The 144,179-nt window shown below is 40.1% G+C and overlaps 1 protein-coding gene across 1 annotated transcript; it reads left to right on the forward strand.

The window, feature by feature from the left end:
• The first annotated feature begins 27,743 nt into the window (after nucleotides 1-27,743).
• Nucleotides 27,744-96,131, forward strand: PPARGC1A (PPARG coactivator 1 alpha). Its single transcript, XM_056490264.1, has 13 exons — nucleotides 27,744-28,004; nucleotides 33,048-33,227; nucleotides 63,243-63,434; nucleotides 64,404-64,526; nucleotides 65,421-65,625; nucleotides 69,710-69,755; nucleotides 69,864-69,937; nucleotides 77,695-78,607; nucleotides 79,150-79,254; nucleotides 79,647-79,767; nucleotides 88,884-89,005; nucleotides 89,360-89,511; nucleotides 92,352-96,131. Exons 1-13 carry the CDS (start codon nucleotides 27,957-27,959, stop codon nucleotides 92,453-92,455), a joined length of 2,385 nt encoding a protein of 794 aa, XP_056346239.1. The 5' UTR covers nucleotides 27,744-27,956; the 3' UTR covers nucleotides 92,456-96,131.
• The last annotated feature ends 48,048 nt before the right edge of the window (nucleotides 96,132-144,179 follow it).

Here is a 144,179-nt window from a genome sequence, read left to right on the forward strand (position 1 = left end):
GGTGCCCCATAGACGTTGATACTGCAATTTTAAAGGAGCAAAGATCATTACATTTTTGAATGTTCATTTAGGATTCTGATTTAAAGCCAGAAGAAAAACCTAAAAGAACCTAAGTTAAAGCAGGAATAGTTCTATGCTAGAATAGCTGCAAATAGTAAATTATACACTTAGTTGCCTTTGATTGAGAGAGTTTATTGCTCATGTGAGCAAAATGTCCAGCCCCAGGCACTGTGCAGGTAGTTACTGTGCAAGCATACCACCTGCAGTCATGCCAGAATACCCAAACCCCCTGATACCACAGTGCTTGCTGTCCTGAATAGGAATTGGAGGTCATGCCAGATTGCACTACAGTGCAGTGAAGTGGACTAGAAAGAGGCCACCCACCTCATTTGCACTTGTGCCTTGCAGTAATAGGTGCTTGAATGTCAGTGGGTGGTGATAAAAGGCTAATTTACTCACCCCCAGTGCTGGGGCACCCCCTTTCTGCACGTGCACTGGAGATCATAAAGTCTGAGAGACTGCCCACTGCACACAGGCCTCTATGTTATTTTTAAATCTTTTTTTTTTTTTTTTTTTTAATTATTTTTTAATCTTGTATGCTCCAGTTGAGCTACATTAATGGATTAGAGTACAGCGTGATCTTAGGAGAATTCCACTACAATAGATAGATAGTTGGATGGACGGACAGACAGATGCAAGTTTAAAGCACAAGAGGATTTGCATATTTAGTTCTGCTTTACAGCCTTCTTTAGAGAGTGGGATTAATGATCTGCTAAATTATCACAGTTGAGAGTCTTCAGCATTAGTGTGAATGCATATCCTGCTAGAGCTAGTTTTACAACTTTTCTAGAGATATTTACAAATCTTACTGGGGGCAAGGCAGGGAGGGGAGCTGGGGATATCTGGTTGTTGACAAAGCAGCTGGTAACTCAAGGAGAAAAGAGAAAAATCAGAAATCCATCCCTTTTCTGGCATGTCTAAGAGCCTTTCCATCATCCACTGCATGCATTTAGAGTGAGAGGAGGAAGAGTGTTCTCCAAGGACTGTTTCAGTACTCGAGACGCTATGTTAAGCACTCCACTGCAAGTTGGCTTAGAGAAATGTCTTCCAAAAGCATTTATTTGAAAAGGGAAAAAAGCTCATAAAGGTAAGTGAATTTAAGATGCCTAGCACACCTTTTGGTCCCTGATTTTAAAGATTTTAAAACATGTAGTTGTGTAAGGTGTGCTGCAGAGGACTAGGGGCAAATGCAACTGTCTTAGAGAGCACCAGCCTCATAAACTTCCTTTTGATCTAGCCATTAAAAGAAAGAACATTACTTGGCACATTTCTTGGTTACACATATTGCATTCTTCGGTCCCATTAAATAATAATGAATAATAAATGGCATCGTTTGGAACAAAATTCTGCACAGCTCAGTAAGAGAAATGGGCAAACATACCTTCTGCCTCTCATGGAGGGAGATGTGAGTGCATCCTAGCACCCTGCCTAGGGTTAGAGGTCTTAAAAAAGCAGGGAGCTGTTTCCAGCCATTTCACTGTTGTGTAACAGCAGTTTTGACCTGCATTAGCAGAAGAGAAAACCCACTAGGGTTTCAGTTAGTAGGAAAAAAAAGAGTGGTGGCTTTGGAGATGACACCAGCAACACTCCCCATGGTATCCAGACTGTATCCTAGAGGAGATTGTCCACAAAAATATGCAGGAACTGAGGCCACCTAATCTTAGGAAACAAATTTATGGCCCTAGATTTGTTCCATTTAATTTAAGGGCTTAAGAGCACAGTTGGTTTTGGTTCCCTGTGCAGTAAAGAGAACAAGACAGATACGTCCATAAAGTGATTCAAATTTCAACTGAGCCAAGAGGTGCCAGTTTATGTCCACTGTCTGTGTGCAACCCAGCCTCTGTACATAACTCTTAGTGTACATAACTCTTCTCCTTAACTCCAGTACCCAGGAGAGCAGGTATTTATGTAATATTCAAGAGACTTGCAAGTGCCAGGGAAGGAATGTCTTTCTGTTGTGCAGTTTTTCTCTCTTATGATCAGCGTCTCATTCAGCAAGACACCTTCAGCATTCTTGGCAAGCCAGAGCCTAATCCAGCAACCCCTGTCTTCAGGACAAGATCTGTGTGAGCAGCCTCTGCAGCTGGCCTGAGCTGACTGCTGGCAGATGGGTTCCAAACACTTTCCTTTTTCTCTCTTCTCTTTGGAATGCCCTAGCTTCACCAATATTTGACACCATCCTTTTTGGCTTAGAGGGGTCTTATATGGGAGTGTGTGAAGTGTCCATGGCAGTTTAATGTTACAGAGATGAACACTTACTGGACACTTGGCAGTAAGATTCAAAATTCAGATCTCCTCCTCAGGGGGCAAACCTTGCTAGTTTGGGGCATAAAGATGGAGTGTGTTGCAATTTATAAAGGAAGAGATAATTCAGGAAAATAAAGCAAAATACTTTTTGGCACAGTTTTTCCATTTTCTTTTAACCTCTCTCTAATGCTGTGCTTCCCTATCTTTTTTTCTTTCTCCAGTTTTTTTCAGTAATTTTACCTTTTTGCCTTGAATTCCCTTCCTTTACACAGCAGTTCCTTTCTACATTTCCTTTTCCTCCCCTTGCCCTTTCCCCCAGCTGATGCTCTGCACCAGGCTGCTCAGCCCTTCTCATTTCTTGGTGGTGCAGCTGTCCCCCTTCTCCAGAGAGCTGCTCCACACCATGTGGCCAGGCTGGCAGCTGCTGGAGCTTTGCTGTTTGCTCTTTAGTAGAGCCTGAGAGTGGAGCCATAGGACATGAGCAGTCTTGTGCCACTGGAGCTCTGGCAGGATAACATGATACTTGTCAAAAAAGGGGTCTTCACATCTCTTGTAACACTGCAATGGATTTCCCTTCATCTCTTCTATAAACAAGGTTTTTGTACCATTTTTCTAGTTTGCTCAGCACCAGTTTATAGCCTGCTGCTGGATTGGGCTTGCTGTTATTAATTATTTGTACTTATTTAGCCTCCTGGAATACCAAGGCATGATTGTGCAGGAAACTTTACACCCACAAACAAAAAAAAGGCAGCTCTCTTGCCTAAAAAAGAAAACAGCAGACAGCTATTTGGAGAGATCACATTAACTCCCCCTGGGCTGATGTGGCAGCTAAGTGATGGTTCATAAGGTACAGAGGAAGTTGTTCCCTGTCTCTGGGGCTGGCCATGGGCATCTTTTGAGTGCTGGAGCTCTTACATTTTTATTTTATTTATTTATTTATTTATTTTGTGTGTGTGTGTGTGTGTGTGTGTGTGTGTGTGTGTGTGTGTGTGTCTTTCAAGGCATACAAAAACCAGTTCTGCTGGTGTTTTTTATAAACTCAATTTCTCACACCAATTTCTCTGCTTCTAATGTTTGCTTTTCCTCTTTTGACTGCCGCAGTTTGCCCACTTCTGCCCTCCCTGCTGCAGATCCTCACAGCCTCGCTCCTTTTCCTGGTGGCCCTTGCACCCCTCCATGTTCCTCTCTCCTACTCTTGCCTCTCTTGCTCCCCAGCTAGGGTCCCTCCCGCTGCTGTGCCTCTCTGCAGCACTGCTTGGCTGCCTGCAACAAAGGAGCAGGGGAGAGGCAGGAAGTGTTAGAAAAAGGAAAAGTCACCCTGCATGCCCCGTGCCAGAAGTGCTTCTCTTACCCCAGCTTAGAAAAAATGAAGGGGGATGTCCGGAGGGTGTCCCAGCAGGAGAACACCCCTTCTGCAGGGGATGGCTGTGGGCAGCTTGGGTGTTTCCCCCTGCCCCTGCAGGGAAGGGGCTCTGACACCAGCACACCTTGTGCTGGTATAAAACTATCTGAGCTAAAGTTCAGGTGAAGGGCAGCCATGTAGCCAGAAAGTCATGTGGCTCTCATGTTGGTTAGTATGTCACTTTGAACAGCTCTTATCTGATATTATTATGACTAACCCAGTGCTGACAGCATGGAACAGATTACAGGAGCCATGTGATGATTATTTAAGGCATCGCTGGGTAGAACACGCGGCCAGTATTAACCCTTTCTTTCCAGAGCAGTGTGAGTGACACCTGCAGGAGGCACCTGCCCTGCCCTGCCACACTTACCTTGGCTGCTCCATTTCAGACAAGGCTATCTTGGAATCATTCCTGTTTCACTGTGGCCTTACAGTTCAGAGCAGTTCTCTATGGTTGCTCTTTTATTTTTTTTAAATTTTATTTTGTTTCATTTTTTCTCTCTTTTTTTTTTTTTTTTTTTTTTTTTTCCCCAGAATATGACGGATCAGTTATGACAGGTACACGTATTTCATATTTCCTGTGTCAGCACGTGCCAATAAAACTCAGAAGCCTTTTTGTTTTGTTATGGTTGATCTTTAAAGGTATTGGGAATGACTGAAGTGGTAGCTGGCAAAGCAGAGCTCACTGCTGTACATAAATGTCAGCAGTGCCAAGGCAGTGGCTCCGAGAGGTAACAACTCATGCACTCGTGGGGAAGGCGAGGTATGCACACAGACTGTACCCTTTAAACAGGCTGACACCTGCACAGGGCATTTCAAAAACAGGGCAAAAAGGAGGTGTTATATAAAGCATGTTCAGCCACTTTGCAGATGTGCTGAAAGCTGTGTCGTGAGGATCCTGGATGAAACACTTGGGCTCCTGGTGGGGACCGGGGCCATGGTGTCTCCCCCTCGGAAAGTAACGTCAGAGGTGCGAAGAACTTGAATGCCACTCCTGGAAATGCTGGTCACATGAGTGGAGTTACTTATGTGGTAACACAGGGTAACATTACACCAGCAGCTTCTGGAGTAAAAAGGGAAACACTGGTGGGCTGGGGTTCACAGTAACCTCGCCACGTGGGCCCATGTGCTGCTGGGCAGGGGACACTCACTGTCTCCCTTTGGGGCTGCCTGCAGCCCCCCTGTGAGCAAGGTGGTATGAATTTATCAGCTTTCTTTTGCACAGAGGGAAGAGGGGGATTCTGAAATGAGTGTGTGATTTCAGCATTGTGAACGCCTGTCCTGGGGCTGTGAAGCCAAAGGAGGCTTGGCTGCTGGCTTGGTTGGGAGCCAGGAGGAAGGCCAACAGAAAGGTATCGTGTGAAGAAGAAATCATGCTGCTCCCCTGGCTCTCTATATGAAACCATATTTCTCTTCCTCTCATGTCTGCAAAACCTCAGGAACAGAAAAGGGAGAAAGGTGGAGAAAGAATGGAGCAGGAACACCAGGAACCAGGAACACCACCTTCACTCCATTTGGCCAAACCCAAGTGTGATCACAAGCACTACAAAACATGGTTGAGACTAATTACAGCTGAGACTCAGAAGACCCACAAGCTTTTGGAAAGGAGTTAACAAAACCCTTAGATGGGGCCTTGAGCACACTTTGTTTAAATAAAAAAATGAAAGGAAGAAAAAGAGGCAAACAAAGACAAAAATCCCTTTGGCTCTACCAAGAGCACATGCACAAGTAAGTATGCTGGCAGAGAGCATCCATGCAGGATTTGTATTGCTTGAGAGGCAGGGAGAATGGCACACTGTGAAAGTGCAGGAATGCCCGTGCTGGTGAGGGGCTTTGTTCACTCTTCCAGAAAAGCTGCAAAAGACAGAGCCACAGGAGTAGGAAACAAGAGAACGAGTGGCTGAAATGTGTAATAGTAATAATCACAGTAGCAGTGACAGTCTTGATTCCCTGTGAGCTTTAGTCAGTGCTTGAGCCCATATCTCTACACACTGCTGGTCACTTCACCCTGCTTGTCCTGTGTGGCTTGCTTGGTCTGTAAAACATGATTGATAAATTGCTAATGCACAGATTTGTGACGAGCTCTGATCAGTAATGGTGTGCATTGCTTGGAGATCCTCTATTAGAAAGTGCACGCAAGGCAAAATCATTACTTGTTTCTTTTCTTTTTTTGCTCACTTTTGGAAAAAACTATTTTCTGCAGATGCTCTCTGAAATGTTTGTCCTAATGCTCATTTATCGTGACTGGCACTGATGGAACGGGTGCTGGTATGAAGCAGATGTATCTGTGTAATAGTTTACTTTGATGGCTCCTTTAAGAGGCTTCATAATCTTTATATTTTACCACTGGGTTTGGAATTTTATGCCCCTTTAACAGGTGTATTACCTTGATCAGATGTTTTCATTTTAAACTATTGACTTATGAACACATGGCCTGCAGGGATTGATGTGCAGCAAATTGATTCCTTTTAAAAGATTTATTCTTATATTCTCTTTTTATTTAGTGTAAGAGTTCACTAGAAAACATAAATGATTGATAATGACAGTTCAGGAGTAAAAATGCAATTAAAACCTTTGTTTCCCTTAGTTTAAAAGTAGAAAGAAAATAGTAGGGACAGGAATACACATAGAAAGATCCAATCTAAAATCAGACAGAGTTTTGTTTTCTGAGTTAACATTTAACAAACCCAGCTTTTAAAACATTTCTTCTCCACTCACAACACTATTGTTTTTGTGCACTTTTATCATTCAAAGAGTTCAGGCTATTTGAAAAGGATGTGTACAAAGATTACCTTAAAATGACTCATTGTAAAAGCTCCCTACCTGATGAATTTGTCCTATCGGAACGAACATCTATTTTAATAGAATCCACTAAAAAAGCCCAATCTGTTCAGCCTGTGAGATGGAATGCAGTAGCAGAGTCCTGCCATGAAAATAGCTTGTGTAATCAGTGGAATATAAATGGCAACAGCATCTTGTACTCCCTTTTATGATGGTGGAAAGAGAAGGAATTCAGTGGGCAGCCATATGACCAGGTCCTGCATGACTGAGAGCTCACATTTTTGCACTGTGCTGCAGCACAGTATCTCTTGTGTCCAAGAGGAGGTAAATTGTTCCCATGCCTTGTGACCAGAACCTCTGTCTGGAGGAAGAAGCAGAATAAAGGACCATTATTTTATCAGAGGCATTAGAAATGTGTGTAATAGCTGAAAGCGTTGATTAACAAAATATTTCCTTATAATGGCTAGTAACCTTCTGAAAGTAAGAGTGGGGAAACTGCTTGAAATAAAGAACTGCATATATGTCTGGCTGCCTATAGTTTTAAAGCACTGCCTGTGCCAACAGAAGAGGCATGGATATGACAATTACTGAAGGCTTAGTACCAGGGTAAATTTAAAGCAACTTTATTCTGGAGTGAGCCTTCTGCATGAATGCATGACTTGTGTTGGTGCCAGTGTGGGTGGCATTTGATAGATTCTGGAGCCCAGTCTGTGTTGCTGCATGAAATGAGTGTGATGGAGTCAGGTCAGCCCTTGCTGAATGATAATCCACATCATAAAGCTACTGTAAATGATTCAGCATGGTTTAGTATTATTTTCAGCCAGTGCCCAGGAGAGGCCAGGACTGAGCTAGCGTTAAGAATGAATTGTCCATGCTTCCCACTCTTATATAACTGAGGGTTCAGGTCACAGAAAAGTACGGCAGGAAAATGAGCACAGCCTCTTTTCACAGTGTAGAATACTTGTCTTCCTTAAACAAAGGTTGTGAACCAGGGTGGAGGTTTAGTTTTCAAAAAGCACCTCAGAACTTCCTAGAGAAACTGAGTTGTGATTCTGCAAGCTGACAGAACTTTTAGGACAGGTGCTGAATTCCTGTTATTTCGGCAGTGACTGGAGTAATTTGTCCCGTTTTTGCAAAGAGTTCACATGTTGAGGTTGCAGCTTTTAATTTCTAAGTGGATATAATGTGTTAGCTTAAAGCCAAGAATTCAGTGGCAGACAGGTTATTGCTGCAGTTGTTGACTATTGTAATCTTTTTTCTTTGATCTCTTACTAAGGCACCTTTGCAACATTAATTTGATTAAATTGTTGTTTGAGGTCATACCAAATTGCTGTGTTCTTTTGTTGCTGCACAGAAAATGTTCTGAATAAGTTACTCATGTAGATACTTAGGTAGTTTTTTTAAGTATTTGTAGAAGGCTACAAAAAGGAGGGCTGGGATACTGGACTTCAAAAAAGGAACAGGCCAAAAGGAAAGAAAGAAAGAAAGAAAATTTGCAAAAATCAGAAACTATAATTCCTGATTGTCTAAATTAATTTTTTAGCAACTACAGTTAGGCTGGATGAAGGGCTGTGTGATTGCTCTACCTCTTTTCTGTAAAGAGCAATAATATTGTGGAGTTTTACTTAAGTACCAAGAAAAAAATAAACCAAAGCTCTGTGTGCTTCAGACTTGGCTAGTGAGTCCAGCCAAGAACAGATGGAAACTCTGCCAAGCAGTTTTTCATTGAAGAGTTTTCTTGAAGCTTTAAGAGGGGAAGATCAGAGCTTTGCAGACAAAATTGCTGATTCCTGCTCAGAGTGCTGCTCTCTTTCCTGCATTTAGGGCCATCTTGCAAACAGGGGCTGGACATGTAGCAAATGTAGGCTGGGTTCAGTGGTGTGTTTGTCTGGGCTGCTCATGCATGAGGGCTGTTTGACTTGGGACTGAAATAAGCAATATCTGCTAGGGTTTGTACAGGTATTTTTAGGGGTTTTGAAATATTGGTGTCTGCATTTCTGCAAAACCCTTTCAGCCCACCCCTGAGGAATAGAAGGTCCCATGTGGAAGGCTCAGTTTTGTTACTGTCTCATGATGGAGCTTACTCTATCAGCTATGTTTTACTAGTCCAGGCCACACTTGAGCTTTTCTTCACTTATAGAAAGGTCAATATCCTTTTTTTTTCACCTTAGTTCTTCTTATATTCTCCTTACAAGTACAAATGTGCTCCTTTACTTGCAGACTTTTCTGTCCTTTAGGACTATACAATTATTTCAGAGGGGATTGTGTCCTAAAAGACGAAAAAAATTGTTTGTTTCTTTGGGTCTTTTTTTGCTCTTTCTTATAAAGAAATGCCATGAAAAAGCCATGAAGATGGAGTTCATTATGTTAATCCCATCTCTAAAAATGCTGCTGTGCTGCAGGCCTTTGTTGTCAATAAAATGTCAAGCAATGGCATGTACAGCATGTTGTGCAGACTTCAAAATGCTGCAGCTGCAGGACTGCCCTGTGTTTCCTACACAAGAGCTGAGAAATACAGGAGGGATTAATATCAGGGGCCCAAAATGTTAATACTGAAAACCAAAGCAAGAAAAAACCCAACCTTAAGAAAGAGTTTGTCTCAGTGTATTTGTAAAAATTGTTTGTCATTCTTCATAGTTTGAAAGGCATCTAGTTTATCTAGGAAAGCTGGTGTAGTGGTTTGCCTTCTCACAGGGGCAATATCCTTCCTGCTGTTCATGGCAGTGTAGAGCACAGTGGTGCTATAAGATAGCTATGGCCATTAATTTGTCATGCTTGTGGTAATATGGAAGGCAGGTGAAATACCAGAAAGCAAATTGCCTATTTTAATTCCCAGAAAAGAGACTTGTCTTCAGCACTGACCCACCTTATGAAAACATGGATTTTTTGCTGTAAAAGACCTGATGCTTTTTTGGTACAAATGTGACCAGTTTGGAGGTCTCCACATCTGTTGTGGGAATTTCTGGCTGCAGAAAGGTGAGCCAAATACATTAATAATATGACCCTCACCAGCAGAAGCCAACAAGGAAAATATTACATTCCTGGAGATGTATATTGTAGGTGTGGTACAGAGACTAAAGGACAGAACCCTTTTTGGTTCTCCCGAGCACTGAAACACGAAAATTTGCCAATCTGGTCATGGGGCAAGAGAGGAAGGACTGTGAGCAGATAAACTGCTTCTGCCCTAATTCTGAAATAAGCATCACACCTTGTTTCTCATACTATTCTGAAATTTGTCATATTTTCTTTGAGGAGTATCACCATCTCTTCACACATCAGTGGTGTGTTTTAATACCAAGTCTGTGTTACAGATCAGTTACTGCTGATTTTCAAGAAAAATTAAATGCATTAGAATGAAGACTGGCCATACTGTGCTAGTAAAACTTTTGAGAGCAGTGACTTAGTTTAGGATATAAGAAGGATAAGGGTTGTCATGTGGAAGTAAGAGGGATGAGGGATGATGGTTGTAATCTCAGGTCATGTAGGAAGTTCTAACCTGATACCTGACCGCAGCATTTTCATCTCCACGCTGCTTTCACACTGATTTCAGTGACCGGGTGGCAGAGGGAAGAGACACATTACTGTTATTATTTGATACATGTGAGCTCCCACTGTATTTGCCTGGATTGAGCTTTGCCATCTGCACCACAGGCCAGGCACTCTGCTGTGCAACTCCATCCACCTCTCCCTGGAGCAGCTTGCTTAGGTTTCATATAATTACAACTGATGTCTCTCAAAAAATATTGCATGTTACATTTTATGTTCCTTTTTGACACCTTGTGAAAGGGTTTCCTACTGCAAATCACCATGTTCAAAATGTGGAAAGATTGCAGCTGTAAAATTAATTTCATTCGTATTTATCCAGGTGTGGGTATTAGGAGTCAACCAAAATCTAGCATCATAAATCCTCTTCCAGGAAAAAAAAAAAAAATAAAGTTAGTGTCTGCATCCAGGGTTTCTCTTGTCTTCCAGGCTCCTTTTTATTGTTTCCATCAACATGCTGGTGCTGCCAGGTTCCTTACAGCTGTTCTCATTTTGTCTGTTGCTGGCTTGTTTGCTGATTCAGTATCTACAATAGTGTACCCTCCCTCCTTTCCTCCTTCCCTCCTTTCTTCCCTTTCTTTCCTACTTAGTCTTTCTCTTTCTCCAGAATGAGGGTAAACACCCTGGAAAGAATTTTCATCAGCACATAGGAAGGTTACTCTCAACAAATTCTGCATCCAGGAATATTGTGACAAAGTGTTTTATCAAACATCATTTTTTTCAGTGTGGGGGCACATCTTATTGTGTGTGATATCAACAGAGATGCTGTTTTTATGTAGGGTTTGGGGGTGTCACAGGTAGCTCTGAAACAATCTGCAGTTACGGAAAAGTAATTTTCTTCTTGGAGGAAGATCTGGGTTTAGCAGAGGGAGCCAGGGCTGTTGACAGGGCTCTGGTAGGTGGTGTGGTCTGTGGGGCTCAGTCAGTCAGCAGCACAGGGCTTTCTAAGAGTAGGTATGAGGATGAAGAGGTGCTACTTTTGCACAGAGCCCTTGTGACTCAACTGACATTTCTACTTGGAAGAATTCCCTTTTTAACGGTGAGAAATATTTTAGTTTGTCTGCTTGGCCCTCTGTGATATGTTCCTACCTCGCACTAATGCCAGTCATATCAGATCGTTCTAATTATAAATGTGACAACTCTGAGAATTTGGATTTTAAAATCCTGGGGAGTTTATGGGATATTTTCTCACTCCAAACCAGAAAAAGTTACTAGTAGGCTTAACCAGGTTAGGAGGTGGTGTTTTAGCCAGAAAAGTACCTAGTCCACACCTGGATCTGAGCCAGGGAGTGCATCTGCTACATATCTGAGAGAGGGAAACAAAAGTATCCTACGCTGTGAGATTGGTATCAGCAGGGTCCCCTGTTTCCAACCACGCTCATTTGCTCTAAGTCATGAAATTAATTAATGAAGAAAATTTCTTGTAAAATAGAGCAGCAGCTCTGATTTACACGACTTCTGTGAATTTGCAAGTATTTCTTTCCCCCTATGGCTAGAGCTGTATGAAGAGGTTTTGTTCCAAAAATGAACTAACAGGCATGTATTAAGCAGAGATCTCAGGGAATCCAGTCTGTGCAACGGCTTTGGCATTCCCTCCTGTTTTTGTGTCCGCAGCAGTGAAGATGCCCCCTTGCTCTGTGCCATCCTTCCCCCAGCTCAGCTCCCAGATTCCGTGGCTGCAGTGAATCAGCACTTCTGGCAGGTTGTGCTCCCGTGCTCTGCCTCCAGGCACGCCTCTGGTGCAGCACACACAGACCCCTCTTGGCTCTGACGAAGGAAAGGGGCTCAGCCCCTACAGCACAAGGTTTACATAACAGCAAATAGCAGATCAAAAACTGCACTGGGTTTTATTTCCCTTTAGGAGGAGAAGCTTTTTGCTGATGGTGATCAAGGGGATATTTGCAGCCCCATTTAAAGCACTGTGTGGGCATTCAGGTAATTAATAGTAAGTGTAATAAATATACTAAGAAATAACTAGATGCATTGCACTTGGAAAAGATGAACCTCATACGATTGACAGACATTTGAAAATTCTGAGAAACTCTCCGAAATAATTGCAGAAAATAAACAAAAATCCAATAAATGCAAGATTCCTCTCTCCTCTCCAAGTGTATTTGCAAATCCTTTTTTAGGTCATGTTACCTACAAAAAAATAGGAAGAGAAGGGAGTTCTATTTATTTCATTGCAAGCCTGATTTTCAAACTCAGGTAGCTCTCTCACTCCAAAGAAAACCCCACAGAAGATACTGAGCTTCTCTCTGAGCCTTTGATAATGTTCCCCAGATTGTTCAAATCTTATTCAGTCCAGCAATACAGAAAAAGGGGGTGTTTGTAGACCCATTGCTTTGCATGAATAACCCTTGAGACCACAGCTAATCTCAAGTAGGTGAATAAGGTGTTGAGTTAAGGACTCCGAGCATGGCCCATGGGAAAGGATAAATCCTGCTTCACTGGAGCTTGTGGTAAGGCTGCTATTGATGGGGTTGCAGAAGGGCAGGATCAGGCTCTGTATTTTGCTTTGAAGGCATTTTTCTTAAATGCTGAGGGAAATTAAAATAATTTGCTTCCAAAAATTGTTTTCTCATAACCAGTACAAAAGCAATATGCAGCAGGACTTGGATTTTCTGAGCTATATTTTTTTTTTGTTTTATTGTTGAATAAATTTTTTCTCCTTCCATTCAAATCTAAACTGAAATGTTGGCTGAAATCCTTCATGTGTGTTTTCATGTATGGTTCCATAGGCATTATTTTCCTTGATTTCCATTGACACAAAAAGTTAAATAACTGAGGAAACTGGAACTATCTAGTATTACTCCTCCTCATGACATAATTGGTGTTTTGCAGGCCCAATATGCAATATGTTGATTAGTGCTTCTGTTATATTGAGGAGTTTAGTTTTACCACACATCAATTTACTACAGATTAGCTCCTGTATGCAATTCATTGAATGTCTTGGATGTGGTTTTCAAAGTGATGTCAACCTTGCCTCTGCTTGAGAACTGAGTCCTGCAGAAAATCACAACACAGTCTATGCATGCAATGCCTATCATCCTGAGTGAGACACTGGGGACTTCCAGGGTTCAGAAAGAGCTCCTGGTATTGGCTGTGTGCTCCCAGGGTGGTCCAGAACACTCTCCTGTACCTGTAGGTGGTGCAGAGGGAGTGCCCTGGAGCGTGGTGCTGGGGTGCTGCCCATCTCAGGTGGCTTTGCTGTGTGTCCCTGGGAGACACTGTGCTGAAGTGTGCTCTCAGCTGTACAGTGAGTTGTATGAAGGAGTGTGTTGGCATACAGAGTGATGTGTGGATACAAATGGAGCCTGTGTTGTCAAAAGTGGTCCATTGTCTTGGGGATTAGTGAGGAACTTGATCATCCGGTTGGTTATTGCCTGCAGCTGCATGCCCTGTGAATGCACCATGTGCTCCTTGTCTAGTGGCAGGGGTGTGTTTTTTGAGGTGATGGTTGTGTAGAGGATTATTTTTTTTTATGTTTGCTTTATTAAGCCAATTATAAATCTTCAAGACTGTTTTCCATGTCATATGATCCCATTAGTTAAACAACAGAGGGGAAAGTGAAGCAAGCAAGCAAGCAGACTACAGAATAAACTGTGTAAATAAAATACAGTAACTAACTTTTGGTCAGGTAGCATCTTGCTGAGCAGTCTGATTATTGACTACCCAGACAGTTCTGCTGATATGACCAACATAAATTCATCTTTGCTGCTTTTTTTACTGATGCAAAAAACCAGAGGAGCTCTAGGAAAGGAGAACTGGATTCAATTCTGGTTCATGAATCACATATTGAATTGTCAGGAAAGGAACAAATTCTGCCCCAATTGCCACTATAACTATGATAGGTTGTACTCGTGTGCCTCAGGGCAGAATATGGTCTGAAATGAAATAGATGAGGTCAAAATCTGTTTTCATTGATCACAGAGAAGGCAGTGAAGCTGTAGAGGCAAATGTGACAGCAGAATATTGTCAGCAAGGCCATTCCTCTTCCAGTGATGCATCATGGCAAAAAGAAGGCTGTTTGATTTTCAACCTCCACGATGTCTTGGTTGGATTGATGAAAAAAAAAAAAAATTCTGTAAGCAAGTAAATTGAATTGATAGTAAGACCTGGTGATTGACACTGAGTTGCAAGATGCCATTTATTTAAAATCTTTCTGCACAGAAAGAGAAAAGGACATTTTATTTTTGTTGCAGAATGTATTAATTTTTATTTTCTTTTTACTTACATTTTTAGGATCTTGCAAAAGGGAGACAAGGATTGAGGTTTCAGGAATAATCTTCTTTTATTCCATCAGATATATTCTGCAGCCCATTCCATAAAGATGACAATAATAAAAAAGCAAGGGACACAATATAAGAAACAACTTTCTTTCTGTTAGGGCGGATGGCTTTGTAGAATAGATACTGAAGCAGCAAAGAACTGAAAGTGGTTTCTGAGAAGTGTTGACCTCCTTTCGTGCCACTTACTGTGAATTAAAGCTGTGAGTGAGAACTAGTTTGGGCATGTGGTACAGCACTTACAGCAACTGCTGCCAAGGAACAAGATTTGTGTTTCTAAGGAAATGCAACAAAAGAAAATGGTTTAAGAGGCAGTGGCTGTCACTGTGTAAAAAGAAAGTATCTATTTATGTACAGATAGAGGAAAAAAAGGCCAAATTGGGTTATTCTATATGCAGGTTAGCATATGAGTGAACTCTTGTAATGTGAGATTCAAAATCAAACTACTGTGGATTGTGCAGGGTTTAGCGTTAGGGTCTAGCACTGTTAGAGTTTATAAAGTTGAGCTAAAAACAGTTGTGACCTGCTCTGTGCCTGTGATTGACTGTTGTTTGTCATTCTTACCGGCATTATTAGTAACAGTGATCTGCTATAGGAAAGGGATACATTTAGAGCAAGGAAACTGGGTTTTTGTGGCTTTTTGGAGCTCCTTTCTTACGAAACCAAAAGGCAAATAACTTCAGCACTTCTAAACCAAGGCTGCCAAACAGTATCACTTACCACTACCTTTAAGGTTATAAATATCTTAGGACATGACATCCACTCACTGATTTGTAGCACAGATGTTATGAGAATTGTTCATGCACTGCAGTTTCATTAAGGGTTGAAAACTGTAGCAAAACACCGAGGAAAAAGTATTGCTATATTTACACAGTGTCTTAACTCCTTTTTTTCACCCCTCCGGGCTGGAAAGGGAACCACCTGTCTCCTTTGCTGATGTCAGGCTGCTGCCTGGAGACGTGGTGCTATTGGAAAGCACACGATACTGTGCATATTTACACCGAGCTTGTATCTGATTGAGATTGTGCTACCAGACCTGTGACTTCACAAGTTTCTTCATCATGCTCTCATGCATTAAACATGGATTTGAACTCTGGCTTGAAAACCGTGTGATCTTATGATAGACGTGTTTATGTAATAGTTAAATGAATGATCATGTGCTCTCCAGCTCCTTTTCCATGCAAATGCAGAGGAAATTGAATATTATAATATTTCAGTGAGATGTCCTCAATAACAAATTACTATTTAAAATAACCAATATTTGTATGTATATCAATTGCCTAGCAGTTATTTTTGTCTGCTATTTGCATGATATGGAAAAGGTTTTTTTTTCTAGCAAACGTTTTGAGCTACTTGGTGCTGCTTTCCTTTTGGAATGATCACAAGGGTGCACATTTAGGGAAGTATTTTCCATCTGTTTTTTTGAAGCTGGCAAAGCACATAATTTGGAATAGAAAAGAAGTCTGAAAGTGTCCATATTTGAGCTGGTGTGTGTTTGAGGTGTTCTAGGAATTCTTCCTCTGTAGTGGTTGGTAAAAGTGAAGGACTGTATTGTGTCCTTGGATGCAGTATGCAGGCAGGGCTCAAGGCCAGTGGGAGCCCTGTGGGAATGCCCAGGGGCACACCAGGGCCCCCCTGAGAGTTTTGCTGCTTGGTTACCAAGGTAAGAACCTAAAATGATCAGGGAGCTCTTTGAACTCCAGCTGTTTGATGCAGTCCTGTGTTGTGGAGGTTTGTTTGAGGTGGGTCCTTCTGCAAAGGCTGGGCTTGAGCTTCTCTTCATGCAGCCTTGAGTGATGTGCTTGGAGAGACCCACTGAGCCTTCTGTGTCCTGCAGTGCTGGGTGGGGGCTGCCAGTGCAACTGTTTGTGGGCTTGCTCAAGCATCCCTGTGCGTTTGGCCAGGACATGGGGTCTTTGTAAGCCAGGTACAAGCTTTGCCACTGGTCTATAACCCATATACAGGCTGTACAGGGGCCTGAGCTTCCATGGAGAGCAGCACTGGCAAGATGGTGATTCTTTTCAGAGTGGGGTCTTCACCTGGTGAGCCACAGATCACCTGCACCCCTCTGCTCATCTAAGCATAGCCTCAGCTCCTCACATCAGCTCACCCTTTTGATGGGACTGCTTGTTGTACGTGGTGAATGAGGGTGGCAGAATCTGGCCCTGTTGCTCTGTCAGTGGTTGGACCAAATTTGGAACAATTTAGTGCAGTAACTTCTCTTAGTTGGGCATTTTGAAAGCACCAAAATACTTGAGGACACTAGTGCTGCTGGGAATCCATGGGATGGGGAACAGCTAGGTACAAAGGACTCTAAGAAATGTGAACTATTGCTGCAAAACTTCTCTAAGTAAAAGAGCAGATTTTGGGATAGTAGCATGCCTGGGATATCAGATTGTCCAAATTAAGTTTTGACAAAATAACTGGATTTCTTCTTGCTGAGGTCTTGAGAAGTCTAGTCAACATAGTCAACCCCACAGCTGTTGAGCTGCTTCCTGAGCAGTTCAGACACAATTCCTGGGGTGTGGAGATGGTTTTTCACTATCACCTGGATGGGTATTTTTGGGCTGAAGGCTGTTCCAGTGGGAAAACTTATATGAGTGGGTATTGCTGAAGATAGAATTCTGGATCACTGTGGGAACTCATTCATTGCTAGACTGCACCAAACTCATGGTACAGGGGGAGATGTCAGTATGTCAGCTTCCAAGATCTCCTTACTCTTATTTTTTTTTTTTTATAATTTTTGATTTGTTAACTGTATGTTATGGATTTTTTTTAAATGGAGATTGAAGGGTAAGGAAAACTGGCCTTCCCTATGCTAGAGAGAGAAATTACAGCTAGAAATAAATTATTGGGTCTTCTGTTTCATCCTCATGTGCTAGCACCTTTTATTTTTTTTTCTTTTTTTGTATACTAAACAGAGTGTTCTAATGTATGATTCATATTAATTAGGTTTCTGCAAAGTACTGCACACCTCAACTTGAACTGAACCAGAAATAAATATATTGCCATATATTAACATTTTATTAGTTAAGAAGAATAGGATGAAGGCACCTATGTGAAATCCAAAGTATGAGCTTCAGATTGAATTAATGCCAGCAGTGCCTTGAGATTAATTTGGTTACTAAGGGTACAGAATAAGAAATAGTATCCCATAATATAACTATGTTTACTGATTCATTTCTGGCATTAAAAACTAAAACCACATTATACATGCAACAACAGCCTTTTCTTACTTGGAAGAAGGTGGGTACATTTTAGTAATTAAGTGAATGTTGCCCTCTGAAAAGTGCCAGTACTCCAGTGGAAGATGAGTGCTGTTCTTATAGAGGATCTGCCCCATCACAAGCAGCAGAACTGCAATACACCAAAAGAGACCTGAAACAAAAAATACTACCAACCCAGGAAGCTGCCAGTCTTCTACAGCTTCTCATTGAATATCTCTTGGAACAGGATGATATCTGTTTCATGCACCATTCAGCTGGTCAAATCTGAGTTTCCTGTCCTTGTGCCACTTCATATCTCATCAGTATGTAGGTGAAGGAGGGAGTTTTGCATCTTAAGATGTTGAAAGCTGAGTAATAATAAAATAATGCAATAGAAATACTATATATTCTGAAAGCAGTTATTTTAAGGAGTTTCAGTTTTGACATGGCTAGATTAAGTGTGAAGCTTTTTGTTTTCATACTTACTGTCAAGAATGTTGTTAAATACTGATACCACCTCCTAAGAGAACAACTTTTAAATACCAAAATGAAAAGGATAAGCATTAAATATTTTGGTAGATATATTGTGCCATAATGTATACTGTCTTGTTCTTAATACAAGGCACAGTAGGGCTTAATTAAAAAGTGATTGTACGATCTATCACAAACCTGCATTAGGGATATGGATGCCAAGAAAATTAAGTTGAATAGGTGGTGATAATGAAATCGATATTTTATTGAATAGCTTTTATTCCTATTCCTTTGTGTGCTATTCTTGCCTTCCTGTCAGCAGGTAAGACATTTTCCATCCAAAACTCTTTGAAGGAATTCATTTAGTCTGATGCTGCTTTGTTTCACTATTTTATCAGTGTAAGCTATTTTATTCATTTTTTGACAGAGTAAAATGCCATGACAAACTTCTGACTCTCTCAGAGCAAAGCATGACAGTAAACAAAGAGAAGCAAGTCCTTACGAGCTCATTCCTGCTAGGAGTAGCTGGCTAACAACTGGTACAATGCTGATTTTCTATTTCGTGTAAGCAAAAGTCACAGTCAGTCAAAGCCTCCAGGGCAGTTCCACAAACAGATTTTAGTACAGATTTCTCCTATTCCAGCTCCTAGTGTGGCTTTAGGAGCTGCTAAGTAAAGTGTTCAGCATTAGAGAACAATGAAATATAACATAATACCAAGTGAAGAACATATACAATAAAGTAAGTATTTGTACAGCCTGGGCCAAAATCCCCCTTGTTATAACTTCATCAACTTAAATGCTATGGATTTTTCAGGTACCACTGACCTGCAGTTGATGGGATTGTGCTTGGGATGAATTTGACCTGTACCATTAAGGCCAAGAAGAATCATGGTTTTGAGAGTGTAATGCAAAGAAATAGTTACCGAGTATTCTGCTGTCTTGTAATTCTACACCAGTCACTCAGTCCGGTGCACTGTTGCGAAATCTCTTCTTTAGATGGGTAGAACTGTGTCTGCAAGCACTGTAGAAAACAATAAAAGAGCTTATTGTCCCCTTCATATTTTTAAGAGTGGTGTGCTGCAACCAGACAGCCTGTGCTTTCTGAGCAGAGCTGCTGGGGCAGCTTCAATTTCACATCCCCACTTACGAGGTTCAATGCTGTCAGTGTCCTTTTCATGGCAAAAATCAAATAGCTGAAAGGGAAGGCTGCTTCTCGTGATCTTTCTGCTTGTGCATCTCAGATGGACACATACCACATATTGCAGTGCACCACACATTGCAACTTGCAGCTTGCCTCATGCCTGGGTGCAATAGGAAACGTGGGATAATGTGCTAGAGAAGACAGGCACAGCACAAGGCTCTTGAAAGCCATGAGAGGCACTGAAAGCTTGTGTTCGTGGTATGCAGCAGTATAGATATTTGAAAGGTTAGGTTCTGTCTATTTTTAGGTAGCCTTCACATTGGAACTGATCTAAAAAATGAAGGGGGCATAAAAATTGCGCTCGCCTGATTTATCAGAGATTTTTGACAAAATGCATTAAAAAAGGCTGTCCTCTGAATCAGAGATTTTTCTTTTTTCTGAAGTATAGCTGTGCTTCTTATTTAGAAGAGGAGTCTTTATGTTCTTGATTAAAATGCCAGTGCTGTCTATTTCACTCCAAGATCAGCATTTTCAGATTTTAGCAAAGTTAAAGAAATATGACTTTCCTACTTATTGTTCGGGAAGATTTATTCACTTGTGTAAATGAATTTTAAAAAATTGCCAAGGCCTTTTATCTCGTATAAAATAAATCTGAAGATAAATGATCTTTTCCACTAACATCACCTATCATTAAAGTGGCTAAATGAAAATCAAAATGTGTTGCTATTTAGTGCCTGCTCGCCTTTTTACGGGAGATGAAATTGAGCATGTTTACTGGGCAGGAATTGTCAGCGATGCTTCGATTTATAGCATTGTCCAGGATATAAATTAACAACCACCATGTGTTTTCCCCCAGTCTCCCTGGAAGATGGCAGTCCCAAAGTGTACATCTCCAGCTTGCTGTGCGTGCTTCTGCCCTTCCTTAAAGAAAACTTGCAAACAATATAAAATTGTGTTGCTTTGAACTGAAGTGCAAATATTTTTCCATGTCCCTGTAAACTGGAGTGCATGTGAGAATGAAACAGCTGGAGGTCTACCTCCAGAAAACCCCCAGGGATGTGTCACACTCATTTCTCCAGTCTATGCAATCTTGCTTTAATAAATTGGTAATAATATTATGATGAAGTGCTCTTTGGTGTTGGTTTGCTGTTTTTTTCAGAGTTTTTTTTTTTTTTTTTTTTTACACAGCAACTTGCAACAGAAATTAAAATAATCTTCAATTCCAACAGTTTCCTATTTTTACTTGGTTCTTTGTTCCTCAGAGAGAATGGGGGAGGCTACAGTGGGCAAAAGGGAAAGGTGCACTCTGGTGAAGTCTGTGTTTCAGTGTGAATCCTACACAGTCCTTTCAATGCTTTTGGTTAAATGCAGTGCCCTGACTTGCACTTCCACGTGTGGTGTTCAAACGAGCAGAAACAACAAATAGTGTTTAATTGAGCCAGATTGCTGGGGAATTTTACAATAGTGAGATCCATTAGAGACAAACATAGAAGTAGCAAACTTGCCTTATTTGTTGATAGCCATGAAGTAATCAAAGTGCAGTTATAGCTCTTTTGGGGAGGATGCATGAGTCTTCCTGGTACCCACTTACAAAATAGTGTAGAATCAGTGTCCCAGGGCAAAGATGATCAGCAAATACTAAATTTTTTGGGAACAAAGATTTTTGAAATGGTGATAGCTGATGCAATCTTTGTGCTTTATTCCTGTTGTATTTGCAGGGGAAAGCTGGGAAAGCCTGAATAGTATGAAAATTATTAAAAAAAAAAAAAAGGTGGAAGAGTTTCTGCTTTGAGCTGTCCTGGTCCCACCTTCTGTGATAAGGTCTGATTCAAAGCCTGATTAAATCCATTTAAAGATTTCCATTCCCTTCCAAAGGATTTAGAGCAGTCACTCCTTCCAGCTACCTTAACCCCCCCTTTTACTTTACTGCATTTTCTCATACAGGTATTGAGGCAAGTGATTTGGATAGAATAAAGTAAAATTAAATTAAAATAAAATAGTAACTGACCCTTTATACCTTTTTTTGTGGCTAGTTCTCCCATTCCATTCCTGCTCTAGCATGTTTGGCCCTGAGTCAGAGGTGAAAGTACTGACAAATTTCTCCTCAAAAGCACCACTAGAGGAGGGTCAGCCTCTAAATGTTTACAGCTGTGCTTTGTATAGCTAATAAGCCCTGGGCTAAATGCTTATCTTCCTTTATTTCAGTTATCTGAACTGGGGATGGAGGGAGGATGACATCTCTTGCCATTTGTGCAACTTTTTTAGATTAATATTGCAGCTCCAAGAAAAATGAATAATTGGACTTTTCAGCAGGGAGTGGAACCACAAAACCCATAGGGATTGCTCTAGCACTAGTCACTAGTTTGCATATTGCGAGTTAACTGCAATTCATGAAGAGTTCTGGCTAAAAATAACTTCAGTGCTCAATTTTGGCTGGCAGGAACTACTAGTTAAGAGGTCAGGCAAAGCTGTTCCTTCAGAAGCCCTGTCTGCATGAGACTGTTGGCTGTTGCAGTGAGGTGATCCCATCTCTGCTTGGCTTGTCCTTGGCTGACTCAGGAAAATGGGGTGCAGGGACTGTGGGGAGCTGGGGAAGGGGACCTTAGCTGCAGCCTGGGAGCTGCAGAGGCCAAGCAGTGAGTGCTGGCTGCTGCATGAGTGGAGCTGTGTTCTCCACTGACAGGAGTTTCTGCAAAAGCTCACATTCTTCCACAGGCAGGCATAACCCTATAAAGGGCAACTTGATTCATAAGTGTATTTAAAAAACCCACTGACACTAGGTGTTCTGTGTGATGTCTTAATTTAATTTTGTTTGCCTAAAATTGTTGCAGAGCAAATCTGTGGCCTGTGTTAGTAAAATCCCATCAGATTACTACAGTCTGGAATTATTTCTACATTATACTTTGTTTTAATATGAAAAATGCCAAGAGCTAGGCCCAAGAAAAAAGGCTGACTCAGTTCCGCTGAGCTCTGTCTGAAGAAAGTCGTATTTGAAGATGAGAGATGTGTTGGTAAGGCTGTCTGTCATCTCTAGTTTATTAAAAAGAATTGCTAGGAGGCACTAAAACTGTCCACTGCCTTTCCCTCTGTTCCTTCACTCAAAGGTGCTTCATTCACATCGACTTTACCACAGCGGTTTTGTGTAAAACAAGATTTGATTTTAGAGTATTTAAAGGTTACTGTTCTCTCCAGTGCTGGGCTGCAGCCTTGTGTGTGCTCCACTGCAGTTGCCTTACCAGCCATTTTAGAGAGGAGATAGCCTGTTCTGGAAATGAGAGATGTTCCTGCCTCTAGCTGCTGCGAGCCTTGGCGTGGCAGAGCACGCTGAGCTCTCCTGCTCTGCTCTGCCAGCCAGGGCATCACAGCTCCCCTGCAGGCTGGGAGGCCTGTCTGGGCCACTAAATGGCCAGGTGGCAAAGCAAACCCCCAAAGCAGTGTGACAGCTGGGTGGCCACCTCAGTGCAGGCTGGTGGCTTTGAAGGCTGATGGCTCCCATGGGTTTCCTTATGGTTGCACCAGGGGATCTTTTCTGTACCCTAAGATAACAAAACCATGGTGGTTGTTCATGGGATCATCCTCCTCAGATCCCTCTCAGAAAAAGTCAGGAAAAACTAGATTGGCATTCTGTGAACAAGTCAGGGAAGAAGAGCTCCAGGGTAATTCTCTCAGGGGAAAGGCTGCAAGGTGGATGGTAATGTGAGTAATGAGAAGGGTCTGGGTGGGGTGTTCCAGAGTTCTGCAGTGTTCCTGAAGCTTCCCCCTGTTCTGCTCTGTGTGGCTGATGCTGGAGAACACAAATGCCTGTCACCAGAAGGGCATGAGCATCCCAGCAAGGCTGGGAGTGCGAGAGGAGGGGCACAACTTCTGAGCAGGGGCAGATGTTCCAGACCCCTGAACAGGAACGACAGAAACCAGTTCCTTGGGTCTGATAATATCAGATATGAGCAGGTTTTGGTCTCTTCCCAGGGACTTGAATGTGTGGAAGGATAAGGGGATAATAAGAACTTTATGACTTCTTTTGTTCCAAGGAAATATCAGCAGTGAGGTGAGTAAAGGAGAGATGATGAAGATCTGCAATGGTCTGCGATTTTGATGTGGTCCTGCCTGCTCTGCCAACCTGCAGGACAGTGCAAAACTGGAATCTGTCTCCTTGGCTTGCCTGGGTGTCTGTGCTCAGACAGCATCACAGCCTCCCCAGGAAACGGATGTGTTTACATGGCTCCGTTCCTCAAACATATAGAGGTCGTAAATTTAAAGGTAGATACTCTTTTACAGATCAGCCCTTCTATGAAACAGTAACACCCAAGTGAAACACATTGTTCATATTCCTTTTAGCAAGCCTGACGAGCTAGATTTTCCTGCAAATCATAGCAAATGAGGGTTCTGAAGAATGCTCCACATGTTGGAGGGAAACAAGTGACACATATATTTTTTACATAATCAGCTGGAGTGTGTTAGTTGCTCTTGTTTATAATAATGAGTAAGTGAAACATGCTTATAAAGAGGGTGATATTCAGGGAGTTATAAGAAAAATGATGAAATTTCTTGTAGTGGGTACCTGTGATCCTCCTGCTTCACTTGAACACTCCTGGAAGGTTTTACTACAAGCACCCAGTTACAAAAAGTCGTGTGTCTGTGGGCCTGGTTAACGCTGATAATCAGGTAATCTGTGCTGATAGTAAATAGTCATAGTCAGGTCCAGTTGCACATGAACAAGCAAGTGATTTCCCCTGGCATTCAGTGCTGTTTATTTGAGCCCTCAGTCTGTGGAGGCAGATGTGGCAAAATTCAGCCTGGTGTCAGTAATGTCAGTAACGCTCTGCTGTTCGGAGAAAGTTATTTTGGACTCTTGAATGTGCAGCTCCTCAGACCCAGAGCTGGGCCAGGAAATAACTTGGCTCTTGAGTTTTTTAGAGGGCTGGTACACAGCACTATCTCTGTAAAAAAAATATAAGATCTCCAGTCATAACTGCCCTAACAAAACTAGAGGGAGCAGATGGTTTTATTCCATTGTAGAATTACTGCACCAATGAACCCAGAAGTTCAAGGAGTTTGATTCACTGGCTTTTGCTATTGGGGGTGTATTCTGGGTAGGATGAACTGGATAAATAAGGAAAAGAAGATGAGAAAGGGGAAAAAAAAGAGCAAACAAATAGGATAGAAGTGGAACAGAGAGAATGGACTGGAGAACAAATACAGGACTGCAAAAATAAGAGTAAAGATGCACAGAAGGAAGATTTTTAATAAAAAATTAATAGGATGCATATACTTTATATAGAACACCATTCACGCTAACACACCTTTGGAGTGCAGTTTGCTCTTTTATATACAGCATTGGCTGATCTTCTGCTCTAAGGCCATTCACTCTTGAAGGGTTGAGCAGAGAGGGTTGAATCAATGTGAGAACTGATTTGCAAACCTCATCTGTCTGAAACTCCAGCACTATTTTTAAGTACAAGTTGTTTGTCCTTAACCCACTGGGAAAGTAGAAAACTTTGCCAAAAATCAGTGAGTACATAGTCTTGGGGGGCAAGGAAATAAAATATTTTTTCCTCAGTGCCATAATGAAGGGGCTAAGTTTTGGTCATGAGGTCTCAAAATCAGTGGCTCTTTTGAGAAACATACAGGGAATAAAAATCTGACCCATAGCTAGAAAATGTGGGTGAAAGAGGAGGAGAAAGAGATAAAATGATTACTGAATCCAGGAAAAAGTCAAGGACAGAGGGCTTGAAGGCTTTGGTCCTTGATTTGTATTTCCTGTTGTTGCAGGCAGCCATACCTTCCAGTCCTGTTAGAAACATATCAGGACTTGGGAGTTAGTCCCCAAATGTTGTTGGAAGGCTTACCAGAACTTTCTTTAATCATGGCCCTTAAAGATGAAAAGGCAAAATCAGGAGATTGCTGGGGGCTGGTACAGACTAACCTGAAAACAGGGGAAATGCAGTGATTGCAGAGGTGGTCTGATAAAGGACATTTCAACAGGGCAGATTGTGTCAAACAGACCTGCAGACTTTGTCAGCTGAAGGAGGGTTTTCTTTGTGTGTGTTTGTTATGGAACCAAATATCGTGTGTGTATATGCTCAGATATTGCCCCACAAAAGATGTTTGTGCAATTCTTTAGTGTTGTCAAAACAGAGGGAAGAGCATTGCTAAAGCTTCTAGGGAATGTTCAGAAGACAAGGTTTCCTTTGAGGAAGCAGCTTAGGTGCTGGCTGGGTTTCACAGGCTTCATTTGCATATGTGGAGGCTGCATCGTTTCCAAACTACACCACCACTGCAACTGTCTTCCTTGCTTTTCTTCTCCTTGGGGCACTATGCTCAAAACCCACATTAAAACATGAGAAAAAAAGTTCCTAGTGGGTAAATTTATGCTATGGCTGGGGTTAGACACTTCAGTTAAAAATAAATAAAATTCTTCCCAAGCAATGTGGAAGCCTTGTTGAAATCTCAGTCTTTTGTAGTTGCAGTTTTGCTTGGCATCTCTTCCAGGTAACGCTGGGATTGCTAGCAAAGTTCAAGCTATGATGTGGACAGGGTCATAGAAAAGCTCTGAGAGCTCTGTAATTATTACTTTTGGTTGCTCCATCTATAATGCACTAGAAAAGTTCTATCTCTAAAGCTTGTATGGTGAGAGCACCACTAAGGTCACAGTTTATATTTATCAGTTAACTTGCTAATTTGAAGGGAAGGCATTGAAGTGGAAATGTAGAAAATAGAAACAACATGAGCAGGTCAAAATATCCAAAACAGCAATATGAAATGTTCCAGTGTAAATACATTTCTATAAAAGGTGTGAATGAAACTTCAAAAAAACCCCAGAAGATGGATTCGGCACAGTCAATGAACACAATTATAAATAGGTATTGAAGGAGAATATTCCACCAACCCTGGATCCACAGATAATAATTAATAAGAACTGACTCCACTCCAGGCAGGCAGGTGCCCAGTATTATTTCACAGTTGACTGTTCAGGGGGTAGAGGTACTCACCTTTACCACAGATCTTAATAATTTACTGCAGTTTTATCGTTAAATCAGCATATAATTGGGTAGGAAATTAGGTGGGTTTTTTTTGTCGTGAGAGCAAAGCAATACCGTTAATTTAATAATTCGTAGGAAAGGCTTTCTGTAGTTATTTGGTATTTTGCTGTGTTTTTATTAATTAAGTAAAGTAAAAACAATGCCATTTTTGTCATCAGTGCTTGATGAAAATATGACAGTGTGATGTTATTTGCAACTTAAGCACAAGTTTGTAAAAATGTACATTTTATCAGAACTGACAATAATGAATTACAAGGAAACCCAAATAAGCTAAGAATATATCTGAGACCTCCTACCATTTCTGAAGGTTCCAGTGTCTGTGGGAAAAAGGCTATTTCAAGAATTGCACTTCTTATTTATTTTTTTCTTCTCAGCAAAATTGCCGTAGCCTTGTATAATAATTGAATTCATTTAGTCTTTAGAATACTCAAGTTTGCAAATAACAATGAGAATGAATATTTCATGACTTGGAGGATGATAAGCTATAGTTTTGTAACTTTGACTGGTAACCCAGCACAAGGGAGCCAGCATTTACATTCCACGAGAATTCTTGCACCCAGAGAATTAAAAGAACTGCAGCTTAAGACAATAAACAGGCAGGTGGGGGTAGTTAAACAAGACCTTTATTTTTGGGTTTTCTTTCCCTGTTCCGGACAGCAATTTGCAGTTCGGTTGGTACCTGGAATTTGCTGTGTACGCAGTGCTGAGGGGCATCATAAACCAGTTGCACCTGCAGCAGCCCCTATTGTCTGGGAAAGGCTTTGGCGGGGAGACAGGTGTTAGCAGCGTGTCTGGGTTTTTACACGGCGAGAGGTTTTTGATGGGCTCGTTCTCGGTGGACAGACCGGGGCTGGGGCCGGGAGGGCACCGGGCAGCTCGCAGGGGCGGCGGGGGTCGCAGGACGGGGTTTGGGGAATGCTCCGAGACACAGCAGCTCCAAGTGCTGTAATGCATCCGGGAGCAGGATCAGCCTTCCCCCTCGCAGCAGGTGAGATAAGTGTAGGAGCGATTTTTATAGATGCTGAGTCCATTTCGGAGAAATGCTGGGATGGGGGGGGTGTGTGGAGGGGGCGGGGTTGCCGATACATTTACCATGGAAAACCCAACTTGAGTTGCAATTGCCCGTGAGAAACCATAACCTAACTAAAATACTTGGGGACATGCAAAACCCCCGAGTGCTATAAAATGCTGGGAGGAGGTGTAACTTTTGCCGAACTCTGGGATGGGCTCTCAAAGGGAAGGGCGGGGGAGCGGAGCGGGCGCGGGGAAGGCGCTCGGGCTGCTCGGAGCGCGCCGGCCGCGCCTCGGCTGCGAGCCACTTCACTTTTTCTTTATTATTAGCACAGCCTATTGTGTGCCGGGCTGTGGGGGGAAGACAAAGCAAGCAAGCTAAGAAATTAAAAGCGACGGGGAGGGCTGGAGCTGCGCTACGGCAGGAGCGGCGTTGCGGGGGTGTGGCGTGGAAATGCGCTTTGAATCGCAGCGTGTCGCCGCGGCCGCCGGGGTCCGAGCGGGCTCTGCCAAGATTTCCTTCACTTGAGGCTGGGTCTGCCCCTGGCTGACGTCACGGGCCGGAGCGGCGGCTCCCGAAGGCTGGATGAGTGACAGCCCAGCCTACTTTTTAATAGCTTTGTCATGTGACGGGGAACAGTAGTAAGACAGGTGCCTTCGGTTCACTCTCAGAGAGGGTCTCGTTGCCTGCATGAGTGTCCGCTGCCCGCCTGCCTGCCTCTGGACTGTAGTTTGCCAGCTTTCCTGCCGTCGCTCCGCAGCTGGATGGCGTGGGACATGTGCAACCAGGACTCTGTATGGAGTGATCTCGAGGTGAGCGTGCGGGCCGTGGGGCGCCGGGGGCCGTGGGCTCGGCAGGCACCGGCAGCACGGCCGAGGCAGCGCACTTTGCAAACAAGTCCCTATCTTATCTTGACTCCAGTAAGTTGGCTATTTTAAGGTTACTCTGCGATGCCTTGAGCAAATCAAAGCTGAGCTCCTGTCATCAGTATAGTATCTCCTGCAGTTGGAAACTATTTTCATGTGCCTCTGGCTCGCTTTCCCGTCATATGCAATATTTATGCTCTAAGATATTGATATGAATCGGTGTCTGAAGTGGCGTTTCCAGTGGCGTTTAGTGGCCTGGTTGGAAAAATGCCATGTTTGTTTAGAATAAGACTAATATTGCTTTAAAAAAAAAAAAAAAAAAAAGTTATAATTAACTCGTGGCTTTGTATTTTAATTCCTTGTTTCACTGTGCTCTGTCGAAGGTTTTTTCCTTGTTTATCAGCTGCAGAACACAAGCACGCAGGAATGAATACCCTGTTGTTTGGCTTTAGATGCTTTTAAAAGAGATTTCTGGAAGGAGACGTTTCCCTGCTACTTGTGGTATTGGAATGCTGACGCTGTAGCTAATGCCCCGTAGAGCAGGGTTCGCAGTCAATCTGAGTAGTCCAAGGAATGGTTAAATCCCGCTGTACAGCAGAGACAACAGGATGAACCATGAGAATAGAGTTTATGCAGGACTGTGTGAACTGCTGCTGCTGCCGCTGCTGCTGCTTGTGTAAAAATAGACGGCAATACATCAAATCCACAGCTTCTGCTGGCTACAATTCATAAAGGAAAAAATAAAAAAGGCAAGCGGCCCCGTGGTAATCCCTGGAGTATAATGTGAGGTTTGAGGATTTCTGCATGCTTGCATTCAGCAAAATGGAGCATTACCTGAAAGTTTGGGCAACTTGCGAAGCGAGGCAAACTTTCCTTGGACCCCATGGAGAGGAATCCTGAATACAGACCCGCTCAAAGGAACTAATCCTCTGGATTTGGGCTTGGAATAAGTGCTTAAAAGGCTTCCCTTGGGCAATGGGGGAGGGAAAAACAGGTTACAGGCAATGCTTTTTAAATAAGATGTTCATGCTGAAGAGAGCTACCCACCTAAACTGAACCACTTCCATGTTCTCCAGTAAATTTTTCCCGTCTGGCAGAGCATGTGTGTGGATTCTCAAGTAGTTTTGTCATGTTTTCAGTATTTGCAGCTTGCCATTGTATCCGCAGATTTCTGTTTGCATATTGTAATTGGTCTTATCTTGTTTTGATTTCTTGGTAAAGTGGAATAGATATGGATAATTCATATGTCCTGTAGCTATTATGAGTCAAGGCAGTAAGTGGATGACTTTCTGGCTCCAAAGTCCTAATTGTTTCTGAGTAGCTGGAGTATCCTGTGGGTTGTTGTCTGGCTTGTAGCATGGGTCTCAGCTGCCGTAGCTTCATTTTTCCATCATGTATTATTCTTAATGCTGCTAGGAACTGATTGAGGAACCAGCTTATATGGAAATACTGAAGATTTATTTTAATCACTAGAGTTCCTGCAGTAATTTCAAGCTAGTAACAGAATAGATAATTTATGTCAATGACTTTTTCATAGTGCAGAGAGAAAAAAAAAAGAAGCAAAAAAAGAGTTTGATCTTGATATTAATTGTGTGGTGGATGGATTAACTGTGGGTAGGATTTTGCCAATGTGCTTCTGCACTGCACTTCCTGTAGCAACACTAGCGTCTGCATGCTGCTTTGGCTCAGGGGATCACCTCTACTGAGCTAAAATAACGCAGGCAGCGAGTACTGGAGGCAGCTCTCATTTTTTGAATCATTAATATTTGCTGTCAATGTAAAATGTATTGTATTCTCGCTCACATAATGACAGGACAGCGTGTTGTTTAATAAAGGCCTGCATCACTGTAGCTGATCAGCGTCCCCAGTGCTTCACAGCTTAATGAAGGTGATGTACAGTAAGGTTGCAAAGATTGATGGAGGGAATCCACATGACACATTTTGTCAAGTCTCTCTTTCTATCCTGAGTTCATCCCCTTGGCACTTTGAAAAACTTGTTAAAATAAAACAAAGATTATATTTTCATTAATATAATTAATATGGCACAAGTCCAGTCTTCTTTTTTTTTTTTTTTTTCTTTCTTTTTTCTTTTTCTTTTTTTTTAATTTACCTTCAAAGGCACAAAAAAAGCCAAAAGGTTAATGGAGAATTATACTTAATTATAATGATTCATTACCATCAGAGCAGTTAAGCTAATTTACTGTTTGCGCCTGAACTAAGAGAAGAAAGGTCTGTTGGAGTGAAATAATGCACAGAAATTAGCCTTTTGTGTTTAGTGACTACTTTATCCTCCTTAATGTTACTGTAAAATTAGGACTATAGTTATGGAATAACTATCATATCAAATAGCAGTGGGAAGACAGTAAAATGTGTGCTAGCAATGCAGGTGCACCTGTTACAGATGTATAGGCAAACAGCAAATATCAGCGTGTCAGATGAGGACAGTTTTAGGACTTGGAGTGTTAAATCTGGCATCATCCAAAGGCCAAATATAAATTAATAACAGGAACACTTGCTGCTAATGTGTCTCAGATTAATGTGCTCTGTGTGCTCAGAAGCATAATGTCATATTCAGAAACATTGATTTTATTGTCATGTCAACATTGGCAAGGCATATATACTTCATTTCAGCAGTTAGATTTTTAAGTGACATTGCAGTCACTATAGGTAAATGAAAGCTGCAATAAGCAGGATTTTTTTTTAATACCATTGTTTATGTTGCTTCAAAGGCCCACTGTAGGAACTTAAAAATGCATATTACAAAAAGTAAACATGTTTAAGTAGGTGGTTCACAGGGTGAAGCTATTTTTATAAATGAAAGCAGTAACAGATCATCAGGATACTTTAGAAGTCCATGGCATCAGTTATAAGCTACTGACCTCCAGAACACAAACCTGAGAATGATGCTGAGAATCTACCTTTTCAGTCAAAAACTAGATTATCCTTTAATGAGATCAGAGATTTCGGCCAAGCATCAAAAAAGGTCATCTCTGTATTATAAGATTGCTGCCAGAAGGTTGTGTCTCGCACGGAGGAAGAGGAAATGCTAGGGTTTTTTTTTGTTGTTGTTGTCTTTCGCTCAAAATAATGGTAAAAAAATCAGATTTTAAAAAAAGTTGAGATTGCTTAGGTGCGATTTTGACTTCTTGTAGTTCTACAGCCCCCTAAATAATAGGAAGAAAAACAACTGCTATTTTGGAGCCCCGTTCTGCAGCCTCTTAGTCCCTTGCCCCTTGGCCTACTCTGTGATTATCTTGTAGTGTCCTGGTAGCCGTAGAAGTTGTCTGGTAAATTACAGCTCACGCCAGCTGCTTTGTCTTTGTGCCAGCAGACAAAGTCTTCGCTGAGGCTGCGCTGCCGCATCCAGCCCGTGCGCTGCAGGCACACCGCGGCTCCAGGCGCCCGAACCTCAGTGAGGTGCACCTGCAGCAGCCCTGGCTGCCCTGTTGGGAAAGGTCCTTGCGAGGGTGACATACCAGAACTGAGCAATTCACACACTGTCAGTGCCCTACAGACACCTGCCTTCAGAAAGTGACGCTTTCTCCAGTGACTTCAGTCCAAACAGAAGTTGGGAAATCACCCCAACCACCCGGTCAACTGACAGGAGTTGAGGAGGTCCTGCTGTTGGCCATACTTAACACAGTGCTAGAAATAGTCAGGGTAGATGCCCTTAGACCCAGTTGACCTTAGGTGGCTTTTAACCATTGAGTGCCTGGTGGCTCTGCGGTTCCACGAGTGCTTTGCAGCGTGCCCACATCGACGTGGATGCTGGGAGATGACTTACAAGGATACGTGGTACAGTGCACTAGGAATTGCTTAATTGAGCAGCGTTGACATATGGGACTCAGCTATTTGCCAAACTGTTACTATGTGTTTTCTATAATTAGGAAATGGTTTTGGTGGATACTCTAACATTTTAATTGCTGTGTTGAAGTGGATGTATGTTACTAATTTTTTCTTCCATAGTAGGTCAGTCAATACCCTATCTAGCTTCATACTGGCATATTAAAGGATACTTACTCCAGGTTTGTTTTTATTTATCCTCACTCTCTTCCTGAGTTGTGCAGACAAAAACATTTTGCACTGCTGAAGAGGATTCTTGCAGACTAGACTTTGTTTACTGCCTCAACCAAAATGTTTCACAGACCCTCTTTTAGGATTACTGAATCAGAGGCTGCTAGAAGAGGAAAATCTATTTGTTTCTCTGTGTACAGCTTCTCTCTGAGATGTTTAGGAAACTGGCTAGGATGATAGATGTGTTTCACCAAGCAGGTGAACAGGCTGTGTGAACTAACTGTGTCCATCACTGGGAGGAGAATATAGGGGTATTTCAAGCCATGCTTTGGTTGCCAGGACTCTTATGCAAAACTGGGTGGCTGTGGTTTGTGCATCAGTCAAAGAGCACTGCAGCATTGCTAACCCATGCTTTTTTATGCCCATGTGGTAGCCACCACCATGAGTGGCTGCAAGGATTACAGTAAGGCTCTGTAGAAGTGAAAGTGTGACTGTCTCCAGCTTGAGCTAGCCTCCAGGGCTGAAGGCTGTAACAGGCTGTGCCTCTTTAACCTGAATGTATCAGGAAATGCGTGACAGACCTTGCCCAGAGGTATTCATCTGTAACTTCTACCTGCGCTGGCTCACTCTGAAAAGAGAATAACGCCATGCTTTGGCCTCTGCTGTTGGATTTAAAGTTTGAATATGATCATTATTGAATGGTATAGGGAGAAGGAAGGTCATCATCCCTGGACAGAGATGTGATAAAGAAGGCAGCTTATGCCCTGCTGTTTTCTCTGCCCCTTTACATGCCTATGTAGAGCTAACAATGACTAAATACCATACGTTTCTTTTTTCAGAAAACAAAGTCATTCCTAGTGACCCTATGCCATATCTTAATTGAGGCTTAATTCTTACCACATGATGTTAGTTAATAGATTCCTGGTAATTAATGAAATTAATAACACACTATTTCTGTGTTACTGTATCCTGCAGTGTGCTGCTCTGGTTGGCGAAGACCAGCCTCTTTGCCCAGATCTCCCAGAACTTGACCTCTCTGAACTAGATGTGAACGACCTGGATGCAGACAGCTTTCTGGGGGGGCTCAAGTGGTACAGTGACCAGTCAGAGATCATCTCCAACCAGTACAGCAATGAACCCGCCAATATATTCGAGGTAAGGCAAGATGATGCAAGTGCATGTTGCAAAGTCCTTGCTTACTTTTTTTTTTTTCTGATTTTTTTTTTTTTTTTTAATTAGCCTGGTGGACAACTATTTATTTTTTTTTACTATTTTTCTGCCATTAAGAGACAAGAAAACTGCTGGTGTGTTATGGGTTCTGACTGGTTCCTTTAATCCTCATGATTAAACCGGACCAGCGATCTGAGGGGTGTGGGGGGGAAAGCCTTAAAAGGGTTTAAATGGAACTTCTGATTTTTGAGGGGAAGCAGCTAAAGAGTGCCTGGAGCACACTGCCCTGTGGTGTCACGATGAGGAGTTGCACTGTTGTCAGCTACAGAGCAAAACAGAAGTTGAAACCTGTTTGTTGTCTTCCACTTGAATTCCTCGGCAAGAAGCAGAGGGCTGCACAGCAGCTGGCTGATGAGTAGCTGGAACATTTCTAGTAAAGATTTTTACCACTCAGAGCCTTACTGTGCAAGTTACTTGCACACAAATTGAGATGTCTGCAATTTGTTTATGAATGGGGGAGAGGAAGGGTGAGTGTGGCAGAGAAGGCAGTGAGGGCTGTCAGTAGCTCTGGGACCAGCTCAGCGTTGTGATGTTTCATAGATCTCCTGGTGGAGAGCAATCTAAAAGTAAAATTCAAAGGGTGATAGCAGAGATTTAATTGTTTTCTTTCCAGTTGTGGATTGTGGTTAGGGTGTACGTGAGGATCAGGGTCTACAAGAGGAGGGTTACTGTCTCTTTGTCTTGGGTCTTTCTTTTGTTGTGTAATGCCTTCAACCTTGTGGTTTTGGGCAGCTGTGCCCCTCCTAAACTCTAACCTCCTTCCCTCCTTGTTGATAGGAGAGGCCATAGATCGTTCACTGACTGGGAAATTGGACAATAAATTGATTAGCTGGCAGGAAGACCTTGTACAAAAGCAAGCTATGGGTGCTGTTTCTCACACCAGGTACCACAGCTCCAGAAAGTACAGCTTAGCCTGCTGGTTCTGGAAAGCCCCAGATTATCGTGGTAGAATTTTAAAGGAAAAAATTAACTGAAATGGTAGAGTAAAATGAATGTTTCTCTAGGATGTATAAATGAAATATGAATAAAATTCTCCTTCTTTTGTATACAGCTCTAAACCCACAGTGAAGTCCATGATGCAGATTAATTGCTCTGGATTTAAACCAATGTAACTGATAGCAGAAACTGGTCTTCTCTGTTTAGTTTCTGTAATTTACATCCAAGTAACTTGGAATTAATTTTGCTTGAATCAAAATAGCCCTGCAGAGTCCTGTGCTTAGACCCACTTTTTTTCTTTAGTTGTATAATGTTCCACACTTTGTTTTACAAAGTTTCCAAATCCCGTCTGGTTCTTGAATTGCAGTTGTAGTGCCTCGGGCAGGGTAGGGCATGTTGGTGGCAGGGGGGCAGGGTCCACATTTGCAGCGACTCTGGTGGAGACTTGTTTTGCTTTTTTTTTTATGACTGAGGACACATTTTTTTCCACATTCATCAAAAGCCAAATGCAGAAGCATTTTCCTTTAGGAAAAATCAGCTGAAGATGCAGAGTTTCAAAGTGTAAGTTCCGGATAAGTAATACAATTATGTATTTACCAAATCTAAACATACAGATTATTCCAGTAAAGCCAGTGGAACCTGACCACCTCATTGCTTGTCCTGTGTATTTATTACTGGCCACAGCTGCTGAGTGTAAAGCTGTCTCAGATAGGTAGTGACCATTCCCCTGCACACCTTGTATAGGAAACATGCAAACAGCAGGACAATCAGAGGGGCTGGTAGTTAACCTACTGGGAGATGGGACAGGGGCAGCATCTCATGGACATGCTTGGTCTGTCTGAGAAACAGGGGCAGTGCAGCTGGGGCAATGAACCTACACAGCAAGTAATAGGTCAGAAATAATAATTTGGAAATGAAATGTGCTGCTTCTTTCCTGACACACAAGTTCTGTTGTTTTCTTTCCTCACACTCACTGACTTCAGCTGCAGGCTGCAGTGCTGTCTCATCACAGCTTGGCCCATACTTACCTGTAGGGACAAATTGTGCCCTAATGGTATTTTACAATACTGCAGTGCAAAATTAGGCTATTTTCAGCTTCTTGGAGTGTTGCATTTACATTTCTTGGTTGCTTGACCTAGGAAGATGGGAGAGAAAGAGTTACTTTCCCCTCCTGTGCATTATTCCTGTCCCCATTCTCCTCTGTGCAGCTGGGGATACTTTGCACTGTTTCTTGCCTCTGCTGCTCAGTAATGTGACGACTGGGGGTGCTCAAGATCAGAAGAAGAAGTCTTCTTACTCCAGAGACTATCTGACAAACTCTGTGAGGAACTATTTGTTTTAGCTGAGAGAATGGAAGTTTTGTGCAGTTTCTCATTTGGTAATCGCTAGGTTTTTCCATATTGATTCTCAATGGCTTTTTAAAAAATGAAACAACGTATTTTTATACCTTTTTTTTAAAAGGTTTTTTTCCTCTCTTTTGATTTTGGAAGTAGTATGTTTTATTTAACTTGAGCTTCCAGATGAGGCATTGTCATGCAAAAATAGAAATACAGCCTATTTAGGGTGGAAAGGAAGGAACCAGAATGACAAGCAAATGATGGGAAGTACACAAGCATCATTACTTGCACAAGCTGTACAGTGCTAATTGCCAAATCTAGCCTTGAATGAAACACACTTTCCTTTGAGGTATTAATGCAGTACATGTGGCATTATCTGCATGAGGGACAGTGTCCAAAACCCCTTTACAATGTTTCTGAGTATCTGTGGTGCACTTTTTTTTAAGAAAGGTTTGTATTTCATAAAGTGAATTTTCAGTCTTTCTGCAAATCATGTTCCTGAAAGCTCACTTGAGCTGAGCACCCACAAGCTTAGGCACTCCCAGTGGCACTGGTAGTCTCACAGACTAGAAATGATTCATAGTTATGGTAGCAACCAGGAGCCAACTGAGATAAAGGTCCAATTAGTCTAGATAGTATGTAAGTGTTAAGTATAAATCCCTGCTCTCATCCTCTTAGGTGTGATGAGATACTGGCCTTCACTCCAGGATTAAAACACACCAGTATTTTGCAGGCACAGCTAATTCATCCCTGCACATTCTGCTCACATGCCAGTGTAACCCATATGAGTTCTGAATCAAGCCTGTACTGCCCCAGCACAGAGGCTTCTTACTGATGTTTGTACTTAGATACATTATGAATTTGGTGATTTCTTTCTATTCAAAGCTTGGTCACTTCTGTTTTTCACCTAATTTTCTTTGCCTGGTGTTTGAAAAGATAAAATGAAGGAGTTCTTGCCCCTCAGGGCACTGTCTATTGACACAAGTTCATGCAAGTAAATAGTTAACAAGTCACCCAAGACCAGTTATTTAGATGGTTCGCTGCACCATTCACTTTTGTGATTTGTTTTTGTAGAGAACTAGACTTTTAAAAATTGTATTTGCAAAAAAATTAATTTGACTACTTTCAGAAAATCTAAATGGTTGCATTTTCATTCTCAAAGCCAATGCTATGTGAAATTGTGAACAAACATACTACTTGAGGTGTGATGAGTGAGAAGGCTTTTTGTTCATGAAAACTGTTGTCCCTTGAGCCTTCTTGAAATATACTGTACCATATAATGTAAGATTATTAATATTTTAAATTACTTATGGTCCATGCCTGGCGTTATGGAGAGGGAAGATAGCCACAGTGGGTGTTTCTCTTTGTTAGCATTTTTTGCAAAAATGGTAAGAGAAAATTCAGCCTGTAGAGAGGCAATAACCTGTTAAACTACAATGAACCTATGTAAAGTTATAAATATTGTACTTGGCAAAACATTTTTTTTAGCCTTTAAATAGACTTCAGAAAACCCACATTGCTTGCCCTTCTGCAGATTTAATCTATTTACATAATTCTGTGTTCCAAAGCAATGCTCACAATATTTGATGACTTTGTTTTTAATTGTTATATAGGTGTATCCCGGGTTACTTCTCAAGGCTATTCTGTGCCACATATTTGGAAAGCCTATAAAGATAACTATGTTTTATTGTAGACTGCCAAAAAAGGCTGTATTACAAGCAGTGAGAATGTGAGGAGAGAAAGAAATACACCATGAAATGCAGACTTTCTTTTCCCTGGCAGCAGGGGCACGCATGGAGAGGAATGATTTCTTATTTATTTGGAAGGGGTTGTATCAGGGAGATGATGAGTTTTGAGGGTAGCCTTAAACATCACCAGGGTAATTTGCATTGGTTCAGATTATAAAATCCCTCATGTTCTGTGGTGCTGCCAGTCTCTTTCACCATTGCAGGTTATTCATTCAAGGTTTGCAGCCAGATTGATTAATGAATTACCAGATCTTGCGTAAAATGACTTGGCCTGACTTTTAAACAACCAACAATGTTTTTTTTTGCCAGTCTTGTGACTGGTGTTAATGGGTTCCAGAGAACTGAGCCTATACAGACTTTCTGTAGTGGCCTTCCCTAGCATTTTTTCCACTTTTTAATTTTCTCCAAAACTAGTAGCCCAGGGCAGGCAGTTCAAGGAGATACAATCTCAGAAAAAAAAAAAAAAAAAAAAAGACATAGTAGTCAAATCCTTGATGGCTGATGCCCTTCAGTGCCAAATCAGCATGATTTATCATAGCCATCTATTCAGCACAACAGAGGCTGGAGGTGAGCTGCATGGTGTACCTCACACAATATGCATAACTAGAGCTCTGAACTTTGAAGGAAAGCCTCAGAGCTATTTGCAAAGTGCTGGTGCTTAGTGAATACTAAATTACATTTAGGAAATAGTCTACTGCTACCAGTTATACTTCATTTTTATTCTTGACACAGACACCTAAATCAGAGAACAGTAACATTTCAGAGATTATGGTAGCAGTTTGGGTATGTTCCAACACTATAATAGGATCAGAATTTTAAGGCCTTTTTTATTATTACCAATAGTCACTTAGTTTCTACTGCAGCGTACTTTGTAGGGAATTACAGCTTTTACTAAAAAGATTAAAATGCTATTATGCAAATGATTGCAGTATGTTATTATGTTTACAAATTAACATCCATGGCTCAACACACAAATTAACTAACTATTCCATCTATATTATTAAGGATTTAATAAAGTAACTGTTGATAAAAATGAGGAGCTTGGAACAGTTAATAGGAGCTGATTGTGATTTAACATAGAACTTAAACATTGTGTTTAATGTTCTAGATGGCATAATGGCAGAATAAAGCTTATCAAAGTGCTTGAAAGGACTGTGATTGTGTGCACCACATAGCAGAGCCTGTCTGAGCCCTGGAGGGCATGAGCAGAATAGCTCTGGGCAGCAAACTGGTGAATGTGGAACCAACACAGGACCAAGCCATAACAACATGTACTCTGATAAGTAGGCTTTTTTGAAATTCAGGTTCATGCAGATTGAATGTTTTACATTATAAGCACATGTATTTATTACATGCATCCTGTAATGAACTGCTTCTATGGCAAATTGGATTTCATTGCAGAGAGTATCACTGTATGGTAAAAAAGGGGAGGGCTGAGTTCAGTCTGAGATGACTTTACAAACATTCCTGCAAGTTGTTATTCCTAACAGTTCATAAGAGATCATAAAAGCAAACAGATAAGAGCTACTGAGGTCCTAGAGAAATGAATGTACAATATGTGGTTATGGGATAGATTTAGCAGTGAAACAGGCAACGTCACAGGTTTAATACAACAATAAGCATAAAACGCAAAAGATGCAGATTTGGGATAGGGCACTTTATAAGAGTGATAAAAAATAACAATGTATCATAAAGCCTACTTGTGAAACTAGGAGAAGACCCTCATTTCCAGGGAAAGAAAATAGCAGACAAAAGTGCTGGACTTTTTATATTCCTAATGGAGCGAAGTCACATTTCTTTTGTGTTTGAATGCATTACCTTTACCAGTGTCTGTGGCCTGGCTCAGGGCTCTACATCTGCTGAATGGGAGACCAGCACAGTAGCATCCTGTCCATGTGGGATGATGTATGTAAACGATAATCTGAGATTAGCTGTGCTGACATTTAAAAAGGCCCAAGCAGTAAGTGGAATTTATTTTACTCAAACCAGCTGCTATGTAATTGGAAAGAGTTTATGCAAATGCCCTGTATCTAGTGTTACCAAGGTGTGCTGCTGCTCCTTTTTTTCTTTCCCACTTGGACGAACTACAATGCTTTAATGCAAGAACCACCTGGCGTGTTGGTTGAAACCTTCAGGCAGGAAAGAAGTCCCAAATGAGCAAGAAACCAATTGCTTTGAGAGTTTATTATTTGGTGTATGTGGCCACCAAGACTGTTCCCAGGTGTGCAATCAGAAAATGGGACTGATCCACTTGACAGTGCCACCTGAGCAGCCATGGCTTGAGATGCTCACTGTGCTGCTGCTCTGCAGAGCACCTGGCCTTTGTCTGAGAGGGAAGACTAGCACTCCCCAGAACAGTGGTGAGCTAATTAGGCCATTGGATGATGTCCTGGCCTGTGTTAAAACCAGCTCTGTGTTTCACTGTGTTCCCACTGGCTACACAGCTAAATACGAACTGGTGTCAGCTGCCATACAAACAAAAATGTTACAGCCTCCTTTCACAGGGGTCATCTTAAATCCACTTTGGTCACAGTCACACTCCACATCTGTTTTAGTGAGATGCAGCTTCTTAAGGTGGCGTTTGGGCTTCATAAGCACACAAACAACTGAGCTATAAATTGCTACTGCTGGAGTTATTTTGAATAAGTGTATACTGTTTCATATTTATAATGGTGAGGCTTCATAATATTCACAGTGAATATATAACACAGATCAGTTCAACAAGCATGAAATTGTATGTTGTCAACTTGTCACATAAATAGAGCCATATTCTAGCTTACGATAATGTTGAACTAAATATTTTCTCCCTGGAACTGCAGAGAGGGTTACAAAAATGTGGGACAGTAGCTCTGTCTTTTGTTAGAAAGGCAATCCCAGACTCATTGCTAGTGGGAAGTAAATATTTCTGATAAGATTCTTCTGATTTTTTGATTCGCCATTGGCTTACCAACAGCGACAGAAAGTTTGACTTTCTCAGAAAAATGCTAATTGGTTAAATTAAATTTATTTCTGTTAATGGATTTGTTTCTAGTGTAACCTCTTTTCTTTTTTTTTCATTGTTGCTATTTTTGCTCAATGCATCATTGCTAATTGCTACTAAACGGTCCATCTTAACCCTGGCATGCTCTTTCCCTGCTGCCCCATCCCACTTAACATTAACTGTCCCATGCCATTACAGAAGGATAAAATTATCACAAGTCTTCATTTAGGAATTCTTTTTTCTTAGTGCCACTAACCTATTGTGCATGTGTAGGTCAGGTAGAGAAAATTGCACAGAGCATATTTGTGGTAGGGAGAAAGTTTTGGTATTGCATCATGATGAACTGTTTTTTTTCCCCATGAAGAGAGAAAAATACAAAGAAGAGTTTTTATGTCTCAGTGAAAACTTACCTACTTGTAGTTTTTGTTGTACTGCTGGGTAATCCTCAGATACACTGGAAATTTGCAACCTTTCTGGAGGAGTGCCCCCTGCCAGCTTTACAGATCTCTTTTTCTCCAGTGTCTAATTTTTATTTTGGTAGCTTTGTGCAGGTGCATTCAGGATCCTGATGCGAGTGATGGCTGCAGCCCTGGCAGGCGTGGAGCTCTGACTGTGTGTGCAGGCACACTCAGCCGTGGAGGCTGGGTCAGGTCTCGGTGGAAATCATCCCCTTTGCAACGCATAGCTGCTTGCTTTGGCTGAATTTTCTGTTCTGCCACAACAGAGCAACAGTCTTGCTTCATAATGATTGAGAAATTAATTAGCACTTTGTGGCAGTGATGAGTCTGAAGGACCATGATTGGAGTTTGCTTTTTACCACATGCAGTAATCACTGGGTTTTGTTTATGAAAGCACAAACCCAAAACCTATTGAGATTTTGGTGTTGTCATGAAGCGTGAGCTGTGTGATGCACTAGAATAATACTTCCATTTCCTCACACACATCTGTGCTTTTGTGCTTTACTGTGAGTAACACAATGGGGTGCTGGTCCATAATGGGTACTTCTAATCACTAAGATGGTAATCAGAAGAACAGAGTATTTTCTGTGAGGAGCCACGGTGGCAGCCTCAGGCAAGTGTTGTTGCCTTGTTGATTTATGACAGGTTTGAGTTGCCTGAGCTGCTCCCAGCCATCCAGTTTATCACATGAAGTTTAGGAGGATCGTTCCTTCCAAGCATATTACAGGGCTGGAGGTGTCAAATGGGCAGAGAGAACTTTTACTTCTGGCTGCTGCCATAGCTGCTCCTTGAAGGCTCAGTGGTATTAAATCTTTATCAGGATTTGGAGGGGGCCACCATCACACAGTGTGAGGGACTGCAGATCTCTCCTGCAGGAGATACGCTTGAATAAAAATAGAGAAATTGGGTAAAAAATTTTCTTGCCTCTTGTCAAGGAGGGGGTGATAATGGTTATCTGGAGGATTGGTGTGGTCAGAAGAACTTCTGCATAAGCTGCTAAAAGAAGCAAGGGGAGTTTTCTCCTGGAATGGTAGTTTCTCCTGGAGGACAAAAAATTCTTTCTGGAAGTACTCCAAAATCTTTGCAAAAAATCCAGTTTTTTTTCTCCCATGTTGCTGTATAAGCAGTGACATAATGACTCAGGAAGTGCATCAGAGACCTTAGGTAATAAATATGATGGAAGTGAGACATCTCTCTGGAATTTTTACTTTGGTGAGAATGCTGCAGGCTTGCATATTTCCACAGAGCAATCAGTGACCAGAAGAGAAAAGCAGGTATTACTTCTAGTATTGGGGTTTGGTGGTTTTTTTTGTTTTTTCTTTGCTTGTATGTATGTATCACTTGGCTAGGTAGATCTAGCAGTAATGTTCTGCACTCTGCCAGACCCTGTGTGTTGTGACTGAGTGAACAGGATCTTTGGTCTGTGGGTATCCACTTTAAGAGGGCTTCTGGGTGAGGTGTGGGCAGCCAGGTAGTGCAGGTGACAGTGTGGGTGCTAAAGGATGAAGAATGAACTTGGAGCAGGGCAGAGCTTTGCAGAACCATAGAGTGGTTGAAGTGGGATCTCAAGAGACCATTTGGCCCAATCCAGCCTGTTCAGGAAGGACTACATGGAACAAGAAGTTGAGGAAATATTTGTCTTCCTCTGCTGCTGCTTCTTCCCTCCTTGAAATTACTTTATTAGTACTGGTAATGAGTTTCTGATCCCATTTTGAAAATCTTAGCCCATAGTCCTAAGCAGCTATGGAATTTATTTGAGACATGCCTGTATTTAGCTAGAAGCCTATTATTGCCAAATCATAGTTTTCAGAGGAAGATGATGGCATTCAGGGGGTTGCAGTCTGGCCTTAGTTTTCATGACAAATTTTCATACAAGGAAACCTACTTCTTGGGCTAATCCCAGCTTCCACAGGTACCAAGCTTGTCCATTTTCACAGGCTTACAGTTGGACTAGTGAAATTGTAAAGTTGTCCCGTTGAAATGGATGCACATGCAGTTATTTTCATAAGCAAACCATAAGTGCATGCTTCCTGACCTCTGGTTGGATGTGCTCTGTTAGGCATTTGACCCTCCAGGCATACACAAAGGAGCAATAGGCTGGTTTTTTTTCTGAGGAAAACATATGCATTTTTGAAATTCTTTTTCTGGTTTTGTGTTTGCTTTTCTGTTTTTTTTCTCACCAGGACTGGTGTGGATTTTCTTGGCTGTGTTGCCTGTCCTTAAAAGCCCCACAATCACTCTTCACATAAGTATGAAGACATCAGGCAAAACATTGGTAATTGTCATGTCAATTGCATCTGAGAAAAAGCAAAAAAAAAAAAACAACTTGTGGATTTTTTTCCTTAACACTGCAGAAACATTAATCCATTTCCAGAGAAAGGTGTCAAAGTGCTTCTGCTTGTGTGTGATGGGAGTATTGCCACATCTTGTCATTTTCTTTGCTGTTGATCCCACTTTCCTATAGGAAGGGTCAGGTCAAATGCTTCTCTGAAGACCAAGTCTCCCATTTGCAGCAGGAAATCTCTCGGGTGGAGAGGATAATGTTACAAAACAGAGCCTAACATTACAAAACAGCTCTGCTGCCTCTGGCACAGTCTGGAGCATCACAGACCAATAACTCCTATCATGTCACTCTTGCAGCACCTTATTATCTATGTTTTTCTGTAAATCCGATCTGAGACTGTCATTACCAGTTTCAGGTAGGTGAACACCATCTGGGTGAAATAACCATGTACCAGTGATGGGCTGGAGGGGGCTCTTGTTAGTTAATCATCCCTACCTTCCCTTTGATGAGTTAATTTGTCTGTTGAGCCATGGAGGAGCCCCCAAGAGCTCCCAGGAGCCTCTTGTTAAAATTCTGCCGACAAATGGGAAGATAGGGATGAGTTCACTCTTTTTGCTGGAGCCTTTGCTATCTATGATATTGCTAAATCATCCATAATGCATAACTTTCTATGCAATCTTTTTGTTACACTTCTGGAGGCATATTACTTCTTTGTGCATTTACTTTTTGAACATTGTCACTGGATACCTAGCCCTCCTGAAAATCTCATCCCATGAATTAAGGTTGATTTCAGTACTTACATGTGGCCTTTTAGTAGCTGGCATGCAAAGATCCTTGGCTGTGATGCTGGGCCATATTTGGGTATTTTTTTTCCCCTTCAGTTACTAAACACTGTCTTTATTTACTTATTTTGGGATAATGCCTAAAAACCCTGTAGTAGGGGGAGAGTCTGTATATACTAGTTACCAGCCCTTCCCAGTTTTATGGTGTGCACTTTGAAGTCCTTCAGAGGCCCGTGAGCACTGCTCTTTAACCAGACTCCTCTTCCTCCCAGGCAGCTGCAGGCAGTTACAGCCTGCTGAGCTTGCCCAGCCCAGGAAACAGCACAGGTCAGAGCTGCAGCTGTGTCAGTGTGATGTGGGACTACCAAACCCAAGGAGAAGCTGCCTTAAGTAGTATATCCCAACACAGAGACTTATTTAGCTCCAAACCTGAGATGAAGTAGAAAATTAAATTTTAAAAACTTTAAAAACTCAATTGGACGAAAACCCACAGAATACCAGGAAGCTGAGAAATGCTTTCACTTGCAAGATGCTCTGGTCCCTTTGTAACTGGTCAGAGAGGGTATGTTAGCTCTGATGCAGGGCTCTTCAGCCAGATCAGGGTGAGCTTTTGCAAGGCCATGCATATGCCTCTGCATAGTGCTGATGGCTGCTGTGGGGGGATTTATTAGCATTCACTCAATACTGATGTTCTTCCTAGGCTCTCTTCTGAGAGAAGGCAAACCTCACTCTCAGAGGAACACAGGGACACAAAGAGATGGAGGGATGCTAGAGTAGATCTGGGAGAGTGAGTTGGGATGCTCCTGGGCTATGAGCTCTGGCTAAACATGACTGTAATGTACCAAAGAGGTTCCTGCAGTTAGTTAGCATCTCTGTATTCTATTTTCAGAACTGTGCTGGGAAGGATTATTCAGCTATGTCCTGTACAGACACAAATGATTTCCAGGAATCTGCACTCCACTGCAATTGGAATCATGTCAGGGTCTCCACACTGGTCAGTTCTAGTCCAGTATGGTCAGAGCTAATAGACACAGAGGGGTAATTCTCTGCTGGACCATCAGCAGCACTTTACAGAAGTCCTGGCATGTCAGCTCTGTGGACATTACCCAGATGTACTTGAGCTGCCGCTCTGTGGACTCCATCTGGACCCAAGGGGGCTTATTATGGGCAGCCCCATGATGTCCAGAGATTTTCTCTTTCAGGATCTCTCACAAGATTAGACTTGTGAAACTTAGATTTTTAAACCCAAAGCTAAAGAAGAGACATGCCCCTAAACTTAAACCTGTAATAGTTTCTATTTCCTAAACCATTTATTTGAAAATGATGGATGCATGTTCTTGAAGATATACATATCAGAAAATTACTAATAAATTGCTTTTGTGGGTATTGGTCTTTCCAGCTTGAAACATGCAGGAAAGCTGCCTTCTCAGGGTGCTACTCCAGGCTGCACTATGCACAGAGCAGGAACTTCAAACTGGACCCTTCCACTTGATCTCTCATTATTCTCTCCTGCATGATCACTCCAGCTACCCTCCATCACTGTTTCCCACAGTTTCTGTCAGCTTGGATTTTTCCTTAAACCAAATTCACAGAGATAACAAAAATCCACTCCTGTGTCTTGTCCTTCCCTACACCTGCTACTGGGAGTGCAGAGGCAGATACCAGTTTTATTGTGTGCTAACGTTACTGCTCTGTTTACAGCAGATTTAAGAGTTTACTTTAGGCCACAGTGTTACCTTCCAGTTTCCCTAATTCTATCTGCTGGCAATCCCAGCTATGTGGTTGGGGTGGCTGCCCCTGTCCTAAAGGAATTTGTGTCAATTTCTGCAGGGACAAATCCTCCCTGTGCTAAACCGCTTTGCTGTATTTGCTCAAACTCGAATTTTGACAAAGGCGTTCTGTCCACATCCACCAGAAGAGATTGTGGCTTTTTCAGACCTGGAAGTAGATGTGTTGGAAGCTGCCTGTACGTGGCTGATAACTGAGATGAAGCATCTATGTAGCACGATCCATGCCCTTTTCTAATTTGTCTTTGAATGACAAATGTGTCTTCACTGAGTCAGCAAAAGAAGAGATCCTGCAGTAGAATTCACTGCCCTTCTATCCCTTTCAACAGAGTAGCTAGGTTTTCCCAATTCCTTCCCAAAATCTGTCTTTAAAAGAGCTCTTACAAAGACATTCCTGAAATGTATTGTGCTGAACTCCATTATATTCTCTAGTCACTTCTGATTCAGGCTCATAGTGTGCTGCTATTTCTTTAGGATCCCCCTCAATGGGGGAATACAATGCTAGTGTATTCCAAATAAAAAAGTAAATAAGTTAAAAAATTTAAATCTTTGTTAAAGTCAAAGTTGTAGGAATTTGGAGATAGTCCACGTTTGTCTTCATCACTGTTGTCCCTAGGGAGTCAACTCTTAAGACCTGAGTGGGAATGACCTCAAAAAAGAAAAACAGGTTTCATTACAAACTTCTAAATTTCACACAGACAGTACTATAGTATAATATTGTGCTTGGGTTTTTTTTTTTTTCTCAATAGCAAAGGAGTGAAAATGCCCATAGACGTGGAATAGAAACCTAGAAAATATTTAAATGTTTGAATCCATCTGAATTGTTTCTGTGCCTAATTTATACACTCCAAAGTTCCTGGAGATGTCTTCCTCCTGCTGCTTGAATGCTTTGGATATGTGCAGGCATCCTTTGTGGTTTTTAAAGCTACTCAGCTAATGAAGGATCAGGGCCACTTCACCTAGTGTTCTCCTTCTCTGAAATCCAGTATTTGTTTTGCATTGGGGGTAATTGTACCTAGAGATATTAGACAAGCCCACTGATTCAGACTTGGTAACTCTTGACTATCTTCCCATATTGCATTGCATGATTTGGTTAGATTATGCCTTATCTCTAACCTTCTTGCTTCAATAAACACACAATATCTAACTTGTCTTCTTCCACCTTATACACAAGGAAAATCATCAGCGCTTAATCTGCTGCTGGTGTTAATGGCACAATTCCTCATCCTAATTCCAATTCACTCTGCCTGATATCCCACAAATGCCTTTGAGAAAGGCATTTTATCCCTGGTACTGTGCCAAAGACACTTTCTTCCTTCGTCACTGCTGTTTGACTTTCTATGGACTTTCACAGGCTGTGGTGGATGACAGAGTCTTACATAGGAAAATCTGCAAACGAGTGCCACATCCCAGGCTGTCACTTCAGCTTTGAAGGTCCCTGGCAGCAGATCCCTGATCTTGAGCCACTACTACAGAAAGAAAGTGTAGTCTTTTCACTAGCACAGAAAATAATGGAAAGAGTAGCCAGTAAAAAACAAGGCAGTAACATAACTTTTTTTTCCTTTCTTTTTCTGTCTGGCAGGTGGTCACACATTGCAGATACCCCATGCTCTGCCCTCTCATAGGCTCTGCTCCTTGGGACCCTTATTCAGTACAGCTGCCATCTTGGCAGCCTGATGGGGATCAAAAGGGATTGCTTTTTTGATTATTTTTGATTCCAAGGGCCATCCAAAGTCTAAAGTAAAATACTTTCCTACTTAGCTTAATGTTTTGCTGAACCCTCAGTTCACTTTATCCTTCATATCTTTCCTTGGGACAAACAAGTCTGTACAGGTAAAGACTTAGCTTACAGGCTTTGGTTATTTTCTGGTTTTTATATTCCCACAGTAAATTATGCAAAGAGAGGGCCCCACTCAAGCAATATGTTTTGTGGCCCTTTGTTTTTCCAAGACACTTACTGAGTTGCTCTTCCTCCTGCATTTTAGGGTATTGGCCCAGCTTTTCATGTTAAAATGGATGGTCTCCATGCTCGCTTTGGAACTCAGTCATGACTGTGTTCCTTTCCAGTGGTCCAAACTAGTCTCTTGCTGATGTTCTCCCTAACATCCACTATGTCACAGAGGTATCTTTGTCTTTCTGGTAATGGAGTTATATCTTACACATCAGCCTTGTTCTGTGTGTCTGTTTACTACTCTCTCAATGTCAACTTTCTCTGGAAAATTCCATTCTGGAATGTTAGTATTAAGTGAGCAAATATTACGGTGACATTTTTTGTACAAAAAACTGGCAAAATCACCAAGTTCCATGAATGCACAAAATGAGCTGCTTCTTAGCTGTGGGCTGTGACTCCAACAGTCTTGACAGCCGTTTTTTCAGTCTTCTTCTGATGACTAGAAGTTCAGATGAAAGTGCTCAGGGATGGGGAATGTGAGCACTGTTGGTGTTGGTGAAATGTTCCCTGATTGGAAGGGGGTAGTGGTGTTGCTTGCTGGAGCCCTGCCCTCCCACCATGACTACAGCCTGCAGGCACTCTGGCCTGGAGAAGCTGACTAATCCCTGAGCATCAAATCCCCTTCTATAAAGCAAGGATTATAATCCTCCTTTCTTGATCTTGTCTGTTTGAACTGTGAGTACTTTCTGTAGATACTTTCCCTGCAGATCATTCAATGCAATGGGATGTTTCCTTGGTAGTGCTAGAATGCTACTTAAAAATTCAAATTGCAGGAGATGGATAGTAATGTTAATCACCATAATGAAGATGGAGCCTGTTTTTTACTGTATGACAACGGGAGGAAAGGCTGAGAGATAGGTATCTAAAATCACTGAGTGTATACTTTCAAAGACAGGACTTGCTCAGCAGCTAGGTGACAACAGACATTTTGGTTATTTGACAGAGAGGCTGTGAACTTAAGTCCTGACTTAGAAAGAAAATTTTCCTCCCAAACGAAGACATACAGAGGGATTTAATGGCGGTTGCAAGACATGTGGCTGTGTTATGCCACTATGTGTGAGCTTATGAAGATACACAGTGTGTATCTGGTGAGGGAATCTGTGAATTCCACCACTATTTAAGAGAAAAAACATTCCTCACTCAGAAAAGAAAGTCAAAGAAAAGTTGTGTCTGAGAGGACAGGCTCTAAGGGAAGACACTTCTGTTCAACTGCATGGATGGCTTTTAGCCTGACCTAGCCCAGCCTTTCTGTCTGGAAGTTGGCCTCACTCAAGGTGAGATTTTTAAATTATGTTAAAAATTGCTCATACTGAAGAGTTGCAGGGGAGAAAGAAGTGCTGGAAAACATACTAAAATGTGTGTGTGAATCAGTTTCCATTCAGTGCTCATTTCAGCAATCACCTGGATGCCAAGACTGGCGTAGTACAGGGGGCATTGTTGGAAGGCAGCAGCAGGAATGAGTGTGCAGAGGCCCTGGCTGCTGGAATCCTGTGAGGTTCTGATCTGAGCTGGTACAGTGAGTACCCACAATGGTGTTATCTGCACGAGTGCAGAGCTGAGGCAGCGACAGCAGCAGGGGTGTTACACCTCATGACTGGTTTCTGCAGAGATGTCTTTCAGAATGGCTGTAGCACAAGTGAAATGTATGTAAGGACAGAGAGCATTTGTGCTTTGCTTTGGTGCTTTGGAGTTTCTTTTTTTTTGGTACCTTGTCATGGTTTTCAGCGAGGAGCAGATGAACAGGTATCCTGCTTAACAGAGCTTAAAGAGAAACTGCTTGTAGCCTAAAAAACCCACCAAAATCTCAATTTGTGTGTTTTAAAGATGAGGTGGCTTCTTTAAAGATTGTAGAGTCTTGCAGTTTTACTCCAAAGAAACACTGCTAGCTCCACAGTTCATTTGGCAGGGATCCATGTCAGATTGTGGAGCTTTAGTCATATGCACAAGTCTTCTTATGGCACTAAAAATCATTAGTTTTCTTCTAAAGTCATGGGCAAGGAACTAAAATTGTCTCACTCAAATATGCATTTTTGAATTTCAAAATTAAATGTAATAAAGGAGTTTTTTATTTTTATTTTCTTTTGATGACACATGCAATGAGAGAGTGAGGATGCTGCATTACAGTATCTTTTGATTTGCTATTTGCTATGTGTTAAACATTTGTATTTCAAAGGAGCGTTTGTACCTATACTGAGTGTTTGGCAAATCCAACAGCTCATTAGATGTTAACAATAGCAACACTGCTAAATACAAAGGATTCATAGGCAAAGTACCCCTCAGGCTATATCTCTGAGAGAAAAAGTGGCAAATAGAATCAGAAACTAATTAAATAGTCAGCTAAAGCGAGCATAACTTAAAAAAGCTCTAAAACTACCAAAAATGGAAACATATTACAGTTATCTGCATTCACAGTGCAGAACAAGTTTGGTAGTATTTAAGATAATTCTCTAGTGCCTGCTATTTTTAGTCCAAGGGTAAGCTTCTGTAAGAGCCTTTCAGCGTTGCATCCCTTTAACCTGGCCTAACAAGCTAAGCCAGTAAGCTGTCTGATTTCCGTCTTACAGGAGGCAGAGAGATAGCTGAAACAAACCATTTGTGGTGCAAACGCTCAGCCTATCTTGTCTTAAGAGCTTTCTTTGTATGTTTTTTTTTTTTTTTTTTTTTTTTTCCCAAACATCTCAGTATTAAGCTTGCTTGTCAGAGACTAAATTGTCAGGCTTTGCTGTTTGGAAATGGTAGAAGCACAGGAGTGAAAGGAAGATTTTATGGACTCAGCCTAATGGAAATAAACATTTCTGCATTGCCAATGGTGAAACCCGATCAGGGCAGTTTAAGCTATTGCTATTGATGCCTCTGAGGAAAAAGGAACATATTTAGTTTTTCTCAGGGAAGGAAGGGCAGACATAAAGGGCCTGATTTCCTTCTCACTTACACTTAATCTGTCCTTGTTTAACTCCATCGGCTTTGCCAGGTGATGCTTGGTTTGTGCTGCTCTGATCCTAGGGAAGCCCAGCTGGAGTTGGTGTCGTGCTCCCAGTGCCTCCAGCACTCTGATTTATGGCACTCTTTGCTATCAAAACGGGGCAAGGCCAGGTGCAGTTGTAAAACACTGTGGTGCTCATTGCACTCTGGTGTTTTGGTGCTTCAGGTGGATAAGACTTTGCAATATTGCTCACTCACAGGTAGCTGGCTCTTTTTTACTTGAAATACCCTGTGGTGGGGTGTCCTTTCCCCTACTCCTTTGTGTAGAATCAAGTGCAACCATGTTTACTTTCTTGTCTCCCTGTTTTCTCTTCCTCTCTCCCCTCCTTTCCCCTCCTTACCCTCTGGTAGTGTGTGTAATCCTCATGTATGTTTACAAAACAAGATTTGATTGCTTCCTAAACATGAGTAGTCCCCCCCACTCCTCTCAGCGAGCTGAGCAAGGCTTGGACACTCTCATCTTGGGCTCTTTCCAATCTATAGCTCCCTTCCTCTCTTTCTTCCCCCTCAATATGGGTGCTGAAAAACATGGAAAAATATCTCAATACTAAGGGAGGTTATTTTAGCCAGGAAAATGTAGGCTGTGTTGAACCCTGTGATCTGCAGGGTCCCATCTCTGGTTTAGTATTCAAATGGTTTCAATTTTCCTATTATTCTTGGGGTTAGGCACATCCCATGGGGTTTTGGCTGTGCATCTAGCAGCTACACAGACTCAAATTGTAACTTGTGTTAACTTCAGCAGGGATAACTTTTAAACTGAAGTTGCACTTGACATGGACAAATAATGTCAATGTATTTCCAGTAGGGAATGCAAGCACAGTGTGTACCACATTGTAGGCAAGGTGAGCCCACACCACTTTTAAATTCAGTGTCTTAGTCACAGCAATGTAGTACTCAACTGCAAAACTCACTTGGTAAGGAGGAAGAATTACCCTTGTTGGCCTGTGTCTGGACTGCAGTTAGTGCTGGGCAGAGTGGTACAGACACACTGTGTTAGGAGCTGCTATTCTCAGCTCCAACATACACAAAGAGCAGAGGACCAGGTCCCTAGCTAGTGTAAATCTGCATAGCTCTGTTAAAACCTGTGGAGAGGTCCTAATTTACTGCAGCTGAACATCTGGGTCTAAGTTCTTTTTCTTTTGTTTACCAGCAGGATTAAATAGAAGTACCCCCACTTATTTATTGTAGGTGCTGTGGCAGCACCTCAAAGCCCAGTGGTAAAACAGGACATGGTTGTGAAAGGGGTTGTGTGAACACAACAAAAAGTCCCTGTCTAAAGGAGCTTACAGCCTAATTAATAATGTTATTTAGTGCATTGGTAAGTACATCTGGACTTGACTGTCTGTTCTGTGTCATCTTTTAGGAGGCTAAAAAATATGCCCAGTTTTATTTTTGCCATTTCTGGTGAAGAAGGGACTGGTTAACATGAGTGTCTCACTAAAAAAAATTGTAGTCTTTTACATCACACAGATGGAGGGCTCATGATCAGGAACATGCAGACTTTTTTAGAAGACTAGCAGAGAATGAGCAATAAATTCAGTCTTGACTAAGGAGTAAATAGAGGAGAGGCAACTGCAGTGGGAACTGTAGTGTGCACCGCAGTAGGCATGCACTACATAACTCTGCCAGACTGATTGAGGGGAAATGGATATGGTAATGTAAACTAGCAAATTAGTTTTACATTTTATTGTCAACCCCATTTTATTAATATTATCTGTGAAGACTTGTGGGTTCCAGGAAACTTAGCAACAAGCCAACAGCGGGCATGCCCTAGAGGAGACTGCAACAGATAGCTCTTCTGTGATGGTTTTTTTTCAAATGTTTTCTCTTTTAAAATCACCATCTCTACTTTACAGTTCTATTTGCATACACAAAATTGGATTAAAAGAACAATAAAGTCTTAGCACTGAATGACAAATCAAGGGGATATGTAACTGAGGATATTATTGGACATGTACATAGCCAAGTGTTTAACCGGTGGAAAATTCAGACACATCTCCTCCTCCTGAAGAGTATTCTTGGTGGTTGTAGGGGTTTACCTGGTTGCTCTGTGCAATCCTGCAGTGATTTTGAGGTGAGGACTTGCTTGCTGGGAGAGGCTTTCATTTTATTTTTGTGGGACTGTGAAGGCACTCTGAAGAGCCTGGCAAAATTAATCTGTGATCTGTGCTGTTAAACCCTGTACCTGCTAGGACGTTCCTTACTGTGGGATCTCCACATTCTCATTTGGTGCTTCATTAAAAGGGAACCTTTATAGCTTTCAGCCTAGGACACTCAGAGTACAGGTACCTGAGGTTTATGTTATCAAAACCCCCTCTCTAAATGGTATGTGTGTCAGTCAACACGTCTGCTCGTACATACAAACCAGGAGGACACTGAAGGACATTGCTGTGCCATCTAAAAATAACTTACAGCTAAACAGGTAAAATATACAGAGGAAATGAATATTTAGGCTTGTGAACAAGTTTTTGTGTTGTATCTGAGCAAACTCTTTTAACCAACTCAAACCAGATAGCTGCCATCCAGTTAAATTACAATAAAAAATGATGGGAAGTCATTATTGATGTATTAATGATGCACTGATCCACTCATGCTTCAACTGTAAGGAAAACCACTGCTTTTCCTCCTGTGAGGCATGACTTGTGTTTGTCATACCTGTTCAATGGGCATGTGTTAGGCTTGATGAAGCTGAACATGCTGAGAAATTAAAGCATCATAAAAAGCATTTAATGAAGTTGATACTTTACAAGTGCTAATTTCCTGGTCAAATTAAATTCCAATTTTCTAACAGTAAAAGCACCAGATAGAAATGTCTTATTTTGTAGCTTAAAGGAATTTTTGAGTGTGTGTTCATTTGTACAAAACCAGTTTCCCTTTAAATGAACAAAATTTAAAAATCTGTGTAAACTCTTCTCTGCTATATTGTGTATAATTTTACCTTTAAATTTGTATTTCTTTAGAGTCATAAATCTCAAGATAGAAGCAGGGGTGATTATAGACATCCTGACATCCAATATAATTAAAACTAAAGGAAATGCAACACTTAAATAGAGAATGAACAAAAGCAACAAGATAATGCTTCTTGTTGGCAAAGGAAGAGTCCATACTGCCACTCAAGTGCAGTTTTTAGAGATATTTGTCATGATAAACAGGACAAACAAGTTTTTACATCAATTACATGTGTGAAATCATCACTGCAAAATATATATAGCTTTTTTTTTCTTTCCTCCAAGATGTGCTATGTTGCCTTACAAAGGTATATGAATGTTGAAAAATCTTATGTCAGTGCATAGAGAGATTAGTGTGGGCATGCACCATAAATCAAGTAAATAAATAAATCTGAGCAAGCAGTGCTTGACTGTTTGGACTGAAATACTGCTGACAGTGTCGTTGAAAGCTCTGCAGCAGAAGAGTCCCAAATGTCTTCCCTACCTTATGCTGTAGCCTACCTTCCCTTTCTTCCTTCTTTCTGCAATACCCACTCTGTATTAGAGCTTATCCACACTGGGACCCCAGGATCTTTAACTCTCTACTCTCCTGTCTTTTATAATAATAATAATAATAATAATAATAATAATAATAATAATAATAATAATAATAGTAACTAAAAATCTTTGTCTGAGTTGTTGCTCGGGACCTTATTACATGCATGAGTGACTGTCTGTGTGTGGGAAGGGAGGATGGGTAAGAGGTGCCATTTGCTGCTCCAGGTGGCAGAGTTTCTGTGTGGTGAGCTCAGAGGCAGCCTGCCTGACCTCCTTCATCCTGCATCCCTTTCCCCAGCAGCTCTGGCAGGCAGGAAACATCCTCAGCAGCATCCTCACTCACTCCTCTGCTCACCTGTGCTTCCTCAGCAGCATCCTCACTCACTCCTCTGCTCACCTGTGCTTCCCCAGCAGTTCTGACAGATAGGAAACATCCTCAGCAGCATCCTTACTCTCTCCTCTGCTCACCTGTGCTTCCCCAGCAGCTCTGGCACACAGGAAACTTCACCTCCACCCCAACTTCTCTGGTTTCACTCTCACACAGTGAAGAAAAACTTACTGTCCTTTTTATTGTGGCTTTGCACTTCTTTCCTTTGCACTTCTGCTCTTTCCCTGCTCTTGGTTTTATCCACCAGAAACACAGAGTTAGTTTTGTGCTTCATTGTGGGGCTCAGCCCAAACCATTGTGGGCTGGACAAGACATGCCAGATCTTCTGCTGTTCTTTCTTCTTCTGCAGTTTCTCACCAGGTGTCCTTCACTAGCAGTGGACAAGGCAGCACAATGATAAGACCATGGTGTGCCTCAGTATCACAGACATGCAGTTCCTTTGCAGTGCCAAGTCCTGTTAAAAAGTTAAAAAGCCCCCCTGGTGAGCTAACCAAGTAAGAAGCAGGGGTAGAGCATTTATTTAGTAATCAGCAAATTAGTCTATATAGTCAGCAAATGTTTAGGCCTAAACTGATGATGATTTGTTTTCAAGTGTTTTCTCAATATTGTGCTCAAGTATAAATTGAATAGAGTGACCTTTTGATAGTGAGTCAAATTGACTGCATTTGCAAAGATTCTGTGGTTTTACTTACTATAAATTTTTGATATTTGGCCTACCACCAGTGAAATGAATCCAGCACAATATCTAATCATTGGTCCCCTTAATACAGTCAATAGCACAATAGCTCTCTTACAGATTGTATTTTATCTTTTCTCCAGAATCAAAGATTACTATGATAGAGGGGAAGGATGCAGTTTACACAAATCAAATTGCAATGGCTTGTAAAATGTGGATGAATTTTGGTCAAAAGATGTAGAGCATGGGCTGCTAGCTAGATCCACAAGTTCATGAGATGAGTAAGTCAATTAGTATCTCTTCAGTTTATTATAAACCTAATTTCCAGGCTGTAATGGAAACTTCTGAACTGCAACAACTCGTTAGAAGTAATAAAAAAAAAAAAAAAGTGATTTGTGGTAGGAGAATATTCAATAGGCTTTTTAAAACTGACATGCTTAGCTTAGAGCAGAAAGGTTAGATTTCTCACTTGAAAAGGTAGTCCATCTCATGGGAGCTATGGCAGCATTATTTCCAGTGATCCGAGGGCATGATCTTAAAGAAAAGCCTATTTGCAAGTGGTCTGTGCTGTGGTTTTGAGTTGTGATGCTTTAATACCAAGTACTTGACAGAAGTTTTACAGTGTCAGGAGAGCATCTCACAGAGAAAAAGCAATCTGAGCTCAGTTACCAAGATTACACATCAGAACTTTCTGAGAAATAAGCAACATGTTGATAATGATGATGATGGAAAAAAGAATTCATTTATTTTATTTTTTTTTTATTTTTATTTTTATGTTGCTATACCCTGAAGAGGAGAAGGGGAAAATGGATGCTGCCAATGCTCCCATCTCCATCATCCTGTAGACATTTAGCAGGTCCTTCCAGTGTTGCCATAACGTTCCTGGGAGCAATGCTGGGGGTTTGTGCCCCTCTGGGACCTAGCTCTGGAAATTAGGCATTGCAATACCTGTATTGTGTAGAATCACAATATTTATTTAACATTGTTTTTGGAGAGAGCATTTTGGGATGGTAGAGCACATTGCTTCAAGTCTATAGCTGGAGAAATCCAACTGGAATGATGCTTTCACCTAAATATGGGCAAGTGATTGGTCTTACAACTGAGATATATCCACATTCCATATGGAGGGCAGAGGGGCTGCTGAAATCAGAAGGCAGGTTCTGGATTCGAGTGGTCTTTGCCTGTAGGTGTGTGTGAGGAGTATGAATATAGCTGTCTCCTTCAAGGAAAGAAAATATCTTGTTTCCTTTCCATGCCCTAAAGGCATTTGCACAGGGGTGGTGATAATTAATCCCCATATTTCTAATTCATATAAAGGAATCTGGCTGTAATTTTCTCCTAGTGGGACTCCATTTTGTTTTTAAAGATAATTGATAGCTCTGGACTTAAACATTTCAATTATGGGAGTGTCTCTTGGGGACCAGACTAACAGACCTTGGAAAAATGTTTTAATGCAAATGTATCATGTGAATTTTTACTGTAAGACAACGCAGGATGCCTAAGGACTTGCAAAGCAGTTGAACAGCAAAATAAAAGCTGTTCAAATATACAAGGGCATGGGACTGATTGGGAGCAGGTGAGGTAGAACAAGTGGTTCACCACTTATTCACTTACTCATCTTTGGCCCTGGGTACAGCCAGCTCTCAGCTGAGGAGCAGGAGGTGCTTGCCTTGAACAGCACATGGAAAAGGCAGCAAAATCAACGTGACAACTCTGTCTGTGCCATGCCTGGCAGGTTGGCTCTTCCTGTACCAGAAAAGGCAAAGCTTGGGCTGTAGTTCTTCCCTTTCATTGTCCTTGACGTCAGTTCTTACTTTCCTCTGTCAGGAGGAAATGCATCCTAATCCCTGTACACCTCCTGCCCTCCCAGTGCTTCTGCCCAGCCTGTGGCTCCTTATCCTCTTGTGGTAAGGCTTGGTTTGTGGGGCCAGGGCTCCTACTCCTGCATGTTTGCTGACAGGAGGTGCTCAGGGCCTGAGTGGTGTTAATGAGCTCTTTCAGTGCCTCTGCATCCTATGTGCAGAAAGGGGTGAATCTGTACCCCTCGTTTCTTAAGGAAAAGACGATCTTAAGGACATCCTTACTCCAAAATTTGTCATTAAGGAATTAAGTTCTGTTGGAAATCCCTGATGTGCTCACAGGTCAATTTTGTTTGTTTGAAAGTAGTGCCATAATGTATTAGTATTTTTAGATCACTCAGATATTTTCAGCTGGAGGAAAATCTTCTGTTTTCTTTGTTAATTGTGCTATGAATAGATCTTAGGCTGATGAGGAGAAATGAGTCAATATGTTGAAATGGTGATCCCTTGTGAGTTCTGGTGTACACCTGGCTGTTCTGAATTGCTTACCAAGCTGGGCTGCTGGAGTGGTGACAGCTTCTACCAGCTGTGGATCTGTCCCAAAGTTTCCTGGGCTTTTTGCAAAGATGTGGCGAGCTGCCACTGCTTCCAGCTCCTTGGGGCTGTGGATTAATAATGCAGTTTAGACCCTGGTCTTTCAGTGGAAATCCCAGTGGGCCAATGCACTATTCAAATTGCCAGTAAAGAAACTTTACAGCATCATCATTCATTAGCTGATTTGATTCCTAGAGATAGAGTCAGCAAAAGTTGTGCACTTACAAATCACCATTGAAAGGGAGAGTAGAAGTCACCCAAAGGAAGATGTTGGAGATACTGTTAATATTTTGAGAAGATTTTCTAAAAGATGGGCTTGACCCTCTTCTGGAATGGATCAGCATACCTGTGCTGATGATCAGAGCTGCAGGATAATCCTGAGTCAGTCAGTCAGCTTCAGGATTTTCCAGAAGGGATCACAGAAACACTGATGGATAGGTTGGAAAGGACTACAGGAGTCAGCTGGACCAACCTTCCTGCTCAAGCAGGGCCATCCTAGAGCACATGGCACAGGATTGCATCCAGACACTTCTTGGATATCTCCAGTGAGGGAGACTCCACAACCTCTCTGGGCAATCTGTTCCAGTATTCTTGTCATTCACAAAGAACCTCATGTTTAGGTGGAACTTCCTGTGCATCAGTTTATGACTGCTGCCTCTTTTCCCATTGCTCAGCAGCACAGAGCAGAGCCTGGCTCCATCCTCTGACCCCTCCCTCCAGGCACTGACAGTCATTGATGAGCTCCCCTCTCTGTCTCTTCTGGAGGCTGAACAGGCCCAGCTCCCTCAGCCTGTCCTGTACCAGAGATGCTCCAGCCCCTTCAGCACCTTTGTCACCCTGCTCTGGACCTGCTCCAGGAGCTCCATGTCCCTCTTGTGCTGAGGAGCCAGAGCTGGACACAGCACTGCAGATGAGCTCCACTAGGGCTGAGCAGAGGGGCAGGATCACCAGCCTTGTTCTGCTGGCAGTGCTCTCCCTGGTGCACCCCAGGGTACCACTGGCCCTCTTGGCACAAGGACACTGCTGGCTCAGGGACACTTGGTGTCCACCAGCAGCCCCAGGTCCCTCTCTGCAGAGCTGCTCCCCAGCAGTTTGGCCCCAAGCCTGTGCTGGTCCCTGGGGTTATTCTTCTCCAGGTGCAGGATCCTGAATTTGCCTTTGTTGAATTTCAAATGGGTTCCTTTCTGCCCATCTCTCCAACCTGCCCAAGTCCTTCTGAGGCTGCCCAGCACTCAGGGGGACCAGCCCAAAACTTCTCCCAGCTTTGTGTCATCAGTTAATGTGCTGAGGAGGCATCTGGACCTTCATCCAAGTAATTAATAAATAAGTTAAACAGTACTGGGCCCAGTATTGAAACTTGGGGGACACCACTTGTGAGAGGTCTCCAACTAGAGCCTGTGCCTCTGATTACAACACTCTGGGATCTGCTGTTCAGACAGTTTTCAGTCCACCTTGTTGTCCACTCAACCAATACACACTTCCTGAATTTGCCTATGAGGATATTGTGAGAGACAGTGCCAAAAGCCTTGCTGACATCAAAGCAGGCAATATCCACTGCTCTCCCCTCATCCATCAGTTGTTTATCATAGAAGGCAAGCAGGCTGGCCAAGCATGATTTATTTATCTCTAGTGAAACCATGCTTGACTACCTCTGATCACCTTTGAGTCATCCATGTGGATATAGATCCAGAATGAGGTGCTCCAACACCTTTTCAGAGATCAGAGCATGGCTGACTGGCCAGTCATTCCATGAGTGGGCCAATACTGGGTCCAGTATTGAACCTTATGGGACACCACTCATGACACCACTTAGGATTCCTTGCCATTTTTGAAGTCTGGGGTGACATTTGTTTTCCTGCAGTCCTCAGACACCTCTCCTGATCTCCATGACCTTTGAAAGATGACCATGAAGCAGCCTCTCTATGATATCTGCCAGCTCTCTCCAGCATTTATGGATGTATTCTGTCAGGGCCCATGGACTTGTGGATTTTAGATTTTCCTAGGTTTTCTCTAACCCAGTCTGATAGTAATGACAGAGATTTTAAAATGCTGCCTGATTTTTTTAAAGGAAAAAAAAATAAGGATAAATTACAGCATTGCTCCCTGTATGCACCCTGAAGGGATCCCTGTGAATGACAACATGGACAAGCCTGTGTTACAGCTCAATCTTTGGCCTCTGTGGTCTCTGTGGATTGGTGACAAGTAACAGCCATTACAGACATAAAATGCTAACCACAGGGTGAACCCAGCTCCATCAATAGTCAGAATAAGCAAAAGAGAAGGAATCATCAGGGGTAGAGGATTTAAATACCTTTGCCTGGGTAAATTATCAACTCATTTCACTGACCAAAGAGAAAATGTCTCTGGAGACATTTTACTGAAGGCAGAAATGCATTTAGATTGTTGCACAATTATTACAGTGTTTTCAGACAGAGAATTATTTTTAGTGCTGTAGAAGTATTAAAGTATTAGAGCAAAGCATGTAAAAGCAGAGAAGAGCACAGTTAGAAACTTTCCATGGTCTTTGGACTCCTGGATTACTCATGTTTGAAGATTTGTTGATATTCTGGCAGTTTACCTCAGTTGGATTCACCTGTAAAGAGTGACACAAATGCCAAATTTTATTTCCTTTCAGAGCTAATGGCATTCTGGATATGCTGGAAATTTCTGTTGTCCCAAACGCAGAATCACATGCATTCATTTGCATGCTTGTGTTTCTTGCCTCCTTCATCTGGGTGAAAATTTACAGGGATCAAAACATCTCTGGCCCCAATGTTTTTATGCTAATATAACAGTGTGATTTGGAAGTGATGCATAACTGCTTCTGCATTAAAAAGGAAGTTAGCAACACGCAGTTATCATGAGTTGTTTGCATAAAAGTTTAATAATTGAATATATTTGCCGTGCAGCTTTGAGATTATCCTCTGGTCCTTTTTCTTACACGTTGTAGTTCATTTAGGTAGTCTAAATACCTAGGATCTGGTCCTAAAAAAGAAGCAAATCCTTCTTGTAGGATCCTTCTTGAGGTTAGGACATGGTGGAGTCAGTTCCAGAGAGCACACAGCGAGTGCATCCTCTGGCCTCCTGTTCCACCGAGCCTGTGTGATGAGCAGGTTGGATGCCAGTCTGAAATGTGAACTTCTGCAGTGACAGTGCTGAAACTGTGAAAGAGCCTGCATTTGGCCATGGTGTTGCTTCTCCCCAGTGCTGTCAACACCAAGACTCAGGCTGCAATAGCAAAGGAGAAAGCTGCTGCTTCAGTGATTATTGCTCAGGCGTTGATGTACCCAACCATCTCTCCCTCTGCATCTCTCCTCAGCACTGCTTCTGCTGTATCTAATAATTGTGTTTCTTTATAAACAGTAATTTAGGACAATTAGGAGCAGTAGCATAGTTAAACCTTTAAAAGGTTATCTAGCAATGTCATTTTCTTGACTAATGTGTTCCTGCTGCCATGTCGTTTGTGAATAGACATGTGTTAGCCAGCTAGTGTGCTTCATCTGTGGTGACTTTGATTTATTTGCTCTGTAAATTGGGACTGAAGCAATAATGGAAAGTGACATTAATTGTTTAACAGAGTCCTCTTTGTCACATCCTCTGCTTTCTCTGGGGTGTTTGAATGTTGAAACTTGTACAAAACTAATTGAAATTGCAGTGATGAGGACCAGTGTCCGCTCAACTTTCTCTTCTTGAATGTCAGCGCACTTGAATGTCTGTTTAAAGCATGAGAGTTGAGCAACTAACAGCAAATATCAGGTTTTCTTCTGGCATGCTATTATTAAAGAAGGCATTCCCTGTTAGTAATAGCAGCACTTCCAGCTCTGTTTTCAGCTTTATAAGCTGAAGGGCTCAGCAGTGTGCCCCACCAGCTGGACTTGCTGAAAAAGCTCCTGGTGTAGGGCTGGGGGTCAGGCAGCTAAACCAGTTCATGGACACCCTAGGCTCAAGGGCTGGCTCTCACACCATTCATCCCACCACCTGTGAGGGACTTGAAATGCCATTAAAAAAAACCACTGGTACACACTTTCTTTCCCAACAATGCCTTTTCTTACTATTCTAGAAGTGACACCTTAATTTTCCTCTTTTCCTTTCAGAAAGTGGCTTTGAAAAGCTGGATTCTGAGCATGGTTTTATTCAGCTCCCTTCTGCCATTTCCACACACTGAATTACCACAGCTGTATGCATATGTCTGCTTAGTATGGTAGAAATAACCTGATATCGAAATCTGGATAATTTTTCTCAGTGGCCAAGTGCCTTTTGGCCTTTGAAGTAAATGCTGCTCCTTAGCATTAGCTTGCCTGTGTATTTACTTGTTTCTTGGAGGTGGTGCTGTAAGCACCAGAACAGTTTGTGCTCTGCCTTAGCTCAAAGACAGCTTTTATGTCAGAAGCCGTGAGGTGTGATTTGGCAGAGAAGCCTAGCAGGAGCAATTATCTGTGTGGTTTATGATCATCTCTGTTCAGAGTCTGCTAGATAAAAGTATTACTGAAAAAAGTAATGCTAAGGGGATACCCAGATTCACTTGATAATTTTTTTTCCAAAGTTTAACTTGGCAGTGTTTTGCTGTTGCCTTTTTTAACTTTTTTTTTTTTTTTTTTGCCTGTTTGTTTGTCTTGCTGGTATTATTTGTCTTGCTACTTCACTTTTATACTTTGAGATTTGAACTTAGCTGAATTTTTTTCACAGTGTGAACCTGGAGCATGATGAGCTACTCTGAAGCTGGTGGAAAAACTCCCAATTTGATATCACTTGAATCAGTGAAAGGCTTTTCATTTACTTCAATAGCACTAGGATCAGCCTAGGAGTCCTAGATAATTGATCTGTCAAGATCAATTTCCAATCTTTCTGAAAAATAAATATAATGATTTTTACACAGTTCTATTTCTCAGTTCTAACTCTCAGCACTCAAAAAAAAGTATCTTAATATACAGTAGGGACTATATTTCATTAAAAATCAGGAGGCACTTAAATTTACTCAATTTGACAAAAAGAACTCTTGTTGCTGAAATAAGATATAAATTAACATTACAGCCACATCTGATTAGAAATTAATCTACTTTTTATAATTGCAGTCGGAATTTGATAAATGCATACAATAGAGCATTGAGCTCTCAAATGATATAACTCTAAAGGACAACTTCAAAGGCAGCCTGCCTAATACATTTCTTTAGAAGAAACCCAAACAGCCTGTCATTTACCATATGAGTGCTGCTGGCTGCTCCTATGCCAGAATGCTGAGGAATGAGAAGCTGCTCGTTTGGTTTTGGAGCAAGGATTTGCAGAAGAGAGGAAGGGAAACCTTTTCTCACTTGCACTGGACCATGTACATGAATGAGGTTTTCCGTTTTTTACTGGTGATTCTTTTTGGTGTCCAGATTAGCTGTCTGATTCCTGTAGTTTTGTCAGGTCAATTAGCTGGTGTTAAGTGTGGAAGAGCAAAAGAAAGAGACAGCCTGGGCTGACACCATCATTAGGTGTCAGCATCTTAGGCTCATCCTGTAATACAGTCCCTGGGTGATTACTTATCATTGTTAACACCTGATAAAAAAAAAAGAATTGTGGAAGAAAAGTAAACTAGCAATACACTAAAAAAGTGAAAAGAGATTTCTTTTGAACAGAGATGGATCATTTTATTGTGTCTAATTACACTGAGATTCTGTTGCAGGTTAGTGTTGTCTGCTTGTTCACATACACAGGCGTAGTTTTGTTCTTTTCTCACCTGGTTCCTCTCTTTGTTTTGCCCTCTCCCGCAGAAGATAGATGAAGAGAGCGAGGCAAACTTGCTAGCTGTTCTCACTGAAACGCTGGACAGCATCCCTGTGGATGAGGATGGATTGCCTTCCTTTGATGCACTGACAGATGGAGATGTGACCAACAATGCGGCCAGTCCCTCCCCGCTGCCCGACGGCGCCCCTCCCGCTCCGGAGGCAGAAGAGCCGTCTCTAGTAAGAACCCTTCCTACTGTTTAACAGCAATTGGATGGGCCCTGGCTACCCCTGCATGGGTATGATGTAGTCACAGTAAGGTCTGGGCTTTTCGTTTAGGCTGGAGAGGAAAATCAAGTGAAGAACTGAAAATTAAGCGGGGGAAAGCCCCCCACCAGATAGCCATAGGATGATTAATATGGCATATTAATTAATAATTAATATGGTTTATTAAAAAGTTGTTGAAAAGTTTTTTTTTTTAAATTCTTACTCTTACTTTTGCTTATCATTCTGTTCAGATAAGTTGGGGTAATGGTTCTTACTCATATTTCATTTCTCGGGGCTCTTTTCGTAGTGTATGTTTAGACATAATTTTTGGTGATCTGTGATGAAAGACCCAGTGAGTCTGTTGGGATGCAGGGCTGATTTTGTGTCTTTATCATTGATTTGACCAGTAAGCACCAGCTTAGTGCTAACCAGGGAAAAACTGAACCTTGGATGAGGATGTGGGTGAAACATTATATGCATTTTGCTCAGTAAATCTAGTTTGTGATGTGATTCTGTTTCTGCTGAAAGCCTCTTATCGTTGGCTTCAGTGGGAACAGAGCCAGGTACCTGAATCTTGACACTGTATCCATTAGTCTGTTAAAGTTAATGTCTCTGTGTAGATCAGAGGCCTCTTCATGTCAAACAGATCACTAAGAATTTCATTTTGCCATGGATTCAGAAATCCAAGATCCCTGGCATTTCTGCCCCACGGTGTGCTGCAGTAAAGGGAGCAGAAATGTTCAGCCAAGCCAGAAGAAAATGAAATCTGTTTACTCTGAGGAATATCAAGCCCTGCTTTTTGTTTTATTGTACTTTGCTTGCTGAAATGGATAGAACTAACTTTAAGTAACTATGCAAAAATGTAGATAAGTCATTTTAACCTATAAAGATGAATAACTTTACTCTTTTCCTTCCACTTTCCTTTCCCTGATGTGTTTGTAGCTTAAGAAGCTCTTGCTGGCTCCAGCCAACACTCAGCTAAATTACAATGAATGCAGTGGTCTCAGCACACAAAACCATGCAAACACTAATCACAGGATCAGAACAAGCCCTGTGGTTGTTAAGGTACAAACTTAATCTTTATAATAAGGAAAAAAAAGAAAGTGTAACGAGGTCTTTTACGCTTTCAGCAATCAACCAAGCAGTAGACCTGAATGTATTTTATTATATGCTTACTATCATGTAACTAATTTTAAAAAATGTGAGTTATGGACTGGGTTCCAGAAAATCATCTGAACTCTTTTATGCTCTGAATATTTCATTTGTGCCTTTTCTCTTGGCAGAGTTCAGTTGTAGTCACACCGTCTGTTGCTCTTACCTACTTTACTGGTACACAGAGTAGGAGGGGGTGTGATAAAATTTGCTGATGGTCTGGTGTTGTTTATAAGTGACTCCAGGATGTGGGACTGCTGTTTTCCCAGCTGTCTGAGCTAAGACAAATGACGCTGGATTCTTGGCAAAAAGATGTATATTAGACATTGATTGGATGGAATGGGGGTCTTAGACATAATTCTGTTAGCAGGCAGTATTAAACAATGTTTGTCTTGCCATTCAGTGTAACTGAAAACAGGCCATTTAGGGGTACTTAAGAGAGTTGTGAATACTGGGCCCAAGCAATCAGCAGCAAATTAAGGTTTAAACCAGCTTATTTTTTTGTTCACAGTAAAGGCGCTGTAGGGTCTTGTTAGTTACATGTTGCTGAGTAGGAACATTGCAATGTAGGAGAAATGAAATAAAAAGCTGCATAAATGTCATTTAGGAATTTTAAATGTAATTTTCTTTCCTTGTTCTGCAAACAGTTATTCACAGCTCATAGATCTAGTACACTTAGACTGAACACTTCATTGAAAATCTCATCTCTTCAGAAAACCTATATCCATTCTGATAAGGTTCAGCTCACTAATTTTAGCTTTATTTTATTTTATTATTTTATTTTATTTTATTTTACCCTGTTTTAAGACTGAGAATTCATGGAGCAATAAAGCGAAGAGCATTTGTCAACAGCAAAAGCCTCAAAGACGTCCCTGCTCTGAACTTCTCAAATATCTGACTACAAATGATGATCCTCCTCAGACCAAACCAGCAGAGAACAGGAACAGCAGCAAAGAGAAATGCACCTCCAAAAGGAAGCCCCATCTGCAGTCTCAGACAAATCATCTGCAGGGTAGGTGTGGGTCTGCAGAATGCAGCTTTGTACCAGCAGTAGTGCTGGGAACTGAAGTACCATGGTTGGGAATACCCTCAATACTTTCTCTGTTCTTTGGGTTAGTATTGGAAATCCAGCATCTCTTCTGAGGAAAGAGAATTTTAAAACATTATAATGAAGTTAGGATTAGTTAGCTAGATTTAGCTTTTAGACATATTTGATTATTTTATTTATTGCCCCGAACCTCAGAAAAGGATCTCAGGAAAAGTTTAACAAATACCACATGGTGATATACCAAGCTAACTGGAGATACTTATTCACAGAGAACTGTACCAGTAAGAAATCATTATACCCCTAAACAAGCTTGGCAGCCCAGTTCATTAGTGAGCTTCTTTCTCTTTTGCTGGAGTAAAACTGAAGGCATTGTTAACCTGCCACGTAGCCCTTAAGAGACAATAAATAGTGCTCTCACTGCTACAGAGAAAACAATAAATGTGTCATTCCTGTTAAAGCTGGAATGGTGGTTTGCAGTTTTATTTTGTAAATAGTTGAAAGTTTAGATGCCATCCTGATCTTTTTCTCTCATTTTTGGATTCTTTATGATAAAAACTAAGCACTTGTGTTGACTTTTAGTATCCCCTGATGTGTAAAAAACTGGTCTAAATTACAAGCAGCTTCTGTGACAGAGATGCAAGAACTGAAAGCCTCCTCTCTCACTTCCTCTCCCTCTCTTGCCTTGCCTGTTTTCCCAAGATAAAGGAAAGCTGTAAAAGCTTACGTACCCAAAGGGAGCTTTTAAAAATTATTGCTACTTTAAAATACATCTATGTATTTTTGTTGGCCTGGCATCTGGAAGGCTATGTGCCTATCTCAGACACATCAGTGCAAATCCTGGATGACTCCCCCAAAGTCAGTGGAAGTTACCTGTCTGCAACAGAGATCAGGATGTGACCCTGAATGTGTTGTTTGGTATTTTCAAAGCAACAGCTGTAAACTGTATGTACTTTCTTCCTTTCTCCTCCCTCTTTCTCGCATTTCAGCCTCCATCAAATCTGTTTTCTCATTCTGCACTAGGGAGTATAAGCAAACTTAATAAAAATAATCTTCCTTTCCTGTCACTTAATATTGTTCTTGCAGCAGTACATTCTGACATCCTAAAGTATGGGGCTTTCTCCATCATGGTCTCAATTATCTGTACAATATTTTGTGTAAGAAGGAAATCCAACTGCCCCTAAAGCTTCCTTATGCCAACTGCCACTCCTTCTGGATGGCTTCAGCAGTCTGCTTTCACAGCAGAATCCAGACTGACCTCTGCATGTGAAACCTGGGTCTGCTACTGCAGTGGTACTGAAAAACAGAGCTGCCAGCAGTTACAGGGGCTTTATTAGCACTGTTGGATGCTAAGGTGGTAGGTGATAAGGTGTGTTGTGTATAATATGCTATGTGCACACGTATGTTATACCCATACATAGATGTAAGTGCGCACAAACAAACATACAGATTATGAAGTCTTTCTGTTCAGATCAGAGATGCTTTTATTTTCCCCCCAGCTGAGCAATTGTGTAGATTCAGTTCAAAGAGTCAGGGCACACTGGGTTGTGGAAGCAGCGTGGAGGAGAGGTTATGAAAGTCCAAAGGGACATATAGCTAACAACTGTGCTTAACAGATGACTGTGATTTTAGTGGTCTTGCAGGTGAATTTGCAGGCAGAGAGAAATTACCTTCTTCTGTAATTTTCTTCCCCTTTAATTTACAGGCTTGTGAAATGTTTTTTCAGCAAATTTGCCTCATACACCAATATGTAACTTCGATATCAATGGATTTGCATATAATACAAATACAAGAATATAATGCTTTCAGCTTGGACAGTCAATTCATGCAGATTCAACCTTGCAAATTTAACTGATATTTGCAGACCTGCAGTCATTGGTTCATACATTTAATCAAAAGAACAGGAAAATTGGCTCCTTCTGTTTTAAAAACTATCACAGTCTGAGATTTTCTTTCAAAGTTAGGGAAAGCTCAAAAAGGATAAGTTGAATGTTATTTTCCTTTAGGGTTACTGTTGCAAACATATTGCAAACCCACGGGAATGTCCACAAACGCATTCATGCCAAAGATCATCTGTGGTTCTGCACTGAAATTTGCCCATGAGGAAACGTGGTTCTTTTGAACCTGAATGTTTTCAATTTACAGGGACAAGCAACTTGATGTGAACTCTTATAATAAGGAAAAAACCCAAACTCAGACCTTGAAACCCTAATAAACAGGCACCATGGAAAATGACAGTGTCTTGGCTAAATATTTACACTGTCATTAGCTGTATGTGAGTATGAATCCTTTGCAGAAAGAGTGTTTGGTCAAGCTCTTGCCTAGCAATAAGAAAACTGATGGGTGTTTTGGTATTCAAACTTCTCAGTGGGAGAGCTCAGTGATATCTGCCTAAAATTAATACATGGGAGTGTGAGATAATGCCTTGGTTCTGTGCCCATCTCTGGCAGATTTGAACGGTGCCTCACTGCTTCAGAATTTAATATGTGTATATTCTGATCTGGGACTATTCTGTGGGACTAATAAGAGCTAGAAAGAGACTTTCTAGAGATGTAAACAGCTCTTGCACATTCAGCTTTCTTAGCCTAAATTGGTTAGGAGTGTGCAGATTTTTATTAAAAAAAAAAAAAAAAAAAAAAAAAAAAAAAAAAAGGCTTTGTGTAAGACTTTATTCCAGAGCCTTATTGCAAGATCTGTTTTTTTTTCTTTTAAGCCAGTTTTACCTCTAGGTAGCCACAGGCAAACATTAGTATTCTATTAGTATTCTTAGATGTATATAAATTACACACAAAGATGTGTCAGGTTACATTCAGTTTTACTGCACCTGGTGTAATGCACAAATGAGTGGCCATGCTGGACCAGACAAATAACTCATTGGGGTGAGTCTCTTCACTCCAGCAGTGATTCTGAGGAAGGTGAGCCTGAGGTGAACACCTGAGTTTCCATTTCCACTTTTGTATGGGGAGGAGAGGAAACAATATGCAGCTCTTGAGAATTGAGTTAATTTTTTAAAAAGTTATATTACTTCAGGAATGCTCTAGAGCATATAAAAGTAATCAATTTGCATATAAAATCCCTTAATGTTGATGGGAGCTCCAAGCCTGTAATGAATATGAAATATGCAGTAGTGACACTCTGGACAAAAGATCTGCAGTGCAGGAGTGTTCAAGGGGAACATTTTGTCTTAAGTAATTAATCTGCAGAAGAGATCCCCTGCTGTTGTTCTTGCTACAATGCTCTCTGTGTTTAAAACATCAATCTAACTTCTGAAAAGTAAAATTTGCAAGTACTATAAATTTTAATTTTAAAGGAATCTTAGTTGTATTACAATATCCTGGTTCTTGGCTTGGTCTGAGAAAAGACAATTTTGCATGAGTAAAAGCTGCAAGGACTTACATTTTTATAGCCAGAGCTTTGTTTTTTGTGTATGTCAGGATTGTAGTGCTGAGAGCTTCAACCCCATTTTTAACCATCTGTGACTATGTCCATGGTTTGTTGTAGTTTGCAGGATAATTTGCAAAAATTTGGACTGTAACTGGTTGGACTCTGGCCTCATAGAAACAACCTATTCTCAGTGCTATATATAAAATTGTATCTTGTAGAAGTAAAATTAACTGAATATTCATAACGTTCTGTTACTTTGTAGTTATTCTGCTGCTCCTGTTTCCAGATAAAAACGTGAACGGTAGTCTAAATTAACACTGAGAGAAATAACATTTTCACAGTGTATCCTGTAGAGTTCTTCATTGATTTTTAACATGTACCACTCTTCTTCTGAAAGGTTCTTGTCATTTGGGTTGTGTACTGTATTTCAGAGGTACAGTAGTTGATGTAAATAATTGTTGAAATTTAGGTGCCCTTTTGGTACTAGTAAATAAAGAATCAGGATGAGTCTCTATTTATCTGAGATATGCTGAAATGACAGTTGAACTATCAGAACTTGGCCCTAGCTGAGTAGCACAGGACTCCAATGCCAAAGTATAAAGAAATGTTTACAGTATAATTTACAGAGTGTTTAAATATTGCATAATTGTTTTCTTTTTTCCTTTAGCCAAACCAACAAGTTTATCACTTCCATTGACACCCGAGTCACCAAAGTAAGTACTAAAAAGTGCAAACATTTATAAAAGGGAGGGGGGTTCAGTAGATTTTGGCTACAGCAACTCCATTTCAGCTTGTTTTTATAAATGTGCCCTGTCTTCCAGTGATCCCAAGGGTTCCCCATTTGAGAACAAGACTATTGAACAAACCTTAAGTGTGGAACTCTCTGGAACTGCAGGTGAGAATTGCAACGTGATGGCTCTTCCTTTAAGCATGGATTGTGTGTGTTTGTGTACTTTACTGTACCACAGGTGAGCTTAGATCTTACAGAAGTCTCCTGTAGATTCACTTCAGTGCAGTTTAGCATTACTTTTTATCCAGCTACCTGAGAAGAAACATGTTTGAAAATATGGCTGAAATCCTACACAGGAGAGCATAATTTCTGAGAAAATATGAATGAAACCATTTATCTGTTATATTTCTCCATTTCCCCATGGATTTGTGTACTGCTGAGCACCACCTTTCAAAGACAACCCCCACAGCACAGCGTAATAGATGCTACAGATGTAAAAGTTATGTCATTCAGTCTGTCTCCAGGCTGGTCTAGGGCTGTACATGACTGCATGTTTCAGTGCTTTGTCAATTCTAGATTAATATGTCACAAATAACAGCTTTCTCCTCTGCCATTGAACAACTGTTCCATAGCTTAGAGGTAATTTTTTAAAGTGGTATTCATTTTGTATTCCTGCTTTTTCTTTTTCTTCCATTAACACACTTCACACAACCTCCCTTTATCTTCCTCCTCCTTTCTGATCCTTGGATTTGTACCTTTTGAAGATTTGTAGGATTTTTTATCATGTAGTGGTTTAGTTCGCACATCACCCATTTAATCATTCATTTAATTCTTCTGCTCTTCTTTCTGCTGAAGTCAATTCCTTCAGACTCAGATCTGTTTTATGGCTTTCCTCTGAACTCTGTTTTGCCTTTATTTTCTTGAAGTGTCCAGAGACAGGCACAAAAGAACACATTGAACTCCACCTGAGCTATTGCCAAGACCATTTTCTTTCTCAGTTGTGTAATATTGAAAAATAAGAGATGTACTTGGCATGTGTTTCTCTTAGGATAGCAGTAGATTGTAAAATATGTGATCTCTAGCATTGAGGGGGAGGGGTGTATTGCAAAATAATATCTTCAGGTACCACAAATTAGCTTGATGCTCCTGAATTCAGTGGCAGCAGGCCCAAGCTGGGTTTGGGTAGGTACATTGGGCTTTCACCTTTTTACAGCCATCATTTTACTTTTTCAAAAACTTTTTAATTAGTTCAGCATTAAAACATGAACACTTTTCCCTGCTGTCTCCTGCAAGCCTGCAGTCTTAATCATTCCTCTCATGGCAAAAGGAAACATTCTTCCTATACATCTTCATTTTGCAAGACCAACATAAACATGGCAAAATTCACTGCATGGAGGAGGATAATCCTGTTCAGTGCCAAGAAGTGAAGTGAAGTGAAGTGAAGCATGGAGAAGCCTCTTCCATCACCACTGGGCAGCAGTCTGCACAAGGGTGCCCATTTGTAAGCACATGGATAAGTCAGTGCTTAGTGCTGCCAACAGAAAGGGGCAGATGAGGTGACTACAGCACAGTGGCACAAGCAGCCCTTGAAATCACTGAAGGAAGCAGTGTTTTCTCCCAGCCAAAAAGTCAGCAGCCTGCTTTTCCCATCAGCTGACTAGACAGAAACGGGGAGTCAGTCTGACCCCTGGATATTCCTCTAGGTTTGTGTCCATAGTGGCAACAGGAATGGTCTTGGTATTACCAGATTCATTCTGCTCCATCAGCTGTGCACAGAGCAGGAAACAAGACAGCTCTGTAGGTGCCTGGACAACATAACCAGGAGAACTGGTGCTTTTTTAAAAAGCAACAGAAGCTAGGAAGCAACACAACTGGGCACATATGTAAACAGCATTGCTGTACTATGATTCTATGATTTCTTTTCCCCTCTGGAAGTAACTAGAAGTTAGCTAGGAAATGAACTGATGATATTCAGGAGGAATAAGAATTGGAGTGCTGTGAGGCCAGGGAGCTGGGCAGTGTTACCAAGCAGTGTACATAATGGTGGCTCTTGGACTTCATGTTGCACTTCCTCTGGTCTTCACAATGCCAGGTGAGAACATTTCAGGAGATCATGTGGTAGCTCTATTAATCTCTGTCTGCATGTACACATAGTTTTTTATTTTTATATTCATGTATGCATATAAATCTATAAAAAGATCTTACTTTTTAATTTGTTTGTACTGCAGTAGTGTTGTGTCCTGAGTCTGCTTGTGCTGGAAGCAAAGTATGTAAGAGAAACAGCCTGGAGTACTGAAGAACTTACAAAACATATGTGTGTGTAAATCATAGCAGAATTGGGACCCACTTCAGTTTAAAAAACAACCAAAAATAAAATAAGGAAAAAAGTTGTGGCAGCAGTGATTAATAATACCTTGGAGTTCTTTAGTGAGACCCTGGCAACTCCAAATTATATCCAGATAACCACATTGCTCATTGTCCTTATATAGGGCAGCTTGCACTGTACAAGCACTACCTATTATAATTTAAATAGGAGTTACCTTGATCTCACTACCAAATTGAAAAGACCATTAGCAGTGCTGCTTGCATTATCGAAGCACAAAGTATTTTAATATAAATAGCAGCTCCCTTGATCTCTCTGCTGAAAACAACATTGCTTCCCTCACTGATGAATTAACTATAAACCAGAAAAAGAAATAAATAAAAACGTTTCCCACATGAGCCATCAATCTTCGTCACACACACATTTTGGATTCATGTATCTAAAGTCAAACTGAAACTGTTCTCTTGCCAGTGCTATATCTTGCTTTACAACAGATTTGTTAGTAGTCATGAGTGCAACTTTGTCCTCCCTAAAACTGTCAAAACATTGGTTTGTCAAATTACAAGGAACAAATATTCTTTGAAGTGTTTTCATGCCACACATAAGAGTTCTTTCTAAACGCTTTGAGTAAGTGTCCTAAGTCCATTGCTGTCTAAAGTAATTTCTCTGGAAGCTGATTATTCTAGTGTTATTCTAAGGAAGCTGGACCAGAACATCATGATTTGGAGGAAAGTCCTAGGTGATGATAATGTAGTGAATGAAATTCCTGTGTCAGATGAGTCCTCAGGTAAGAGTAAGAGGTCCACCTCTGTTTCCACAGCCAGCTGCACTCCCAGAGCCTTGCTAAGAGGCCGTGGGCTTAAACCTCTCTAGTGTCTTCCAGACATCTGGGATGGTTCTGTGTCAGCTTTCCTCTTTGTTACCACTCAGATTGGAGAGGGGGGTGACAGACAGGGCTGTGCAAGCACAGGGACAAGGAGGATGACTCACTTTCTGGAGGTGGCATTGTTCCTCTTGGCAGTCAGGGCTCCTCAGTGATTGTTTTAGATTTTTGATTGTCTTAGACAAATTTCTGCATGCCAGATGTTAGATAGCATGGCTTCTAATTCATCTCCCTCTGTGTCTTCTTAAACTTTCACACCTAAATACTCAAAGCCACCATTTAAGTACATGAAGTCAGTTTGCATGCTTAAGGCTCAATAAGAAACTACAAGACTATTTCCAGCCTCTTGGTGAAAAGTCTCTCATTTGATACAGATCCCTGCAATTTGTTGTAGTGTAAAACTCCTCACTGGTCTTTGATTTTCATTTTTCTGAAAAGATGACAGAAAAAACTATATTTTCTGCCATCAGAAAAGCTGATGTACACAATCAGCTTAAAGAGTGATTTGGAATTTGTGGCCATGGTTGAGGATACTGATACCCTGCTATTTGCCCACCTCTAGGTTTGTGTTACCTCTTACTTGTCAGAACAAATACTTAAAATCTGTCATTTAAGAGCTTCTTTGACCTCAGAATGATTTCAGATAAAATGAGATGTGAGATGGAGAGGTTTGTCCAGAGGGAAAAAAATCTAGTGAATTATTTGATGTTTTCAGGCATCTGTGTTTATTCTCTCCAGCACTGACAACAGGATTAGACTGAATATTCAACAAGCATATAGTTTTTTATTATATGATGACAATTTAGTTTTATTATATTTTCCTAGCTTCTACAATCTAGTGCCATACAAATGCTCTTCTACTGAATTGAGCTGTTATCTTGTGGTCGGTGTTTAAAGTGTTCTTAAATAATGTTTCCCTTGACAATCCATTTTCAAACTCAAAAGGTATGAAAAAATTCATTTTCAATGCCTCTCAAAAGCCCAGTGCACATGTAGAAAGGTTCCAGGGCTGCATTCCCCAAAAGACAGTAATTATCAACCCCCTCAAAACACATCATCAAACATTTGAATGCTGAGTTACTGCAGAGATTTGGAAATATCTGTGTCTACATAAAACAGCATTGAAAATCAGTCCTAAGAATTCCAGATGTCACATTTAATGCAAAGGCACTCCCCTAATTTCTGCTTATCAACCTAGCTGAGCTAAATGAGTTACACTATGTGGGTTTTTTTTAAAGTGGAGTTTTGAAATGTATTGAAAGTAGTTCCACCCTCCCAAACACTTTCTGGAAGGAAGTTGCTTGGCCAAGGTGGCAGAGTTGGCACATATGCAAACACCTTTTGTTGCACAGATGCAGGGAGGATGGTGCTGCTTTGGCAGCAGTGCTGGCAATTTGATGTGTTCTGTTTTCTAGCACAAGATCACTGAGTGAGTTCGTAGTATATAGACAGAGCAAGGCAAAGTGCAAATGTACCATTTACCAAAGCTATTCAATTAAGGAAAAGTCCCTACAAAGAAAATGGTTTTATAGCATGTCATGAAAAAATACTTGCCTTTTACTTTAAAAAGAAAAAAGACTGTTTAAGGGGGATGATTGTAGAGTATGTACCACTTCTAACAGATTTGCTGTGCAGAAGTACATAAGTGTGAGTGATGTAGAGGTACTTGTTTATTATAGAGCACATTTCAATGCAGTAATCATAAATATTGCTAAGGTTGTGCTCTGTTGAAATATGACCTACATACTCTTGATTGTTTGTGTTACGTGATTTGTCTGACACCCATTACATTCTGGGTAATGGCAGCCATTTGTTGCTGTGCACAGCAGGCTCTTTTGACAAAAGAAAATAGGCAGCAATAAAAAAGCTATAGTCTGAATTACATTCTGCACAGCACTGCAGTGCTGAGAGTTTGTGCAAGTGTGTTAACAATGCTCTGAACTGCCTCTTGTCAGCCTTCAGCCTGTAATGGCCATCTGTCCTTCCATAAATCTGTCAGAACCTGCTAAGTTCAAGAGAGTGTACGGAATATACCTTGTACTGTCAACGCCTAAACGTACACATTGGGGAGAAATCAGTGCTTGTGAAATAATCCAGTGGTTACAGAATATTGTAGTGCCATTGATGTGGGACCATGGCCCTCGGTGAAGGGATTAGAGTGAAGATGAGCAAGTGTGAGCCAGCTGGTTTTCTCAGGATTCACAGTTTGGAGATTGGCCATGGGACACTCTGGAGATGGACTCCGTAGCAGTGACACAAATTCAAAACTTCACTCCCTCCTCCATCCCCCAGTGTAGGTTTGTTCAGGAGTTAAATTAACATTTTCCATCTTTTATCTGTTTCTTCTTGCCTGTGCACTTCCTGCTTCTGCTGAAAACCAGGAAAAAAGCCAGAATGCCACCAGGAAGCCCTTTCTTAGGCAGTCCCAGCCCTGTTCTGCCAGCAAGGGAAGTGCCAGGAAATTTAGCTCAATCTGTACTTTTGTGAGGAGTTGTTTTGGTACTTTCCCCCCCACTTTTCTGAAGATTGTTGGGCTCCTTGTCAGGTTTCTGGAAATGTTATACTCTGTGTTTTACTTGTTTCCATCCACAACAAGATTTAAAGAACTGGAGTTTGAAATAAGATTTTATTTTGAATGTTGGATTTTCTCTGGGGTTTCTTTGCCTGAAATTCTTAAATATATGTGTTCATTTTGGAGTGGTTGTATTTTTGCTTCATTCTTTCTTTAAAACTACATCAAAAAACGCAGTAATTAACCCCAGAATTTCTCATGTGCTGTATAATTTCACAAGTAAAAGTGTAATTTGTTTTTTTTTTTTTTTTTTTCCCAGAAAGTTGCTTACTGAAGTATTTGTTCAATCTGAGCCTGAAGTTTTAACTTTGAAAGTATTATTGCAGATTTTTGAATCAGACTGTTCTCTTCATTTTAGCAAAAATTCACTTGGTAGTCAAAAATATTTGTCAGTGTACAGTGTGTAAGGTATGAAATAGGGCTGTCTCAAGTGAATTTTTGGGAAGAAGAAAGAAAAAAGTGAGGACTTAGAGGAAATAATTTAACAGTGATGACTGCACAAAATGTTTTTAGTATTAAATTCAAATTTGGGGTAACTGGAGTTTTAGGTGCCATAATCTTTGCCTCAGTTTCCTTGAATTTTGTGGCATTAGGCAAATTTTTAGATAGACATGGATAGCTTATAACCATTTTTTCCAAGCATTCAGACAAAATCAAGCATGTCTCTCACATCAAGTATTCATGCCTTGGTACTTCTATTTTCTTATTTTCTGAAAGAAATTCATTGCAGATAATGCAATGGGACTCCCAGTCTCCATTTATGCTCCTTAGGGAGCACTGTGCATTGATGGATGCTTTTCCTTCTTTACAGCAAAACACTATAAAACATGCTCCATTTGCATTGATCTGCTGAGCTGTGTTGCATGTTTAAAAATACAAACCAGAGCTCTATTGCCATGCTTGAAACACCCATTTCCTGTAACTCTGTCTGCCCTCTCTTTTCATCCCTGCTAAGCAACTAATGGAAAGCTCATTGCTTGGGCTGGAGTATTCTTGGACAGCATGAGCCTCTGGATTGCTTAGGGCTGGTCTGGGTTACCTTGGAGAACTCCCTAATCTCCATCTATTTTGTAAATTTTTAAGCATATATTACTAAATTATTGCCAATTGGAAAGAAGCAGAGTTTTCAAATGTAACATATTGAGTACCTTCCTGAAGAGAAATTATTTCCTGAACAGTGTCTGCTGCTTGCTGTTACTCTGCCCTGATGTCTGGGATTATCCTTCTGTAAAGTCTGAAGAAATTATATGATTTCTATAGAAAATATTGGAAGTTATATTCTACCTTTATAAAAATAATGAGAAGGTACTGTTTCAGTTCCCAGGCTTTACCAGAATGTGCTGTAGTCCTTCTTGCAGTTTTGTCTCATCACAGTGATATAATCTATTACAGTTATATAAATAATCCCGTTAGTTTGCAGTATATTTAGTTAGAGAATATTGACCTAGTAACTAATACTAACCTGATAATTAATCCTAAGAGTTACCTGTTTTATTTTGACTCCCTACTGCATGATTCTCACCAAGATTTAGTTCTAAATGCAATGGTTCATTACAGTTGTGGTTGTCGTTCATTTAGGTTTCAGTTGCAAAACCACATTTCAGGCAAAATGTATTAATTACTCTTAAGGAGTGTGTTAGACATACATTGTCAATGGTTTTCTAAGGTAATGAACTCTGGAAACAAAGAGCCACTGCCACTGAGTTAGAATGGCTGTATTTCATTGCATTTAAGTTCTGTGTCCTTTGGTACCACTCATTTATTTCTCTTGGCCTTGCTTTTATCCACATTCTTCTTTTTTTTGATGGTGCCAGTCTTTTGACTTTTCATTTTTACATCAAAATCTATTTTATATGTAACAAAAAGTCTTTGGGGTTTTATCACTTGATCTTTTCCATCAAAAATCTACAGAGAGAGGGGCGTATGTCATGGAGGAAGGGGAGGGGCAGAAATTATTCTGAAGATTGATGGTGATGCATTAGCATTGTTGTTACCAGATCTTTGGTAGTTTTATTCTCAGTATTAGCAGTGTTGAAGAGACATAGAATGGGTATTGCTTTGTATCTATTCTGAGAGCTATATGAGCCACCTTTATAAAAATTGTTTATGTGCTTAAAAGGATTCTGTACTTTTACTCCCTGTAGGCCTAACTCCACCTACGACCCCTCCTCATAAAGCCAACCAAGATAATCCTTTTAGGACTTCACCTAAACTGAAGTCATCATGCAAGACTGTTGTACCACCTTCAAAAAAGCCCCGCTATAGTGAGTCTTCCAGTTCTCAAGGAAATAACCCAACCAAGAAGGGTCCAGAACAGTCTGAGCTGTACACACAGCTTAGCAACACTACAGTACTGTCCAGTGGACATGAGGAGAGAAAGACAAAACGGCCCAGTTTGCGGCTGTTTGGTGACCATGACTACTGTCAATCTGTGAATTCAAAATCGGAAATACACATTAAAATATCCCAGGAACTTCAGGACTACAGACAACCAGAATTTAAGGATTCTTCACCTGGGTGGCAGTGTCAGATTTGTTCTTCTTTAGAACAAGACCAGTATTTCAAGAAAGAGACTTTACAGACAAATAAGCAGGGATCCCATGGTAATAACAGAAAACAGCTCCAAGACCAGGAAATTCGGGCTGAACTGAATAAGCATTTTGGTCACCCCAGCCAAGCTGTTTTTGATGAAGAAGCAGATAAGACCAGAGAACTGAGGGACAGTGATTACAGTAATGAACAATTCTCCAAACTACCTATGTTTATAAATTCAGGACTAGCAATGGATGGTCTGTTTGATGACAGTGAAGATGAAAGTGATAAACTATGCTACCCTTGGGATGGGACACAAGCCTATTCATTATTTGATGTATCACCTTCTTGCTCTTCTTTTAACTCTCCGTGCAGAGATTCAGTGTCTCCACCCAAATCCTTATTTTCTCAAAGATCCCAAAGGACACGCTCTAGATCAAGGTCCTTACCTCAACGCAGGTCTTGTTCCCGTTCTCCATATTCCCGATCGAGATCAAGGTCGCCCTGTAGTAGATCCTCTTCAAGGTATGGTACAGCAAATTCATGTGTGGTCATTGCAGTTAATAAGACGAACAGCAAAAGCATAAAGAAACTTATTGGAAAGAAAGAAAAAAAAGCAACTTGTTCTATTGCTGCTGAGCTGATTAACTCTGAAGGTTACGGGTTTGCTACAGAAACACTTGTTTCCAATATCCTTTACGTTTGCCAGGTTTACACTTTCTGAGTGGAGGCAGTCAGGTCAGAGGCAGTGCAATTGGTGAGAGATGTACACAACTAACCTTCCCCATTATCTGTGAGCTGCCTGGTGCCAATCTTGCTGCAGCCTCTATCAGATGGAGTTGACAGTGGCTGGCTGGCTGCTCTGTGTTAGCCTCAATGAGGAGCATTACTGAAGGGCCAGGAGAGGGGGAATCACTTTAGGCCCCTTAGTTGACTAGGAGATTGCAAACTGTCACTGGAAAATCCCACCGGTAGCTTAGAAGAAATTGTAAGTTCAGGGAAGAGGTAGAGAAAGGTGTCAATAGACTCAAATGGAATGACAGAGGTGAATGTGTTTCTTCCTGCAGATCTTGTTGCAGTTGTGAGTCCAGCCACTGTAGACACCGAGCAAACAGAAGTTCTCCCCTAGGTGGAAGATCGCGGTCCAGATCCCCGTGCAGTCGCAGACCCAGGTAGTGCCTTTGGCCTGCATTTGGTTTGCTTTCCAGCTGTTCCTCAGGGGACAATTGCAGAATCATAGAATCATTAAGGCTGGAAAAGACCTCTGAGTTCATTGAGTCCAGCTTTTGGATAAACACCCCCATGTCACCTAAACGATAGCACGTACACTCACTTCTTGAACAATTCAGAGATGGTGACTCCACCACTCCCTGGGCAGCCCATTCCAATGCCTAAGAAATTCTTCCTGGTGTGCAACCTGAACCTTCTCTGGTGGACTTTGAGACCATTTCCTCTTATTCTTTCTCTAGTGGCCGGGGATAATAAAGCATTCCAGAAATTGTATTTCTAACTTTGCATCCACAAATGCAGGTGCTTGATTTGATGACTAAGTTGTGTTTCCTAGATATGACAGCTATGAGGAATATCAGCATGAAAGGCTGAAGAGGGAAGAATACCGCAAAGAGTATGAAAAACGGGAATCTGAAAGGGCCAAGCAAAGGGAGAGACAGAGGCAGAAAGCAATTGTAAGCACTATAAAGATAACTTTCATATTGAAATAGATCTTTGTTTCTTTTCATAGATTCTAATGCTAGAATTCAGACTTTATTTTCTTTCTTTTTTATAAAAATACAGAAATTTGCTTACATGTATGTCTTAGTATTTTTCATTTTAAGCAAATATGTGTTTTCATGATAATTTCTGTTTTGGTGTCACAGTACTAATTTTTTCAGGTTCCATAAATTGCAACTCATGGAGTTTTTCCCAATGAAAGGATAAGAGAACTTATTAGAAAAAAGGATCATCCCAGACAATACACTAGTAGAAGAGAACTAGCCCCTTTCTTATACAGATCTATGTGTTAATTAGCCTTTTATATTGTATTTCATCTACACCTAGACATACCCAAAATAAGGAGTCAGGTAATATACTAATTGTTGAACTCTCAGAATGGCTGTAATTATTTATACAGAGGGTGCAGACAACAGAACTCAGAACTGAGATCCAAAAACTTGGCTTGAATTATATTTTTTCAGTGTCTGTTATTTGGTTAATATTTAAGTTATTTTTAGCAAAATAGTCTGAAGACACAATGCAATTTAAAAATGTCACTTAGCACTGGCCCTTTTGTAATGAATTTATATTATTTGATTATTTTGTTCATCAGTGTTCTCTGTGAAACAACTGAAATACCTGAAGCAAACGAAATTAACCCTGTGGGGATAAGCAACTCTCTTGGCTGTTGTAGCAGCAGGAGAGAAGGAAGAGTGCCTATTAAATGGATGGGTGGCTTTTGCCCCTTTTGAGTTCCCCACTGGTGACTGCATTTTGATAAATTAAACTGGGAGCTGCTGTAAATCTGTTGCTGTAAAAGTTGCTAAGCCCGTTTGGTGGCTCACCTTAGCATTTTGATTTTCTGTGCCCTGCTCTTTCCGTGTGGTTGTACCTACATGGCTGCTCTGGCTGTGCTCTGGCTCTTGCATGAACTGGTACAGACCAGGATACTTCACCTTCCTTCCCAGGCTTTCCATTAGTGCTCTGTCCAGAGGTCACCAAAATTAATAGATCTTTTTCCCAGTGCCATTAGTGGACTTTGTAGCAAAGGGTGATTTGTCACAGACTTGGCAGCATTTCTCCTAATGCACCTACAGAACCAGGAGTGTGTAGAGACTGACAGAGACTGGAGCAGTCTACAGCAATGAGGAGTTCTGGGAGTGAACAGACAACTTTATGGCCTGTTTTTTGTCTCTGCTACTGTTGTTCTTAGTGAGCTTCAACAAATCATTTCACTTTTCTCCATTTCAGGTGTCCTGTCTACAAAGTGTGGGTGATAGGTGTATTTTGTAAAGCAGGAGATTTAGAGCTACTACATGCTCTGCTGTACTGCTCTGAAACGCAGTGAAGGCAATGGAATAACTTTGTTTGGCTTCAGACAGGGCTGTATTTAAGTCAATTGTTGCAGTTAGTTTTAAAATATCTGGCTTCCATCTGCTTAGAGATGAGCACTACCTTCCAGCAATCATAACTTACACTGGCTGTTCTCTCTTAGAGCCACCACAAATTAGAGATTCAAGTAGACTTCTGTCATGGGTGTATCTTGCTACTTCTCAATTACTGTACCTTGCCCGTATAAATAAACATGAATCCTGCTGAGGAGGTAGAAAATTTGATTTAGTTTAAAACAAACAAATATTTGGCAAGTAGCTAATCAAGAGAAAAGGAAAAAGAAAAGAAAAGAAACTTTAAAACCTCCAGATATGCTGCCTCATACTGCATTAAAAATTCTAGACAATTCAAAACCAAGGTTGAATTTATTTTCTTTCTAAAGTGAGCATTTTGATTATAATTAACTTAATTAATGGAATTATTTATTAATAGACGTAAATAAATCAAAACTAAAAATAAATATCAATAAACAGAACATGGCAAAAAAAATATAAAATCCAGTCATCTGTGTTAGTTCTGCAGGAAATGTAGATTAAGTACTATTAACTCCTTCATCCAAAGTCTATCAACACTTTTACTATAAAAATACATATTGAATTGTGCTATTTTATACCCTGTGAAAATGAGTAAGAATTAGGAGACAGCTGAGAAAGGGAATCTCCAATCTCATGAATTAAGTGATAAAATTTGTATGATTTCTGGAATTCTGTGCTCTTTTTCTTATGCCTTTTGGTTTATGGGTCTCTTTTGTGTTACTTTTTTCATTCTTGAGGGACTCAATTCATTTATCCTCCAGCCACAAGAATGTCTTCTCTCTCTTTCCTTGAGCTCTTTCTACAGTCCCATAAATTTAGATTTCTTTGCTCTATGTCTTGGGGAATTTTTTATTTTCTTTCTAGCCCATTCTCGTGCTGCCAGAACTGATTTATGGCCATATACTTCCAGATAGTGTTAGAAGATTGGCCCAAAGATTGGGCAGTACTAATGCCTCAGTTATTGCACAGAGCAGGTGACTTTCTTCATGAGAAGCATCGTGCTGAGATCTCAAGAGTTAGTTGTAGAAAGGAAGCATAGTTAAAAAGGAACAGAAGTTATGAGAGAGCTAAAAGGCATTAGGTATTGTGAAAGCAGTATCTAAAATTAGTCTCTGTGGGACAACAGGCATGAGAAACCTAGGAAAAAGAAATGAGAAAAAAAATAATATTTTAGCGTATTTTAATCTGTCAAAACCATATGTGAAGCAATGCATTCTGATTGTGCAGGCAGCTTGTATTTTGGCAGATGTGAAGACATATTGACAGAATGCTGAGGAGGCTTGTTTCAGAAGCCTGTGCTCGAGCTATGAGCCACAGGCATGTTTGGAGGCTGCCCCTTCAGTCTTGCATACACCACCTTCACTGTAGGAGATTCAGAGCTAGAAGCCTGGGATAATATTTTCCTGTATAGATTCCTGAATTCCTGTCTAGTCTTACAGCTGTATACAGGTGATTCAACTTCAAGAGGTACTGTGATATCCTTCTCATCTTCCTTTTCTTCTTTCCTCATCTCCAGTTTCTGGAGATTCAGTGCCTTTTTTGTGGGTTGAGGTCTTAATTTTGAGCAGGCATGATTGCAAAATATGGGCTGAGCCTATGAGGTACTTAAAGAGTTAAAAAAATATTTTTGTCTGTCATTTTGATTGTGATTACTTTCCTAACTGACCAAATGTCAGCATAGTTTAGTTTGATCTTGTTTTATTTCACTGGGTGATGATTTTTTTTTTTTTAGCATGGTTCCTCACTGAACATAAGAATGGTCTGCCACCATCTGCTTAACCATGTAAGCCAGATCATTGTGGAGACACGTGGGCTGTGAGACTTGAGGAGCACTGCAGGACAGCACAGTCTACTTAGTGCTTTGTAGAAACTGGGATCCAGCCCCCAACCAAGGCAGATCACAGTGACTTGCCAAGAGGCCTGAGGACCCCTTTTTTCTTCTGATACACTCCAGGAAGTTTCTGATCTGTGTGGGCTTTTACTCCAGCAGTTCATTAGACCTTGGCACCAGAAGTAGTTAGCACAATCCAATTCTGGAGTCCCTGGTTGGTGATTCCTCATTGATATGGTGCACTGGAGCTGGAGGTTAAGCTCTCTGATGAGCAGCTTGGTGTTGTGGCTCTCTGCTACTCTGCCACTCTTGCCATGGTACTGACTTACAGTCACATCCTTCATGCAGATCATTTACTGTGTACACTAGCTTCTGCCAAGAGGTATAACAAAATCAGGTTATACTCAAGTAGAAAATTACAATTAACAGCAGTTTTCATTCCTAAATGCTGACAGCCTCTCTGAGAGGAGTATCAAGAGTCCCAGTCCCAGAGAGCTTACAGACATAAGATAAATGTGCTGTGAGGCCACTGCAGTGGGAAGAAACACATGGTTTCAAAGAAAATAAATTGCTCTGAAACAGGAAGGCAGGAGAAAGGTGGTTTCATAAATGAGTGCTTGCCTTCTCTAAAGTCTAAAAGCAGAGTCAGCCTATAATAGCATGCATTTCCACTTATGGAGGATTCAATCTATGTTGTATATTTAGTTTGGATTTTTTTGTTGCTGCCCATCTTGATGGCCTAGGTCTCTGTAATTTTGCTGTATATGTTCCTACCTAAATTTTGAGTTTTACTGGTCCATCATTATTTTTCTAGCAGTCACTGTGGAGTGTGTCTGAACTGTTCAGCCCTTGGTTACCCACACAGCAGCATGTGATAATAACCTTGTTCCTTTTTTCCTTCCCCAAGTTTTTGTGACTTTTACTTTTGCTGCTCATACTTACTCACAGGCCATACTAATTTTTCTTTACTCAATCTAGTTTTTTTCTCATCAGAAGCTTAATCTTTAATGGCTTTTTTCTACCCATAGCATTTCTGGTTTTGCAACTCTGCCCAACCAATCCCATTGCATTTTCGAAATGGTATTTGGTCTTCAGCTCTAAGGGTAAAAGTTTTCATGGCTTCAAGTCTCTACTGGCAGAGAAATCATTTGGCATGGAAGGCAGCACAGGCATGGGGTGTGCACCCAGCCAGACAGCTGTGCTGGAGTGAGTGCAGAGCCTTTACAAGCCCATAACAGAAACCAGCTTTCAAATGCTCCTGGATTTCTTCTCCCAGCTTCACATAAAGCATTACCTAGCTCTGGGAGAACTGGGTATGCACCACAGACATGCAGGCAAAAAGTGGTAGGAGAAATGGGAGCAGCAGAAGCTCTAGAGTGGCTGCCTTCATTTCCCATGGGCCTGGCTTAGCAGCACCATGGGCAGGCAAAGCTAACAACTGTTGGGGGAAGAAGGAAAAAAACCCAAGGGAAAACTACATCTAGGGTTTGTGTTTAGTGAAATAATTATGAAATAAAGACTTAGGAATAAGGAAGTACAAAGAAAATAAGATTGTGGAGGAGCCCTTTGCACGACAAAAAGATCCTTAGCATCAGTCAATGTTTAGAGGATGAGTGGTCCCTTTATTGACCCTTAGATGTGTAAGGTATATCCCAGTCTTGTTTTCTCATATTTTATTATTCTAATACTTCAGTATTTTCATTTGAGACTTAAAATACTGCTTGTCAGTCTGAGACTTTCTGCCACATCTTCCTATTCAGATGTTTTTACTGTGATGAAGAATGAGCAAGATTATGAAAGAAGACAGACATGTTAGGCCTAAGGGAGTTGGCTGGACTATTCTTTTTATTTTAACCTGGCAGAGCAAGGAACCACACTTAACTCTTATGATGCAAAATAAATTGTGCACTTTTGGGAGGGAAGTATGAAGAAGTAGCTTCTGGAGTTTCCTTCAGGTTCCCTCTGCCCATATGAAATTGAAAACAAAAGCTTTTCCCTGCCCTTCTCTATGTTTCAAGTCATCTATCATATCCTCTAACAACCACAGTAAACATCTTACTTAATATGCCCATATAGACTTACTTATGTAATTTATTATCAAAAAGAGTCCTTAACATTTAGAGGTGTGTTGCAGTCTTGTTAGGCTTCTATAGTTCTTATTATTAATGGGAATGAAAGGGAGACATCTCTGTGAATATTAATATTCACAGTTGCTTTAAATAAGCTGAAGTTAACCAAGGCAAAGACAATGCTGTATGAATCCTCTGTTCTCCAGTATCTTATTCCATCATGGCACTCTGCTTAAAAAAATACTTGAACCCATCTTCTCATATATGTACACTGGAGGACATATGGTGCATTTCAGCTTTAAATTTGAATTTCCTTAATTTTGCAGGTTTAACTTATTCCCTTAACGGTACTTTAACAGGCTTTTTTTTTTTTTAATTGTTCAGTTTTGGTTTATTACAGTTGTCTTAAAGGGATATTAGAGATACAAAGGTTATTAGAGGGATAGAAGAAGGAAAAATTGCACAGGCATGCAGACAGACTTATTGAAGAGCGTGCAATAGATATTTCCATCACACTGTAATATAACAATCTCCATGTCAGTGAGTGAAACATTATGTTTTTTTCAGTTGAGATGTATTATCTCAGCTAAAGTATATTAGGCAGTCTGCTGTGTTATGTTCTGCTCCATCTGGTCAGCCATTTAGGTTCAATAGCAAGTATCAATGGAATTGTTTCTTATCAAGTGTTTCAGCGTGGTTAAATCCTTGATTTGGTAAAGCAGTCTGAAAAAGTAATTACTGTGCATATGCAGATTTTCCTGGTTTTGAAGTTTATGGCACCCAACCATAGTGAAAGTAAGCAGAATTAGAATGGGGAAAATGGGAGAAATGCAGATTTCAGTAGCTTGCACTCTGCAGTCCCTGGTTCACAGAAGCCCTACCCAAACTCCTCTGTCAGGAAGGTCAGGCTGTGGACTGGGACACAGTGGAGACAGAGATAAAAAGCAGCAGCTGTCTGGAAAGCACCCTTGTGCCCTAAATGTATGGCTACCCATGAGCACAAGTCCTTCTTTTAGCCATGCTAGCTTCTGCAAACTGCTCTGCTATGGCAGAGAACAAGGGCAGCTTTGGGACCCTGCATTTTGGAAGGTGCAACATTTAAAAGTGAATTTGTCTGTCTCAGTGTGGTTACAAAGGACTATCAAGGCTTGGCTCCTTGCATAATCAAAAGAGGCAGTAGTTTCCAGTATCTAGATGAGGTCCTTACCTGATCCCTCTGATTAAGGAGAGCTGATACACACTTTGGCAGAGCAACCAAAGACTCCACTGGGCTCACCAGGGACCCAGGTACATGGGTAATTCTTGCACCACTCTTTAGTGGGTAGGGCTTGGATAGGAATGTTTGATTCTTGTATCTCTGTTTTCTGCAGCTCTAAACTTTCCTTTCTCAGGAGCTTAGAATAACTGGATCTGAGCCCCTGAGAATTGTGGGGCCAGGAAAAGTGTCAGCAGTAATAGTTTACTGAAAGTGCTAGTAAGAGGGAGTTTCTGTTGGGAGACAGATATTTTAGTGTTGGCTTCCTGCTGCAGGAATTGTTTATTTATTTTGTATTAAGTAGTTCCTGAGAGCAAAGTGCTCTCCTGTGAAAGGAAGACAAGATTTTTAGCACCCCTAACTAAGAGTTCTGATGGTCTCTTTATCTCAAATGAATACTCAAACAAGTGAAGAATCAACATCAATATAATTTCTGATTTTATTTCTGTATTTTGGTCTGATTTCAATTGTATTGTCCGTGGTCCAAGAATGACTAGTGCTTTATGCCTCTGTGGGGACTCATGGAAAAGACACATTTTATGCTATATCTGAATTCTAACTCTATAAACTACCTGTCTCTTCAGGCTAGAATGTTTCTGAGCAGGAATGCAAGTCTATATTTAGGTCCCTAGTGCCTTTTGCATTGCACAGTTGAGGTGCCATTAGCCTTTAGGCACCTCCAGGTTACGAGAGTCATGAATTCTCAGCAGTCAGTGTAGCTCCTTCGGCATTCGGCACCTAAATTCTGCACAAGTCTCAGGTGCCAAAGCTGATGGTTTAAACTGACATTGCTCCACTGACTGACAGTTTCACGCCAGCTGAGAATGTGGTGGTGGTTTGATTTGTGGGACTGCTGTGTGGGTGTGTAAGGGATGAGAAGGAGGGCCAGCAGTGCCAGTGCAGAGGCAGTCAGAGACAGGAGGGCTGAGCACCCAAGCCATCTATAGCTGGTGCTTCTTTGCCCTGGTTACCTTAACGTTGGTGTTTTAAAGATCTCCTTTTCCCATTTTCTTTTCTTTTCTTGCAGCTCACCAAAATGGCTCTGTCCTCAGAAAAGTGTTTATCCTAAAATTAATGAAGTGACTCTTAAAGGGTTTTTTACTCCTTCCCTCATTCTGCTAAGAATTTGCACTAAGGAAAGAATGATACCACCATGACTTGATTGTTATAAAAGTCTCTAATGTTTTGTTCCACGTGTTGGAAGAACGTGCAGAAGAGACCCTAGCCTAGGGGACTTCAGTCAAGTGGTTTTTATTCTGAATAAAACAAAAGGTAGTGGTGACTGTAGGATATATTTTACTTCCTGTCATTCCCCCCAAAATATTTATTTTAATAAAATACATCTTTTGGACCGAATCCTGGTTTTGCTGGCATAGAGTTAATTTTCTTCTTAGTTGCTGGTACAGGACAGTGTTTTGGATTTGGTATTAATGTTGACAAGACATTGATGTTTTAATTCTTGTTAAGTGGTGCTTACACTAAATGAAGGACTCGCCAGTTTCCTGTGCTCTGCCAGGGAGCAGGTGCACAAGATGCTTGGAGGGAGCATGGCCAGGACAGCTGACCTGACATGACCAAAAGGATATTCCATACCATATGGCATCATGCCCAGTATATAAACCAGAGGGAGTTGGCTGGGAGAGGCAGACCACTGCTCATGGACGGGCTGGGTGTTGCTCAGCAGGTGCTGAGCAATTGTGATGTGCAGCACTTGTTTCTCTTGGGTTTTATTCCTCTCTCTCCCCTTTCATTACAATTACTGTCATTATAATTATTACTGTTATTATGTCTTGGTTTGTTCATTTATTGAGCTGATTGTAATGCAGGCATTTCACCTGTCTCTGATTTTCCTATCTGTCCCACTGATGAGCAGGGAGTGAGTTAGGGGCTGCGTTGGTGCTTAGTTGTTGGCTGGGGTGACAATCTTAAACAGTTTTCCTTCTATTTTAAGGTATGGATTATGGTGGAACAGGATTGCAGGATGAATCAGCTGTTGAGTCATATGAGCTTATAATGTTATGCTTGTAATATGTTTTGTTATGTCTGTGGTACTCTTATGCAATTATTGTGTTACTTTATGCTACTCTGCACTAAGATGAGTTTTGCTTAGTATTGTATATGTGGCAAGAGAAAGGGAGTTTCTAGTTTGGAAGAGTTGGCAGTTCTGGAGGGAAAGTGGTGGAAGGGGTGAGAAGGAAGAAGGTGCAGTAGGATACAAAGGGAAGCATCTTTCAGTGTCCAGAACAGTGACAGCAGTTAATGAACTCTTCCAGGAGCACAGCACCTGAGAAATGTAGTGTCCTTAGATGCTTTAGAAGCTTTCCAGGAGAGAACTATTCCATGTAGTTGAAAGATGCAGTAGGTCTTCCACAAAAGACTGTTTCTGTAATTATGCATCCTCTGCACATCTGTGTGTGTATTTGCATCCATGTATTTCATATTTATATGTTCATTTCTATTACACATTTGTTAAAAAAAGGATTTCCCGGTTGCTCTTTATCAACAGGAAGAACGTCGTGTGATTTATCTGGGTAAAATCAGACCTGACACAACCCGAACAGAACTGAGGGACCGGTTTGAAGTTTTTGGTGAAATTGAGGAGTGCACAGTAAATTTGCGGGATGATGGGTAGGAACTTTTGAGATTACTTCTTGTTTGAGATCTGCCATATGTAAAAAACTATGGCAGTAAGACTACTGGTATGGGAGTTACCAGTATGAATCCTGTGACAGATGACATGCTGAGTTCAAAACCTTACTTATTTTCTTTCCTCCTTATTTATTAATCTTGCTAGTTGAAATTTCCTGTCCCAGAAATAAGTATTTAGCTGCATGACAGGACAATCATACTGATAAATGGATGCAGTACTTCTGGCATTTCCACTGCTGGGTCTCTGGCTAGTTCTTGCTTTCAGAAGGGGGTTACACTAATGTGTGCTAATTCTTCTCAGCTTTTGTTCACAACTGTATTTTTCAATGGCAGAGACAGCTATGGTTTCATCACCTACCGCTACACTTGTGACGCCTTCGCTGCTCTTGAGAATGGATACACTTTACGCAGGTCAAGCGAGCCTGACTTTGAGCTGTACTTCTGTGGATGCAAGCAGTTTTGCAAGTCTAACTATGCAGACCTAGGTAGGTATTTTGATCTCTGTGAACCAAAGTACATAACTGGGATATTGTAACTCATGAGAATTTAGGGTTTGCTTCCTTTTTGTTTACTGATCATGCCATTTAAATGATTGGAGGAGTGTTAATGAAAGTGGTTTTCACTTGCTGTAAGAAGTTTAAAAGTCAACTAATCTGAGCTGACTGCTTTCAAATATTCCAAACTGTGAATATTCTTTTAAAGCCCATTTCTATAATTATCAAAAATAAATGCCCAGTATTCAATAAGACATTTCCAAGTTAAAAAGATAACACCACAGAAGCCTCCCACATGCTTTACTGTTTATTGCTGTAACTGTTTGATTCCAATATGAGAGGTAAACAGAGGACAAAGTAGATGCCTCAACCCAAAAACTTCATTATGTTTCTTACTTTGCCATGAGTTCTCATGTAGAATTTACAGGGGCACTCATGCAATTCATAGCTGCTCAAGTTTAAAAGCTAGAAAAGCTTTTGGCCGAATCTGACCCTTAGTGTGGCAAAAGGCACTGATCTCAACTGGTGATTCTAAAATCATGCATAAGCTTCTATGTGTGAAGGAGTATCCTTGCAGGGCCTTCCAGTCATGATGTGAAAGGCTCCAGCCTGTGGAGAGCTTAGCTAATCTCTTGTTTGCAGTTACAGTGATGTGGAGCTTTATGCACACCAGTCTCCAGCCCCCAGTGTGCTGTGATAACTCCAGTCCCAAGTGTGCATGCTGGCTGTGACAACACACCTGGGTCTGTCTGAGTCTTGCCTGGGCAAAAATGTGTGGTTCTGTCCTATGCTCCGGGTCAGGGGGTGGTGCTTCCTCTTGCAAGGGTTTTTGGAGATATTCAAAGTCTTACAGCAGGAATGCTGACATTAAGTATATGCATAAAGTGACTATGCAGACTAACATAGCAGCCTCTGTAACATTACAATATATGATACACTCACCTCTTATTTAATTACCTTTTAAAATGTAAAGTATTCATTAAATGTTAAACCTTTCCTAATACCTGTATAAATAGACTAAAGGCATGGAAAATACTCTTTTCTGAATAACATAGCAAGGCACAATTTGCTGTTGAATCTATATTAATCAGATATTGTGGATTTTTTTATGAATAAATGACCACAGTCATTAAAATCTCGCATAACCCTGTAACACAGTGCTAATGAAATCTTGTATGTGCTGCCCTCGGCTTTGTGCAATTCAGGAAGTGAATACAGATATATTTTTTCTAGCCAATTGATGTCTTTTCAAAATAAATTATAAAGATGATACGCATTGTTCACAATGAATATGCTATAATTCACTTCAGTGGCTAAACAGATAATGTAAAGCTAAGAAAAGGTAATTGACTGCTGAAGAGATATAGGGTTGATGTAGAAAATATAAAAGGTAGCAAGGCATTTGTTGAAATGTAGGCTGATAAAAACAGTAAAAACAGATTGAAGTCTTGCCTTGATTTGACTTATCTTCAGCTATGGAAACCAAGGTCATCTCTGTATCTCAGAAAATCTGAGGTTTAAAATAAGTTGTCTGAAGGGAACCCTCTTGAACATTATTCATCACTGGGAGTATTCACTGTCAGCTCTCTCCATTGTGAGTGGGATTCCCAGAGTATCTGTGAGCAGACTGTTTTCACTTTGTCCTGCTGACAGCTTGAGCTTCTGTACTTCAGACTGCATTCCCTGTATTTTGCAGAGTATCTGATAGAGCAACATAAGGAAATGGCAGGATGAACTTTAAAATTCATGAGCTGGTACCAGGACAGAGAGAATTAATCAGCTTTGGGTTGAGTACAGAAGAAAGAAAACACTTGAAAATAGTAGTCAGAAGTTTAACACCTCTCCTCTGTGAGAAGATATTGTCTTAACAGAACTTGTAATGAACATTTAATGCGCAGAGTGTCTTATAGTGGTACATGGGGAGTTCTGATTAATTCAACACAAGAAATGGCAAGAAAAGGGCACTCTCATAAAGGAGCTGTGACACAGGAGCTGGTGAGAGTCAGTGTTAAGCAGGGTTGACTCCAAAAGGAAATTCATTGTTTGCAACCATGTCAATAATTGTACTGGAGCTGTGTGGCCACAAAAGTACAATCCCTCCTCTGTGCTGGGAACAGACTGACGTGCATTTCTGAGCAATTGGCAAAGCTGGAACAGGTATCCCAGGCCACAGGAGCTGGTCTGTTGTTGCTGCTGTGGCTTATCACATGTGATAGAGAAAGCAGAGGAGCCCACCTGAGACTGCTTATGCCCTGCCCAGAATTGCTCACATTCTAAACAAGCATATCCAAAAAGATGAAATTAAGCAAAACCAGGGATTCTGGCAGGTGTAGAGACTTCTTCTGCAAGACCCTAAGGCAAGGCTGGCAGAAGCAGCTGTGTCCTCTGTGTGCTGCTCACAGGCTGCCCTGGCTTTCTTCAGAACCTTTCTCAGGGGAATTAAGTCTTGGACATGTTATGAAACAGCAGGTGCAAAACAAAGGTAGACTTTTGGTTAAGGCATCTGTCAAGATTATCTGGACTACTTTGGAACCTATACACGAGTGTCTCGGTGCTCAAGTCCTTGAGGAAACTGTTTTGAGTTAACCTTCTCTAAATGTATATGCAATTAATGGTTCTTTCCCCCTGCTGATAATGTGCACCACCTTTGTTAAGTGCTGCTTCTTACCAGGAATGCCTAAAGCTTCTGTGATGGTCATTTCTATGCTTTTATCATCCCATAAAGTTGTGGTTGTAAGTGGACTGTTTCTTCAGGGCCTTGTTTGTGCCGATATACAGAGAAAATAAATAGTTCTTGCCTCTTACCTAAACTTGCATCCTTTGGGTTTCAGATTCAAACTCAGATGATTTTGATCCTGCTTCCACTAAAAGCAAGTATGACTCCATGGATTTTGATAGTTTACTTAGAGAGGCCCAGCGGAGCCTGCGTAGGTAACAAGCGTGTCATCCGCGAGAGAAGGGATGGCGAATACCTCACGGACATCACGTCCTTCCACAATGGACAGCTGCAAAGCCGCACTTAGGAATCTCTCCTGCTCCACACTCTCTGTTCAAAAGCATGGTTTACATGAACACAGCTGCTGGAGGAGTGGAGGGCAGGGTGCTGCCCAAGGCACAGGCGTGTCCGTGGTGCCGGCTGCGCTCCTGCCGGCTCTGCAGTCACGAGACGTGGCAGCAGTTCCACAGAGATACACGTGCAACACGAACTGCAAAGTCTGTACATAGTGCATTTTAACAAAAAAAGAACAAAAACAAACAGAAACCCCCCCCCAGTGTGAGAACTATGGCTGCTGATGTCTGGGGATCAGACACTGCATATTTTTTTTGTAAAGAAGCTTCTTCTCACAACACGGTGATAATATGACAATCCAGAAGAAACCACAGGTCCCAGAAGCCTGCAATCTGTCTTAGCTTTGTTTTAAGGTTGTTCTTTTTTTGGTTGGTTTGTTTTTGCGTTTTTTTTTTGTTTTTTTTTTTTTAAGAAAAGAAAATGAAAAAGCTCAAGCTTCCCTAACATTTTGAAGTTTCATCTTTTAATTCTGACACCCATGTAAATGTCTACAACATTGATCTTCCACAGCAAAATTTTCAAAGCCTTGTTAATGGTCAAATGTGCAGCTTGTTCAGCGGTTTATTCTAATGAGCGGACGTGGTGTTACATTATTAATGAGAGTTGGATACAACTATCTGGGTGTGTGCACAGATAGTTTATTTACTACATTCTCTAAAGTAGTTGAGTATTTACAAATGTTAAATGGAGTATTTTTATTTATGTACATACTGTATGACGATGTTCTTTTTTGTTACAGCTATGCACTGTAAATGCAGCCTTCTTTTCAAAAACTGCTGAATTTTTCTTAATCAAGAATACTCAAATGTAATTATATGAGGTGAAACAATTATTGTACACTAACATATGTAGAAAGCTGAACTTATGCTTATATATATTTGATTGTAAAAAAAAAAGAGAAAAGCGTGTGGGTGAGGGTGTGAGTGTGCATATGTGTGCGTGTGTGTTTGAGTGCAAAAAATGCATTATACACATTCATCCCTTCTTTGGTGAGCTTATATAAGAATTTTGTCAAGAATTATCCTAGCCCAAAAGATATTAACCACCTTCTGCAGTATTTTTCCACATTTTTCTCATTGCTTGATTTTCTTTTGCAGTTTTATACACTGAATTTGTTAGGGGAATGAAATTTTCTCATCTAAATTTTTCTAGAAAATATCATAATTTTATGTAAAGTCTCTCAAATGGATAATCATTAAAAAATGTTTTTATTTTATGTATCAACAGTAGTTTTGGAACTAGAGGTCAAAAATGTTTTTAAAATGCTATTTTGTTTTAATTTTTGTGATTTTAGTTTGATAAAAATATGCTGAGGTACTAAGTACGGTATGATTTTTACAGTAATTCTGTGTCTAAACACTGTTCTTGAAGCCAGTAATCTTTTCATTGGCAGAGTTTAATGATGGTATTTATCTATATTTTTTACAGTTATGCATCCTGTATAAATACCAATCCTTCATTCCTTTGTTTACTGAAGAGACATATTTATCAGTTATAATTATCCTATTTATTATAAATTATGAGATGACTAAAAGAATAAAAAGGCCAGTGGAAATTTTATACCTAGGATGCATGATGGTTGTCAGTTTGGAGTAAGCAAGTGCTTTGTTTGGAAATTCCGCTTTTGCAGAAGCAGTGGGTTGGTTTTGGGTTTCTTCCTTTTTTTTACTATGCACTAGCATGGCCTCAAATGTGCCCATGACATTGTTGCTGATGACATTGCTTTTGTTAAATTAAATAGAAATTTCAGGAAAGAAAAAAACCACAAGAGTATAAACTACTGCTATTCTGAGCATCAGAATTTCATCTGTACTCGGAGTCTCTACTGAATCAGCAAAGTTTGGAATTTGCTTGTGAATGTATAGATTTGTTATTCTATTACTCTTTGGCATTCATGACTCCTCTTAAAGGTATGGCACACCTAACTATTTAATCTATCTTCCCACTCCAAATCTTAGAAAACTGATTCTACCCCCGTACCAGTGCAGTTGATTTTGATGGCTGCATTCATTTTATCACCAGCATATTGTGTTCTGAGAGATTCCACTGTCTGTCCTGTTGGATGCTTGCTTGATTTTTTGGCTTCTTATTTCTCAGTAGATAGATAGCAATAAAACGAAACAAAAAAAAAAAAAAAAAAAAAAGAAAAGAACTTTTCTGGAGGTTCTGTGTTACAAATGTAACATCCTTTACTCTGCATAATTCTTGTTGTTGCTCTGTAGGTTAAAAATGCAGGTATTTTAACTTTGTGTGAATGCCAAACTAAAAGTTTACAATTTTCCTTTCTGGATTTTGAGTATCTTCTGTTGTAAAGAAAAATATTAAAAGCAATAAATTATTTTTAAGAAATCAATATTTAGTATATCATATTATGTGTTCAAGGACCAGATGCATTACCTATTTTGCCTTTACATTTCTGTGATTAAATTTTAAAGCGTTCTTCTTCTGACATTAATAAATTGGTGTGGGGCTTGTGTGGGGGCATTATTTATTTTTCACTGAGCAGGCATAATGATGTGAGTCAAATTTTTTTTCACTGGCCTGGCAAACATTCTCATCTTGAAGATGGCTTTCCTCTGTGGATTTAAAAATTACATATGAAATTAATAGAGCTAGGATTGCTGAATAAAGCTATTTGGATCTTTCATAGACACTGTAGTAGGAAATCCATCAAAATATAAGCTCAGTGTTTACTTTTTTTTCTTCCCCAAGAACATTTCAAATTAGCACATGTACCACATTGTCACCAGAGGCAAATTGCAGCATAGCTCTGTGTGGCTTTTATATGAAGATTGTACTGTTGCTTTCATGCTGTGGTAAGTACCACATGCACAATGCAGGTAACAGAACTGGTACTTAGGAACTGTGGTCTGTCCTAGAGCTGTAACTGAGTAACTCCTACGGAATGGAAAATTATCTAAATACTAATCCAAACAGAGGGAGCCTAAAGTTGAAGAAAAATATCTGTGCTAAGCTACTCTGGAAGCAGTTGGGCTGCCATCACCAAGAGCAGCACTGAGAGGAAAGTTTGTGCCTCTGGGGTAATAATACTTGGGTCAGTTAATAAAAACAAACCAACAAACACAAAACAACCACACCTCCTTCTCATCCCTTTAGATGTAAGCCTACAGTAGGTAATGATTATGTGTCCTTTTTAATGGCTGTAATGAGAACTTCAATCACTGTAGTATAAGATCTGATCTATAAATGACCTAGAATAGCCATGTAATATAATGTGATGATTCTAAATTTGTACCTCTGTGACAGACATTTTCAATAATGTGAACCACTGACCTGATGGAGCTACTGTAAGATTTGTACAGTAGGTGAACATGTAAAGTTCTAGGTTGGACTATGCTGAACAGGGGAAATGAGATAGTAGTTAAGCCCAAGCTGGGCTATTTTCCATCTGCCAATTCTACATGTACTTTTGTGGTTTAATTCATTGTATGAAAATTCCTGTGATTTTTTTCCTTTTTTTAATGTGCAGTACACATCAGCCTCACTGAGAAAATAAAGGGAAACGAATGTTTCAAATTAATTTCTGTTTCTCATTTTTATTACAAGTGACAGGTTTTTCCCCCGCAATTGGTTGTGTAGTGGGTTTTCTGTTATTCTTTCTAGTGATTGTAATTTATTTCAGATTATCAGCCAGAGCATGCTGGCATTACTGCATTTTGTTCAGGGCACAGCATCACCAGTTTTAATGTATTTAATATTAGAAAGGTGCTATGTGCCTTTCTGCCATGAGTACCCAAGTCTGTTGAAGGGCCATGCCATAAACCATGTAAGAAAACTTTCAAAAAATTCTCAGTGGAGTTTAAGAGTTGCTGGTTTGAGTTAGAAGGGGGTGGGGAATGTAAGGACTTTCCTGTCTGGCCATGCTGGATTCCAGTGCAAGTAGTAGGGACAGAGAAGTGCAGAATGGTTGGTATCTTCCATCTTGAGATGATAAACACCTGTACTGGGAGTAAGCCTGTCCTGAGGGTCCTTCACCAGCCTCTGTCTCAGCAGACAGGTCAGGAGGACCAGGCTGGACAAGTGTGGCTTTCCTGGCTCCTTTGAGGATGGTACAGTGTGCAGAACATGGGCTTCCCCAGCAGCACAGCCACTGGGCAGGCAGCAGGCAGGCCTGGGGATGGCAGAGGGTATTCACACCCCTCTCCTTTACATAAATAGGTGAAGAGTTGCTTTTGTTTGGTTTGCCCAGGGTTCATTCACAGGTGAGTTCATGGCTGGGGTTCACAGCTCAGCACACAGCACAACGTGTTCTCGTCGGATGTCGCCTCGGCAGAGCCCAGCTGGGATGTGAGGAGCAGCACAGGGCAGCTGCTGGACAGCCTGGCTGTGCTTTCTAGGGAAAGGACCACTGAGTTCACTTGGAAAAATTGCTTTTCTCGAAACATCCAGCCTCCACCTCATCTCTGTTCCTAACATTGCTGTTTAATCTATGCTCGGTACCTTGCAAAAATGTTTTGCTTTTACATTTTTACCATTTACTAATGCAAACTGCTCTGCTTGGCTCTGGCGAGGGTGGTAGAGTGAAGTTCCTCACTCTGCAGGATTTGTGTTGTTGACTCACTGCTCCAGATCAAATTAATGCTCAAAACGTAGTAGGCCAAATCACTCCTGATATATTTCATCAGTCTTGCTGCTGTTCCTCAAGGCATGAATTTAGCCCTATATTTCTCCAGTTACCAGGCTTTCTAATTTCATTTGTTTATTCATTTCATATTTTTGCATAGCACTTTTGATGCTTGCCAGAAAAAGCATTCCACATTCGATTTCCGGGAAACTATTGCCTCCCATCTCCTCTTTTTGCATTATTAGGGTTTATTGGGTAAAATCAGGGCTTTCCATTGCTGCTATCCTGGGTCACCATTTTTCCCCATGGTGAGTACTGCAAGCTGAGAACCTGAAATCAGATTCAGGCACCTCAATGAGTGGCCTGATTTTCAGAAATGCTGAGCATCTCGCAGCTCCCATTGACTTCAATTAGACCTGCTGTCTCTCAGCACTTTTAAAAATCAAGCCACATATTTAGAGCCCCAATTCAGCACAGCATTTACATTTGTGCTTAAGTCTGTCCTGATTCAGCAAAGCACTTAAGCATGAGTGTTTTTAGATCCATTGAAGTCAAGTGCTCGGCTGCTTTGAATAAAAATAGACTCCTGGATTGGGGCCTAAGATTCCAAATACAGAAACCAATACCTAATTTTAGGCTCCATTTGGAAAACTGCCTCTCCTACCACCTTTAACCTTTAATGCTTACAGAAAACAAAAATGGTCTTAAGGGTAAGCGAGAGAGGTTTAGGGGAGAGAAGTGGAAGTGATGGACAAAATTATTCATTGTGGAAAATGTTTTGAAAACTTTAAATCCAATTCTTGCAAGATGCCTTGATTCATTGCTATTATTTCACACTGCATTTCCAGAATCTTATTGAAGATTGATGTGCAGTTATTCTATTGTCCTTCACTATTAATTAATAAACTGCTATATTAAACTTTAACCAATGCCAACTTCTCCTGCTTTTCCTCAAGTCACATTCTCACCATTGATATTCAATGTTCACAAGCAAACTAATCTATAAATCAATTTTCTCTACTTTATCAAACAGCAGAAAGTAATAAAGAAGGTCACAAATAGTACAGTAGTTCCTTGGAGGTTTGTAACATCATAATTTAAAGCTCAGAAAGATTGAATCAAAAGTTGAATTAATCCCTAAGGGAAAAGATTCTATATAGATTCTATTGATAGATATAGGGCAGCCTGTCTTCATTGGGAGCTGGTATATTTGTTAATACTTCAGGGCAAAGGAGACTAGTCGTCTCAGCAAAGAAGAAAATGAAATCCTCCATGAGAGGAAGTGAGTCTGTCCTCTGCTTCCCTTTGCTGTGCTCTCCTTACAGTGCTGTGCTGGGAGAAGAGAAAGCCAGCTCATCCTCTGCTGTGTGATGTGCTCTGCTGAACGGCTGGTGTCTGTGCAATGCAATTATGGAAACCAGCTGGAATACACACAGAGATCTTCAATGTTGCACTTGATTGGTGTTCATTCCTCAAATGATGCTTTTATTGTCAAACAACCTCATCCCAAAATCTTAGCAGCCTATGAATCCAAAGCAAAGTAAAAGGTTGTTTTCTTCTGTGACAAATTTTGGTGAAGTTACAAATATATATTTTGCAGCTGGAAATATATTCCTCAAAACATGTTTAGTTTTTGAGATTCCTTTGAATTATTGCAGTTTTCTTTGAACAGTCTTAAGGAATAATAGTTTTTCAAAGGCATTTCTGATTCTCTTTTATTAAAAAAAGGTTATAATATTAATGATGTGACTGGACCTGGTGAATCAAGCTCTTCCTAATTCAAATGGAATTAATGGGGAGAAAAGTACTCTTATATAAAGGGAAATATTTTTTAAAAAATTACTAATGGACTCAATTGAAAAAATTATACTCCCAGGTTTGGTAAATAGTGAGATCTGAGATGAAATGTACCTTTGGTGAAGTACATGATGATGGAAGTACAAGATGATAGAAGGATTTGTGCATACTGACTTTTCTTCTGCTATTTGCTAGTAGAGAGGAACTGAGCTGCCCTGAGAAAAGGCAACTGAAGAGAAAACAGGTACTATTCCAGCCCCTCCAAAATCAGTGATTAAACTCTAACCCTCGTCAGCCTTTTGCATTAACCCTGGCTTGTGTAAATAGTGGTCAGTGATCAAATGTAAATAATCTCATGTGCCTTATTTGCGTCACGATAGAGCGTCCTCCAGGTGTAATGTAAATGAAAGCCAGAGCTAGGATGGAGTAAAACATGTCCTAAAGAGCAGAATATGCAAATTTCTCTTAGGGCTTTTCATCAAATAAAATATTTGCTGCAGTTTCTTTTTGACAGTCTGTGTTTCATTCTCTATTAAATTAGTACTTGATAAAGTAATAAAATTATTACAGCCATAAAGTTACTGCACTATACTTCAAGAAATCTTCTTGTCCTCAGATTATTGACTTTGGCATTATGAAAAACACACATTGGTGCCTTATACTAATTCTTTGCTACTGCATTTGCAACTCAGGCCTATGCTTGTTTGTGCAAAGTATTGGCAGTAAATTTATAAAAAAAATTATAAAAATCAGCCCCACACTTGAAAAAGAATGGAGTGCTTTCTTGTTTTAACCATTTACTGGAACAGCACCACAGCTAACTCGTTTTCTATTGCATGAATAATTTATTGTCATAGCTAAGCATGCCCTGGGTTATACACTCCTGCCAGCAAGTATGGAGTGGTGAGTGCTGTTGCTGAATAATGATTAATTACTCGCCCTTCTGGAGGAGCCCTGCTTTGTAAACTGGTCACACAGCATGTTACGTGGATTGTGTCTGCCATACAAAAGGTTACTTGCAATCACATAATGAGACATAATGATGCACATCACAACAATTCTTTGGTACAAATCTGCACACAATTGAATTTAGACAGAAACCCATTTATTTACATATCTTGTGTGCCAGGGGGTACAAAACGCCACTGCATTGCTGAAGTGCTGCCATTGCTCTTCTGCAGTGCTGACATTTTGGATGGAGAGTGTTTCTGCCTCTGCCTCTTCCCTTGATCTCCTGAAATAAAATGTAGTGTTCTAGATCACTCTATGCTGAAGGCTTCTACCCTGCTACCAAACTTTGCTTAAGTGGGTTAACATAGTCAGATGATACTGGGGAATAGGGGCCAGGGGGAAACAACACAGGCAGGAAGCAGAAGCACCTGAGTCTCAATCTTCTCAGAAAACAAGGGGAAAAAATCCCCCAGTGGAATCCTCCACTGATGGCTCAATAGTATTGGTAGAATTTCCAGCGCCCAGATATTGTTCATCTAACAAATATGGTGTCAGTAGTTTCAGATTTGGACCTTTCCATATTTGTAACTGGGCAACTGTAGAGAGATTTATGTGGAAACCCTAATGAGATTAGATAGAGAATGGACATCAAACATCAAACATGAAGCCTCACAGCTCTGAACTGCTTGGAGAGCCATACCAGACATACATCACAATCCCACTGGCTCTTGCTTGCCCTGTTACTAGGCTGTTGACATTGTAGGAAGCTGATATATAATTGAAGAAATTGCATGCTCATTTATGTATCAGCTTCCTAAAATGTCAACAGCCTAGTGAAAAGGCAAAGCAATAGAAAGTGTTCTGTAGTGAGAGTCCTAGAATGCCTCTTGCTAGCAGAAGCAGCTTTGCAGGTGGCATTTATGCTTTTACTCCAAGTCTTCTGGCACTGGTCTTGCTACACAATGTTGGGTCTGATGAGATTGGATGAGGTTAAGCTGCCTCAAATAGCTGCTGACTGGCAGCTTATTCCCTCACTTGCTCAAAAATGCCAGACTCACTATATGTCTGGGAGGCAAAGAATTCAGTTAGACTAGACAAATGGAATAGGAACCAACAACAAAGTGAATCCTGTGCTGTCCTATACATTTTTTATTCACACTGCACATAAATCTCACCCAAGCTCATGGGAGAACTTTAGCATCCCCTTAAACTCCCATTTATTCTCCATCTTTCTCATTCTTTGCACTATTAAGAAAAAGATTTATTTTCTGAAAACTACTCTTAATCATTGTGCAAATAGCAATGGAACATTTATACACAAAGTAATAAATAGATGATTTACATTTTAATATAAGACCGGAGATTCTTCTGACTGATTTGTGTTTATTGTATCTAACACACAGATGCTACTCTTACTCTCTAATAGTAATGTTAATTAAGAGATTTCAGTATTCTTATTTAGATTTAGAGTTGGGTTTTTTTCTCAGTGTGCATGGGACAGTTCTACAAGACAGGAAATTCGTATGTTCAGCACTCCAAAATGCTTAAGATATAGAAAAAAAGAAGTTGGGTTTAACTAGTCAAGGCAATAATCTGAAGTTCTTTGAAAGATGCAGAGTAATGGAGAGCATGAAAATGCATCTGTTATTATGCTGGTTAGTGGAGCAGAGAGAGAAATCAGTTTTATCTTTTGATGATAATGAGGACATAGTGAAGCAGGAGTATGGTCAGTGCCAGAGTTTATGTCCTTTGCCACAAAAAGGTGATATTGTCAATTCAAGCACCTCTGAACGTGGAAAAGTGGATTGTCAAGTTCTGTTAAAGTGGCTCTTCTTGGAGGAACAGAAGATGTTTTCTTTCTCTCTCCTGGTTGTATCTGTCTTTATTATATTACACTGCCAAGGGCAGTATCTGGTCCTTGGAACTATTCATTTCTTGTGTGCAGAGAGAAACATTGAGAAATATTTTCATTGTTCCATTCTGCTTGCACAGGTTCGGGTAATGCCAAGGAAAATATTCCTTGGTCAAACTGAAAGTCATAAGGATCTTTGGTTCCTTTACAAGGGCTGGAAGGCTTGTGTAACATTTAACCTTTTAAGGTGTGTCTAATCTTCAGAAACCTTCTGTCATGCCTGCTCTTCAGTCAACATATGCACATGTCTATATACATACCAGATAGGCAGGATTATATATATATGCACATATACATATCATTACCCTGATATATACAATATGTATATGCATGTACACTCCTCATCTGAGATTTGTCACCTACAAATAATAAAAAATAGACTGCATAGACTGCAGTAATAGTTTTTTCTCCAAATAAGGCCATTGGCTGCATCTATATCCTTATGTTGCAGAAGAATTATCCTGCAGGCCAGCAAGAAGTTCTGATTTCACTTATGCTCTGGCTGAGAGTATTGCAAAAAGCCTTCCTGACTGGGTAACCATCATGAGTGGAGCCAAAAGGAATGCATTGGGCTCTTTGGTCACACCATTGTTCATAAACTGGTAGGAAATACACAGTAGTGGCTTAAATAGTGGTAATTTGAGCATTTCTCATTGAGCATCTCATCTCATTTTGAGCATCATTTATCTCAAACCAGTTTTCTATAGCTTTGCAGTTACAGTAACTGAATTCAGGGCTGCCTGATGAACAGCTGCTCCTTAAGATGTTATTTAGAAACAGATTTGTGCTCTAGGAACTATCAGTAATGGACAGACTGAGACCCTCAGAGTTTGACCCATTGAGCCCATGACCACTAAAAGATGGAAAGGAGCAGTGCCTGTTTTCCACTCACCATGAACCTAGCATCTGTTGAAGGTGCTCTGCAGGTGTCCTTAGTCCCCAAGACTGTGGAGTCCAAAGCACTTCCACACCATCTTGGCTTCCTCTCAAGAATGGAAACTTTCCTGGGGATCCAAGAAGTCCCAGGCTTGGCATGATGCTGGTATAACCAAATACTACTTCAACATGAAGGAAATTGTAATTTCCTTAAATCTGGAATGGTGTATCAGCCAGTCCAAGATATGTGAACTGGTAAGAGGTACTTTTAGCTGACAACTATGAACCCCTTTCTCCATTTATACAGGGCCAGATCTGACAGCTGAAAAAGGGGTTGATTTTTTTTCCCCCCCCATTTTCATATATTCACTTTGTGATTACATTTATAACTGTCTGCAGTATTTTAAATGCTATTTCTAGTCCCTGGTTCTAAACCAAAAAATGGTCTCCTCCAACTCATTCAGTTAACAGTGGTAACATTTTAAGAATTTGTTTCAGCTCTTGTATTTAAGAAAGCATTTATTTGTTTGATTGTTTATTTATTACAGCACACTTTGATACTTTTCAATAGTTTCTCTAAGCTGAAATAGTTCACATTACATGTAGCAATACCAGGCCTGTTCTCAGCACAGCATTCCTAGGTCACCTTAAATCAGTGCAGCTTTGAAGAAAATGGTGGGAGCATGTTGGGTCCTGCAGGAGTGCCCAGGACACCCACACTAACACTTAATAGCACTTACTCTAAAGTCCAAGTTTTGTGCTGTGTTGCATACAGGCTCAGCACTGAAAATTTCCAGTCTATTTTTGGGTGTTAGTACCATGGTCCTTCAGGGCTAAGTAGCATATGTAATTTCTGTTGATGTCTGACTTTGCATTTACAATATGTGACACCATACTGTTTATTTAATAAGATCTATCTACTTCCATTTAAGAAATCTTTTTATTCAGATCTGTAAAGGGAGATAATTTCTCAGTTCTACTGATTGTCTATTATTAAGGAAAAAAGTATTTAAAGATTTGAAGATACCCCTACTGCACTCTTCAATGGCTTTACAATTTCTTCCTTGTGTTTTTATCACTTCAGCATAGCACTAGCTTTCCTTGAGCTTTTGATGAAATCACCTCCTTGATGAAATCACTGAAGAAACAGGCTCTGGGAAAGTGCTTTATCTGAGATCCCAAAGACAAGTTTGTTCCAAAGACAGTCATGCTTTGCAGTCTACATATTTAGACCTCTCTGATGATACTGTAAAATCTTTGCAAATGCTCATATTGTTTTTCAAGGCTTTGGGTTACTTTGCTAGAGAGACATTCCTTTGTGAATTAAGTGCTCTTTGAGGATAAAATGTTCATCAGAAATCTTTAGAGTTACAATATCATCATTTTCATCATACTACTTTGAAAAGACATAATTTATATATTTTTTTAAAAAAATACTTTCCTTGGGCATATGTAACAAAGGACTTTTCCTGCCTACTCATTGAACTTCATAGCAATTATGTTCTGGGGCAAGGCACAGTCTCCAGCCAGCCCATTTGGCTGGATATTTGAAATTAAAAACCTTATCTGGATTTATTTTTGGCATCCTTTCACAGTAACACATTGTTTTACTTTCCCTCTCTTTGTACTTTCCTTATTATGCTGTGTTCCCTTCCAATAATATCTAGGTAAGTTACAATATATAAATGGAGGCAATTAACAAAGTAAATAAAATAAAACTAGCAGTGTCTAGTGGCACATGCTAACAGTATATAAATATATATACACACACATAAGTATATATAAACATATGAATATGTGTGCATATATGTGCATGTATCTGTACACTGAAAATATTCCCAGCTTGAATAAGGAGAACAAATTCTGGAAGGAACTGCTTAATACCTTCCACAGGAATAACCCCAGATGACCCCTGAGGATTGTCTGATAGATATGAATTGCTACTGGCATTATGCAATTGGAGAAATAGGGCTACTGTGCCAAAAAATGAAGCCATTTAGTCATAAACACTATAGCTAAGTTGATGCAGGGTTTATCTAAAAAAGCCCAGCAGGTTTGGTGTAAAATGAAAGGCAGAATTTTAATTTGGATGGCAATTGTTTTTCAATAATGCTAATTTGTACTAAACATCCTGATTTACATAAGAAAACAAAGGCCAGATATTAGGCCAAGGAGCACAATCAAAACTTGTGTTCAGCTATGGGAGAAAGCAGGAAAGCAGGCTGCTGGAACATAATTCACTAAAACCAGTTTTTTTAGCTTTTGCCAACTTTCAGTCCCTAAGAATTTTCCAGTGGAAGTGTGGACACCTCTGTCACTAAATGTAACCCACTACATGAATACTTACTTTCCTTAATATCCTCCAGAGTTCTGGTGAAAGCAACTAGAGAGGCTCCCAGACCACAGGCTGAGAAAACCTGCAATGCTCTCCCTGCTCATGTCTTCCTCACCTTCTCCTTGTCTTTTGTTTCCAGTATGACATCCATCTCCATCTTTGGGGTCACAGGAGCCTCTTACTCATCAGGTTTTTGCCTAGATTTATCTACAGACATTTCATTGCTCCCATCTAATGCTCCTCTTTTGACCCATCTCATAATCAGCCCCTGATGGAACAGGTGGGGTTATATCTCTTGAAGAATGGACAGATTTTTCAGTCTGGCCCAATTTAGGTCACTGCTCCTGGGTCAGTTGACTCCTGGATACATTTTGTACCTTGAGCTGGGAACTGAACTGACACCATTGACAGATAGAAGTTTTCAGTGTGACCTTGAGCAATTGGTATCTGTGCTGGCAGTTATGAAAAGCCTCCCCAAGAGGAAGAGGATGCTCCCACTGTTGCAGATGGACCCGTGGGTCCATCTCTGCTCCTCCCCAGCCCTGCAGCTCCAGTTACCAGAAGCTCTCCAGGTAACTGAGAGAAGTTACCCACTTCTCTCAGTCTCGTGGTCAAAACCATCACCTAAAGGCAACCCATCAACAGAATTCCTGAACCTGTCTCTTATCACAGAAAAATAAAAATTAAAAAAAGGAAACTTTCATTTTTTAAAATAAGCTTTTTTCCTTGAGAGTCAACTTAATGTTTTCTTTAATTAATGAAAAGAGAAATAATCTTTAAAACAATATTCAAAATTATGTTACTGCTATTTCAGTTAAATTCATCAAGATGTAACCTACATCTAATACCTAGTCACAATAAAATTTCTTAATTAATTTTTTTGAATTATGAAACAGTAATTCCCATATATTGAATTTATCAGTCTTTGTAGTGAATTAAGGGTACATACCATATAATCATCATTTTCCAAGCTTATTTAGTAGAAATTTTTGTCCTTCATCATTTGTTATACCACATCTTTGTAACATTAGATCACTGTCATCTATTAACATACTATCTGAAAGCCCAGAGTATACCCATCTTTCTATTATGATAACAATATTGTTCCTTTTTTTGTCAAGATATACTCTCATTTAGAGGAATGACTGGCTATATACTTGCAGAGTTCATAGCCTATACACTTCCAGAATGTATAGCCTGTGTCCCTAGTTGACCTAGTCTTAGCAGTACAAGAACTGGTCTAGCCAGGTTCCAAGACTTGCCTCCAGTCAATGCCATTTCCCAACTCTCAGAGCTCACACAGCTTTTACAATGGTTAGGGAGGAATGGCTGTCACTTGAGATACTGATTTATCTTCATTAATTATGTAGGAAAGACAGGAACTGATTTAGAGACCTAAAATTTGGATGGATGAAATCAGAAATGGTGACACCTTCTCTTGTGTGTCCCTTACCTCAGCCCCTGGCAGTAGCTGTGTTTGTCATTACCTAAAGTGGAGAACTCATGCTCATTTATTTAATAAACACATGTATGAGTCCTCTGTGTGCTGAATAAATGGCACTCAGTAACTTGTCCTTTCTTAAAGAGGCAAAGGAAGTTTAGATATGTAGAATCTCCACTCTGTGGAGAATGACATTACTCTTTTTCCTCCTTCCCAATATCTCAGAGAGGAATGACATCTCTTCTTCCTTGTAGCAATGTGGGCACAGTCAGTGCTCTGAGCAAACTGCAGCTGGATTACTGCAGTAAAAGATTGTGGCTGGTAGAGTTTGAAATACAGAAATGCAGCCCCAAGTGCTGTCTTTTGCCCAGAATTTCATTGCACTGAGCTATGATGCAGATTGGTGAGAGAAAGAAATAAAGTTTCAATATCTCACCAAAATCCCAGGCACTTTTCAGTGACATAGAGGTACCAAAATCCATGCAGTTTTTTTCCTTATTCATCTGTAACAGAAGAGAATTAACATTTGTGGTGATTTACTCTCTCTGAAGGGTCATGTCCTTTTGAGTTTTAAACATAAGCAAAAAAAGATTCAAAGTGCAAATCCTTAAAAAAAAGAATAGGTCTCTGGGTCTAGCAAAATAAAAGTCAGACTTTCAAATTTCCTTAAATTAATTAGATAAACAATTCCTATCATTGGCACATAGCAATGTCCTATAAATCACACTACTATATTATTTTACCTTATCTTTGTACTTACTGCTCGGATCAAGGTTTAAATATATGATTTATATAATGAGCTATTAGGATTTTGCAACCTTGTTGTGCTCTACCATTCTTGCTTATTAAACAGTAATAAAGTTGGCCAAAGGGAACTGAGGTAATGCTAGTAACTATGTCAAAGAAAAGCAGTTGCTGTGAGGTCCATTTCTTGCTCAGGCTACTGGCAATCACACACTACACTGTGACCCCAAAGACTGTTTGCTGTTTCTTTTTCACACATGCCTATGCAGGAACATGGATTCTCTAGAGTGGGCTTTACTTTGCCCCTGGCCTTCTAGGCATTCTTTCAAAAGCTATTCTTGCAATAGTAACCAATTAAACTAGTTACTAAGAAAGAAGCATGTTTCAGCACTTACGTTAATTGAACTGTTACGAACTAAATATGATTCCAAATTGTTTCTGTATTCCAAATCACTTCATGCATGCAGATAAAATGAAAAAATTACTAAATCGTTTTGAAATGTGCAAATCAGGCATACAATACTGACATTTAGATCTGTGACCTGATCACAATGTAGTAAGTACCTCTGAAAACTTTGCAGATTTTAAAGCTGTCATATGAAACCCTTGAACCACTGCCTGATGTGATATTCAATAAGTGGAAGTCAGGCTGCAATCAAATTGTGGAACTGTCTGCATCAGGGTTTTACTACCAATTTACCCAGAAAATAATCTTTCCCTGATTCATTTCACGGGCCAAGTAAGAAAGGAGAAATGACTTAATGTATAAAACACATGCTTTATTCTTTGGGACCTTGGTTGGAGTTCAATTTGTGGTCCTAACTAAAATGAGCAGCTCAATCCCCAATGAACAGTAGTCCATATCACTGAACTACCACACACGATTAGGCACAATTGGCTGTCTATGCTTAGGAGAAGTTGAAGAGTGATTTAGAAATCTCTTCTTCCAGCTCTAAAGTGGAGTGGCCGTTTCTGGGACTCTGTGACAAAAAAAAAAAAAAAAAATGCACAAACCATATTGTTTCTTTTTTTCAGCATTTCTTCAGTACAATAAAAATAAGGGATAGGAAAAGGCTCATTCTCTGGTAATAAAAGCCATATGGCAGCCCTAATTTGCAGCTATTCTTTTTTATTAAGAAATTAGTAACTACCATAACTGGCAGAGTGATGGTGAAAGTACTGGTACATGGAACAAATGGATGCTGCTAAAAGAGAAGGGGGGAAAAAGATGCCAAAGAAAAGCAATGATGCTGGAAGCTGGCAAAAGCTTTTCTCTGAATCCTGGAGCAGGAGAAATGCTTGCTGGGTAATACATCTATCTAGTTACATGTCATACATGGCCACACTATTGAAGGGTTTAACTGTCCTGGGATTTAAACGTGTCACTGCTGGGATAAGCTGCACTTGTACACAACAGGGTAGTGTAAACTATTTTGCCAGTGGTGGAGTGGTGAAGCTCCAGCAGAGAGGTTATTTGAGAATACCAGGGCTTGCACAGGAGCATGAGAGGGAGAGGGTGATAGCTGGGTGGGCTGTGTGAGCACAGAGAGCTCAGTGAGGGGTGAAGGGAACTGCAGAACCACTAAGCATGGGATTAGAGGGAAGCTGAAGGGGGAAAACATCAGTGTGGTGTAAAAAGAGAATTAAATCAAGTCACTGGATCTGTTTCATAATACTACATCAGAGGAAATTGGCTTGTACTACAGAAAAGAGAGATTTAGCATCTGTACCTAGAACTTTCCAAAAACATAAGGCTCAGAATAAGACTCTACTATAATATTAGGTATAAACAGGCTCTACCAAGTACTAGAAAATCTTACTGTGGTGCTCCACTTTGAGAAATGGGACATGGTAGCTTGGCAGTGGGATGTATGGGCATGGCATTCAGCACCTGAGCTGGTGCAACCAGGGTGATCTCCTGAGCCCTGGCTGGTCAGAGCATTCCTGTAGAACTGTTCTCCATGGCATACAGGCAGGAGGCAAAGAGGGCAGGGGAGTAAAATCTCAGCCCTTACACTGCAAACTTTTGTTCAACTCTGTTACTAACATTAGACCTCAAATTCACAAGCTTTTATTCTTAACATTTTTTTTTTTTTCTCAGGGATTCCATTAATTTTCATTATGAACTATACTCGCCTCTTTCATCTCAGGAAGAAAAGACTGTGACTGGAGGTACATGACAGCTTTCCCTTTTTAGTTGCTGAAAATAAGTTAATAAATGCAGTCACAATCCAGAATACCATTCTCATTCCTTATTGATACCAACTATACTCTAACAATGAATTTCAAAGTGCTGCTGATGTAAACTCTACCTGAAGCCTGTTTGATCTCAGATAAGCATCTTCATCCCATTCTTCATTTCAAGAAAAGAAAATCTTACTGCACAGAAACATATTCATGTGCTTTGGGTTCAGTTCAAGATAAGCTGTGCTTTGCAGAAAACATAATTAATATCAATCACAAGGAAAAGAGAAATTGGAAGGAAATGTTCTTTCATTTCTTGATAAACAGATCACCTATGATACATACACAAATGGACATACCAATTTGCTTTATTATGAAAGTATTTCCCTGCAGGGAGGATTTTTTAGGGAATAAAGAGGTAGTTGCACTTTTGCTCTTGTGTACATGACAGTAACTTTGTTCTGTTAAATGAGAGTTGAATAGTGTAAATCAGATCAGAATTACATCCTGCAAATGCAGGTTTAGTGGCATTTAAAAGAGTGTTTACTCCCAACACTCAAAATAATCATTATTAATGATAACCCATAAATGCATCTTTTAATGTTCCTATAATGCATTTCAGGCATTTCTTGTCTCCTTTCTCTTCCCCCCTGCCAAATGGAATGCCACAGCTTATGACCTAAGAGACCTTCTAGGCTTAGAATAGAGCTTTAGTGATAAATATTCATATTTGGAAAAATCTTGCAGAATCAGAGCACCTAACTTCTGTCACAAAGCTGCATCACATAATAACATTTTAGCTGACCTTTAAGGAATTTTGCTGTTGACCAGCACCCTTTCCCATCCATGGATTTCAGTCTTGGAGTTAGCCATGTAGCACTGGCTATGTAGCTGCTTCCAAATGAATGTAAGTGTTAGTTTAGATCTGATTAATAAAATGTTCATGCACAAACAGAGTTCTGCTCTTATGAGTGTACTAGGTCATATTGGAAAAGAGAGGGTTAGGAGGGAAGGTCACTAATCTTTAGAGAAGTCCCTGCCTTGACTATCAATCCACCTTTAAAGTCCTTGATGTCAACATTTCAAGTGACAGTATGGTTCATAACAAACTTGTGAAGAGATACAAGCATCAGATGGTTTTGTTTTATCAAGGCATTGACTCAATAATGTATTTATATGTGTGGAATATCATTCTATTTGGCCCCAAGTGAATATTAAAAAAAGAGAAATATTCCATTTTATTACTTCCTTTGACTTCCCTGTACTTTCAGCTTTGTTCTAGCTTGTTCTTAGCTTTGTATGATGCAAAATTTTTAGCTGCAACATTTAGGGTTTGCCCACACAAAACTATCCAAAACCCCAACAAAACAACCAAAGGACTCAGCTGTTAATACACTAAATGTTTAAAGGAAAGGTTGAAACAGTGGAACATTGGAATGATTGGTACAGGACAGATGATGAAGCTCCCTTTTTCCTCTTAACACCTATGTGCACACATTCTTTAATGTATTTCAGATTATGTCCATTTGCAGCCTCTCCTTTCCCTGTTTAGTGATATTTTATATTTGCCTTTGAGAATGATTTCTTTTTGGCATCCTGTGGCACTACTCAGGGAGATTCTGATGCAATGAGTCACTTTAAGTACAGAATCTGCTGCCCATGCTGAAAGGACCAATATTTTCATTGCAAGAGGAAAAAGGAAGAGGAAATAAAAGGGTTGGAAAAGCTTCCTTTAACAGCTTTGAAGGAGATATAAACATGAAGAACAGAAGGCATTGGCTAAAGATTAGTCCAGACCTTGGACTAATTCCTGATCCAGCATGGGTGCACTGCTATTTAGCTACTGGTCTGTAAGCTCTTGGTGGTCCATACAAGCAATTGTTGTCATTGCTTGTTGGCAGGTGCCCTTAGCAGCCTGTAAGCCAGTTCTTCCTTAGGTGTTTCTGAAAATCAATGCATCTCTAATGGGGAAAACAAAGAAAAAAAAATTAAAAGCTACCACACTAGTTAATTCTTCTTTCTCCCTCCTCTTATTTTAATTTCTTAATTTATTTTCTGCTGAAGCTTCCCTACCTGAAAGATAACTGGGGTATGCCTGTGTGGTATATCTGTAACAATAAACCTTAGCTACAGCATGGACCTGCTTCACAGAATGCATTTGGGTATTGTATTAAGCTGTAAATAATATGGGAAGTAGTCATAGGGATGGATTTATGTTGCTATTTTTCAAGTAACAGTGGCTTTGAGGAGGAGTATATGTATCTGTCAAAATAATACACACAGCTCTGCAGTTAACTATTTACAAAGGATTAAAGTTTAGCTCCTAATAAGATGTTCTCTCTGATGCTTTTGCATTTGCTACCTAATACCATGAGAAAAGTCTGTACAAATTATGAAGAGAATGTAGGAATTCATGCACATCCAAAATACTCTGTTCAAAGGTAGATAGAGTGAAAATCCAGGATAGAAAAAGCAGTCCAGACAAAAGAATTTCTTGCACATTATAAGAAGGAAAATGGAAACAAACCTTTATTAAGTTCAGGAATTATTTAGACACATTTCTTGATTTTTGTTGGGTTTCTGTAAGGCAAAAGAACCATAAAGCTGTGATAGTAGAACTCACATTTCTACCAGCATTTCAGACTAAACACTCCTGCTGTGTCAAAAAATTCAATAAGCTATCAAAAGAAAAAAATATTTTTGAGGATTTTGACTATAAAAAAGCCACAAGAAATCAGTATGAAATTTACAGGTATGTATTGCCTATTTGCTATTTTTTAAAATTTGTATCTGCATTATTTTCAATGTTTATCATCCTTAGTCTCTTTTTGGCAGCATGTCATTCTTTGAAGAAGGGAAAGCAGATACTACATGGCTACTTCTCTGCAGCTGTGATTCTAAGTTAGCTGCTCTTTATTTTCTAATTGGAAACCATATGGGCTCACCTTTGGTAAAAAAAAGTATCATTCTGCACATATTCCACTGAATAACTAAGATTTTGGAAGCAATAATGACTTTATTAAAAACAAAATGGAAACAGTCAAATGGCATTTAAAATTAGAAAGATGACTGGGGAATTTTTAAAATAAAGACAAAAAATATTGTTAAAGTTGCAGAAAATCACAATTTTCTGGATATGTTCTTCTAGCTGAAATCATAGAGATGCTGTAATCTCAAACTAGAATATATCAAAAGGTGAAAAAACCCCAGCTAATAGTAAGATCAGGTAAGACCAAATAATTTCCTATTTAAATAGATCCCCAAAAAGTGGCTAGTGAACTAAGGACTGTCACTGCTTTTAAAAGCTTAAAAAAGAGGAGTTTGTGGCTTCAAACATGAATTTGGCATATCAGAAACTTTATGGAAGAATGCCCATTAGAATTTTAGCATCATGGATCCGTTTAGATTCAAAAATACCTTTAATATCATTGAATCCAACTGTAAACCCAGCATTGCCAAGCCCCCTGCTGACATTTCCCCAAGTGCCACACCTACATGTCTTTTAAATACCTCCAGCAATGGGCAGCCTGTTCCAATTCTTGCTGACCCTTTCCATGAAGCAATTTTGCCTGATTTCCAATCTAAACCTCCCCTGGTGCAATCTGAAGCCATTTCCTCTCATCCTGTTACTTGGGAGCAGAGGCCAAACCCCACCTGGATAAAACCTCCTTTCAGGTAGTTGTAGAGAGTGATAATGTCTCCTCTGAGTCTCCTTTTCTCCAACCTAAACAAACCCAAATCCCTCAGCTGCTCCTCATAAGACTTGTGCTCTGACTATGTATTGTCAGGGGGCAAAGTCTGCAGGAAAGGTAAAGCATTTCCTGGAGAGCAAGTGGTGGTACAGCACTCAAAGAGTTAAATTTTCTGATTAATTTAAGCATATCAACAGATAGTATGGATTCTGTACAGAAAAATGCCTGCACTGCCTGTTTACATCAGCCACCTGTTCAGGTTAGTTATAAACACCTCGTTGTGACAAACAGCAAGATCCAAGAGGCTATTATGATAGGATACTTCAGCAGTAAATTAGGATGTAAATTAACATGTCACAGAGACAATATGATGCCAAGGTTAAGTTTTTTGATGTAATGAATGATTGTTTAGTGGAGAGGAAGCCAGACATCCCAGAGGAGAAAAGCAGCTCAGTACTACCAGATCTGATTCAAAATTTTGCTACCAGTAAACCAGCACAGAAGCCTATGATGTACCTATATTCAAAAACCTCATTTGAGCTGCAAAATCCAACAGAAAGTAAAAATTAAGAGTGGATATTTCAAAGATGGAAACCTCACATTTTTCTCATTTAGCCTTTTACTATTTTAACTATGAATGCAGCATTAGGAACTCTTCTTACCCTTGATGTCCCTTGTAAGCATCCAAGTGAGCTTTGACTTTCTAACACCATCCTTACATTCACAAGCATTTCATAGTCCTTCCATAGACTGAGAAACAAAGAGAAATAAGAAAAAGCAGAGTTCACAACTAAATCTGTGGCAAAAAGGGAAAATTGCCTATGATTCATAGCATATGCATAAAACCCTCTAGAAATTAGCTTAAATTTGCTGAGGATTTTAAGCTATTCAGTTTAAAGAAGACCAAAATAATGGCAGACTGTTGCCAAGAGATTCTACAGAGTCAATTCCACCCAGCAATAAAATTACAGATATATTTGAAATTTGTAAATGCAATTTGACATGTGTTTAAAAAAAAAAAATCTAGACATTATATTCATAATGTTAGCTCAATTCTCTGTGCTGGCTGAACAAGTAAGATGGATGTTAGGAAGCACTAAAAGGAAGACAGTAGCAGCAAACTTCTTTTTATCATTTTTTAAACTATTGTGACCACAACTTTAATATTACACACAGTTCTCTGTCCTCAGTTTTGAAAAGTACATCACAGCATTAAAAAGGTTGGAAAGAGAAAAGATTACGAGACAACCAACTTCTGTACGAAAAATTACTAAAATGGGCAATAACAGCTCAGCCTGGACACCTAATGAGGACAGATGTGATGGATAAGAAGAAAAAATAAATTGGAAAGAGGAGACAGGTAGAAAATTGTTATTCACTGAGTAATATAATACCAAAATAAAAGACATAAGAACTAGCTCTCTAGGATGTCTCAGAAATAACAAAAAAAGAAATTTTGGAATGCTGTGAACAGTCAAACTGTGGACTTCGTTGTCACAGGAGGTCCACGTGGTTACTGCCAAATTTTGCATATGTTTAGAAAGTGCCTGACAAACTCATGGAAAGAAATCATCCAGGATTTTTAACTCAAGAGTAGTCTTGAAAAGTCCAAGCTGCAAGTCACTAGAAGGTGAATGACTTTACCACAGGGAAACACCACTGTCTAGACACTTACATTTAGTTTATCCTGTGCTGACACTCCTCACTAGGTTTTATATTATATATTAAACCCAGGGCACACACATAAGCAGAGGATATGATGAGCTCTGTGTTTCTTTGTGGTGCCCTTATTCCATGGAACAGGAGCTGTGCTCAGTCTTTTCAGCTGGCCCAGTTGCTTCATTGTGCCATAGAAGCATCCACTGATCTTATAACCTGCAAGAGGCTAAATCAGGCACTAGGATAAAGAAAGATGTGTCCCTAATGGCCATTGGGCTGTTCATCTTGAAAACATCCCAGGAGTGCCAAATATATGGCTGGGGAGAAACAGAAATAAATAATAGAGGGAAATTAGTTTTCAATTGCTCATTTAGAATTGCTAGTTTCAATCAATGACAATTTTAAGGCATTAAACACATTCCAGAGTAACTTGTCAAAAAACCCCACCCTGCAGTTGCTGACATTCTCTGAGGTTTTTTAATAAGATCAGAGTCAGTGATGGGAAATAAGCAGGAAGATGAATAGGATGTCAAAATTAAATTGAGTTCCAGAAGAGTTATCTTAAGTTCCCAGAAAAAGAGAAACTCATGAAACTTTTGTCTGAAACTAAGTGGGAAATGTGTGTTTTAGCTCAGAGGGAACAAGGCTGATGACTGACTTTAGCAATATTAACAAACCATGCTATTTTAGCAGCTTGAAAACACCCTAGTCCTTTGAATTCTGAAACAGAGAAGATTCTACTTACTTTAAATCCTAATGATTTCTGGTGCATCAGGCTCTTTCATTTTTATACAGGGAACCCAGATTAATTGTTTCAACCATCTGACTATCCATTACAATCAGAGGATGCACTTCTTGTTAAAGTATCAGAACTGTTGAATAAAATACCATTTTAACAACCCATATGTCTGTGTTTTTGTTTTGTTCTCTTTTGCTAGATGTTGTAGCACTTAATCTTCTGCAGTATAAGTACACTGTTGGCCAGACTGTTATTAATCATCATTGTTGTCAATGAACAAAAATCCAGTGAAAGAAAACAATTGAATATCTAGTACTACAGAGCAGCTCCTGTTTCAGAATGACCACACTGATTAATAATGTTACTTTCATTTGGGAATTTGTCTCTGCATTTATAAATCCTGTTCTGGGCTGTTGTCTTGCTAAATATTTACACCATTGTTTAAGATACTCTTTCTACTTCCTCCTTGGGATCAAGGAGGCAGGATAGTGGGTTTGAATAGGAGCATTAAAACTGTTATTAAAAGCTACACTTCTCCAACCAAAACCATGCAATGGGTTCATCACAGCAGAACAGGTTTTTATAATTGTCTGCAGATGATAATCTAGAGTTTTACAGACTAGGAAACCCTTGAAACAAAGAAACAGAACATATTAAGGCAGGGCTAAGTAAAAGAAAAGCTTGAGAAGATTGGAGTCACACAGGAGTAGGTTTAGTTAAGGACTTCCAAGATAACACAGACCCTGGAGATAGTGAAAGAAATAAAGCATAGCATTTAAAGGACTCAGTGGCAATGCATTCCAGCAAGAGGAAACTGGAACTCAAAGGTCAGTAGGATTTTTGGGATTCTGAGGAAGAGGGTGGAGATAGAGATGTTGCATGTTTTGCATAAAACTGTATATCTCTTGGTCTATGTGAAATTCATAAAAATCATGTGGTGAGTACTGTCTATTTGCTTCCAGTACCTTATACTTAAACTGAAATGGTCCTAAGAACAAAGGTATGGGAAGGGATGTTTTTAATCAGTGCAGGAGCTCTTCTTTGTAAGATTGTCTCCTATATAGAAGTAAAGCAAGACATCCATAATGTTCTATTTAATTGAATGAATTTGACCCAGAAATGGTGGCTGGAGGCAATCCAGGCACAAAGGAAACTTAAAATCCAGACACTCCACTTGTAGGCACATCATAGCAGACTGGTAGAATCCAATGAAGTGACTGGACTGGATGAGCTTCATAAAAAGACTATTGAGTTCGTTTCTTTACCAAGTTCACAATATAAATGCTAGATCTTTTATGCCTTCTGCCATATTCCACCTACTGGCTTGACTGCAGTGTTGCTACAAGTACCTAGTAGATTGGTTTTATAGTTACACTTATATATATCAAATTAGTGCTGTTTTCTCCCCTGCAAACTTGGGATTTTAATTTAGATTCTGCTCTTAGCTGAAAACCAGTACTTTAATGTCTCTTTAATCTACCCTACAGTCTCTTAACTAAATGTCATTTCACACCTTCTTGGTTCTCCAATAAGGTGTTCTTGCCTTACTACTCTCTAAAAAGCACTGTTGTAGGGACTTACAGCATCATTAGTTTCTATGCTTAAACATGGAAAATGATATATAAGAACTAAGCTTTACCATTCTTAATGTTTTCATATGCTTGCAGGGAACTGAAAGCCCAAAGGGGATAGAAATAAAAATGGAAATATAGCAGCATTGTACTAATATAGCAGTGGCTGTGAGAGAATGAATGTTATGCTCTTGAGCTCAAGGAATGCTCGTGCAGGAAAAGATTGACTCATCTGAAATCAGAAACCAGAGAGCACCTGCAAGTACATGCTGGGCATGGAGGAAAAGGCTGGACACTCATTATGCCTTCTTATTTCTCTGAATTAGAATCCCAGGACATGAGCTACTTGCTAATGCAGAACAACTTGGATGGAGGCTCTATGACATGAGGGGGGTAGGGGGCCATGTGTGTTACTGACTGAATGCAATGACACAGTGACAACTGTGCAGATTTATACATATATATAAATATACATGTGTGAATGAGGCTCTGAATCAGAGCTTTAGGCACCAGGCTGTTGCACTTGGTATTTATTCTAGGCCTGATGGAAGAAAGTATTAAAATGACTGATAAGTTTTCTGTGTTAACAGTTTTTAAGGAAAAGTTAGATATTCTGGGTCACAGTGAGGGAAGTTTATTTACTTCAGTAATTTAAAACCTAATGACTTTCATGATTAATCCTGTTTCCTTAGCTGCTGCCTTATCTCTTTTGATAATGATGTAAGCTTGAATGCAGTGTGAAGGGCATAGGTTTATACCTGGAAAATCACTGAGGTACTCTATTTGATCATGCAGATCTGTCTCACAAAGACCTGAAACCTGGTGAGGGGCTATGTGCTACATTTATTCCAGTGACAACACCCATTTCTTTCCTGATGCTCTCACTGAAAATGAAAATTGCCTGCTTCCTAGTCCTCAAAATACATAATTTTCTGTATATTTCGTTCCCTTACTTATTTCAACCCCTTCTAATCTAACTCAGCATTACATGTATCAGCACTGGTGACAGCTCAAGCAAGTGAATTTAGAGTGGTTCACTTCACTCAAGGCCTGACTCCTTCACTGTTGATATCACACACAAAATTCAATTATTTCATTAGTACACAGAATCTGCTAAATAACTAAAGTCAAATACACACAAGAGGAATGGCCAAACTTTTGGAAGAAATAATTCAAGATGCCAGATGACAAATTTAAAAGAAAGTCCCAAGAGGAATAGATAATTATGGAGAAAACTGAAGTTCTGCAGTGTAGGTATATCCTGATTTCCCAGGAAGTGTTCTCAGTGAAACACTGGTGGGATGATGAGTTTCTCCACATTTCACTGTTCTCTTTGGCTGGTGAATGTCAAGGGCAGTTTGTATTTCTTTCTGGAACTGAAATATCCTCAGAAGTAGCTGAGCCATATGACACAACCATGACTCATTTCTTGACTCAGCAGAGTTCAGAAAGAATAATGGAGGAGGACTGACAAAGCTTAGGCATGAAACAGCTCACTATTCCAGGCAGTTTGTTTGGCCTCTAAATGAAGTGGGCAAAATTTTGAATCTCAAAGAAAAAGATTATGATATGATAGCAACTTGAATATGATAGCAACTTGAAAAAAACATTGCAAACCCAAAATTTCTCTGTAAAGCTGTAAATTAAAGGAAAAAAGAATAATTTTTCACCCACTACCTAGCTTGCATGTAAATGAACAGAATTCCATTTTTTGTTTTGTATTGTATTTCTTCTCTATTGAATTAAGTCTTTGTCCCATTTAAAAGCCCCATCTTTTTCTGTCAATCTCTGAAGCAGCTATTCAGCAGCTAACCAACACAACAGAAATGGTCTATGCTGAATGTTCTTTTCCATTTTTGCATTGTATTCTAGTCTCTTATTATAATGGCACTGCTAGCAGAACTATAGTCAAGCGTGTGTCAATATTTCTATGCCAGACAGTGTTTTATTGGTAGATGTTTGTAACAAGACCATTCTAATTTGTATAATCAAGATGAAGCTAAATGCAATTATTCTCCATCCTGACATTAATTTTCTGTAAAAATATGCGGTTTTTGCTCAATCGCTTTTAAAAGATGGACAATCAATAGGTGAAAAAGTGCTGAGGTTGAAAATTCCATATTGCTGGTTATTCCTCCTCAAGTAGAAAGGGACAAGAAATAGCATAAGAGACCATGTAAGTATTTAACTTGTGTTTTGATGCTGGAAACCAGGAACTCCTAATGGCTGAAAGAATGATTTTTCTTCAGCATGCTTCTTTTGATCTTGGTCTACAAAGTAAGAGACTATTTGGAACTGCAGATGTAATTTATCTTCAATTTAAATAAATGTGTATGTGTAAATTTATATTTTTCTATTGCCCATTACTTTGTGATTTTGGGTTTTTTTTCCCTTTTTCCTCCTCATGAGTGCAGAGAACATTAACAATACTTGTGTCTATGCCATGGATATTTTCAGGAAAACTGTTTGCTACTGACCATAGCTACGAGTGTGAAAGGAAAAGATAAGCTTGTAGAAGCATTGCCTCATTTGCATACTATTTTTAGTGCAGACCAATTCTTTCATCTTTGCAATGACTTCACTTCTTGCACAAGGTGAGCTAAAAATAGAGCTTGTTTCTCCCTTGGTAGTATAAGGCAACAAACTGTACTGCAGATGTCCAGCTTTCAGATCTGCCCAGTTCTGAAGTCCAGAGTGCTTGACATTTACAGACCTCACAGGCTCTCTTAAAATAGTCCTGAAAGTTCAACCAATGACCAAAAGATTGCTTGAATTCCACCTAATGCCATGGTAGATTTTCATATAAGCAGGCATTTCTTTCAATACTGGCTTTAGTAGTCTGAGGTAAATAATTATTATAGTTTTAGCTTACAGTAAACCCTACAGATGTGAGCCTAACCATGTAGGGCTGCAAAAGAGTTCTCACTTGTTCTCTCTGCTGTCTCCTGGTCCCTCTTCTGCACCCAGCTGCATCCATCCTGACCTCTCCCTTCCATTAGGTCAGGTGGGTTTTGGCCTTTCCTGTGGGTGGATTCATCCACTAATTAAAGAGGCAGATAACCCCATTGCTTAGTGCTTTTCTTGAGCCAGTGAGCTGAGTCTGTTCAGACAAGCTCTGGTGGTGAATGGTGGCCACACACAGCCAGGAGCATCAAGACAGAAGTGGGGAGGAGTGTATGTCTAGGGAGGATCTCCCCTTTCTGATCTTACATTGTGAGTCTGTCTAAAATTATTCCAATGAGCTGTACCCTGTGTAATTTGCAATGCAGCAAGAGCATAGCTCCTGCAATTTACCCTACATGCTGCACCAGAATTGAGGTTCAGCGATTTTCTGTGACAATTATTTGAAATATTTTCTTGCTCAACATCATAGTTCAAGTTCATAGCCTGCTTGTGGAAGTGGCTTGTTGGTATTGCTTCCCAGGGGAGCACTGGGGCCATGGGATTATCACCATGCCATGCAAGCTGGGTGATACAGCTGCTGCTGCTCCTGGACCCACATAACTTAGCATCACATGCTAGGAACACTTACAGGCAGCTTGTTATAAAACACTCAAATTGCTGAACATTAGACCTGCCAGACTAAAGATTCACTGTTGGAACTTTTTTCAGTGGGCAGAAGAGGAAGGGGCTTATCCATGAAATTTTTACCTCTGGATAAATGCATGCCAGATGAAATTTGTATCTATTCATATTTTTATCTGAATATTGCACTAAAAATCCTCAAATGAATAAGAATATCAGCTCCTGTTCACAGACTCCCTCTTTCTGCTTTCCCATGGTAATAAATCTGATGCATAGTAACAGAAGGCAAAACTGCTTTTCTTGGAATATGACATGGCTTAAAATCTTTTAACTTCTTTTTTGATGGATTGGTGCAGCCTTTTGTGTATATGTATGGTGGAAGTTTCATTTACATTTTTAATTCATAATGCTGTGTGATTTTTTTACTATATATTGTTATGTTACCACAAATAAATAAATAAATAAATAAAGCCCTCACTTTGGTACACTGATGAGAATTAATCACCCCAGTCTTATCCCAGTCCCCTGATGAAGTCAGTGACCCCTTCCTACACCTGTTGCTAAATGATCTTATTTTCTTAGCCATGGGTGTCTTGAAATGTGCATTTCTGGATGACAATTTCCCAGAATTACAGTTTGCTTAAAATAAGGAAGCAACTTTAAACCATGAAAACATTCCTATTTCTGACTTTATGTCTTTGTTTATGTCATAGGAACTTGTTTTTAGGCATCAATTCTGAAATAAATCCCAGCTCATGAGGATATATATTCAATAACATGGACAAAATATTTTTTTCCATGTTTTGTTCCTTCTTTTTTCCAAGCAACAAAGTAGGAGTTTGTGCATGGGTTCAAAGCAGTAAAGCACAGATCTGTGGTAGTTTGCGATTTCTGCTGGTCTGTGCTTTCTGTGTTCATATTTCTCAGTGGGGGTGTCATGTTCTGCTGCTTCCTAGGAAAGTGATTAAAAGTGCAGAGTGCAGTACACCAGCATGACAGAAGGTCCTGGTGGCTCCTTAGGGGCTTGACAAAACATTACCAAAATACCAAACAGCATCCATAGCCTTTTCAATGCTTTATCTTTTCCACTGAAGCAGTTGTTTATTTTGTGCTTATCAGTATTTCCAGTTGTCTCGTACAATCTTCTTTAATGCTTAATGTCTCAGTAAATGTGATTATCTTTCAAGGAGTTATGGTCCTCTCTTTTAAGTTAATATTCAGTGGTATATTGTTTTAACTGTTCATTGCTGCTTAGTAAATCCAATCAATCAAGCACTGCCTCTATTCTGTCATTTGTACTTTATTCCAGTGGAAAAGTGTAAGTATACATTATTTTTGGGTTGAAAAATTGAGAATATAAGTTCTACAGAAGCAGCCAATTGATTGACATGGTGGAATGCTCTGCAATAGAAGAGTTTTTCCCAGGAAAAACCTGCTAATCCTAAAATTAAAAAAAAATTGAAAAAAATTTAGAAGGAAGTAAAGGAATTAAGTTAATTATCACACAATTACAATAATGGAAAGATAAAAACTAATCAGACATGAGCAGCTTGTATAACCATTAACCAGGCAATGGTAAACCATTCCTTAACCCTGACTTAAGAGATCCATCATGGGATTCATGGCAGACAGTTAACTAATGCCTAAACAATTCCACAGTAATTTAAAGCTGTGGTAAATGGCATCACTCAACCAAGCAGTCACTCTCAGTCCCAACAGTTATTTTTAACTGGTATGAAGTTATGCTAATTCTCTCTGCCCTTTCCCTGCCTAAACTCTACAGGCTAAGTTGTCTTCACTAGCTGTACTTTTACTGAAGCCCAGGCCAATGACACTGATTGTTTGGGGTTCTTTTCCTGGAACAAAAAAAAATTTCCACTGAAGAGCAGTGTCAAATGAATTTGGAACAATCTCCCTTGGCTGAAGCTGCATTTGATCTCTTTATAAATATATTTATTTCCTCACCTTCAATTATTTTTACTTTAAATGTTGTTCAAAAACTGTATATTATTAAGACCAATCTAACAGCTACTAGCTATCCAACTAATTTTTTTCTGCATTCTCCCTGAGTAATGATCAGTCAAACTAAGAGAAGGAGTTGAGTTTACACAAGAGGGGTAAAACTGACTGAACATGCTGAGTGTGGAAGAGGTCATGCAGGCAGTTGTGATGTTACTTCTGGAAGATTATGTGGCTAAAAAAACCAAGGCTCTGTATTTGTTTAGTATTTTTACTTCTAAACTGAGGATCAAAAGTGCAGTGAACTAAAAATTATGCTGGTGACACAATACTGGGTGGCACTGCCTGTGTAGAGGAGGATCAAAATATCATGTGAATGGGATGGATAGCTAAGGATAATAAGGATTGGGGTAAAAAGAAATGAATGAAATTTAATAGCACAAAGTTCAAGGTCATGCAGCCACAGCCCAAAAAGAACTTCTGCCAAGGATTGTCTGCCTATATTTTGGAAACAACTGAAGAGGAAGAAAATGCTTGGGGCTACTCTCTGGCTATAGGTGAGTAAGAAAATGAAATTCCTTCTGTGTTTTGTCAGTAATTCCTCTTTCTGTCCCTCTTTTCCCATGCCTCACCAGGCACACATTCCTGTCTCCACACCACAGATCAGTGCCTTCTCTCTGGAAGCGATGCAGCAGGATCACTCAACAGGAACACTCTGTAAAGTGTGTGAGGAAAAGAGGTTGGAAGCTGTTTGAGGTGAAATAATTGCAAAATGTCAGCATACATGGACGCCATGCCATTGGGGGTGGTGTGCACAGACCTGGTAAAACACGCTCAAGAAAGATTAATGCAAAGTGGAGGAGCTCTATTCCAGAACCATCTGTCTGATGGGAAAAAAAATCTGTAATTGTCAGACTGGAGATTGATTTGCTATGAGAAATTGTTTGATATGAAGCCTGTAATAGCAGGGACATGAACTCTGTCTTAGGAGGCTTTCAGTCCTATGCTCCTGGGCAGTAGCAAGTATCTGATGCAGGCAACATGCAGAGGACTGGCCTGTAGCAAGTACCTGACAAGAGCATTGGTGCTTTGAAAACTTAGAAATTCAGTTTTTTGATTTCAAATACATTTCAGCAGACATTGTCTTGTGAAGTCCAGGGAACAAGAACTGACCTAGTGAGAACCTGATGAAATGTTTAATATATGGTTTATAGGTGATCCAGGTAAATATTGATGCAATAATTTTCTACAATCCGTTGTCTTCTAAACTATTTTTTTCCCCTAGAGCATCAGGTGTTTGGGAAATCTGGACAAGCAGTCAATTTAAACAAAGTCTCTTCTACAGCTGGGAAGGAAGAACAATAGAGCTCAGAGAAAATGAGATGTCTTGATGTGATTCTGACACCCTGCTGCCTCTCCCAGCCCCAGCCAGTGACCAGTGTCAGCACTAATGAGGGGGAGACAGCAGCACTTGCTGTAGCTGCTCTTTCTTCTTGTGGCAGTGCTGATGACCTCCCCAGAGTGCCCCTCTGAATATGCAAGCTATTAGCTCACGTAGCATTTCTGGGCATTGCAGTCCCAGACAATTTCCTCAGACACTGTGCTCCTGCAGGTGAGACAGAAAGCGGTGGAGCTGGCCACCATGGCACACGGAAATGGGGAGGGCTGGGGGAGAGCTGCAGAGGAGGATGGCAGTCTGCTGTTTCTCTGGGAGGCATGGGGTGCTGAGGGTCAGCATGTGTAATTGTCTTGCTGCATCTCATGATTAAAGCATTTGAAAATTAGTTAAAGACCAGTTATTGAATGGAAAAGGCTGCAAGGGGAAAAACGTCATTCTTCATTACATAGGCTTGAGATGAGGTCCAAATCCAGCCTGCCACATATATTCACCCAGCTGCACATGCTTGTAGCCAGAAGAATGACAGCTTGGTACCTACCTACATGTCAGTCAGCCTCTTTACCCCAAATAAACTTTTGCTTCTATGGTATCCTTTGCTTCAAAGCAATGCTGACAAGGATTTATTGAATTAACCTAAATGGCTTTAAGCCCCAATTCATGCTGGTGCAGCATGTCTCTATCAGGGGTTTGCACTGGTATAACTAATTGATTTAGCTACAGATGGGAAAATTTTCTTAACAAGAGAAGGCCTAAACTGCTGGCCAGGCTGCCTTTGTTGTTTGCAAGTAATCTCCCTCAGCCTGTTGTTAGCATAAATCTGCTCTATTTTGGATTCCCATAGAGCTAATTTACACAGGAACCACACAATAGCATGGTTTACATTTCTTGCTCCTTTTCAAAATGGACTGCAGGATCCTAAAAAAAAAGACTTTTCACAAGTTGTCTGCATTCCTGTGAATATTTCATTGCCTCTGCCTCAGTCCTCAAGTATCCTGTGGAAAAGCAATTCATTTGACAAATGAGCTTTTTCTAATTGAGCACAGAGCAGAGTATTCTGTTCTGCTCCTGAATTGACTGGACACACAGCACCCTTTGAATCCCATTTCTGATACACAGTGTTGTATTACAAATCTGAGAGCTGCTTCCTTTGGCTATCCTGTAATACTTAACATGAATTTTCTCTGCAGGGCTAAGATTATCTGCTGCTCTGTCTGTGTGAGCTCAGCTGAAAACCTGTGCACATATGTGAAACCAATGTGATGAAATCCAAGTTGATGTTCACAGAAAATGTGTGTGCTCTCACCTGATTGAAACTAAATTGAAAATGAAAACAACTTTTTTGGTTAAGAATTAGATATGAGATCCAACTTTAGGCAAATAAGGTTTGAAGTCTTGTTATATGCAGGTGTAGAACCTGTAGCAACTGGATCTTGTTCTTATTTATTTATTGCACACCATAATTATAAAGCTTTCCTATTTATTTTTAAAAACACTGAATTCCTTCTTTTTAGTTCACTTTTGCGCTTTCAGACCTAATAACCTTTTCAGGGGAATAGTGCTGAAATCTGGAGACAGTGATACAGTGAGCTTCAGGAATTGCTATCCTTCCTCAATGTGGACAATGTCTTATAGAAACATTGTACATGGAATACATGGAACACTAACAGCACATTTGGCTCTATTTCTACCTCTCCAAAAATTCTGTGGGTTTTTTTTTGTTTTTTTTTTGTTTTTTTTTTTTTTTTTTTTTTGTTTGTTTGTTTTTGTTTTTGTTTTTGTTTTTGTTTTTTTTTTTATTATCAGCTTGACTCCTCTTTAGTTCTACTTTTTTCTATTGTTCCACTAATTGTGAAGTAGAGGTGCAACTTAATGGGCCCAAATGATTCACATTAATGTAAGGAGTATATAAACATTGCAGTCTTTGCCACAGGGAGCTCCTTGAGAACATTTATGCTCTTCACAAACTTGAATGATATCCATTTTGCAGTCTAATCCTACAAAGAAATGGTTGAAATGTGGGGCATTACAGAAACTGATAGTGAGATTTGTAGGTGAGTACATCATAATGAATTTTTATTTGCCAATATCATTAACTTATGTGTCTAAAATAGCTTTAAACTGTTCATAGAATTGGAAAATAAAGGGTTTTGAAAAGAAAATAAACATAGGTAGGAGACTTCTTACCTTGCTATGTAGTCTTGTTGCTGCCTTTCACTAAAACAAATTCAAAAGAAAATAGTGTTTCCATAACAGGAACAAATAATTCCTCTCTTTAAATTATATTGTTATGGCCATCTACTTTTCCCTTCTTTATTGTGAAAAGATAGACATGAATAAGTAATGCAATTTTCAAGGAGAGATGTTGCTGCAGCCCAGAAATATGAACTTTTAACATACAATTTTGTGTTTTGCAAAGACTTTTGAAAATTAGCTAAGGAACAGTTGACAGCTGGAGAAGGAACTGGGATGTATCTTGACTTACCAGATTGTGACTAAAAGCCCACACAAGTCTTTTCCAGACATAGTTTTCACACTACTGTAAAATTTTCACACTGCTTTTCCAAAATATTTTTTAAATTGTTTCTAAGTAGACCATGCCTAAGTTTATTAATTTGCTAATGAAAATCTTTATATACATATATCTATATTTATCTACCTATATATCTATATATCTATGTGTCTATATACATCAGAATTAAATTCTATCTGTAAAATCAGTAAAAAATGGCAGAAACTGTTCATTTGTATGATTGAGATGTAAATATAGATTTTATTTTTCATTGCAGGAAGTGTCCTAACATCTCTAACAATGCTGATAATTTTTCAGTGCTTGTGTCATTTGTAGCACAGTTTTTTCTCTGTATTAGGAAAGTCTCTGGCTGCTTGACAAAGTGCAAGGCTCTGTTGTGCAACAGCCAGAATTCCAGCATGGAGGGGTAGAATTCATGGTAATGGTCACCAATGTTCCTTATAGACTAAACAATGCAGTTAGGCTCCAAGGATGGGATTTATAGCAATCACCATGGTGGTGGTGGATTTAAGGCAGGCAACAATATTAAGCCATGTTGCCATCCATCTTTTATGATACTGTGCCTTTTTCAGACTTCCTGCATCTCAGCTGCTTTTGTTTGCTTTCACTTTCTTCATTTCTCCTCATTTCCACATTCATTTTTTTGCTTTAGCCTCTGCTTTATATACTCAGTGCTGAGAAACACAATGAGGAGACATTCCTGTACACCTCCCACTCTCCCTCTAAGCACTCCACACTGTATTTAACAGTAGTTAAGTCTCATGTGAGTAATGGCTATGCCCTTGAGGAGCCAATACTGATTATATTGATAAAGATTAGTCCATAAATAAAATCAAAAGGATCCAGACTCATAAAGCAAAGAGGCTGGAGAGTGGCCCACTGGAGTCTGAACTCACCTGCTCCTTTCTTACTTCTGACCTCAGTTAACATGAATTAACTAGGTTTCTGCTTTTTCTTCATCTGTTTTTATGTCAATGTCAAGAACTATTAACGACCTCTCTGAACATGTCTTTTAGAAGAAATATGTGGCCAATGTAGAAATGAAAAAGGACCCTTTTGGCACCTTGGGCATGCATGGAGGGAGAGCACAAGAGATTATAGAAGGGTCTAAGCAGACCACCTGGAAAGTGAGAGGTTGGCTGAGCAGCTGATGTGAGAAGAAGCCATCACAAGAGCAAGACCTGGTCCTGGATACCTGTGAAATGAGATGAGAAAGAAATTTTCTTCATATATATACTCTCATCCTATGAAGACTTTGTGTATTAATTTTATGTCAATGAGTAACCCTATTGATTTCATTAGAACTACTAATGTGTTTAAGATTAATCACATGCTTATATTCTCCCCTGCTGATGATACATTTTCAGGAAAAATGTTCTTTGAACACTTTTCACCTTACATTAAGGTACTGCCTCAGATGTGAGACCTATAATATTGCTAACCAGTCCTGGTGACCCACAAATCACACAACCAATCACCCAGCATTGGACCTGTCTTTGTGAGAACCAAGATCTGCAGCCCCTGACTGAAGATCCAGCAGCATCACACTGGAGCCGGGGAATAGCAGAGGGTGAAGGACAAAATAGCATGAAACTGAAAAACTGACTATTTTCAGTAATAAAAATATCTGTGGATGGTAGTGCCTGACTTCTGAGTAGAGCCTAACCTCCCCTCACATTGTCTAAATTTCTTGTTATTCTTGAGCATGTCAAGCTGAAGCAGGGAGGAGGTGACACCTGGAGTGTGACCCCTTCCCTCCTCTGGCACCCACTGCTTCCCTGCAAGAAATGGGCAAGTGCCTTCTTGCACTGGGGATCACAATCTGGAATCCTCTCCTCACAGCAGTCTTCTGTAACTATTTCTTCAAAGAATTGACCCAGCTCTCTCTTCCCTTTAATGTTCAGGCAGGGAGAGGTGGTTTCCTCAATTGCTGTTAGAGATCAGAGTCCTCTCTGAGGAAGGGAGACACCCAGGCTCAACACCTTCCTCAGCACGAAATGGTTCAAACACTTCTCTCTAATTAGTGGGGAATGTGCAAAGAAGCCTCTTGAAATTCTTTTAGAACTGCAGAGTTTGGCTGAAAAACCTGTATTACACTTACCAAAGGTGGTGTGGGCTGTCTCCCCACAGGTGCTGTGCACAGGAGCCTGGCTGAGTGCTCAGAGCCTTACCCAGTGGATGGTTTGCAAAGAGGACTTCCTAAGGACAGGTGGATATTTGATAGGAGATAAGCATTCATTGCCCCAGGACTTGCAGGAGTACTTGGGAAAATGAATACCTTGGGAACTTGAAGATGAAGTTGGGATATGACTGATAATTCTTCAGTAGAACTTTGGTAGGTTTTAGAGGCCCTAATTTAGAGATGTTGCTGCAGTGGATCTTCCCAACATAAAGCTCAGATGGTCAAAAAAAAAGGAAAACTCTGTTTAAATGAAATTGTTTTAAATTCATTCCCTCTTCTCCTCCTTCTTTCCTTTTTACATCTTCTTATGAATTTGAACTCTTTCACAGAATTTGTCTCTGGAGGGCTTCTTTATCTCTCTCTTTAGGTTTCTCAGATTCAGAGAGAAACATAAAGACTATTTTAACTTCTACCCTGGGATTAATAGAATCCTGCCTGTCTAGCTGCTGGGTAAATCAGGACAATTTCCCTCTATCCCAAATGCCAGTGGTTTGTCACAGACCTGCTCAAGCCTCTTCATTAAATGTGGCTTGCAGTTCATGCTGTGTACTGGCAGCACTTAGCTAAGGGAAGAGAGGTACAAATAATGACCAAACATCTTTCAACTGCATCCCCAAACTGAGAGCAGATCTGCTTTGCTGATTGTAAATGTTATATTATCTGGATGGACTCTTTGAACCCTTCCATTTTTGGCATCTAAAAGTAAAAGAATAAACAGAAACACATCTGGTTTGCAAATGTGCATGCCATGTTTGAGCTTTATGCAGTTTCAAATTAGTTGTTAAACATTGAAAATCAGGGTTCATAAGGGAAATGCCTACTCAGCTGATTGTAGTGCAACTGGTGCAGCTATAACAGGCACCAGACACTCCTGGAATAGCAGATCACTGTGCATGGCTACACAGACACAGGCAGAAAGAAAAGGCAGATGGTGTACTTAACTGCACTTAAAATGATTGTGTGTGTGTCAATAATGAATGCCCAAATTGTAATCTGCCATAAAAATCAACTACATGGGCATGCTAGTAGAACAAATGCAGTCCTATAGAAAAAAAAGTGGATTCCAGAACTCTAATGATGTTTACTATGATAATCAGTTATTTTCTACTTGCTGTAGGTTTTTAAAGTCTTAAACATTAAATAATTAACAACATTAAATAATTAACAACACAGTAACAAAAATAAATAAATCATAAGGATAATCCTGACAAATAGAAAACTATCATTTATAGCAAACATTGCTAAAAATACAAATTGTGTCTGCTTCTAGATTGCTAGCAAAAGTTTTTGCCTCCTACATTCTCAAAATACCTGCTTTCCTTGGACTCCATAATGAACTTCTGGCAGGGTCAGCTGAGTTAATAATTTCAAGGTAGATTAAGTTGTTTATGGGTGAAAGTAAGGCCTTCTGGTAATCAATGGAGTCTTTACTGTCAACCACAGCATCATACATATAAATAGACTTACAAGACTTTAAAATGAAGACATTTTATTTTTCTGTATGCAATGTAATGTTCTAACAGTTTCTCTGTTTTTGAGAAAGAATTTGCTCAAAGTGTTAAATAACACAATTAAAGAATGTAATTCCTTGTAATTGCTCTGTGTGCTCACTCCTCTCTACTCCTCTCTGTTTGTAATGTAGAGTGTGAACCCCTTACACTGAGAGTTACTCACTGTTAGCAACCCCACCAATTTCAGCAGGAAAGTTGTTGGAGTAGTCTGAGAATCAGTTTGAGTAGAGTTAGCAAAAATTGGCTGTGAATCAGCACCAAATTCTGTCAAACTGTTGCATTAACCAAATTTGTGTCAATCCCTTACTTGTTGACATTGAGTTGCCCAGTATGCAAGGATACCAGCCCAATCATTGGCTAAGGACAATTTATGATGTGCTTCCTCCTGTGGGGTTTCTCTCTGCATGGAGTGCCATGCTGACATATCATCCTAATGCATCCATTTCTGGAACAAGCAGAGTTTCCTCTAGCTGGAGTAATAGCAGCTTAGGTTTATGATGGCACTCATAGAGTTTAGGCTCTCAAATCTCTAAAGTACTTTTGAAAATTGTATGCAATATTTATTACCCCTCCAAATTGCAATTCAGTGGAGTAGCAGAAGAGAATTGGACTGCCTTTCATTACAGTTTCCTGACCTTTTGTCTAATGTAAAACCCTATTTTTAATGGCTGGTGTCTTTGCCAAACCCTAAGAATTGCCTTGTATGGCCTTAAATGAGCCCCAGTGGGTGTGAGCATTATGACATTGTCTAATTACACAGTCACATTTGAATTTTGTTCTAAACTATTTGTGCTTCAGTCTGTGCATAGGACAGAAGGAGCTTAACTGAAAAGCAAATATTCAATTTTAGTTCTCTTCCTATTGCTCAATATGTCCCCCATGCCTTATTTACTGCACAGTATCCAAACCTTGCTATGAAGATAATTACTATGTCCCTTCTAGGTTTTTCTATGGTGCCTGTTGCTATAGTACCTGAACATTTTACAAATTTTAATGAATTTGCATGCACAAAACCCCTCTGAGGTGAGGAGTAGCACTATTCCATTTTGCAAGTGCTGAACTGAGACACAGGGAGTTGAAAATAATCCCCCCAGTTCTCTAAGATTTGAGGTTATGAGTTCTGAATTTTTGGTGTGCTACTTTATACATTCTAAATTGCACTGCACTGCTTGTATGTGAGAGTTAGTGAATCAGTCACTTGAGTCACAGGAGTGCACAAATAACACAAACAGAAGACTTAAATAAATCACTTGCCCAGTTCATATGACAGTGAGATAAATCCAGCTCTTCAGACCATTGTTCCATTGTCTTAACTTGAGACCACCTCTCTCTTCCTGAAATCCTTGCCCAAGTAACCACTTTTTATAGCAGATATGCATAGACCCTATGGGCAATGTGCTTCCCTCTACATCAAGGCAGGTCCAAATCCTTCTCCCAGCAGAGCAGGAGGAAGCACTGCCAGCTCTGCAGGTCAGCTGGTGATGGGGTTATTTGAGGAGACCTCAGCAAGGACAAGGCTGTGGCAGAGATGGTAAACAAGTGTTTTGCACTGATGCTCACTATAGAAAGACTGAGGGGAGCCCCAAACCATTTGAGAGGACTCAGCAAGAGATTGCCTGGAAGAGAAGAAACTGTGGAAGAAGTAATTCAATAAAGAGGTAGGATAAACACTAATAAATCACTGAGACTGTATAATATTCACCCAAGAGTCTTAAGAGAATTAAAGGATGAAATAGTTGAATTATTGATGGTGGTGTGTAAACCTTAAGGTTTCACTGATTTTTGGGAAGGGGAGAGTGGTAAATGTGGCACAAAATTTTAAAGAGGTTTCTAGGGAAGGTCTCCAGCCCTGTGAGCCTGATTCTTGCACCTGGTAAATTAACAGAACACATGATAAAAGATGGAATTAGTGGAAGTCAGGATAAAGTGTCTTGAGGGGACAATGAGCAAATCTTTAAGGATGATCCTGAATTTTCAGGAGATTTTTGGTGAAGTCCCTCACCATAGGATTTTAAAGAATTGAATCGCTGTGGCCTAAGAGATGAAATCCTCTCTTCTTATGGATACTAATTACAAAAACATCAACATAAGGCAGGACTAAATATTTGGTTTTCAAGAATGAAAAGAAGACTCTTCTAAGAACTGCACTATACAACATGTCTGTTAGTGACCTGGAAAGCACAGCAAACAGCAAGGTGACAAAAACAGCTGAGCTGGGGAACTCAGTCTCCAGACTGACTCTCAAAAATTCCAGAATGGTCTTATGAGACTAGAAACCAAGATGGAAGTAAAAATTCATGTAGATAAAGTGGTGCAGATGGGAAATAATCATCCTGAATTTGCTTACTAAATAATGTCCTCTGACATTCCTATTACTACTAAAGAGTGAGACCTTGGGTCTTGTCACAGAGAACTCCCGAAAAATGTCAGCTCACTGCTCAGCAACGTCAGAGAAAAAGAATGGATTTCAAGGCGAAATTGGAAAAGGAATGAAAAGCCAACAGGAAAACAACACTACAGTTCCATAGCTGTGGACCAAGTGCACAGTGCACTCTGTACTATTCTTGTCCTCTTGTGTACGGTAAGAGAAAAATCTGAAGTAGGGAATTATGAGTGACAAGTATTCTGTGGCAGTGTCTGTACCAGGAAAGGAGAAACAGAGTGATCATCTTACTGGAAAAGAGAGGACCTACATGTGGGGGAAGAGGCACCTTTGAAGTCCATGGATGCTGTAGGAAAGTACAACAGGGGACTGAGTGCTCACTCTCTCTTCCTGTGCAGGAATCAAGGGATCATGACTAGTTTTCACTTGCAAGTAACAGACCTGTACAGCTCCTCACTGGACAATGCTGTGTGCTCAAGAGAAGATTGGGGAAGCACTTGGGAGAGATCTGTGCTGTGGGTGAGAGAAAAGCCACATCAGGTGTAGATTGACCCTTGCTGGGGATTCAGGGGTGAGTGGGTGCTGTGGATGAGAGAAAAGCCACATTAGGTGTAGGATTGACCCTTGCTGGGGATTCAGAGGTGACTGAGTGCTGTGGATGAGAGAAAAGCCACATCAGGTGTAGATTGACCCTTGCTGGGGATTCAGAGGTGAGTGAGTGCTGTGGATGAGAGAAAAGCCACATCAGGTGTAGATTGACCCTTGCTGGGGATTCAGGGGTGAGTGGGTGCTGTGGGAGGGGCAGGCTGTTCTCACCCTGCATCCCACCCTGCCTGGGGTTCCTCCACCCTTGGCCCACCCAGCAGGGAACCAGCACCCTGCTCCACAGCTGCACCACTGCTCAGTGCCTCATCTTGCTGTGAAGAGTGCAACAGGTTTGTGGTCAGGTATTATAATGCATAATGCAGAGGAGCTGAATTAGGTCATATCCTCTCTTCTGATTGTGGGATAGAAAAACTTCTGATTGCAGCATCTTGGGACTGTTACAAAACAGGCTTGCAAAATCAATGCCTTGTTATATTTTGAAAATGAACTGAAGCTGAGAAATGGAACCCACACATTCAGAGATGATAAGGCTGATGAAAGCATTTTGAATTTCTCCATTTGAACGAAATACAATGAAAGTTAGGGATCTGTTTAGGGATACTACTGCATTTGAGAAATTCTCACATCCACACTGCACACGAAGTACAATGGGAACAGACACAGAGGAGTCCAGACTTGAGTTTTAAGCCAAGAGAGAAAGCAGACATCAATCATTAGCAGTAAGTAAATTGGACCTGGCACCTTAAGTGCCTTAAATGTTAGAAGTTACCCCTGAAATAGAATCCTGATTCTTAAAGGAAGATAGTAAATTACTTGCTGAGCAAATGGGTGACATAATCAAAATGATGAACGTTGCCAAATCCTGAAGAAAGTGTAGAGCCTGAGAATAAAGAGTTACAGCACAGGGCAGGAGTGAATTGCCAGTTTACAAGCAAACATCATACAAAACACGAGCAATGAAAGAGGCACAACTGTAAAGAACAGACTTTATTTTGGGACAGTCTTAGTTGAGTACAGTAAGTGAAATCACACTTCTCAGGCAATTCACCTTATATAAATGTTGCTGCTATCACTTGTGTATGCATGGAAAGACATGAACCCAAATAACTAATAATATAGAACAATCCACCCTCTTGAAATGGAGATGAAATTAAACTAGATATATTTTCCTTAAAAGAATCTCTTGCTATTATCTTCAGAGTGTTTTTCTGATAGTGAAATGAGTGATAAGATGGTTTTAGATGAAAAGAAAAGCCTTTTAATTTACTAAGGAAAAACCCCAGAAGGCTGCTGTGACTGGCAATATTAAAACTTACTCTTCTGTAATTGACTTGTGTCTAATCTAAGTTATTTTCTCAGCATTAGTGTTGGTCATGAGAGTGAAACAATATTACTGATTCCAAGAAATACCAAAAATCTGATTTTTTTTTTAAAGTAAAATAAACTGAATTGCTGGGAGGCAAAGAAAAGAATTTTTCTTGTACCGCGAGTAATCCAGTATGGATATTTTAAAGTCATTTTTGAGACTGACCTCAGGTTGCCCCACAGCAGTGCAATTGACCTCAATTTGAAGATTGACCTCAGGCTGCTGTCCTGTTCTATTTAACAGTGCATGGCTGCACCAAAACAATTAATTTGCAATGCAGAGGTCTAACAGGAACTGGTCTGCAGATAACTCTTCTCTTCTGGGTTTATTCCTCTTTGCACTAAAAAGGAGGAGAGGAAAAGAGCAAAATAGCCTGGTATTGGGAACAGGGAATTTTGGCACAGGATTTGGCAGATATTTGCCAAACACTTCGAAATATTTGAGGTACAGCAAGTTGGCAAGAGCTGACGTTGCACCTTAGTCCCTTGCTGGTCACTGGGAAGTGGAGAAGGTGTTGTAGGTAACTGGCTTTTGCAGTTTTTGAACAAGTCCTAAGACTGAGAGTCTTTAGCCATAGAATAATGATATCTTGTAGAGGAGATCATATTTTTGTCAGATATATTGGCTATGAAGGCTGCTTTTTCTCACACCCATCATTGTGATAATCATATCAATTTCTTTTGCATTCATCAAAGGAGACTAAGGTTTTTAAATTACTAAAATTGGATATATATATGTTAATTTCACACACAGGCATAAGAGTTACATGTTTTGTGGAGCTGAAATTTTGATAACAGTGAATTTCAAGCTTCCTACTGGTAGTATCACTAACTCGAGTTAATACTCTTTTTCCACTCAGTAAGGAGTGTGTACATCCAGGATGGGTAACACTGCTTTACAATGTAGATAAACAAAAATACAAGAGTAAGCAGAGCATCAATTTTCATCACAGTGGCTCTTAATACAGGGCTGTGTGAAAGTTCTGCAAGCACTTCTGTTTTTAATATTTGTGGTGTTTGTGAAGTGAATATCCACTGGCAGCAACCTTCAGATTGTTTTTATTATTTCTTCTTGCTACTCTTGTTCTATAGAATGTCAAAATTATGATAAGCAGTCCCTTTGCTAAATGTTGTAAAAGCAGTATAAAACTTATGTGTATATATTTATGCAAAGTGGCAGCTAATTTGCTCTCACACACTGCAAAGCATTATCCTTAATACTTTTAGTTCTCTAGTACTTCTCTCTTTAAGTAAGGTTTCAGATTCTGGGTTTTTTTAGATACCTATTTTTAGGTACCTGTTTTTCTTATTTGGTAGAATTTAATTTTTTTTTCTGACCTAAAATAATACATCTCTGGGAAGAAAAGTTTTACATATTAATGAGGATTAGTCTGTTTCAGAGCTTGCACGGAAGCCTTCAAATACCTTTAAGGTGTTGCAGGATGACTGTGGCTTTTTTAATCAATGAGTGGTTCTTATTCACCTTCTACATGATGCTTTTGCAAAATATGAGAGTTCTTTTAGAGGACAGACCTTAAAAATAAGATCTTAATAGCCTAATCAAAACTTACAGTTTCTACTGCATAGAAACATCAACAACTTGAACAGTATTTATATTCCACTTTGAACAAAAATTTGAGTTTCACAAAATTGCTTACTGTTATATTGCTAATATAATGCTGTTCTGAAAATTTTTCATGTTATTCATCTCTACCTTATTAGACTACCCTGACATTCTTCATTTCTAACTGTGTTAATTATTCTTTCATGGAGCTGCAGTGTGGTAATTGAGAGAAAGAAAGAAAGTGAGGTAACAGTGAGGTTGGCTCTGTGCACTAGTAGTGGAATTGTGAAACAGTTGCTCTGAGTGTGCAGAGAGGAATTAGATATTTAATCCAAAGAAATTAACTGTATCTGAGGACTGAAGTGGAGATCATCAACTCCCATCATCCTAGAATCCTACACCAAAGTACTCAGGCAGCTAGACCTCAGCTTTTACTTTTTCCTTGACATAAACTATGGCTTGGACAGCTTGATAGAACCAGCAGGCTGGTGTAACATTTATTCCTTTATGTTTTACAGGGAACTTAGAAGTAACACCAGAAAACTAAAGGTTACAAAAAGCCCTGCATAATCCGGGAGTTTGTTGAACCTTCTGAAGTGACTTGGGCAGCATGAATCAGATCTTTAAGGGGATTTAAATGTTGGCAATGTTATGGGATTTTCATACCAAGGCATTTTAAAAATTCTTCCAAGTACTCCTCTGTATCTTTAGCAATGGAAACACTACCATGGAGACCTTTAAATACATAATTATCTTGCACAGCTCTTGTGTTCAAGAGTGTATTCACTTCTGAAGTGGACCCAAGTTTTGTTGGTCCAAGGTTGCCAAGTTTTCTAATTCAGACACTTTTGAATTGGGATTTATTTTCTTTCCTTCAACAGTCACTTGTACTTATCATGGTTTATGTATAAACTTAAAAATGAAAGAATTTATAGCACAGTTGTAGCACGAATCCAACATATTTGACTTCCAGCCTGCGTGTAAAAGCTGAATAACATTGCTAACATTTGGAGGTTGGGATCCAGGGATCACATTTTATTTATCCACCTGTGCCTTTTGAAAACCATCTATTCCATTCTATTGAAATACATAATCTTAGTATGCCAGACATCAGTGCTACAGAATATCATCTGTTCCCATTTCTTTTTAATATAAATCCTCATACATTGGCCAAACCGGTTAAAGAGCAGAAGTGGTAAAAGACAATGAAGAAATTGTAAATTTGTATCTATATGTGTGGGCCTGATTCTCCTTTGTACCTGTTGTGTTTATAGTGGCAGAAAAACATGGCTCTCAACTCTGTGCAAGAGCATTTTCAGTAAGTTCTGCGTCACTGGAAACTGGTGTGAGCCTGGCTCCGTGCTGCTGCCAGCTGTGGGATTATGGTCTTAGGCTCTTTGTGTCAGTGCAATTATTTGCATCAGTATAACAATTAGCACCAGTTGTTGACACAAATATAAAAGAGACTTAGATCTGTAAACCCATATAAAATATACAAAAAGACCATATATATATATATATATATATATATATATATACTTCATATATACTTGTTATATCAGAAGTTTGTCTGCATGGTACTTTGTAGGCAGGTAAGAACTCTTTCATACATTGTTCACTTTATTCTTACTCAGTATTACGTGGGAGCAGAACAAACTTGAATTGCATAGTGTGAAGAATCATGTTCCCACCTCTAGTCAGAGACAAGTTTTGTAAAGTTGGCTTTGGTGTTTTCCTAACAATAGCTACTGGACAGACTGGTTGAAACCACTGACAAAATACTGCATGCACACACTAGGAATAAATAAACACCATGTCCCATCTGCAAAGAAGCCTCTTCTATTCATTTTTATAGCTCTGTCTTTGATATTAATTGTTTAGGTTAATTGCAATGCATGGGTATGAACCTTGCAAGAATGTGTAAACTGGGCCCTACATATTTTGAGTAGTGTACTTAGTTAACCCATTCATTAATTGAACACAAAAGAAATGTAATTATGATGGGAAGAGGAGCTTTTCATATTATAACTTCATCTGGACCTGTACCTGTTTAATTGTAAATCCCCTACAAGCTTTTTTAAGGTAAATTCATCTCATACTGGCATCCTCCTTTTCCATATGTTTTTTAGACACTGTAATATGAATTATACTTATTATGGAAATGACAGCCAAATCTATTTTGCTCTGACAAGTAATATGCCAAGACAGCCTCTGTTCTGTCAGCAAGCATTGCCAAAGTACAAATGCATATGGCAGCAAACCTTTTTCAAGTTAAAACAGAAATGCTAAAAAGTGACTTTGCTAATTTATCAAAACTGCTTCCTGGCTCTCACAGGATTTCTTCTGGCAGCTATAAGACATCCTTCTCCAATGCAACAAGAAACATTTTGGAGCTAAGTCAATATTTTCATTCACAATTCATGTTAACACTGGACCCAAACATTGCAAGGTGCTGAATCTGTTAATAGGGGGGAAACCAACACTTTCCAACAAAGAAATCATGATCCTACTCTAGTGGTTTGCTGCCATTGCATAGGACTTTGTAAAATTACTTCTAGTTGTAAAAAATGGTTTGAAGTACTGCTAAATGAATTTAGGCAATTTGTCCTCATTCTTTCCTCTCATTGCATATAAATGGACTTGTGAAGTCAGGACAGAGAAAGATAAGCCCTAACTCCTTTTTTATTTTTTCTACAGAATTTTTTACAAAATGAGCTTTCATCCCTGTCTTTCCTGCAGAATCTCAGGTGCTCAGTAGTCCTCTGGTAGTGTCAATAGCCTTAGGGCTTGGCTCACCACACTGGAGAGCTGTACTATGTCATTTGTTAACTAATTTCACTGATAAAGCTCTTCAGTGCCTTTAGACATTTATGAATGCTGCTGTCATGTCTCTTACCTTTGCTAGCTCTGCTCAGTATACAGAGACCCCTTTTAATAGTTATTGCATTGGTTTCTCCTGTATAATGACTCAATTAGTAGAAAACACTATCATTTTGTGTAGGGTAAGCATGGATAAGGCTTGCTTTTGAAGGCAAATGAATCCTGTGTTTCTTTGGTGGAGTAGCAGTGACACCTCTGAAAGGCAAAGACACTGTAATATCATGTCAGGGATATGGGAATAGAGCTTCAGTTACTCTCTTCCTATTCTAAAATTTACTGCATAAGAATGGAAAAGCCTCTTCAGTCACTCAAAATATTAAATCTTTTTTTAGCATTTTTAAAACAGATACGTTTTAGGTACTACTGACCATAACCCTAATCTTTCACTAGTATAAATCATTACAGACTTTATTGGCTGCAAAAATTATACTGACTTGCACTAGTTAAGTGTACAGACAAGGCAGGCCTCTAGGGCATAGCCATTGGGAAACAGCAAATTTCTATGGGTTGTATTCATTTGGGTCAAGAACTGGCAGTTTTTCTAAGTTACCCTGAAAAATACATCTCTGAGATCTTGACACAAGTAAAATTAGTCACATTGGATTCTGGTACAGGAATTTCTTGAGAGGGACCAATTCCTCCTATTTTTTATCCCCTTAGGAATTTGTGGTTGCATAGCTAATGACTTTGTGTTTTGAGAATAGAATTTTCTTTGCTGTTTCTCAGAAAATTCAACCTTGAATTTTTTCCCCACTCGTATTTTAAGCTTCAGGCATGTCCCCTTTGAAATCAGTGACAAAACTCTGCTTGTCTTCAAGGCAGAGCAGGGCTGAGTCAGCTGACAGCTCTGTTTTGAGCTGCTCCTGCAGGAATGCAAAGGATGAACACACAGAGAGTATCTCTAGAATGGAGAGTCCCTAAATTGGGTAGGTCTGCCCCTGCATCTGGCCATCACTTGGCAGACATAACAGTGCTAAGTTTAGCTTTGTATCGATTGTAATTTGCCGTGGTGTGCTGGGCAGGGACGGAGATCTAGAAACAGAAGATTATAATGTATCATTGCATTTACAGTATTGATATTATTGCAAATCGTTCCCTAATTTCTGCAGAAATATTTCGGGCACAGCCATATGAATACACTAAATATATCAGTCTTGTTTCATCATTTGGAGAGCCAGAAAGGTGTTAGATTTCATAATGTGTAATAGAGTTAATACATTTCATAAATTGGGAATTGTTTAAGATCTGTCTGAAGATTTTTCAAACTGCATTTTGCATTAACCAGTGCCTGCAAATTTGTAATAACAGATTTGGAAAACGACTGTTGATAAGAAAAGAAGAGTTGCAAAATATTGAGTAAAGATCTGAAAATGCCAAAATAATTAGCTTTCACTAAATAAAGAAAAAAATTCCAAAGGCTAGTGGAAAACAGCCATGTGTTTCCAGGCTTTCCAGCAACTCTCCAGTACACGTTCCCAGAACATTTAATCATAACACCAGGACTGTAGGGGCACAGGTCCACCAATAGGGTATGAATGAGGAGCTGGGATCACCTGCTAAGGTGTGTGAACCATCTGGAGACACCCAGGCTGAAAAGTCCTACACAGGAAGCCTTTGCAGTGGAAAGAACCTAGTCTTTCCCTTTTATTTTGCTTAAAAGTGTAAAATTCCTTCTTCTTTTTTTTGGGTACCACCACCAGATGGCAAGGCTGGGGTTAAAGTTTAGCTTCTTCATTGCAGAACAATTAATCCAGGTGTGGATATGAACCCTATTGCACACATTTGAAAATGTGCAGGCATCACAACTGGAAACCATATTGAGTATAGAGGGATATGTAAATTACTTAGATGTTGCTGTTCTGCCTGGACATACTACATTAAAAAGCTGGAATAAATTAACCAAAGATGCAGAGCCAATTTACAGCTCCTATTCAAACAAGCCATAAGAAGCTAAACTAAGCACAACCAAGTACTAACCCCATTTTGAAAAATTTTCTAAACCATGTTTCATAGGGTTTGCCAGACAAGTAGCCACAGACACAGATCAGAATCACTGTCCTTCACAGTTCCAGTTGACTGCAAGTCAAGGAAGTCTAAGCACTCAATGTTTTATAGGCACTGCACCCTGGTGTCAACAGCTTCAACCCTCAGTATGCAGTGGTATGACAACACCTGCATCCAGGACAATCAGTCCTTCTGGTGCTGGTCAGGCATGAGCTGCCCCTGGTAAATCCCACTTTCTTTGTGGTCCTCTGTGTGTTTGGATATAGCTTCCAGGAGACTTTGCTCCCACTACTTTCCTAAAACCAAGTTTAGGATGGTTATTCTCTTGTTCCTCACAGTCTCCTCCTTGCTCTTGTGAAGTAGACATGCAGTGTTGGCCTTATTCCAGACATCAGGAACTTCTCTGAGCTGCCATAACCTTCTGAGGATGGTAGAGTGACCTTGCAATGGCACTGGCCAGTTCCCTTGGCACCATTGGCACCCGGTGTATCCCACCCAATCTGTCAAAGTGGTCACTACCTTTCTCAATTTCATGTTATGCTGAGGTCTTTCACAAGGCTTAGGAAGCAGTGTATGTGCACATTTTATTAGAAAAAGCTGAGGTAGAGAAGGCACTGAGTATCTGATTTTTTTTTGCTGTCACTAGGGCCTCAGCCCCACAGCATGCTCCTGTTTTCCTTTGCTTTACTTTTTCTGATAATGTGCTGTAGAAGCTTTCCTTCTCACCTTTCAGATCACTTACTAGTTTCAACTTCAGCTGAGCTTTGGCCTTCCTAATTGCTTCCCTGCAGGCTTGAACAATGCCTTGATACTCTACCTGGCTTGCTCACTCCTTCCATGTGACATAGAACCTAGGACTTCTAAAGCTAATAAAACTTTATGCTGTGCACTGCACTTCTTTTCCTCCTAGTATCCTTTGCTAGGACGAACTCCAGTTGTCTCTGGCCACTCCATACATCAGTTTAATGGCTGTCACCTTGTGATCACTGCCACCCTGTGACCAGCCTCTACAGAACAACCAATTTTAACCTCTCATGGTAGCCTAGAAACCAGGAGATAGAGCACACAGTTGTTTTCCTTATGATAAACAGAAAATGCCTAGCTGGAAAACAGTTGATTAGTAGTACAACTGTACTGCATGACTGTTGTGAATCTTTTCTGTGACCAGCTCTTCACAGATGTTTGGGCCAAATGATGCTTAGTCCTTCAGTTGTAACAAGGATAAGCTGGTGTTCCCGTGAAAGGAAATATAAAGGTGCACATCTAGCACTTTTACAACTAGTGTTATACCAAATGAGACTGGCAAAACATGCAGCATTTACGTTCCAGATGTTAGTCATAGTAATGCATCAGAGAGAGTAAGGCTTTCTTTCTTCCTAATGGTGTTCAAGCATAAACAAAGAGTTTAAAGTGTTTGCAAGCTACAATAATGGAAACCCACTGTGCTGTTTCAGAAGGGATAAATAGACCAAGATGCCCATATATGAAGGTGAGAAAGAAGAAACCTTCAGAGACATAATTTAACTGAGCTTTGTGGAACATGGTTTTGAAATAAAATGTTTCCACCCTCCCCCATTTTTACAGGGTTTTTCCACTCAGATAATGTAGATGCTTAAGGTACAATTATAACATCTTCAGAAGATTGTTATAATATATGAAAGAGGAAATAGTAATATATGAACAGAGAGATACTGAGAAAGAGGGTATGTGGTTTGAGTCAGAAATCCTCTGATCTCAAAAGAAGCAGATGATGCAGATAAAATACAGGCTTCACTGGCACAGCTAGCAGGGAACTTTTATGTGTACATAAAGCAATTATAAAAGGTGTTTGATTTTGCATTAAAGCAGCCAATTAGTTCCTTTTTTGTCTAAAAATATATATTTCTACTTTTTGTATTTCAGCAGACAACAAACCAAAATGAATCTTGGTAGAAGTCATTGATTAGAAAAATCTTTTAATGTATTTTTAGTGCAGGAATTCTGATGCAAAAAATACCCCCCACATCAAGAAAATCTACACACAAAGGTTTTCCAGCAAAAGTGGCAGAGATGGGAGCTTCACAAAGGTGGCTTTGCTTCTGGGGCAGGCTGGGTGTTCAAAGGCAGAGGTGAAGCACTGCTGGCTGGGTGCCCACGAGTGACATCTGGCTCTGGCCTTGGGGACCCCTGCCCGCAGGGCTGTGCCACCTGGGGCTGCTTGCTGGTTAGCAAGGGTATTTCTCTGAAAACAGGAAGGGGTCAAGACATGCCAGCAGCAAGCGGGTACCCACGTCACAGAACAGGGCACACGGGCTCAGCACGGGGAGAGTCTCTGTTTGCTTTTGGTGTAATTGCACTGCTCTGTTACACAATGTATTTAGCTTTGCCTCTGGGGTGGGGGCAGCTTTCAGGAAGGTTTCTGCAGCATAATATCTTCCCATGAGGAATGATTTCAAAGGGCAGCTCTGAGATATAGGTGGAAGGAGAGCTGTTGATTTTAACATGTTTTCATAGCATGTTTGAGGAGCAGCCATGTTTTAGAGCACTAACACTCCTTTATAAAAGGATATTTGCTTAGAGACAAACACTGTAACCTGTCTAATACTCCCCCATTTCTTGTAGTCCCTAAATAATTACTGTTATGTAAATATTTTAAATAAAATATATCTATATTAATAATGATAACGCAATGTTAAGATGAGATTAAATTGGCTCATAGGGATGCATATGGAAGTCTTGGAGGCTATTTTTTGAGTCCTGAGGAGCGAGGTTGCTATCCTGGCACAGAATGAAAGGGATATACCCTGTCACAGATATGTTTGGCAGCATTTTAAGGATTTGAGAATGCTTCATTCATATTCACAGAAGCACTGAAGTAGGTCAATCACCACTATGTGTGGTGCTTATGGAATACACCAGTAACACTGATTTTTCAGCCTTTTAGCTATTGAGAATCTGTTCACATTCACTGACTAAGGGAGATGCCCCAGAGCTCACTTCAATTTCCAGTATGAAGCAATGACAACTCTGTCACAAGATTTTGAATGGATAGGACTACACTAAGATTTTAAGCCTCTTGAGAACATCTCCAATTGGTTTTGATAAGACTTTCCTGAATCTTGTGTAATGCATTTGGAGACAATATAAGTGGTTATTTTCTTGGGTAAGTTCCAGAAATCAAAGGACAATAGGACATATTCTTCTGACCAACCTTGA

Source organism: Oenanthe melanoleuca, chromosome 4 (genome assembly GCF_029582105.1).
Source record: "Oenanthe melanoleuca isolate GR-GAL-2019-014 chromosome 4, OMel1.0, whole genome shotgun sequence".
In the NCBI taxonomy this organism is placed as follows: Eukaryota; Metazoa; Chordata; class Aves; order Passeriformes; family Muscicapidae; genus Oenanthe; species Oenanthe melanoleuca.

Coding starts and splice junctions, on each gene's coding strand:
- PPARGC1A (XM_056490264.1), top strand. CDS start 27,957: ATGGCGTGGGACATGTGCAACCAGGACTCTGTATGGAGTGATCTCGAG. Junction 33,228..63,242: donor AACCCGCCAATATATTCGAG/GTAAGGCAAGAT, acceptor CCTCTCCCGCAG/AAGATAGATGAAGAGAGCGA. Junction 79,255..79,646: donor CCGTGCAGTCGCAGACCCAG/GTAGTGCCTTTG, acceptor TGTGTTTCCTAG/ATATGACAGCTATGAGGAAT.